The sequence below is a fragment of the Cyrtonyx montezumae genome, unplaced genomic scaffold (assembly GCF_038088225.1).
Source record: "Cyrtonyx montezumae isolate F1298 unplaced genomic scaffold, pur_monq_1.0 scaffold_24, whole genome shotgun sequence".
NCBI classification, from domain to species: Eukaryota; Metazoa; Chordata; class Aves; order Galliformes; family Odontophoridae; genus Cyrtonyx; species Cyrtonyx montezumae.
The window spans coordinates 8,068,756-8,201,229 of NW_027071981.1; the positions used below are offsets into that span (position 1 = coordinate 8,068,756).

The 132,474-nt window shown below is 41.3% G+C and overlaps 2 protein-coding genes across 4 annotated transcripts; one reads left to right on the forward strand and one right to left on the reverse strand.

Moving 5' to 3' along the window:
- The first annotated feature begins 10,231 nt into the window (after window positions 1-10,231).
- Window positions 10,232-71,967, forward strand: FBXO11 (F-box protein 11). 2 transcript variants are annotated; one of them, XM_065739589.1, is made up of 23 exons: window positions 10,232-10,653; window positions 41,392-41,519; window positions 41,626-41,707; window positions 46,726-46,867; window positions 48,209-48,338; window positions 49,276-49,359; window positions 49,442-49,574; window positions 54,864-54,970; window positions 55,057-55,168; window positions 59,957-60,063; window positions 60,149-60,286; window positions 64,696-64,913; window positions 65,190-65,275; window positions 65,391-65,485; window positions 65,912-66,034; window positions 66,129-66,214; window positions 66,552-66,628; window positions 66,743-66,886; window positions 68,159-68,269; window positions 69,394-69,501; window positions 69,952-70,060; window positions 70,450-70,548; window positions 70,618-71,967. In XM_065739589.1, exons 1-23 carry the CDS (start codon window positions 10,536-10,538, stop codon window positions 70,745-70,747), a joined length of 2,667 nt encoding a protein of 888 aa, XP_065595661.1. In that variant the 5' UTR covers window positions 10,232-10,535; the 3' UTR covers window positions 70,748-71,967. The 2 variants fall into 2 exon arrangements, with proteins under 2 accessions (XP_065595661.1, XP_065595660.1); XM_065739588.1 differs by having other exon boundaries at window positions 10,233-10,653; window positions 46,723-46,867.
- MSH6 (mutS homolog 6) lies at window positions 71,939-80,774 on the reverse strand. 2 transcript variants are annotated; one of them, XM_065739573.1, is made up of 10 exons: window positions 80,578-80,774; window positions 80,188-80,390; window positions 78,368-78,543; window positions 75,374-77,915; window positions 74,922-75,187; window positions 74,221-74,338; window positions 73,257-73,346; window positions 72,801-72,955; window positions 72,490-72,689; window positions 71,939-72,087 (listed from the first exon to the last, which is right to left on the reverse strand). In XM_065739573.1, the coding sequence occupies exons 1-10, from the start codon at window positions 80,772-80,774 to the stop codon at window positions 72,009-72,011; spliced, it is 4,026 nt and encodes a 1,341-aa protein (XP_065595645.1). In that variant the 3' UTR covers window positions 71,939-72,008. The 2 variants fall into 2 exon arrangements, with proteins under 2 accessions (XP_065595645.1, XP_065595644.1); XM_065739572.1 differs by having other exon boundaries at window positions 75,374-77,918.
- Window positions 80,775-132,474: the final 51,700 nt, after the last annotated feature.

Below are 132,474 nucleotides of genomic sequence, written 5' to 3' on the forward strand. Positions count from 1 at the left end.
AGGTTACATTTTCAGGCAAAGGACTTTTACAAGTTGACCCTACAGTTTGTTCAGGTCAGGCTGCATACAGAGCTCCCCCAGTCCTGGTGGCTCCCAAAAGCATCATCCCTCACTGCATTTTCATCTGCACTGCTTTCTCCTGTGTTTGCCATTAGGGCCAACACTGTGTGTGTTTTTCCCACTCTCCTGTATCATTAGTAGCACTCTGAAAGAGACTTTCTCTAGATAGGAAATGTTTGCTGAATTTTTAAATGCCATTATTGATTTCACATTAATTTTCTTTATGAACCAGGAAAAGCTTTTATGTGAAGCTGTAAAAGCCAAGAAACACATGACAAGTTGTTTAAAAACTACTGCCTGGAAGCAGTCTGATAGATCAACTAATTTATTTTCCTTATTTTTAAGTAAATTCTTCAAACGCACTATATCTTCACTGACTAGTATAATCCATCCTGAAAGTAGACAGCAAAAGAACAAATCTTTGCATTTCATTTGCAGCAGAGATGACAACGTCTTGGACTTCTGCTACAAGTATGGAGACTGCCCAAAGCAACTTCCTTCTTTTCTTCAGTGGCCCATGATTACATAGTACAGAACGACTTCCTCTGAATTGGCCCACACTGCTTCTGAAGCTTCTGTTTTAGCACATATACATGCTTTTGTATAAGCAACCTCTTTTACATCAATTTGTTTTGCCTCCTGTAAATCTCCTCCCGGATGCAGATTATTGACTGCTCTTTGGTGAATAACTTTTTAGTCATTTTCTGGCCTCAAAATATTTCAAAGGTAATTTCCTATGCAAGAGTATTCATTATGAACAATCAATGTACTGAAAATGTCAGCACCTCAAGAAAGCATTTTGTAAAAGACAAGTAAATTTACATCTACACTCATCTTTCCGTACTTCTCATTCTTCTACGATGTGTGTGTTACATTGGTGTATAATTATATGAATTTGATGACCCGAGCTGAATAATGTCAAAACTGCCTTACTTGTATTTTAGAAAGGGAAAGCAATCAATTAATAGCTTTGTTTTCTCTACCATTATTTTTAGATGTGACATCTGTCATATCACGCTTGATAGCAACCCAGTGTACTTACCCTGGACTCTTTCTTCGTATGCTTTTCAGTCAGAAGCCAAAAAGGAGTTTGTTCAGATGGAACTGCTGTCTATACATGGCAGCATTTATGCGAAGTGAGATCAGGTCTTTGTATCAAAAAGAGGGTGAAAGGGTTATCTGCACCCACTTATGCTGATATTAAATTTTAAAATATAGAATATTTGAATATATATTTTTAACATGAAAGGAGCACAGATTGTTTTGCTTCATTTAGTAAGGTTCAAGCCTTAAAAATGATTACAGTCCATACACTCTGGAAAGTATTTTAAAGATGCTGCCAGGTGATTAAATTCAGGAGCAGCAGATTCTAATCTACCTTGCAGGAGCACGTGAGGTAACAGTATCGGTCACTCTGGCTGCTTTACAATGCAGGGAGATTAGAGCACAGGTCATTTAGCATGACTAACTACAATCAAGGGTAGCAAATACTTCTCCAGGCATGTCACTGCACCACACCTATGGGAAGACAGCAGTATGGCTGAGCAGCTGGTTACTCCTTGGCTGGAAGAAAGCCCCTCCAAGACAGAAGAACCTTCTTCCTCGAGCTCCAAAGGTCATCCATTGACTTCTTCCTCTGGTTTAAAACATGCTCTCTTCCAAGCCACAACATGAACCCCATCTTTTTGCTTTTCAGAATGAGAAAGCCACAAGACCACTTATATTCATGAGGGAAAAGTTTACTGACTGGGCTTTATTAGTTTGGTGGTTTATTCCCCTTCCTTCTCCCCTTCACCCCCTCCCATGATAATTGCTAGCTTTAATACTGAATCAGTGTGAGTTTTACACAAATTTGGCAGTCCAATTAGAATTGCTCACTAACTATAATAGAAATATTTTTTCTCTGCACATGCTATAGTAAAGGATATTTTTCCCTTTTATCCCACGGAGTGAATGACAAACAGGGCAATTCTAATTAAAACCAACACCAAACATTCCACTCCCCAATCTTCATCCTTTTATGTTTCTTCACCAACTACTCTTGCACACCTCCAAAAAAACTTGGCTCATAAATTTGACTGCTAGCTTCTTTCTCCCACACCTCACAGGCTGAATTTTGAAACACTGAAGGCATGTATACGTAGCCCAATATACTGTCTTGCAACAGAACATAGCTGTCAAGACACTCACGCAGGCTGTGGAAGCTATATAATTGTGATGGCTAGACCTCCAGTATCCACCCAAACATCTTCAGAGCTATGAAAAACTGCTCTGTATACTCCACAGTCCAACACTGCCCCAAAATTCACTACTGCAATTCATGGACCATTGAAAAAGAGGTTATACAGAGAACGTCTGACTTGATGCTTTTTGTCATTCTCATTTGTTTTCTGCATCATACACCACTGGAAAAAAAATAAAACTCACACCTTCAACAGAAGTGATGCTAGCTACAGATGTAAATCTAAAAGCAAATTATATCAAAACATACCTGTTTCTGACAAGCAATATTACAAAACAAAGTCATCCACTTAATCACAAATAGAAATAAGATCATCAGTTTGATGAAAAAAGACGGGTCAGATATTAAGAAATGGAGATTACAAAACAAACATGAACTTCTAGAGCAACATCTATCTCAATCTTGCACTTACAGGGACTGACAATAACCAGTATGCACAAACAGCACACAGCCCCCTCTTATAAAATTCCTAATTGGAAAAATCTTTCAAATGTTTGACTAATCTTGTCTTATTCAAGTTTTCCTTTTCATCTTAGCCAAATGAGACATCAAAATACATGAGAATCTCAGTTCTCCACTTTCCTCTTCTGCTTTGCTGTGAAGAAAAACAGAAACAAATGCTAAGCTATGAGAAGACATAAGATTTTCAGTGCCTCAGCAAATCTGGGTTTGTAATACTGGACACAGACAAGTGCCTGAAAATCAAATTGATTAAACAAATTTAGATCTTTAGATGTAAGTGTTTTGGAAGCTGTCCTTACAGTGACTATGCTGTCACCTATATCATACAAATTTCTTCAAGGCCTAGATCACACTGACACTTATAATCAGTAGTCAGCAGAGAAGATTTTTACAGTGCTATTGATCTCATTTAAACAAATTCTTCTGAATGGATCATCTCTTCCCCATCCCTGCTTGTCAGCATAAAACTGATGAGAACCCAAGGCATTAGTCATAGACAACTGAAGGAGAGAACAGCTCCCTCCATACACAGTTTCAGTTATCCTTCACCAGTCAACTTGGGTTAATTTCTGATTTTAAGTCTTCTGTTCATATGAACCTATGAACCTATTTTAAGTCTTCTGCATAACAAAGGGTTATGGACCTTGGTGATCAAGGATTCAAGAGGAGACATCTGCAGCATGTTACCCAGAAAAATTATAATTTGTCAATGGTTCCCTTAGCAAAATACTTTCTGTCCATTATCTCATCCTGCTGAGGTATAGGAATACATACATGCAAAATAGAGTACCAATAGGAGCACGCATGTCCTCACCGTATTGGTAGCTGGCAAAACCACATGGCACTGGTGAGTGTCATCTGGAGGCACTGATCTAACTACAGGACATCCCGTCAATTTTATCTGCCACTTACCCTCAGCTTTAGGAGGGAACAATCAACATCACCACCACGTGGCAGTGAATGGAAACAAACTACTTTAAGTGATTGTAAGCTGGTTATCCTTAAGTACTGCAGTGCTTCACCAGAAGCCCAAAGAGGTCCTACAGCATAGCAGCCACATCTGAGAGCATCTCAGAAAAACAGACCTAACAAAACGGCTTTCACCCAGAGGTTCAGGGAGGGGCTGGTAGCATGCAGTTACAGGATACTAACAGTTGCACACACACAAAAACTAGCCACACTTCTAGCTGGGTTATTTCTCAGCTAAATCACCTCTTAACCATGCTGCTGTATAAATACTAGCTGACAGAAGAGAGGACAGCGTAGGGACAGCAAAATGATACCTGTGAAGAGCAGGACTGCTTTTTAATGGCAATGATAAATTAAACCCTAACTGTAAAATACTCTTCAGGACATTCAAAAACCCTTTCTGGGGAAACACCTTTCATAAATCACTCATAAGACCCTTTCCCTCACTCGTAAGATAAGCCATGACTGATAGATCCAACTGAGGCTAAGAAGGACAAGGATTCGACTCCAGCTGGCCAACCTAGAAAAGGAACAAACTGACAAGACATATGCATATGATGTGCTACACTTATTTATCACTGATCAGCTGTTGACAGGCTTACGGCAATCAAATTCAAAGCCCTTCCACATTTAACTAAAACCCCAAGGAGAAAGATAAAGCTTTGGAGCAAGATATCTATAGTACTGGACTACCCAACAGCAAAGAAAGATAGCAAGATCACTCATACTCATCACTGTTAGTATGAAGAACTTGTTCCCACCAGTAAACAAAAAAATCACTGATAAGGTAAAGCAGGCAGACAGTACTAACAGTAACCACACCCACCTGCTTTGCTTTCAATATCTGAAGCAAAAACATTTTGCCACCATATTCACATGCTGATGGTTAGACTATTTTGCTTCCAACACTTTCAGTTCTTGTGTTCAGGACTGAAGTAGGTATCACCCCTTCATAAATGTCAGTCAGCACCGAGGTGCTGAATTCCATTAGAGCAGCATCTATTGGATGCTCTGTAACGCTGCCAAAGCCTGAAAATACTGAGAAAATCCTGAAGCAGGTGGTGTTTATATGCACCCATACATACAGTTTTAAAATATGACCAGAAGAGTGACAATGATGCCTTGAAACTCATACACCATTCCACCAGGGCTCTTCAGCAGCTACTTTTTATTGGAAAAAAGAAAAAGCCTGAGACATCATTCCGACTTCCAAAAACTTTTTATTAGAGCAGAATCAAAATTAGGATATTAAATAACCAAGTTTCAATAGCTGTGTACTTACAGGAAATACACGTTTCTTCTTCCCAAGGTCTCTGCTCAGTTCACAGAGCCCAAGTTGGTACAGCAACAAGCAACGTGCCAGGCACAGACATTCACCCACGAGGTTAACCTGTTAAGGTCAGCCAAAAATCAAGCTAGACTTCAGGAGACACAGATTCCAGTCAAATGGTAGAGTTTTAACAACCATTTACAGTAAGATCAGGAAGATTTAGCTGAACCAGGGGTCAGAGTAACTGTAACAAAACAGCATTCATATGTTCAGCTCCAGAACAAGCAAGTCCAACCAGATAAATACACCCCAATTTCTGAAAGGTTCGCTTCTTCCAAGCTTATTAGAAACAACCCTCCAGGTCTGAATTTGAATAGTCACCAGTGGGTCAGCCCCAAGTCTCCAAAACAGCTCTTTTAGACCAGGCACCTATGAACAGCTTATGAAATACTTAGAAATTACAGGCAGAAGCTTATGCTTCCTAAAGCTGTAATGTGACACTGTGGAGAAAGCCTTAAAGACTCCTGTTTCTTCAGTTCTACTCCTGGCCCTGCTAATAGCCTAAAAACACTGTTGGGCAAGTTATTTCAGCTCTTTGTGCCTCACTTTCATCCATAAGACAGACACGTGGCCCCTTGCAGAGCCATTTGAACTGATTAAACACCAAGATAAATACCTGACTTCTTGTATTTCTTGTTCAAATCCAGTTGTAATGAGCTCTGTGTTGGGTTTTCTGCAACAACCTGCAACAGTGGCCTCAACATACTATTTTTCCTCAAGTATTAAGGAAGAACCATGGAGATTGCTGTGTGTTTTCCACCTAACAACAGGTCAGGGATTTACTATTTTTCAATGTGCTGATTCTGAACAATCTCAAAGAGATTTAGGCCTTCATAAACAATTTGAAGTCTGTTTCTACTTATCTTCTGTGAGCTCCTTAGAAGTAAACCACAGCCCACCATACAGTGAAATCTGTTATTCTATCACATTCTCAGGCAAAGAAGGGATCATAACAGGCATATCCAACCTGCAGCCCTCATGCAGCCCAGCAGAGCTTCCAAGGCAGCCACCCCCTGCAACCACAGCAGCAGCTCTGCCCCACCGAGCAGCCCAGCCTGGCCCCAGGCACACACCCATTGCTCAGCAGCAAAGATCAGCATGTTACTAAGCTGAAATCAGGGGATGGAGAGAGCAGAGCTAACTCAAGTTATGGCAAATCATTTTATTCATCTTGATACCCTGGCTAAACAGAGTCCTGCAAACAGTAAAAAAAAAAATGCAGCCTTGATTTCTGTTAATAGAAATTTGAGAGTTGGTTTCAAGACTGCAAAGTTTTGGTAAATTTGCAATTCCATTTTCATTTGACATAAGTACATTTTTCAAATGGAACGTACAGATTTGCAATCAGATACTAACTCAAAAATCTGAGCATGCCTCTTTACCAGACATTTGTAAAAGAGAAATACCCCTCACTTCATAGTCATGCTTTATTCATGGCACTGCTTTTGGCAGTACGTGCATTTGTGAACAACTGTTGTCAAGGACAAAGCAAAGAGTAAAGCTTCATAAAAAAACTCCAGTGAGAACCTTGAGAACTCTCTAAGAATTGCAATCCCTGCCACTAAACCAAACTTATTCACTAGTTTCACACTAGCTTTTATGTTGCTGCTCTTTTCCTGTTTTAATAGAAATATTACTTTTGTTACTTACATAACCATGTAAGTTAACTACATTGCACAAATGCTGTTCCAAAAGTAATGCCTCCCGCTTTGTCAAGTTGGCCCACAGGGACAGAGGTAGAAGTTGGTAGGACAGCAGGTCAAACCCTCCCACCAATATCCCATTGCTTGCTGTTGCTGTGGGACAGATGGCAGTAGAGGGGCAGTCTGACACAATGGCATCTGACATGGAAGCCCATAGGGAGCAAAGGCATCACTGAAATCCTCCATGCAAAAATAAAAAGCACCCACTGGCATTCATTGACATTTGCTGAACATTTAAGGAGACCTAACAGTGGATGAGAGCAAGTGAGACAGTGGCTGGTGCATTTCAGCAGTGGCAACAATAGGTCACCTCAGTGCAGGTTTCTGACAAGCACAGCGTGTATGTTCATTGCTAGCACAGCTAACAGTGGTAGTTTCAAAATGCTGTTTCTCAGTGTAGACAAGAATTTGCTCTATCAAACAGAGCTACTGTGCTTATTACATCTGTTGTAGCTTCCATTAACATAAATAGAAGGCATTGCTTTCAAAGCAATCTATAGCACAAGACAATTCTTTACTCAATGGGGCCCAAGCAAGCCAAAAGGCTGCACACTCACACACTGTAAGATGATTCTGTCTCACATTCAAAGCATTCTCAACACACTGAAATAAGGGCACTACAGAATGGGCATATTAAAGAAAATAGCAGTGATTCAAAATAGTGCAGATTCCTGAAGATCTCACCCTGGCATTACTGACTTAATAGCTTACACTGTCCCATACTAATTTGTCAGCCAAGCTTACTGTTACCATCTTATTTCTTCTCTAGTCTCTACTGAAATTTTAGAAAAGGATTACTTGCTGTATTAACCACTATCTTGAGCAGATCTTCAGGGTGTTTTGTCATCTTCCCTTCAGAAAACAGCAGAATCAGAGTTGCTTACTTGTCCCTCTCCTCGCCCTCACAAGTAAATAGGAAACTGTGGCAGTATTCCCATCACTACCACTTGTGCTACTTCTGTGAAGTTGTCTCATTAGTTAAACAGCTCCAACTGCTCATAATTAACAACTCACTGCCATCACTAAGCACACTGTGGCATCTCTTTCCACATGCAGAAAGGAAGTTGATCTCTTGGCAGGCAACTCTTCATGTACACGAAGAGAAGATCCACATTTGAAATTCAGTGCAGCTTGGATAGGCCACAGAACACGCCATGTACTTCTGTGTGGCACAAGGGGGTTTCCTCAAGGAGCTCCATCACAATAATGAATCCATGAGATTGCTATATATAAAGTTTTTAAGCAATGAGTTACAAAACTGAAATTACAATTGCCACCTCAGATAAACAGTATACATTTAATTCTGTTATGAAAGAAGAAGAATTCCCAGGCTTTCTAATGTCTGGCCTCTTCATGCATAGCCAAGATCATCAGAAAATAAACGTAACTATTTTGATACTCCATGCTTTATAAGATACAAACACTTCCATGCATCACTTTTATACCAGCAATTTATTTAGTAACTTGATACAGTTCATCTTACTCAGCATACTTACCATAGCAACTCAAAGCATTTTTCACTTCAGCCTTCTAGAGACTATCCTCAAGCTTGGCTAAATCAGTATAACTCCACACTAGATCTGTTCATGAATAATCACGTTTTCTCCCATTCACAATAAGTTTTACTGACTCACACCATTATGTTCTTAACACAAGTTACAGTTTAAGAAGCCAATTACAAAAGGTGTTTTTATAACAAGAAATGCTTTGCTTTCAAAGTAGATCAAGATTCTGACTTCTTAGAAGTCTTGCTCCACTTCAAGTTTCAATTTTTTTCTAGCACCCAAAGCTTTAGATGAAAATTAGCTCTCCATCCATTTTGTATCTCAAACGTTTTCAAGAACTTGTGCAGCTCTATGAAATTGAAATACACTACTGAATAATTTTAGTTAACTTTGAGTCACTAAGAAATCATTTTCTGGATCTTGGAAGGGAAAAAGAGAGATCAACAAGAACAGCTTAAAAGAAACAGTTAAATTTCAGAAATGCTAAATAAGTTCCCAGATGCGTGAAATTCTTTAACAGCATCACAGTAAGTTAGGCACACTTCTCTAAATGGATTATTCATTAAAGTAGTTTCTCAACACTGTTAACTCACAATGCTGTTAACAGCAAAAAAGAAAAGCTTTGATACCTGCACATTCTAACAAACATCTGTCTGCTAGCCTGGCAATCGTTATGACAGATATCAGCCCCAAACACAGTAACAGCTATTCCCTTTTCCTGTGAAGGTATCTTTACATGCACTAACCCTTATTATTCATCTTCCTTTGAGAGGGGGAAGAATTATTTTTTCTTAAGTGTAGAAAACAGCCCTCCACTGTTTTTTTTCCCATCAACAAAAGATAAAGTCTAGAAAATAATCCCTTATATATACACACTACATAGGCACTTGTTTTCTGGACTGATAGTCAACTTCCATTATCGCTGACTTTAGAAGTACAAATATCTTTAAATTATGACTTACGTTTTACGAGAGCAGTCACCTCCTGAGGTTCCACTGTATCTTCGTATCAACTTTGAACAACATTCTACCTAATGTACTTTTAATTACAAGCATTTGCTTACATTCTACACCAGCTAATGCAGCAGGTGCTAATTCCAGAGGCCTCAAGTGCTGAGTTTAAAGCAGTACTACCTGCTGACCAACCTTAGCAGCAATAGAAGCAGACTCTGCAAAGAGAATGCGTACTCCTCACTGCTTGGATTTCACCATTTTGTTAGCAGAACTCTGAAAAGCAAGAAAGCACAGTTTGATTCAATCATTCTTTCCTGGTTGCAAGTCACCAACGGAACAGCAACACAACAAACAGGACAAAACGGAGTCTAAACAGTCAGCCCAAAATAAACAGCATGCTGATGCACTGGAGAAAGAGTGCACACAACCCGAGCAACACATTCACTCCCCGAATGAATAAGTTGCTAACAACTAGTCAGGAAACAAGCACTCTGCGGAAACTCCCACCACAGCGCCGAGCACACGCGTGTTACCAAGGCAGGGCAACCACACAACAAGGCAGCCGGGCAGCCCGCTCCCTCCCCTTACATTCGGGCTTCGGACCCCTCCGAGCTCTTCATCCCGGTGCTCGCCCACCTGCGTGCCCCCGAAAGGAGCTCCGCGTTGCAGGGCGGCCCACGCGGCGGACTCAGCGGTGCGGTGCGGCCCCGCGAGGCTCCCCCCCACAGCCAGGCCGCGGCCGCTCCCGCCGCCATGGCCGCTCGCCCACAGCACAGCGCCCAGCCCGGCCTACCCCCGCCCTCCCTTATATCGCGCTCCGCCACCCCACCCCGCGCCGCGCCGCTCGCCCACCCCGCGCCTCATAGAAGCCGCACGCCGATTGGTCGCTCTGCCGTCGGCCCGCTGTGTGGGAAACGGCGATTGGCAGAGCACGGCCGCCAGCGGCCGCCTCCCTGAGAGTGTGTGTCTCCGGCAGTGTCAATGGCTCCTCCTGCCACGGAGCAGCGACGGGCTTGAGACGGGCAAGACCGCGGGGCTCCTTTAAGAGAGGGATTTTCGGGGGGGCCGGGAGGGGGGCGCGGAGCCGACGTCCCCCGCAGGCAGCGCTCGGGAGACCCAGCGGCTCCTCTGCCTCCGAGCGAGCCGGGGAGCGGCGGGACCCGCGCCCGGAGCCCCCTCCTTCCCTTCCCTTCCCTATTGCCCGCTGCGGCGAGGCGAGGCGGCCGCCCGCGGCTCCCTCCTTCCTCCCGACGAGGCGCCGGGTGCTGGAGGCTTCCCCCCTCCCCTCCCGCCACCCACACGAGTCGGCAAATGAACTCGGTCCGAGCCGCCAACAGGAGACCCAGGCGAGTGTCCAGGCCGCGCCCGGTGCAGCAGCAGCAGCAGCAGGAGAGGAACAACGCCGCCGCCGCCGCCGCCGGGGATCGGGGTAAGCGCGGCGCCGAGCGAGGCCTGCGCGGGGCCGGTGGCGGAGCCGGGCCGCGCCACGGCAGGAAGGGCCCAGGCGGCTTCACCCCTGGCTCCCGCTCAGGCCGCGCTTTGTTTGGCTCAGGCTCTGCCCGGCCCGGGGCCGTCGGGCCCCGCCGAGAGAGAGAGAGAGGGAGAGAGAGAGCGAGAGAGAGAGGGAGGGGAGGGAGGGAGGGAGGGAGAAGGAGAGAGGGAGGCGGGGGCTCGGCCCCGCGCTCCCACGCCCGCCTTTAAGGGGGTGGTGGGGGAGAATGGGGTGGGGGTGTAGGGAGAGAGGCGATCGCCGCTGGCCCCGCGGGAGGGAGTGGGGCGAGACCCCCCCCCCCCAACCACCCCACACACACACACCCCTCCCCCCGTCCCTCAGAGCCGCGCCGCCATCGCCCGGCGGGGAGCGGCGGGAGGAGGGGAGCCGGCGCCGGACACCCCCGGCGGAACGCGGCCCGGCAGCGATGTGCGCAGTTCGGCGGCCGCGCTTCGGTGGCGCGAGGCGCGGCGGAGGGGCGACCGACGGCCGCGTCTTTACCGCGGCCCGAGCGGGGCCGCCGTCCCCTCGCGCCTCGGCCCTGCCCGTGGGTCCGCCCGCCCCTCTGGGGCCGGGGCCTAGCGCCAAACGGCGGCGATCCGGAGCCGGGGAGGGCGAGCACCATTGTGTGAGGGAGGAGGTGGGAGCCCTCCCCTCGTGCGGGCCGGGGAGCGGTGGCGAGGGCGATCCCTCGGGCCCGGGGCCTCGGGCAGCGCCGGTGCTGCCGGTGTGCTCGGTGCCTTGCACATTTCCTCCGTATTTATTTATTTATTTGGAGGCGAGATGGGGGTGGGATCGGAGGGAGACATTTTGCATGGCTTATCTGCCGGATAGGGGTTTTAATGTTTCATGCGGCGGCTGTCACGGCTCCCGCACGACGGAGGGGACGGGGTCGGCAGTGCGGGTTTGGATGCGCAAATGGCTTTTTAAAATAAAGAGCCCCTCATTGTCAGGCGAACGCCTTTTGTTTGAGTGTCGGGGCTATCGCCTCGAGAACGCGGTGTTTAACCACGCAGATGCGTCACGATAAATGTCTCAGCGCCTCTTCAGCAATCAAAGCGTTTTAATCGAATGAAGTAAATACGATTTAATCTGAGGAAGTATTTTTAATTTCTGCTTGCCTCTCCCCTCCCCTTCCTCCCACCCCCCCCCCCCCCCCCCCGCACACATTGGTCAGAGCAAAGAATGTTCCCCAGACCAGAGCGGTGCATGTACCAGAGGATGTGATGTCTTATGCCCAATTATGGGGCTTGTGTAAATCTTCCCAAATCTTCCGTAATTATATAATTAAAATGACTTCTCTGCTAAGCTGACATTAAAAAAAAAAAAAAAAAGTACTTCCTCCTCTCAATGACACGCTGAGGGTTTTTGTCGTTGTTGTTCCATATGCATAATGCAGGGGTTTTTTTGCCCCCCCCCCCCCAGTTCACTTTTTATTTTCAGCAGATGAAAACACGATTTGCAAAGGCATTCAGAAAGCCGTGCTCACAGATGAAATGCTTTGGTGGTTCAGCTTCACGTTGCACTACCTGTCTCCGACTGCTCACATGGTACTAATTTGCCCACAGATAGAGGCAGAAACTTTCTTCTGATAAAACTGGAGGCGTTACTCTGACATTTTGTGGAATTCTGCAGTAACTTTTTTGTTCTCCCTTGCGTTGTTACTGCTGTTTACCACTCAGTGGTGGGGACCGTTTGCCAAAATTCCTGTTCCATATGGGTCACCACTGCTCGCCTTTTCCTTCCATTTTTTGAAGGTCAGTTGCACCGAGGTCTCACTCCTCAAAAATGCATTGGTGTCTTTTGTGTTGGATTTTATTTACAATTAGGGTCTCTCCTGTCCAGTTCCTGTCCCCATCTTGAAACTCTGGAGGCCTGATCCAGTCTCTCTGGAAGCTGGTGGCAGTTTTACCTGTGACTTTGGTGGCTTTGTGCAGGGCTGTAGCTGTAAGGGATGATGAATAATGCTGCTAAATTAGAAGCCAATATGCTGGGGTTAGACTGTACCACACAAGTGCTGACTTTTTTTCACCTTTATTCCCAAGCAATGTAGGTCACCTTAAAAAGACTGTAGAAAAGAAGCAGTGCAAGTTATTAGTAAAAGATCTAAATTAAACTCAGATGTAAATTTGGTTAAAAAAAAAAAAAGAAATTGGATAATGTGAGTGTGCTTGTGATTAAATGACAAATATTTTTTGCTATAATTAATTCCTCTCCTCCTTCATATCTGTAAGGAGGGGCTTATAAATACCTTGGAACAGAATTTGTAATGTAGTGCATGGCTAATCTTTGGAACTTCTTCTTGTTCCGTGTCATTAAAGCAGATTGCTTAGTAGAATGTTTGCTAGATCCAGAATTTTATTTATTATTTGGTGCTGCACAGGTGTACTGCAACTGTGCAACAGCTGCCAAATTTTCACCATTGGTTAAAAGCTGGGAGTTAGGGCTCCTGTTATTAATACATTGCTAGGAAATAAAATGCTTAAAAAATCCGCTGTCAAAGGTTCCCCGTCCGGGTTTAGAATAGTATAATGCAGCATTTTATAATTCAAGGTTATTTATGTATTTTATATATGTAGCATGAATAAATTAACCTGTATTCATGCTAACTGTATTATGCTTTGGTAAGTAATGATTTCATGCTTTTATTCTGATTGCAGTGGGGAAGGGAGATCATAAATGCGTAGTTTTTTCTACTCTAACCTTACTGTGTTGTATGGCCAAGATGTCAACAGGATATTCTTCCCAAGATGTTTTGCCTTATGTTCTGCTGTTCACACCTCCCTCCATCTAAATTAGCCACTCTGGCTATACGCTCTGCTTCTTCTGCTTTACCTTCTCCCTGTTGATCTTTGCCCAGGCACCAATGCTGCCAATGGTTTGTTCTGTGGGTCTGGAATTCTGCACAAAGAGTTCAGTATTGATGGATCCTTTGACTTTATTTAGGACAATAGTCTGTACAGAGGGAGCCCAGGACTGACTGATATCTGTGTTTAAATATTCCCACGTTTGCTTGCAGTGCTTCTTCATTTTTATTTTTATTTTTAATTTTTTTTAATAAGCTTGAGGGTATAGGTTTAGCTATGCTTTCGGGAAGAAAACAAGATCTGACACTTAAAAAAATACAAAAATAATAATACGGAAAACCCAGAATGCCATAGCATTCGATGGTTTCTTTTTTTCTTGTTCCTAACCTTCCCAAAATGATAAATCCATGAATGTATATGTGCTTCTCTATAACATCAGCACATTACTGGATATGGCACTAATGAGGCTCTGAGATTTATGTCCAGCATTAAGTGTTTTCAGGATTGTGTCTTGCGTGTTGTTAAGTACCACGTGTGCAGTGCCATGGCAGCTGGGGCTACTGAGCTCCTGCTTCTTTCTTTTATATTGTGTTGGTGTCCATGTGACAAGGCAGCGAGCAGGCTCAGAGCTAGCTGTGCCAAAAAGCAATTCCTTTTTTTCTTTCACAGGTGTATTTTTGGCAGGAGTTGCCTGTAGAAGGGAAGGGACAACGCTGAATGCCCGTGGGTGTGGTGGGACTGTGGCTGCTCCCATTTAGGTTGGGTTGAGCTAGGTCTACTTCTGGAGCTGAGGAGCATGGAGCACAGCCCATACACCTACCTTGCAAGTTTGCTTTTAAAAATTTTTTTTAATGCTTTTTTTCCCTCCTTGATCTATTTTCCAAAGAAAACAAGATTTATGCACCCATATAGTCTGTCTGTCACTCTGTCTGTCACTCTGCAGCTTCTGAACTTGTTAGCTCATTTCAACCAGATTTAACAAAAGACTGTGAAGTTCTTAACTTTTGTGGAAATAGGCGGATGGGCCGAGAGAGAAGACAATGAGGGAAAGACAGTTATAACTTACACTTTCTGCCCATGCCAAGAAGCAACAGCCAGGCGTCCTGTCAGCACACAAGGTAATTGAATTAGTCATCTGTCTGCACAGGGGAGACACGAGTGCTGGAAGTACTAGGAGGAAGAGTGGGTTAGGCTGTATAAGGCACTAACATGTAGAAACGAAGCTCCTGTAGATCTCTTGCTCACACAGCTTGAATTTTGTAATGTCAAGATAAGTATCTCAGGAAACTTAAGGAGTCTTTCTTTGGGCCTCTTTCAAGCGCGTATGTGTGCGCGTGGTTATTTAGTTTTTTAGTAGATGCACCAAAATGGATCTATTGGTGTGTGCTGGGCTGTAGCAGTAAAGGAATTAAATGGCTCCTATTCTGAAGCAGATGCCCAGACTCGTGTCAAAATAACTAAACTGGTTTCAGTTTTTGTAGGATCATCCCTAATGGCAAGAAGTCAGCATCAGTTGCTCCAGGTGGAAAGAAATCTAATACAGGTTTTTCCATATTATATAAAGGAGAATCTTAGGCTGTGAAAATATTTAGATATGGATATGTTTTTGCAGTAAAAACTTCCCAAAGTTTGCCTTTCAGATAAAAAATGAGAGTTTATGAACTCGGTACTGCGAGCACTACTGTTCTTTCTCAGATCCTCATTGTGCATTGTGCGTGCAAAGGAGTTGGACTCTTCTGCTGTTGTTCTTCTTGTAGGACAAGTGCCTAAACTTGTGCTAAAGCTTTTCTCACTTCTGGAAAGACCAAATATATTCCTTACTGGTTATGCTAGTTGTCTCTAGTTTTGGTATATCTTGGTCATTCATAAGAATACTAACAACTCTTATCGCTTCCCAGAAATAACAAGTCTTTTTTCATTTTGTTTCTGAGCTACTAAGTCTTGGCTTCAGTGATAAAGTAACCAGTGTCTCCTAAATGAATCTGTTTGATACCGTTCTGTTTGGAGGAAGGTCACCCCCTGTGTCCCTTTCCTGCTCTGCTGCTTCCTTTGAGCTTCACAGTGGTGGAGTGCAGCACAGCTGTCCTATACGTGCCAAGATTTATTGCAGGACATTAGGCATAATAAACGTGATGGGCACTAAATACACAGCATTTAATGCATATGCATGTAGTTGGAGTGCTGTGAGAATTCTATCAGCCCAGTGGCTGCTGTCAGGCTTCCACCTTACTTCCCCTAGCAGCTTCCTCAGCAGCATTGTGAAGCTGGGGTGTCCAGAAAGAGTGCTGATGTGCAGCGTGTGCTTATTGCACTTGCACAGTGGTCTCATTAGGGGAGGTGAGGTGAGGTGGGCTGTCGCTGCAGCGAGAACAGCTCCTTTGGTCACCACTGCTCTGCTATATTTCCACGATGGAGGTTGCTGCGTGCGAGCATGCTCCAGGTGTGTTGCAGTGTGGGTCATCTATGGCACAGCTTAAACTTCCTTTGGCAGCATGTGGCTTCATACTGCTTGATCTGCTGTACTGGAAAGGTGGTATGTTTCTCCAGGCTTCCCTGAAGTACATGGATTAAATGTCTTCAGGGTTGTATGTTATAAGGTCAATTAAGGAAAGCAAATCAAAACTGTCAGTAGCAAAAACAAGACAAGGAGACATAACTGAGCTAATGGAAACTAAAAACATTGAAGGTTTGTTTTCACTTGATTTTGTCATTACTAATCTTGAGTTTGCTTATTGTTTAATACTTACGTTTGTTTTTTGCTTATGTGTCATTCCTCTGTTGAATGGTTGAAAAGGAGGGAAGATGTCCTTGCTAATTTTTGTTATTGTTTGTACTGTTATTATCTGGATATATCCTGAAGTTTTAATTTGAGTTCTTTGTTTCTTGATGAGCTGAGCTGCTGGGGGAAGGAAAGAAGTAAACTAAAATGTGTAGTGAAACTACAGAACACCTCTTAAAATTCTATTTTTATGATTCTGTCTTTAGAGAACTCTTAAAATTGACGCAAAAGAGGAAATCCAGGCCTTGCTATAGGTTCTGGAGTGAAGGAGGCACTATATTGGTTATCTTGTATAATCTTAATTTTACTTCTGACTAGGAAGTTGAGTGAGCTTTGTTAAGGTGGTTAAAATGTCTGGCTTTGGGGTGCTTCTAGAAGGATTACTCGTGCAGTGGTTGTTGTGGCTCTCAATAAATGAGGCTTGCTGGTGTATTGCTCCCTGCTCTTAAAATGGTACCGTTGTTCATCCTTTCTTTGAAGCTGGTGGGACACAAGCAACAAATAACCACTTGCAAAGCATTTGGTTCTTTCAGTGGGCTTTTAAGGACTACTTCTGCTCTCTGAGGTATTTCATTTAGCTGCATTTGGACAAGATAGCTCAGTTATTTTAGAACCTGGTTGCTAGAGGGAGGGATTATCCCACCATTCCTGCTTCTGAACATGTGTTTTTATCCCCTGCCTTGTACTGGCACTTGCCGGTAGGAATGAGAGGAAAAAGCAGGGCTGCCATGAGATGTGTCTGGATTAATTCTGTTGCTTAAAGATTGTTTTAATGAACATTTAGAAAAAAATAAAAAATAAAAACGAACTATACCTCATATCAGACATGGCTCTTGGGCTGGAAGAGATGAGAATGGCTGAAAAGTAGGAGGGCAGGAGTTCTTCAAGATGTGGACTGCTGGAAGGATAGCCTTTACTTCCTGAAAGCTGCACAGGGAAACAAGCATTCCTGGGAATGAGGTTAGGAAGCATTTGTTTTTTTTCCTTCTACTGTGAGTTACCATTACAAGGCACAGTGAACAACCGTAATTGGAATTACTGCACTTGTTTTGAATAACCGCTGTCCAGACCAACAAAGAGCTGAACTTACAGTCTCATGATCATCATGCTGTGGGCATGCTCCTGCACCAAGGGGCTGGTTAGCATGAATAGGTCATGTTACAGTAAGTATTTCCTTTTGGTCGTCCCAGTTTGTATTGTTTGGAAACAGGCTGCCTGCCTTACGGACTCTGATCTGTGGGTTCTGTTCCGCTGTATGTTTTCAGTTTATACATTCAGAAGCAAAAGTTACAGAGTTCAGTCTCTGCTTTCTGAGTAGGGCTGATCTGTAACTCTGCAGCCGGTCTAAATTTCAAGCTATCTTTGTATTTGGACAGGTTATTGCAGGATGACAGGTTACCATATGTCAGCTGATCTGTAGTATCTGATGCATCGTAATTGTTCATGTGTATGCTCTTAGCCTGTGGCAAATGGAAGGTAATTTGAGTTAGCTTGACCGTCTTTCATTACGCTCTTTCAAGGCACTCCCTTCTCCACGTGGATTGTTAAACCTGCTGGAGTGCCTTGGCAAAAAAAACCATCCAGTTTCCGTCCCCAAGCTAGTTGTGTGTATCTTTGTAGCAGCGAGATGAGGGCTTTGCCATCATTTGCTGTACTGTTGCTGCTTTGAGACAATACCTGTTGAAGGAATGATTACTACACAGATATTACCCTGAAAATCAATCAGATGTTAATTACTGGGTGCATTTTTCTTTTGGCAACACTTACAAAAGCTTTATGAGCACATTGTAAAACACTACAATACGTAAGTTGTTTTGCAGTCTCTTGATGTATTTACAGAGGTTTTGCTTTGACTTCTTTTAGAAGATGGTTGGTGATTGCAAGAATTCCAATACTGCTTCAGTAGTGCATTTTGCATGTTCTGATTCAGAGCTCACTGAAATCCTGGCTATTTGGGAGGTTGTCACTTAACCACAAAATGGCACTTGACTTGAGCCTGAATTGGCATGAGGGATAAACCAACAATACAAACAATACATACCTATCCAATCTGCCTCATCAATAATTACTAAGAATATGAAATACTACTTAAGCATGCAGGGGCCAAAATGCTTCTCAGCAGTTAGGCATTTTCCCCTTCTCCCCTAGGCAAATCCCATCAGTTGACTACTGCACTGCTGACCCTATATGTAGTGTATATGACAGATGATGCTTCCTTCCCACTTCTCATCATTATCTAGTCAGTGAGAAGGGGTACTAGGTAAAAGGTACAGTCACTAAGGCCTTTTTTTTTTTTTCTTGTCCTTGGGGAAAATGAGCAGGAAAGTGTAACTGGTAGAGTTCAGTCTCCTGAAGGTGCAGTAGGCCTCGGTGCTGGCTGAGTGAAGTCCTCTGAGAAACAAATAGTTGCAAAGGTGATCTGTCAACAGTAAGTTCAGAGTAGGCTATGGTTGATTACAGCAACTTAATACTCCGGAAGTACAGCAAAACTTCTGTTAACAATCATTTAAGCATATTTAAAAAAATAATTATTTTAGTAAGAAATGAGGATAGAAAAGATGCTTTTTGGCTAAATAAGTATTTTGCGATTATCACAAGAGACTATTTGCTGTTTCCTTAAGTTGATGCCATTTTGAAGGTGACTGGGCAGCAGCTTTAGATGGCTGTAAGACTTTGTTGAGGTGTGACTCTTCATTTTTTCTCTGAAGGTGATAAGGTCTGTGGCCGTCTTCCTCTTGGAGAAATGTGCTGTGCGTATACCTCAAACCGTTATTCAAGATCAGTTATTCAAAATAAACCAGAGTTTACCCTGGAATTTCTCTTGCAGTGTTATCTAACCTGTAGTGACTGTGACTGTTCCTATTGAGATCGCTGATAGTGGCAGAAGATGGCTGAGCTCCAGGAAGCTGCCGAGCTGAAGGTCTCTAAGGTGGCTGCAGTAAGTGCAGATAAGTGCAAATGAGTAGTGGGTGTTCCGTTACTGAGCAGCCGTTTGGTTCTGATCCATTTGGTGTTTCCTCTCCTGCTCCATTCTTAACTCTGCAAAGGTGCATTGTAATGGGGCCTTTAAGGTATATGCTTCAGGGCACTGCTGAGAAAACCTCCCTCAATGCAAATTGGGAAGCTGTTGGGCTTGCTGAACACCAGTGAGAAGGCAGGAAATGAATGGCATGAGCTACTGTTGTAGTATGGATTAGAAGAGGAATTAGTACGGTTGTGATGAAGGTCAATAGCTGAATGGCTTCAGGTGGCCTTCAGTGATGAGTTCAGACCCCTTTATGTCTTGCCTAACTTCTGCAGCCCATGATCAACAATCCCTTAATATACTTGAAGGTATCAGCATGGATGTTTGCCGCAGTCAGATTTTTATTGTAAATTAAAAGATTTAAGTAAGTGAAAAGGACATACCCAACTAGGTTCTGTGAGTGCCCAGTGTATTCTGTTATAATGTCACTGTAATACACAGCAGTGTGCTGCAGCATTTTCCATTTTGTCTAAGTGACTGTTGAACGTCTGGGCTTGGATCATACTCATTTTTAACATGAACAAGAAATAATACTTTTTGACAACTCTCATCTAACCCTATTTTTCTTTTTTAAATGTGGCAGAAGAGGTAAAAAAAGTTATATACAAAAGAAACTCTATATCTTCAAAGAAAAATATAGTGGCCATATTCTTGTCGATAGAAGCACTTCATATTTTGGGGGCTTCTTTAGTATTGCTCTTAACTGCAGCTTCCACAATTGGAATAAAAATAAAAAGCAAGTACAAAGGAAATGTTAACTTATTTGTAAAAATCTGAAAAACTTGGCAAAAATAAAAGTGGGAAAAATTTCTGTATTGATACTGTGTATTAGTCCAGTTTAAGTTCTTTTTTTTTTTTGCTTTTGCTTCATTGTTGGTTTGTTTGGTTGGTTTTTTTTTTCTGTCTTGTTTCCTGGACTCTTTTTTTCAAATAACTAGAGATTGAAGCACTCTCTGCTGTGGGTTGCTTCAACACCGTTTAATGTAGTGGAAGCTAAAAATAGATTGTGTATGGCAAAATCATGATTTTTAACTGTTTGGAAGATACAGCACACAGTACCTGCCATCCGCTGATGCTTTAAGAATGGATTAATTATCATCTTCCTGGTCAGACTGTGACAGACTGCATAGCTTGCATCATTTATTTCAGTCTCCTTAATGCCCGAGATCATAAAGAGCACGATGAGCTGCCAATGTATCTTTTCATATGCAAAATCTGAGCCATTAAACAATCAGGTGAGTAGTGGCTGAAACACTGAGTGAGTTGGCACAATGATTCTGGGGCTGAACGTAGTTGGGGTGCTGCCCTCTTGATCGCCCTTTCCAGAGAGGCTGGGCCTCCAGCGTTGGCAAACAACAGACACAGTCCACCGGAGCCCTGCTCTAAGGGCTGGGGAGGGCAGACTTTTTCAACTTTTCATGTAACTTGAGTAGTGGAAGTAATTGCTGCTTTCATAATGGACAAGTTTTAAGTAGTAGGAGGAAACTAAAAATGTCATCTGTGTCAGTATCTTTGTGACCAGAGCAGTCAGTAAAATTCTGCGTACATCTTGGGTGTTAAATGTGGGCTGTGATTTTTCTTAATGCTTGTATATAGCGTCCTGTTGGGAGAAAGGATAATATTGGCAGTAATAAAAAATACTGTGTGTGCGTTATGGTGGCTGGGGAAAAGCTTGAGCCTGGTTACTTTATCTTTCCTAAGATTTATGGGATATAAAGAAAGTGTCTGTCTTGTTTTCTTACCTCTCGTGGACCCCAGTTGGGTACAGTTGCAGAAGTGGCCAAATATATTTCAGCAAACTAATTTTTTTAATCTTTGACTGCAGGATTTAAGTTTTTAATTCCATCTGAAATCAAAATATGATTTGAGAAGGAGAGAAGAAGGTGTAGATCAGAATATGAAAATCACAGAGGTTAGTAGTGTCCGAAAATCCTGCTTGCTCTTTTCTTGTAGATCAGTTAAAACAAACAAACAAATAAATGGGACCCTTTTTTTATAAGCACAAATAGGTGATAAATTTCCTAAATTTCTTCCCAAGGCATATTTTTCTCCTCCACCAAATGAGATATCTTTCATATGTGTGGAGGCAAAATTCTGAAGCATCGATCTGTCCAAACCTAGCTGGTAGTCTCACTCTGTGGATGACAATTTCTTGCAGTGAGAACCTTAATGTGATCATAGGGGCTCAAATTAAGTAACAAGGACTGCTCAGGGATTTGGTGTGGGGTGGCGTTTCGTATCTCACCCTTTTTTACAGTGGTTATAGTGATGACCCATTGTAATTTCAGGTACTGGTGAGGAATCGCCTTGTTTTACTGATATGTATGTTTGTCATGCACTTGCGTCTTGTATGTAGTCTTCCAGATGTTCTGTAGCTGCCATCCTTAGATGCCTCTGATGTAATGAAGTGCCATTGCTCTGACTTCAGCAGTGGAAAGCAGAAGTGGTAAGAAATGGCCCAACTTGCCTAAAATTAGCAGGGAAGTCTGCAGGCATGGCCTCGTTGGTTTAAGCAGTCTGATTCAGAGAGCCACCAAAAGGGATCTGGTGCTTTGTTTCTGCCTTCCTTCCTTCATGGATTGTAGTGCCAGTGCATCTGGACGGACACTTTACATTCTGGTGGGAAAAGGCCTGTTCCATCTTTCCTGGCAGCAGTGTGATCCTAAACCGGTTTACCTTGATTATGGATCACATCCTTGGCAAAGCTCAGCTCTGAGCTCGATGCAGTTGGTATTGTAGTTTGGAAACTACAAATTGGTGCTGCTTCTCTTGGGTCGGTACCTGTCTTTATTTTGGTGCTCAGCTTGTCCCAGGGTAAAAAAAAATCAGATGGTTGAGGTGGTGCTTTGATCTTTCAGGGCAGCATATTAAGGTAAGGGGGGATTGCAGTTGAGTTGTTTAATTATGCTAGGCTGAAACCTGGAGCTGCTCTTGAATTGCCAGGAGCTGTATGGCCATCTGTCATTGGGGTAACAACTTGTGTTTGAAGGGGCAGCTGGCAGGGTTGAGGCTCGCTTCAGCTGGCAGACTTTTAATTTGCCACTATGTGTCAGTCAGAGCCCTTGTTTGTGAGTAAGGAAGAGAGTAGGGGTTGCCTTAATTGTTTGTGCAATTAATTTAAAATCCCAAGAGGAAAAGTGGGCATTTCTGCGAGAATGAATTAGATTCATATAATGTGCATTCTGTCTTCTTACATAGACTGCTTTTTGCAGTTTAAAGATGTAACAATCATGACAGTTGTCAAGCCATAGGTGTATTTCTGGGCACACTGAGCCATACATATGGTGCAAGAAAATTGTATTCTTAACGAAAACGTTATTTGAGAAAGCACAAAGACTGAAGGAAATACATTCAGACTCGACCTAGAGAAAGCATCATGTGAAAAATTCAGACTGAGATTTTGCACTAGTTCTTGAGGTAACTGATTCTGAAAGGTTTTTTACAGGTTTCTGAGTCAGGGTGTGTGCCCTCTTAATGGTGCTAATCAGGGTTGGACATGTTGCTGTGCAATGAGAGGAAAAAGCACTGATGACCTCACTTTATCTGAGAAAAGCTGTGCTGCTTACAAAAGGTAATTGATGCACAACAGGTAGATGGAGCACACTTCTCCCCACTTTTTGAGCATGTCCAGCAGAGGACATGTCTATTAAAGGGGACACATCTAACATTTTTCACCAGCACAAAGTCAGTATACATTTATTGCCCTCAGAGTCGGTCTGAGGGATGGCTGTGCGTTTACAGTATCTAGAAATAATTGCTAGGGCCCACAGGCTGAGTGTGGAGCCTTCTAAACACACAGTAGGACATGTCTGGAGCACCTCCTGGTCGGTGCATGTAGCTCAGGGAACAAACAGTCTGGAATCAAACCTTTTGTACAGCTGTCCACCTAAATCATGTCATTTGGTAGGTGAAAGCAAATCTTTGACAACTTTTTTTTTTGCTTTCCGGTGTAGTAGAAGCATTTGTCTTGAATGATTGCCTCAAGAATGCCCAGGAAATGAAATTTAGTTCTGTATTCTGCAATCTGAAAAATATAGTTGATTTTTAAAAACAAAAAAAAAATATTGTAATGAACTGAAGAAAAGTGGCAGTTGCAATTACTGGAAAAGTTCGTGATAAACTATTCTCTTCCTATGCTGGCAAAATTAAGTTCAGTTCTGCTTTCAAAATGTTTTTCAGCCTAATTACTTCTGATAAATTACTCAACAGATGTATAGGCTAGATTTTCAGATGCTCACATCCATGAGTTAGTTGCATTGAATTCGATCTTTGTACTTCCATGCCATGATCCCAAAAGATGCATTACCAACAGTTTTGTTGGCAAGCGTGCTATCAGGTGTGAGGCTGTCCCACTGAGTGGGGCAGGGAAGAGGAAAGGCTGTGGAGTCCTGGTGTGTATGTATGTATTTTAAATGGCATTTAACTTCTGTTTTATGCGTTGGCCTCGTGTTTCTGTCATTTATGGTGATAAGTGAGGAGAATATGGTGATGGCACAACTCTTTTCTTTCCCCTCTTTTCATCCCTAGTCTCTTCTTTCCTGGGAATTCAGAGCTATTCAGTCTTTACAGTGAGCACAAGTTCACAGCAGGATTTCACTTTGTAGAAGATGAAAAATTCATTTTGAACTGTTCTTTACTCAAGCATCTGCAGTTCTGTATTTGTCTGCTAAGGGCATCAAAAAAGGTTTTCTGTTTTGTTTTTGTTCGGTGTTTGTATTAAGTCACTGGTGACTTTGTTTCTGCATTGATTCTAAAAGTCTTTAGCTTTGTATGATTCTGTTCCATCCTAGCCACTTTCATAGGATCACAGAATGGTTTGGGTTGGAAGGGACCCTAAAACCCCCCCAAACCTTTCCCCTGCCATAGGCAGGGCTGACCCACACCAGCTCAAGCTGCCCAGGGCCCATCCAACCTGGCCTTGGGCACCTCCAGGGATGGGGCACCTGCATCTCTGGGCAGCAGTGCCAGGGACTCACTGCCCTCTGAGTAAAGAATTTCTTCCTGACATCTAACCTAAATCTCCCCTTTTCTAGTTTAAAGCCATTCCATCTTGTCCTATTGACTATCAGACCATGCAAAAAATCAGTCTTCCTCCTATTTCTAAGCTTTCTTCAAGTACTGGAAGGCCACACTGAGGTCTGCCCAGATCCCACAGCCTTTCTTCATAGGAGAGGTGTTCCAACCCTCTGAGCATCTGCATGGCCTCCTCTGAACCTGCTCCAGCAGCTCCACATCCTTTCATGTGCTGGGGACCCAGGCCTGGACACAGTACTTCAGATGGGTTTCATGAGGGCAGAGCAGTGGAGGACATTCATCTCTTCCTGCTGCCATCCATCTTTGGATGTTGCCCTGGATGTAGTCGACCTGGGCTGCAAGTGCACGCTGCTGGCTCACTTTCATTGCTGAGGGTTTTCAGGTCTGTCCACAGTCCATGGCTTCCTTTTTGCTAAAGGAAAGCTACTCTCCTTTCTGTTTGCTTTACAAAGACCACAAAAGATTTAAAAGGCTTTCTGCAGCGTAAAAATCTGCCTTAAAAATCTTGGGGCAGTACCTCTTGTTTGTGAAATGTAATTAACATGTTCTTGAAATTCTGTTATCTCACAGCTCTCATAGGTATGCTGACATTTTCTGATACATGGCACCTACTATAGAGTGAATGATGCTAACAGAATATAGTTGCTAAAACGTAGCAGGTCTCTGGTCTTTTCCCTCACTGCTGCTCTTAGTCTTGTTAGCATAGTACTGTTTTGTGTATGCTAAATTATATGTATACAACACTTTACTGCCTGGCATTAAAGCTAGTCTGAGCTCTAAATACAACATTCCCTCTCCAAAGCTACGTGATTATAAATGTTTAATTGTTTTTTTTCACTCATAACTGCTTTTAACTAGTGCATTTAATCCAGAATATGTTGAATATGTTATTGTTAAATGCTTTTCTTTGTGCCAGATAGGAACCCCAATACATGTGAATTGCTGCTGTGTATGTTTAATTAAAAGTAATGCATATACATTGCTGAAAGGAACTGTCAGCCTCCTCCCTATATGCAAAGCCTGAAGTTACTGCTTCTGCTAAATCTAGTGGTTGTAACCAGGCTTAAGGACTTTTTTATGTTAACCTGAAGCATTTCTTATAGTCTCAGTCTGCATATATGCCTTTTCTGTTTAGTATGGATCAGCTGCCTACAAATCAGTTAAGCACTTTTACTTAGCACCAGCAGGGCTTAATAGGGTGAGGAGGCTGATGACAAGGAGAAGGTGTGAATAATAGTTTATTCATCTGAAACTATAGCAAAAGCTATCATAAAATGGGGGTTTGTACATTTATACTGAGTAGGTCCTCATCCTAACCCCTACTCAAGAGAACTGGGGAGAACTTCTTCCTTACAGAACTTTATTTTTAATTGGTCTTAATGTATTTTTAATTATTATAGCCTAAACTCTTGGCTACGGTTTTTTTTAATCCAGTTTCCAACCTTCCAGAGTATTCATGCAAGACATAATTAAGTTGCTCCTCCATAGGAGAGTGTCAAATCACTCGTATCACTGGTGGATTCCCTTCAGTGTTCTGGGCTGGTGTCCCTTCTGCATCATCTTCCATCTCCTCATGCAGTAACTTGATGCCTTTTTTTTTTTTCTTACCCTGTGAGTGAAATTTGTAGTCAGAAACACTGAAACTCAAACTTATTTTGCCTTAGATAATCTTATGTATTAATACATTTCTAGTGGTAAATGTTATTTTCCATATAATTCATATCTGATTTCTAAAACAAGTAGCTCTTCTCGCAGCTTTCTGTTTCAGTGTGTGAGGACGAGGTAAGCAGAAAATGAAGAAAGTGTATCAAAAAGAAAATGGAGGTGTGAAATTCTTTGTTCTTTGTACTGGGGGGTGAGAACAACAATAACAACAGAAAAGGCCTGGAAAGGGATTTACAGCTCTTGCTGAATTGATAGTAGCCATCTCTCCTTAACAGAAGTAGAAAGATTTTAGAGGCAGTATTTCCCACCAAGATACTATTTTTGAACTTGGGAATGAAAAGTCCAGTAACCAGCTAACAGTAAGATAGCTAACTCACTTGGTGTATTTATGCCATCTGAAGTGTAGGACAGATGTTGATATATGGGGAGGGAAAGATTCCTGTGGAAAACTTCTGGATTAATGCAGAATGGTGAGGCCTGTTGCATTGTGAAAGCTAATAGTTTGAAGATTTATCCTTAAAAATCAGTTCTAATAGCTGTTCTGCACAGGGAAGTTGTGTCTGAACTGGTGTTACTTGGCTAAGTACACTGTTATTTTTACTGTTTACTTGTTTATTCTACTGTTACAGAACAGAAACAGTTCCTTTTTTTAAGTGAACATAGTTTGTGAATAAACATTTGAGAATTCAAGCTGGCATAGAATACGTTTTTAGTCAATTTGCTGTGGCTACGTTAAACATTAATATATCAAAGATGTCTAGTATAAAAGCAGTAAGTTGAAGTCGGGATACTGTTTTGGCTGGAGTGTAATTAACAGTTGATGAGTTTTGTGAGCCTTTTGTGGTAAGGTTGAACTGTACAGGACTGGTAGAATTACAGATGACTTGGGTCAGAAGGGACCTTAATGATCCTCTAGTTGTAGAATGTCTGTCTAAAATATATAGTCAATCTGTAGATTCTTTATGGAGGTTTTCTTCATGGAAGAGGTTGGATACTCTAGTAAGGCTTCCTTCTAGGCAATTATCAATGAAAACCTCTTGTCTGTAGAAGTGATGGTTAACATTGGATTCTCTGAAGCACTGCAGTTCAAACTGTGCAGGAAAGTTGAAAGGGTGGGGCAAGATGAAGTAGGCCCTGACACTTCTCTGCATTTAAGATTTATGCATCTATGTGTAGAAATGCATATCCATTTTTTGATAGAGACCTCAAACTTCCATCAACAAAAGATGGAACCTCTGTAGATCCTTTCAGAGCCTGAGTTATAAGTAAGTTTGAGCTTTTCTTGTTTGTCTGTTTTTCGCAGAAAGATACGTTTAGAGCGTCTTTCTTCCAGAAATTTTGCTTAACTCTTTTAAGGAACACCTCCGATACCTTCTCAGGGAAATACATCTCTACAGCTGTTTGTTTCACTTGTTCACTTCTGCTTGTGGCTTCACACTTCCAGCCACAATATTGTTTTTCCAGAATATCACTGTAGATAGTTGAGTGCATCAGTCTGATGCTGGTGTTGCTGATAAACTGGAAATGAAGATTCATTCTGTCATAGTTCTGGCTTTGGCCTGTTTCCTAGCCTGTGCTAGTAGCAAAGAACCACTCAGCACTGGCAAGAAATAAGTCACAGTCTGTCAGGTATTACACATCAAAGATTGAATCCTGAGCGTCAAATCAGGCTGCTTAGTTTTAATCATCAACTGACAGGTGCACAATAATTTTTATGCTCCCTTCTTGTTAATCTACATCAACGGTGGGCTGTGCTCTTGACGTGTAGCAGATGAAGGGAGGGGAAAATGCTGTTAGCTAGCTACTGTACAGCATGAGGTTCTTCAAGATGTAATCTGTATTTCAAAGTAGCCTTCTATTCTTGCTGTCTGGAATCTTCTCCCTTGGCAGGTTTTGAGTAATACCTGCTTGTCCAGCCTTTGAGAGCATGGAGAAACCGTGGCACATGTGTGTTATTGACAAGCTTAAATGCTATCCAGATGCCCTTTGGGGGGACTGTAGGTTTCTGAAACCATCAGATACTTCTATTATCTTGCAGAGAAAAAGTGGCTGTTCTGTTAAAATGTCAATTATGGATTAATGACCACCATTGTTTCTGCATAGTTTGCAAGTCCAGCAAAGAAAAATGAGTTACATGTAGTTAATGAAATGAAGGACTTCTGGTGCTGAATTGATCTCCTAAGCTTTGGCAGAGGGTAAATTAATTCAGATCTAACATTGGAAGCTGGTGTTCACTAGATCCTTCTTTCTTGTCACCAGCAGTTTTCAGAAGTATTTAAATTCAAAGGAGTTCATGTAAAACGCCTATTCTACTCCCATTGTACAGCAGTGATGTTAGAAAGAAGCAGCAGTTGAAAGAATGTAAGTCTCAGTGTCTTTAAACCTTCCTGGCATACATCTGGGAAACATTAATCATTCATATGCTCATGAATCAAGTAAAGCATCTTGAGATGGCAGCAGCCAGTTCTGAATTGGCTCTGTCAGTTTCAAGCAAGTCCTTGAGAGCAGGGTTTTTAGCCAGTGTGGCCATCCTTCCAGATTGCTTATGGCTGTGTCTTTTCTCTGTTAGCAAGCCAGCAGGGAAAAAGAGGAGTGAATGTTGTTCAAACAGTTGCAAATCTACTTGGTCAAAATGGTGGTATATGCTTGTGGGGAGGGGGTGGAAAGCTCTATTAATTAGTGTGCTTATGTTGTGCTGTTTTGTTGTGCTTGTGGACCATTCTACAAAGCTCATCAGGGTAAGATTGGGTTTCCCTCCCTGCTCTGCTTGCAGTGACTAACATGGCTGTCTCTCTAGGTGTTCATACAAATGAGTAACAGTGGAACAATTGAGTAGTTTGCAGGTGTGTCAGATCGGTAAGTAAGAAACGAGTGAGACTATGACAGGATCACTCAATGAACGAAGCTGAAACCAGGGTGATGATTACCAAGACTGACAGCAAATAGGGGCAAAGAAAATAAATTTAATTCGCTGGTGTTATATAACCATCTTAGTGCAGCCTGTAGTTTCATTAGTCTGAGAACATACCTTGTAAGGGAGAGCTATTGCATGTGGTTTCACTTTTAGCAAATTGACTGTAATTTAGAATAGAGGTGTAGGAGATTGAATATGTTATTACACTGGTTTTCTTAGTTGTGGGGTTTTTCCAGTGTGCTCTAGCACGCTTGAATTTACAGTTGTGAAGGTCATGACTTTATGATTGTGATCTTCACTTTTTGGGTAACAGAGTGCTGGAACAAACTGCCCAGAAAGGCTGTAGAGTGTCCTTCTCTGTGAATACTCAAGACCTGTCTGGATGCCTACCTGTGTGATCTGCTGCAGGGAGCTGCTATAGCAGGGGGTTGAACTCAGTGATCTCCAGAGGTCCCTTCCAACCCCTACAGTTCCATGATCCTTCAAACATTATTGTCATAGTATCATTTCATTTCTTTTTTTTTGACATTGAGAAACTAAAACAGTAATACGTAAAGAATGAATTATCCTTTTTGTATCAGGAAAAGGTTTACAAATACATTCAAATATGGTGTACTGTAGTTGTAAATACTTCATTCCAGCTGAAAGAAACAGGAGAAAAATGGTATTATTTTGAAGAATGCTCTTTGCAGTACTTGAGTTTGGGATTGGATTGGAGCTTCTGTGTTTTAGTTAGACTAGGAAATATGAAGTATAGACATTGTATGCTGTTTAAATGTCACTTCTGTTCAGCACATTGAAGTCAAGCAGTGATTTCATTGTCCTGTGGTGGTGACTTCTCTCTTTGCTAACTACACGGCCATGCTCCTAGCAAGCTGTCAGCTGTGAGATTACTGGGGCAACAGTTTTTTTGTTAGTTACTTTGATTTCATCATTCATGCCAAGGTGCTAAGATGACTCAGAATTAGAGTGCCAAGATCAAGCTTTGGCTAAGAGGTGCTTAGTCAAACTAAGCTTTGACTAAGCACTTCTGTATTCCCTTCTGAGAGAGGAGAAGGGAATACAGAGGTGCTGAAGTTTGCTTCAGAATCTCAGACTGGTTTAGATTGGAAGGGGCCTCTGCAGGCCCATGGTCTAGCAGGGACACCCACAGCAGAGTGTCCAGACCCATGTCCTGAGAGCTGATAAAGGCCACCAAAGAGGAGACTGCACAGCCTGTCTGGGCAACCTGTGCCAGTGGTGTCACCTACACAATAAAGAGGCATCTCTTTATATTCAAATAGAATTTTATTTATTTATTTGTAAAATCCTTCCAGTGCCTTATTGCTGTTTCCCCTTATTTGTGTACACTTGCAAGCTAAGTTTCACAGTGCTTTGGACCAAAGAAGTCTTCGGGTTGATGCTTTTTTTAATTTCATTTTTTTAGATAATTATCTCTTTTGGAGCACAAACCATTCAAATATTATCTATAAGATTCTGTCACACAGTACTTACCAGGAGGCTTGTTAGCCATCCACCTGGTTTGCAGTATGGCGTTTCTTCCTAATTTAATACTCCTTATTCCTGCAGCCCTCCTCAGCTGAGGTGTTGTGTCTGACCAGAGCAGTCTGTTGATACACCAGGTAAAGTTATTTTGGTTAAGTGAGAAGTGCTTACTCTTTCTGGTAGATCAGTGTGCTTGGAACTGCTCCTAGGCCATCTATGCTTCTCTTTCTGTGATAAAGTTTTATATATATAATCAAAATTGTTTGTAGAAGAATGCTCAGCAGCTGTGCACCTGCAAAAAAACATCATTTCCAGGCTGTATGTATTTGTTTAGTACTTCTTAGTGTTTCTGGAAAAGCAAGACAGAGGAACAAGTGGCACAGGCTTGTGGAATGGTTGGGAATAATGGGAGGGAGTGGGAGAAGGGAGGTCAGCACTTGTCACAGGACAGAGGAGTCCCACTGGGGCAGCTGCCCTGGGGACATCATTTTTTATGTTATCATTAATTTTCCAGATAAATTTCCTTCTCAAAAATATTCAGAAAATGCATATAAAAAGAGAGAAGGGCTTTAATGATTCATTTCTTCCTGCATATGTTTAGTCCACCGAATTGCCAGAGTATCCTGTCTTGTAATCACCATGCTTTGTGTATGTGCCAGAGAGAAAATACGCAGTGCAGGTCGATAGTGATGGTACTGACAAGACATGGAAAGGAGTTGCTCAGTTGCAAAATGAATGAAGTTTGTTGGAATGGAAAATTGGGTGCATAAGAATGAGGATCTGTTTAAGAAGAAGCAAAGTTCAGGATTCTGCTGTGGTTATACACAGAGACTGAACGGAAAAGGCAGCAGAGGAATGAAAAATAGTGTGGTGAGAACTTCCAGCACATACTAAGACTTCTGGATATCTTAAGACAATATGGAAAAATTAGTAGTTGTGTTCTGTTCTGTGGCTTAAGCTTGCTATCAGGTAACCAAGCTTATGCTGCCTGTTGGAACTTCATTGTCTCTCTTCATGCTGTTAAGAGTAAACTTGAAGTACAAATTACAAGCGCCTCTGATGTGCAAAACAAAAAATCTGCAGTTGAAGCTGTTGGCAATTGTTACATTCTGCATGAGATTGTGTTTCTGTATTGCTTACTAAACAGAGCTTTGGCCAGATTGGAACCACAGGAAAAAGTTTCTCCAAGATATTGTCAGTAGTTTAATATACAGGGCATCACCTGCTAAGCTCTGAACTTGGGAGAGTTCATTGTGAACAGGTCTCGGTTTGAAAACTTAATTTAAGCTGCCTCTGTACTTTTACTTCACATTTTATTTTTAAAGAAATTAGTAATTAGCTGACAAAAAAACCCACAACCTTGTAAAGAAAATTAAGTGCAGTTTGGCTTTTACCTCTTGCACATCTTCCATGCACGTGACGTTGCAGCTGTGGCTGCTGATGTTTTGGTTCAGTCTCTGACATTTTGCAAACACTTCGAAGTTTTATCTGCTTCAGTAGCTGCTGTGGTAGCTGCTGGGTTGAGGTGCTCAGGGATCCTTGTTCAACGGGGCATGGAAATCTCTGTACTGCAGCTTCCTTGAGCATCAAATACACAACTTTGTTTCTAGTGTTCCTGATGTTTGTTTTCTAGCATGCACTGGGGGTGGAAGACAGACCATAATGTTCTCTTAATTTGTATTTAGATATAAAGCCCTAGTATTTTAAAACCAAGTAGAAAAACTTTTTAGACTTGTCTCCCCGAGTAGGCAGCTAGAATATGTCTGGTTGTCCTGCGTGGTTTGCTTTCTCAAGAACTGTTGGCCATCCCTCCTACCGTACTTACTACTGGTGGCAGTTTCTCATTTTTACTGTCATTAACAAATAGCTTCAAATCAGAAGTTTCCAACTACAGTGCTATTTTATAATTTGGTGTTAGTTTTCATGACCCATCTTAATAACATAAACACTAACAAATAATTAATGAGTAACAAAGAATTTTCTTAGCAAGCCCTGATGTTGCTTGGTTTTGCCGTAGTTCCCCATGCTGTTTCTACTCAGTCATTTCCCTGCAGCTAAACAGAGCCGTGCTTCCCTGCTCCTGTCAGGTACTTAGGAGTTTGTAATTCAAGTAATAGAATACTAGGGAAAGGCATTTTGAGAAGTTTTGAGTAAATAGTGATCAGATATGTCTGGCTCAGAGCATGTGCTTAGGAGCAAGCCTTCAGAAATATGCAGGATCGTTCCAAGCTGTGTTAAATACAACATGCTTTTGATTGAGCCAAGGCTAAGTGAGGCTTGCTTTGTTTTTATGCATGTTGCAGTCTTAATCATCATCAAATGGCCTTTTTGAAAGTCAGATTACAAGTAAATACCCCTGCAAAAGGGATTCTGTCCCTTTTGCTCAGTAAAACAACAGTAATTTGTGGTCATTCTTGGTTTGATTTCCCACCACCACCCACCTCTCTTCTCCTCTTCCTTGGTCTGTAGTGTTTTTGGTCTTTTAGCATACTGTTTCTAGTCAGATTGTTCAAACAGTGGTAATTCGTAATTCTCCATTTCCACAGTGACATTCAAAATGCCATGAGTGTTGATGGTAGGACTTGGGCTGAGGAAGAGGGAAGCAGTGTGTTTGGTATCACTGTAATGATGAGTTAGGAGGAGCAGCCAGAAGAGGTAGCAGAGTACATATTCCACCTTTTGCAGTTTGCAGTTACCTTTTTGTAGTGGCAGGGCTATTGGATATCCAAAACCGTGGGTATTATTAGCTCAAAGTGTTCTTTTTTTCCCCTCCCTCCTATGTCATGGTTACAGGATCTGAGTCCATGTGGTGTCCCTTTGCTTCTTCTGGATCAGTGGTTTTAGGTAAATGGCAGCTGCAGCCAGATATGACTTGGAAATGGTATGTGATCGTACCAGTAGGGATTAAAAGGAAAAAAAAAGGTTTTGTAGTCTTCAGAGATAATACAAGCCAACAGACACATGAAAATGTTATCTGGGTTCTATAAAAAACCATTAATCAAACTGTGTTGTCTTCATGGTGGTCCTCTATTTTCCTACAGTAACATGAAATTATACAGAGTGCTTATGTTGATGGATGATTTTACTTTTACTTCCTTTGCTGTAACATAATCTTAAGACGGACAAAAAGGAGTGACAGCCAAAAGCAGTAAGCTTTAAAGCACTAACAGTCTACTTTTTCTTCCTGCTTAGAGAAGCAAACACCGTACTGGCTGTACCCATCCCACCTCCAGCACACAGGAAGAACTGTCTGGTCTTTCATCTCTCTTGCAATTTGGCTTTGCTGACACAATCATATATAATTCTGGGCCGATCACTCCCAGTTTATTCTAGTATTAAATGGATGAGATTTACCTCTAGTTTCTTGAGAGGAGCCCAAACTTGTGTTGTCACAGTTGTTTTCTATTCTGTTTATTGTTTTAACCATGAAGAGATGTATTGTTGCTCAGCAGAAATCTTTTGGTAGTAGGAAGCCTTCTCAGTCACACTGGGCTGCTGGTCTGAAAAGGCTGAAGATAGCTACAAACCTTCCCTGATTTTTCTAGTCAAAAGGGACATTTCTGCTGCAGTCTTCTCTGGATAGATGTAGAATTTCTACTCTAATCATTAATGGGTCCCAGAGCACTCCTGCATTAGTGTGTAATCTGTTGTCTTAACTCCACCTATTTGTCTAACAAATTCTGAAATATTTCAGCTTATGTCTTGATTTATTTTTTTTTCTTGGCTCGGTTTGCTGCTGCAAGGCAGATTGATGACTGCCTTTAGTTGTCATGGTAAGCATCTCAGATTCTTTTTTATTTTATTTTAAAGAACCTTAGGAAATTCCCAGTTCAGTATACCACTGCTCCTTGACATAACTGGGCTCCTGCTGGGCCAATGTATTGATAGGTGTCAGTCAGTTCTGATGGAGTCCCTATAGGGCAGATGGCTCTGCATGGCAAGCATTTCTAAATCTGCTGCTGGGGGGTAGGAGCAGGGGATTTTGCCACCACTCCCTGCCAGTGTTACAGCAGTGCTGTGCAGATGTGGTTCGTGGCAAAGAGATCTGTGGGAGGTTTTCATTTCCTGAAAGTTCGGTGAAATGATTGTGCCCTGAGATTATGCTTTATGGGAGTTATGCTTGAATAGTTGCAATAGTGTTTGTCATAATGAGATTCCTAGCGATGTGGATTGTTTTATTACACATAAACTTTCCTGTCATTTCAAGGGGAGACAGATTTCTCTAACTTCCTGTGCATTGCAAGAGAATCTCTGCAAATGGATCCATTATAGGCTATCGAGATCTTGGGAAGTCAAAGGTAGATAACCTCAAGTAAAATCTCTGCATCCTCACTGAATTGCTCTCTCCTGTGCTGTGATTTTCCCCCACTTTTTGTTTTTAAGATACCAGAAGCACACACACACACACACACACACATACAAATCCCACCTGATGTTGCATTTTAGCATTGCTAAGGAGAGTTATTTATAAACCTAATTCATTCTTTGTAGTTTATGGATATCATTAATATCCAGATTTTGTGTAATTAAAGAATGTGACCTTTCTGCTTAGTAGTTCAGCTACTCTGTGCTTATTGGGAATAATCTGTTGTCTCATATACCTCCTGTTTGTTTTAGATCTCCTGTTTCAGATGTCTTTTCCTGGGAAGGTGGGATTTTCTTGGGAAGAAGATGAGTAGGAAAGGTTTGGCTTTGCTGGTGCTTAGGTGTGTTGAAGTACAGCCAGAAATTAAAATATGGTGGTTGATCAGAACAGTTGCTGTGGTCAGCTGTAATGCAGAATAAAATGAGAGCATGCAAACCTCTTAGTGTGTTTTTGGGGTGTCTTTATACTTGTCACTGGCTCTGTTGTTTGTAATGAGTTGAAAGTTGCAGTGTTTAAGCTGAAGAGGAGGATGACCTTCTTGACTGGTAGAAAATGTAACGAGGATGGGCTTCTAAGTGTCTTTCTTACATAGTGCTTAAACGCTGTGTTCTGGCACCCTTAAAATCTGCTTGGTCAGCTTTTTCCTGGTATCTTCAAGGAGCCATGCAGCAAGGCTGCAGCTTTGGAAGTATTGCTTTGTTAATGAGGAATGCATCCAAAAAGGGATCCTTGCCTCTTCTCAAAGAAGGCTTCTGAGAGCAGGAGTTAAGCTGCCTATGAGGCAGGAAAGGAACTCCACTTAATAAAATAATTGTAAAGCAGCCACCTGGAGTTCTGTTTATTACTTTGATGTTATACTGTTATCAGCTGGGGAAACGTACCAAAGGAAAAAATTATCTTAGTCTGGTCTGTTGGTACTATTGTTTGAAACCTAGCCGTGCTGATTATTAGAGCTGCTAGTTCTAAGAAAGCTTTCCTCCCTTTTCCAAAATGAGTTATCCAAGAAGCAGTTCAAGCACACAGGCACCTGCGCAGTTATTCTGTGTGTCTAATAAAAAATACACATGATGATCTATTTGTTTTTAACTTTTAACTGGGTGCTGGTACAATGCGAAGAACGGGGAGATGTTTTCTGGAAAGTGACCAGAATTTTCCGTCCAGTCCTTGTTAACACTTTCTGTTCCTGGCTTCTGAAAAGGAAAATATTCATCATAGTATTTAGTGGGTTTTTAAGTTAGTATCCACACGCGGTTTTGTGGTAGATGGTTTTAGAGTATGAATTCCCTTGTGGATGAGGCTGGGATGTGAATAGCTGCTCGTGACTGTCCATAAGTTTTAAAGAAACACGGCTGGGGATAAGCTTTGGGCTTGCAGCCAATTTCTTCCCTAGTTGTCAACTTTCACTTTGCCTGCTTTGTGCCAGTTCTAAGAACTTAAAGTGTTTGCCTTGTGTGTATAAGCTGTATTTTAATATTCAGCATTTTGATAGTGCTAGTTGACCTCACAGACCTTTGTCAGAGTGCTTTCCTTCTCATTTGATTTGTGTGACCTACATAAGGATTGATGTAATGAGCTTCTCTATGAGCTGAGTTGGAGAAAAGATTGGATTCTTAGATAAGTTAATTTCCATTGCATCTGAAGAATAACATAAAAAGTCAGACTAAAGTACTCTGTATAGTTATTTTCTTCCTTGTGGTTAAAAAAAGTAAATAAAAATAGATGTCTTGTAGAACACTAGCTTTTGAGCAAATAAAAATAGAGTTGAGCATCAATCCGATCTATTCTTGTACTTTTTAGGTCATCATGTTATCTTATACTGCATGACCTAATTCCAAAGAGTAATAAGCTGTCTCATTTGATTATTGATGTTTAAAAGCTTAAAATGTAAATTCCAAATATATCTATATATATATTGCTTTATATGAGCACCAAGAATTTCAGTTCTCATACAGAAATAATTATCTTCATGTACTAAAAATTCCACATATGAACACAGCAAGGCTTGTTTATCAAAGGAACGATTACAATAAGCTTGGATAATGTTAAAGAATAAGATATCTTTGGTTTATCAGCTTAGAAATTGCATGTATGCTTAAAATATCCTAGCAGTCACTAATGGTTATTTTGTCTAGTCGTGGCTTTCCAGAAGCCAGAGTCACTTTATTCCGTATGGCGTTCAGTCTGATCTTTCTAGAGTCTTTCTGAAACCATGCACTTTTCAACTTAGGTTTGATCCCATTCCAAACTGGTGCCTGCAACTCAGGTTGGAGATCATTCTTAATCTTTCTCTTGCTTCCAATTCCTAACAGCCTTGACTCCTGGCTGAGATTAATCCTTCTTGTTGAGCCATGCCATCAGAATCTTGCAGAAATGGCACCTCTTCAGTTTTATCTGCATGAATCGAGTTGCTTTGAATATTGTTTGAAAAATACTGCAGGATTTACGTAATGATAATGAAAACACGTCACCAATATTTATCAAAGTCTTCAGTTTTAGGGCTAGTAGTAGCTATGAACCAATTTACTTTTTAGTTCAACATTTTCTTTTACCATTAAAATTAAAAGGAGGGGGAGTGGATGGGTGTGTACACACACATAGTCGAGAGCTTGACCATGAGAGACCATGAAATTCTCTTCCCTTATGATGGTAGGTCTTGGTTCAGTGAATTATTTCTTGCAGTTGGACTCAATGACTCTTGTAGGTTCATTCCTAACGAACTATTCTATTCTGTCTTTGCACTTTGTTTTCCTCAGTTGTTGAGAGTTTTTCTGTTGTGATATTCCCAGCTAGTGGCTCTCTCTTTGAAGATGAGTTAAATACACAGCTCCTAAATGAAAATGGTCTTCTCTGCAGTCGCTACTCCAAACTACACACTGCACGGATCTGCAATCCATAACATGAACTAAATCTCAGCATCGCAGAACTGTAGGGTTTGGAAGGGACCTCTAGAGATTGTTGAGTCCAACCCCCTGCCCAAGCAGCTCCTAGCCCAGGTTGCACAGGTAGGCGTCCAGGTGGGTCTGATACGTCTCCAGAGAAGGAGACCCCACCACCTCTCTGTGCAGCTCCAGTGCTTCATCACTGCACTGTGAAGAAGATCTTAATCTTAAAGGCTGTCCTGAATTGTCAGGAAAGCTTCCATGAGTGTAAGAAGTTTGTTTCATTTTGTGTTTTGTTTTGTTTTGTTTTTCACTCACTTAAGGAGTAGCAAGTATGCAGCCATTTCTACCAGTATCTGCTTATAAAAGAAATCTGACATTTCTTTGGGACGGTTTGCAGGGACATAGGATGAGTTTCTGTTGCACTATTGAAACATACAGCCCTTAAACAGGGCTTTGCTCACTCCCAGGTTGTTTTTATTTAAAGAAAAATGGTGGTAGTTTCTCTTTGTTTTGTGCTTTTTTTTTCTTTTGTTGACAATTTGTTGCTGAGATTTTCGTGTTGTGGGTGCATATACACAACTACAGCCATGTGGTTCTGTTATCTGTAAGTTAGTTTGTCTTCATCCCTATCCATTTTTTGCATATGTATCTTCCTTTCCCTTAAGCTTTATTCTTCCTCTTTTAGGCACTGCAGTTCTAGGCAGTAAGAAGTAATGGGATCTGTCATCTCAACAGGTTGGCAGCATATCTTCCCATGGTATTTTATGGGCATGGGTTTTGACCCTTTAATTTAAAAAATAATAATAATTTCAAATAAAGTATTTATATCTTCTTACATAATACAGCTCATATAAAGCATTATAGGTAAATGTTTGAGAACAGACTCAGCTTTTTAAATCTGTTATACTGCAAATGTATTGACTTAAAATTGTGACAGCATCTGGGAATCATTTCAGCAGGTGCTGTATGAGAGCATTAATATTACACACATGCTCCCCTGAATTTGTTTAATGTCTTTTATCAGGCAAATGCTTCTACCATCAGCAGATGTTGATAATGCCTTTTATTTATGTTAGTAGAGGCAGTAGCCAGTACCGTTGCACTTAAATTGGTTTTCTCAAAATGTTTTGGAGGCATTGAGACTCTGTATCTTATTATTTTTTACTTTCCTTAAAACAGGAGGATGTTTATGTGAGTGTTTGTAGGGGAGAATTTTTAAAACGCTTGCTTAGCACAGAAGGTTTCCAGGCAAAATTATGAGTGTTGTCATGTTACTCCTTTATGGAGAGCTAACATATAATGCTCCTGCCCTGTTCTGGGCCTTGCTACTCACATCCAGGCTTCCCTCAGGTGCCCTCCTTGCCAGGCAGATGGAAGAAGGGAGATTTTAATTCTTCCAGTGCCTGCTGTGAAGTCTGAGTGAGTGTATGCATCTCTCTTAACATCATCTGTGCTAGGAAGGTGATCTTTGAGCAGGACTCTTGCCATCCTTCTAAATCTGCTGTGAAAAAATGAGTACACTTCCTTTCTGCTTAGCCAGTCTCTGTATTTCAGCCAAACTGACCTTTACCTCCGTGCTTCCCCCACAGACTTCTGTCTTCTTTGCAGTGGTAATATGTTACATCTTCAGCAACTTCTACTGGTCTTCTTTTAGGAACCCAATTGGGGTTTTCCCATTGCCCTTTTCATCACCTGCAGAGAGATCAAACCTCGGTGCTTTGATCTTTTTTTTTTTCTTTTGCTCATTATATTTTTCCCGTGTTCCATGGGGCAGTTTTGAACTATTGTATTTACCCTCAAGAACAAGAAAAAAATATTGCTGTTCTGACATGCCCCGTGTTCAGTGTGAAATGAGAGGAGGCTTAAGATGCTTAAAATCCCTGAGTAACAGGGATCAGCAGCAGAATTCGTAATTACTCTATTTGACTGTGAACAGAAAAATACTGGGAGTGAGTATAGTGGTGTACAATATTGAAGCATGCTCAGGTACCAGTTTGGCTGTGAGGAAGCCTTGCTTTGGGCTGCTGCAAGGCCTGCTTCAGAGCCCCAGCTTCCCACCATTGCTGCGTGTGAGGGAAGCTGGGAGCAATTCTCTCATAGGATCTCTCTTCCAGCTGCCGATCTCTTCTGGTTAGTTTGATGACAGTATTTTTTTATCAAAGGTGTCAAAAACACGTAAAATTCCGTGTCTGAATCATGGGGATGTGATCAGTCACCTAGTGAAGCATCAGCAATGTCCAGTGAGAGTGCAGTGCCAGGGCTGGACTGGACGTGTCACGGGAACATATGCTGCAGGTCATGTATTGATATTGCTCTGTGTAATGGACAAACATCCTTCAGAGATAGGCAGGTTCCTCCAGTGCTAGTGAGTCTGTCATGTAAGTCATGGGGGAATGGAGGGTAAGTGAGCTAGTATCTAGCTGAACCTGAGGAGTTTTATTATTAAAAAAAAAAAGGAAGTGTTTAAAATTTCACAGTTCACTCACTGTATTTAATCCCACATTGCTGCAAGCAGAAAGGTGAGGTTTGAAAACAACAAGAGAGCACTGAGATAACTTTTCTTCAGACTTCAGTTGGTTAGCTGTCACTGGCATAGCAGCTTGAGCTATGATGGGGTGCGTAAACCTCCATAAATACAATTGTCGTGTAATTTATTTTGTGGGAAAAATAAACCCATGACATTATGATCTGGAAATGTAAAGGAGTACTTTTAGACATTTATTTTTTCTTTGATTTGTGTTTTGAGCAAGGACTGCCTTAATATTCAAAAGGATGCACAGTATGTGTTTTTGCTGTGGTGGTTTTGTTTAATTTTGTCTTTTCATGGTAACATTCCAGAAAACTGCTTTCTGTACAGTATTGCTTTTCTGGCTATCATTTGTACATCATGTTATCCAGTTCAAAAATGAAAAAGCAGTTAAAACTAAAAATAAGTGATTTTTTTTTCCCTACAGTTAAGTTTCTGTGGAAAGTACAGCTTTTACTGTAGCAGGAAACAAAGCTTTGATTTATTTTCTTGAAGGCTTTTGTTAAACTATTGTAATTGCATTATGAGATCCTAGTGTAGGATGTGTTACCATAAATAATTCCTTGCTTTTATGGTTATGTTGCATAATTAAAAAAAATACATGATTTAAATATATGAATGAATGAATATCTTAAAATGATACCACACTTTATGCATTTCCTCTCCTCTTTAAAGCTGCTTCATGTCCTGTCTTCCTAATCCATTTTACCAAAGGATTTGTTTACTGAAGTATTTCTGAAATGCTTTGGAAAAAATTGCTATGAGTTTTGAGGTAAATGCCATAATTTCTAAGGGCTCTCATGATAATGAAGCTCCAGTGGTCCTTGTTATGATAGTTTTACGGGGGTAAAAAGTTTGAGCTAATGGGGTGATGAAATTAGTACAGCAAATAACATCTGCAAATAAAATGAAACCCTATTTTTAATCACTTAGAAAAAAAAACAGCTTCTGGTATAGCTGCTATTTATGTGTGTCGAACAAAGGTTAATTCATTTTTACTTTTTATGTGCTTCTTAATGTGGACACAGCATTCGTGGAACTACATTTCATCAAATGTTCCTTGTGCTTCACCACTTCCCCGTCCTTGCCCTGACTGGATGCATTTATCTAAAAATTGGCGGTGGTTTTTGTGGTATTAAAAATATGCTATCATTCTAACTAACAAAGTTTTTTTGTTGTTGTTATTGACAGATGATGATGTACCTGCAGATATGGTTGCAGAAGAATCAGGTCCTGGTGCACAAAATAGTCCATACCAACTTCGCAGAAAAACTCTTCTACCTAAAAGAACAGCTTGCCCTACAAAGAACAGTATGGAGGTAACTTGACACGGTTTCAATTGTGAAGTAGTTCTTGTCTCAGGACAGGGAGCACTTTCTATAACTTACCTAATGACCAAATTAATTCTGACTTATTTTGTTAAAGGGTGCCTCCACTTCAGCTACTGAAAACTTTGGTCACCGAGCCAAGCGTGCCAGAGTATCTGGAAAATCCCAGGATTTATCAGGTAATAACTCTACAAAGATTGGGGGGGCAGGATACGTTTTTGATAACCCCCCCCAACCACCAACTTCTTTCTTCTGTTGCTCCAACTGAGAAACTTCAGTGAAAGGACAACTAGAGGCTTGTCTGAGCTACAAATTTGGAACTTGACTTTAGAATCTGATCCCTAGTACAGATTTTTATTTCAGACCTTCCATTTTCTATCCACCCCTATATGCTGTCTTTCTCTCTTAGAATTTCTGTAACTAAGAATCATTTAACCATAGGTGTATATGAAACGACCAAAACCAAACATCAGCTTGTTTTACTTCCAGTTTCATTTCCTGACCTGATACTGAAAGCCTTGTGGAAACTTAGTATCATAAGCTCAATTTCTCTCAACAGTTCATGATTTTCCTTCAAGGTTGTTCACTTCTGATACATTTTTCATTACGCTCTTACTCACCTCCTTGCTTTATTGAATGTGGGTCATTTTACTCAAGTCTTCTGGTAGGGAAATTACACCACAGATGACAATTAAAAGGGAATTTTCCACATCTTTGCTGCTTGTTGCTTTTGTTGCATTACTGAGCTCATTTGGGCAAGGTACTGGAATTGTGGAGGCTTCTCCAGCATGGAATTGTAAACAGTGTTTTTTGTAATTGTACTCTTGAGATTGTATTGCAACCAGTCACAGCTGGACAAGGGAGTGTTCTTGTCAGACTGTTTTCTGTTACTGTCTCTCACAATATAGATGACAGTTACTCACTTTATTTTCCCTTTGAGTTTTCTGAGATGTGACTCTAAATTTATGCCAACACTAATTGCTACAAGATTTTATTTTGTTTTTTTTCTTTGTTGTTGTTATTGTTAGCATAGATAGCTATTTTGACTGAGTAAACATGGAATTTTCTGGAATACCACGAGTGGGAATGGTGTTTTATCATTTGGAACATATAGCTGTTCACTTAAGAACCAGAGAGGAAGTGAAAGTGTGGGTCCAGTAATGCAGGGATATGTCTGGACAGAGAACCATTCCTCCTCGTATGCACTCTGAGAAGTGCTTTTGAGTGTGTCCATCTGGATGAGAGCCAGTAACTCAAGAAGAGTATTCCTTATTTTCATCCTTATTTCAGAACAACTGCTGTTCTGAAATAGTTGCTATTTCAAAATTTTAATGTGCTCTTCCCAACAGTATTCCAATTTTTTTGGTTATTTCAATATTGACATGTTGTTGGTTTTTTTTTCTCTGCAACTGTCTTCAAATAGTCCTGGTGATAAAGGATAAAGGCTTCCAATCCTGAGACAGAAAGATTAATGAACATAGTCATCTTGATGAGAAAGTCACGTTATAGAAAATTTGTAAATCACTTCATTTAAACCCTTTTCAGTAGAATAATAAGAAATGAAGAAAATAAAAATTTAGATAGGAAAAAGGTACTATTGAGCTTTTTTCCTTACATTACACATGTAAGCAAGCTTTTAAATTCAGTATTGTTGTGACTGTCTCCTTCTATCAACTGAACTGTAAATGCCTGCTTCCGTTGTGATCTTTCAGCCTTCAGTACCACTTGTCTTCTGTGATTCTGTCATTTTGATCACTGATTTGATATTCTCTTCCTTTTTGTTTAGTATTATGTAGGGTTTTTTCCTCTCACGCTGCACCATATATTTGCATTTTCTTTTTATACTGAGTAGGTGCTGCCTGATAACCACCTTCAGAAGAGCTGAGTTCAGAGACAGTTCATTTCTTTCTTTTCACTGCACACTGGAGTTGCAGTGCATACAGAAACTCTATATTGGATCATTTATTGGTTATTCCATACATCAGATGAATCTGTAGCCCATGGCTTAAAGAATTTAATACCTTTTTGATTTTTTTTTGCCTTTTCCTAATGATTTATATCCAAAATTACTGTATGCCATGTTTTCTGACATCTGTTTCTTACAAAATGAAATAAATTTTCTAACAGCCTCTGTTCAGGCCAATAGCTGCTAGTTCAAAAATGTTGTTCATACAAGACATAAGGATTCACAGGATGGTATTCTTCACCTTCATACAAAGACAAACGCACTTTCAGGCAACTTTTCCTGCCCTCCATCTTGGTAATGCTGTATTAGGTTCTATCTACTATAAAAATAAAAATAATTTGAATTCAGGCATATCCTGTGGAACAAAGAAAGACATAGCCAGCTATGTTTCTATTTTTTATCTTTTTTTGCTATAATAGCACTTTATTAATAATCATCAGTATTTGAATTGTCACGTTAGAGTTGTGGTCAGGGTTGGTGATAAACTTTTGCATTTTGTCTTTTTTTTTTCATTTAGTTTTATTCATATTGACAAAATGAAGGTTAAGTATGAAAGTTCTTCAAGCATATGAAATAGAGTACTGCTACTCCTGGTAGCTGGAAAATTAACCATTCTGCTTTAGTCACCAGATAAGGCAGTTTTAAAGGTCTATTCTTGTAAACTTGGGACAAGGACGTTCTTGCACCTTGTGTCTAACTGAGCAGAAAGACAACTTATAGGTTCATAGGTTCATAAGGTTGGAAAGGACCTACAAGATCATCTAGTCCAACCATCCTCCTATCACTATCCCTACCCAACTACTAAATCAAATCCCTAGATCAAGTATCAAGTAAGAAACTTGAATTTCTTACTTCTAAAGGATTTTTATAAAGATGGAAGAGGACAGCAAATGCTTCTGAAAAAGAAAAAAAAATCTCAGTTTTGCAAGTAGTGCCTAATTAAATGCCTACAAATTAAAATTACCTGGAAAAATTGCAATATGTGATGTTTTTTTTGTTTTTTTTTTATTAAGAAGAATTTTTTTTTATGCTGTCAAAGTTGGTTACCATTTTTTCCAGTGACGGAAACACATCTGGATATAAATTTTTAACTTGTGTTGTGGCCTAGGGAGGAAAAAAGAAAGAAATTTTGAGCAATGGGAGACACTACTCAAGTGAACTTCCCCTTTCCATTCAAACTTAGTCAAGTCTTAACATATATGTAAATGTAAAGGAAGATGAAGTTGTGAGGGCTGTTTAGTCAAGAAACCAATTGTCTAGGGAAGAAGATAACATTGTATGATGCCTCAGATATTTGCATGTTAAAAGCAGAAGACAGGTCATATGAGGTCTCTGAGAATATTTACTGTCTTGTGTTCACAACGTTACGTTTTAACTTTTAAGACTGTATCTCCACATCTAACTGGAAAGCTACCAGAAAAAGATGAATTCAGAAGCAATGCCCAGCAATCCTGTGATGCATTTCAAGGGTAATTAGGACTGTAGAATGAGTTGCTGCTGCCTGTTTGATAGGGCAACAAACTTCAACCTCCAGTGGAAAAATACCTTCTTAAAAACCAGCACTTAATGTGCGGGTAGCATTTTTGGATGATTCCTGGCTGCACGCACCTCATGGGTTGGCACACGTTCCCCATAACTTTTGGTCCTTCAAGTCTATCTTGAACGTAAGACCTTTTCAGACTACTTGCTTGCACTTCATTAGTTTTGGTAATTTTCTGGTTTCAGCCTGACTCATGGGATTTTTGTTGTAAAATAATAATTGTTTGGCCTTAATACTGCTACTGATAGGAACTGTCTTGCCAAACTTCTGGACATTCATTCCCATCTCCTTCTTTGCACCCACGCTGGTGGTTCTGTAGCTTGTAAACAAGCTGCACTGAAGAGCCAATTCAGAAAAATGTTAATTTGGAGGGGGGCACATACGAGTGAGGAGGAAGTTCTGGTCATTCTTTTTTCTCTCTGTGTTTAATACTACCAACTTTCAAGTTTATTTTGGGAGATAATAGGGAGTCTTTTTCCTTTTATACAGCGTTGATTATTAGACTGGAGAGGTGTGTATGTAGTGTTTTTGCCCCTCGCTTGTTGCTATTAAGACCATCAGGGTTTGTGAATCACTTATTGCACCACTGTATAAATATTATTAAGGAACAGGTTTAGGGGATGTCACTGAAGAGTCAACAGTGTTTCAGAATTTCTGCCATCTTGTATATGTGAGAAAGGCCTCATTTGGAAACTGTTTTTCTGAATCTTACTCCCTCAAATTAAGTAGTCTTCTGTCAGAGGGTCACTTCAGCTTTCTCTCTATATTAGGCAAAATGAGAGTTGTATTGCTCCCTCAGTTTTTAGATGTTCTAGGAAAAAATTAATAATGCAAGGAGCATTACATGGGTATAATTGTGTTATGAATATAGCAGAAGCTCGTAATGCCTTGCATACAAATCCACTATAAGTTGAAAGCTGTTCTGTATGGTTCTACCTGAGAAAAGCTCTTAAAGGCAGAAACCAAACAAATGACCTCTAAAAACAAAACTGCCCTGTTGCAAGGATACCTGCCACAGAAGGTCCCTGTGAGAGTGCAGACTGCAGATGGCCTTTTTGCTGTAAGCTGTTGGTGTATACTGGTGCCTGATGCCTCTGCAAAGCACTAAGAATGCCACTTTCTCAAACCTGTCTCAAGTGATACATCATCAGGAAAGAATAGAGCTTCATTTGGCTTCATTTTTATTCCTTTTTTATTATTTTTAATTTTATGAGAAAACACATAAATGGGAGTCAGTAGAAGGATATCTTGGAATTACTGCTCGATGGCTTTCTATATCCCAGGCACATTTCTTCATGATGTGATTGTTGTGTGGAGGTGGATAAGTTTTTTATTAGTAGCTTCTTCAAACTGACTGTTTCATAATTTGTGAACTGTTGACTCTGGTACTGGATCGTTATTACATGGATAGTATGGGTTAGTTTAGCCACAGCAAAGCTAATAGGAAAGAGCCAGTGTATCTGAAATACAAGTACAGCTGATTTTTGTCAATCTGTAGCTTCTACCTGACACCAGAGTTAACCATTTACCTACATTTGTCTTTAAGTGTACATGAAGGACACTTAAAAATTGAGATTTTTGAACTCTTAAGTTGGAGTCTTGAAAATGGCAAGTTGGCAATGTATTTTGATCAGAATTTTGGGCTGCTTAAATGTGTCAGTAACCTTATATAAATCACTATTTAATAGCAGCACCTGCAGAACAATATCTCCAGGAAAAGTTGCCAGATGAAGTGGTTCTGAAGATCTTCTCCTACCTGCTGGAGCAGGATCTCTGCAGAGCAGCTTGTGTGTGTAAACGCTTCAGTGAGCTGGCTAATGATCCAATTTTGTGGTAAGTGAAAAGCTATTCCTCATTATCTTGAGAAATATAAGCCGTGCTGCATGAGATGCCAGGACAATGGAAAAAATGAACTGTTGGTTAGGAACTGCAATTAGTTGCGTTTAAACAAATTGTGTTTCAATCTCGCTGGTTTACACAAGCATTATTTGGTTACTTATGAATTTCTGATCAGGCGTGTTAAACAGTAACACTTCTGATTCTCTAGTTGTGTAAATACTAGTTAAATAATGACTGCTTTAAAATGCAGTGAGGTATTCCTTCAGCAGCTGCTCCTTCTGTTCTTCCCCTCTTTAACCTTGTTCACATTTCCATGGGGTTTGTATTTGACCTGAGAAGAAATGCATATCTAGATGTAAAATGCAGGTTGGTCTGTGTTAGGTATTTCTGAGTTTGCTTTGGCTTCTTTTTGGTTTTTTTGCTTGCTTGTTTTTGTTTTAATGTTCGGATACTCTGGTTGTTTTCTGACATACAGATTTACCCATCTTGGGGTTGTTGAGAATGGATTAACGGGCTCTGAATTAACATTATTTAATAAGGAAAAAGTAACGTGTTTCATATGCTGGGGTTTGTCTTGTTCTTTGTTCGTTTTCAGATAAAGATAGAGGCTAATAATGAAGTTTGAGTATGGCATCACGGAAGTGCTGTTTTGTTTTGTCCAGCAGAATTTTGGTGATGTTTTGTTAGCTGAGTCACATTTTTGAAGATTCAGTGGCATTCTGTGAGGCTGGACTTAATATCATTCAGCTCAGGCACTGCAGCTATTTGTATTCTGACACTAAACAAAAGAATCCAGTTGTTTTGTAGTTGGAGCATTATTTTCTTTTAAGCCTGTGTAATCTGCTCAACGATGGAAATTTGCTTGAGATATGGTAAATCATTTGTTCTCTTTGAATGCATTTTTTTAGCCTTTTTTTTTTTTTTTTTGTAAGGTGAAGAAGGATCGGCAGCATACTGAGTTTTGTTGTTCTTATGCTAGTAGCTTTCCTAAGTGCTAAAGCACTGCTGCAGTTAATACACAATTAGACACTGATTTCACAAGCAGTGTAGCTTAAAATAAGTTCTTCCTGTGTTTCAATTACATGTTGAGAATGGGACCGTTTGGATCCTGAAACATGTTAAGAGTTATCTTACAAAAGCACAGAAGTCAGTCCAGCAGAGAAATTGTTTGGAAAGTGTTTAAGTGTTTGGCACCAAGGTTTTCAGATTCGTTGTCATGAACTGTGTCAAACGCTGTCGGGGAAAGAAATACATTTATTTTTAGTGTGGTATATTAAAATGGAAGAGGAGTTTGTAGTACATTAATTTTCTTCTGTGATTGACACTTCTACCCAGGAAAAGACTGTATATGGAAGTATTTGAGTACACACGCCCAATGATGCATCCTGAAGCTGGTAAATTTTATCAGATTAATCCAGAAGAATATGAACATCCAAATCCCTGGAAGGAAAGCTTTCAGCAACTGGTAACAGTAGTATTAATTTATATTTCAATTTAAAGGTGATTTATAGAAGTAAAAATCTCAATGTCTGAAATACAGCTGATGATATAGTAATAATTTGGTTTTTGGAATTTAAAGTAAGTGAGATAATGAGACTAAGGAAATGAGAGATTCCTATGTTGTTATGCAATAGGGAAATATCTGAAGGTATTTCTTGATTTGAGAGATGCTGTAATCAGGTGTATTAAAGGTGTGCATGCTGATGGTGAGATTCATACGCTTCTTCCTCTATCGAGCTGAATATGGATATCACTTGGGCTTAAGTAGTGCTTTACAGCTGACATGATTGGAGCTAAGCAGATTACTTTTAAGGCATGTGATGGAACCTCTAATCTGAAGTATCAAAACACTGTAAGAATGTCTGGGTGTGATATCTGAAAAATGTAGGAGGGGGAAATCAGTAAAATATCCAAATGGATGTTACGCAATGCGATGCGTATTTGTTTTTAAATTTCAGAAGTTCATAAACTAAAACTTGGCATCTTGGTTCAGTACTAAATCACATGTGAAGGAGTAAGAGGTTAGTTTTTGTTCACCATATAAAAGCAGTTTTGTTTTGAGGTAAGCAGCTACAATCAAGACATGGGAATAATAGCAGTATTGGTGGAGTGCGTACACACACACAGCGTTTATTGTCAGATTTCAGTTCCTTCGTAGGCCTCTGGAAGGCCTTGGTTTAGCTGGTCACTCTTTTCAGATTCAGACTTTGTTTTTGGTGCTGCACACTTGAGTGCCTAATGTGGGAAGTCAGCTATGATACTTAGAAAACTGAAACTTAACTGATAATAGCAAGTAGCTTGTTAAGGGATAAGTAGATCCCTTATGTGTACATTCACATGTCTGGCTGTGCATTCAGCTCCACCTGTCTGCAACTTACCATAAACTATTTTCCCTGTTTCAGTACAAAGGAGCGCATGTAAAGCCGGGGTTTGCTGAACACTTCTACAGTAATCCCGCAAGATACAAAGGAAGAGAAAATATGTTGGTATGTTTCTAAGCAGTCTTTCTTAAGAGTATTTGTGTATCTTTGCATGGATATCTCTCTGAATTTGTCCCTTTTCTTCTAGTATTATGATACCATTGAGGATGCTCTTGGTGGAGTTCAGGAAGCTCATTTTGATGGACTTATCTTTGTTCACTCTGGTATATATACTGATGAATGGATATATATTGAATCTCCAATCACCATGATCGGTGCAGGTATTTAAACTAAGAACTTTTTTCACTTGAGGCATGACCTGTGTTAACTGCTGCCTTTGCTACAAAGATATTCTGGTGTATCTTGTATGTAGTATGAATACCAATCTTTCTTTGTGAGCCTAGCGAAATAAATATTTTCTGTACAAGAAAAAAAGCCAAAAAATGGCTGATGCTTCAGACCAAAGTATACCATCATCTGCTTGTTAGTTCTAGGAATAACTTCTTATTTTATTAGGAGAAAAATTGAATTTGTCAGGAGGTATATTCAGTTAGGACTGCAATTGAAATTCTCAGGTAGTTCATATGAAATTTGTTTATATATAACTTATCTCCTGAGTAGAACCCAGCAGTGGGAGCAAGACCAAATTAGTATCTGTCCCATTTTCTTCAGCATTATAATTTCATCTCAAGGAAGGAATGAGAACATCTAGCAGAAAGATTCTGAGACTAGAGGTTCTTTCTCTGTTCATCTCCCAACTGTTCCTCTAAAAAAGAACACCTTATGGAGAAGAAAATAATCTGTACTGAAGGACTTGGGGAGTTAATTTACAGTAGTACACCTGTCTGCAAACTGCGTTGCTAGAGTAGCTTTTTGCTCTTTTGCTCTTACTGTGAGCATACTAATTCTGAGTAACACAATAGAGTGGTAAGAATTTAGGTTTGTTTGGTAGAAGTTTTTGTTAAGTCTTAAATCTCTTGCCTCTCCAGTGACCATAAGTCGATTTGCATCTCTGTGCATCTTTTGAGATTTAAAAAAAATTAAAAAATGTCCTCAAGTGTTTATTTGTTCTGCCTACAAACTGTCTTGTTCTTGAGTGAACCTCTTTCTGGCACATCCTGCCTGGGTGTTGTAATCTTGGAGGGAGAACTGTTTTGACCATATGAGGCAGATAGTTCCACTGTTAGTCTTGAAACTGGTTCCTGCAGATCAGCAAGGTGCAGCTGAGTTACTATGTTAGTTTGTCAGTTCAGGGCTGCACTAACAATACTAAATGTGCTGAACTTCCCACTTAGAGTATGTAGGTTTGTTATGGAGAGGTTTTGGATCACAAACTGAATTCCTTTTGGGTGAGACTAATCTAAGACATGTTCCTGGAATACACTTGCTGCACTCTAGCAGTCAGTGTGCATTCAGTCGAAGGGACCAGGCTAGGACTGATCCAGAGTCACAGTTGCTTCTTCCCTGCCTCATTTGCAACAAACATGGTGTGGGTGTCTGCTCCTCAGCACAGAACTTTTAACTCTGTAGTTCCACTCCTGGTATGCTGCAGTGCTTGCCAAATGCAGGCACAGCCCTGAAGAATTAACAAAAACACTGACCTGGCTTCTGTTTCAGTTAGAGGGTGACAGTAATGGATACTAGGGCAAGAGTCATACTCCTTCAGTGTTAAAAATCCAGATCAAACTGGATCAGTACTGTTCTAAGATATTTTATATCTCAGTTTCTAAATGAAATTTGAAAGGACATCTCTGATACCTATTTATGCCCCTACATACTCTGACTTCTCTTAAGTTTGAAAGACCCTCTGCTACAGTAACTCTCTTTCTCTGGAATTATCTTCACTTATTCAAAAAATCAATTTTAAATGCAGGTCTTTGAAAGCAAAGAGACCTGCACTGTGTATTTAACTATCTTAGGGAGGAAGATCTCCAAGAGTAAACCAAAAATGCAAGATATATTTGTTTCGGTTTCTGGTAGTGCTGTCTCTTCACGTTGTCGGACTTCCTACACTAAATGGTCAGCGTCTTTGTAGAGGGAGTCAATCTTAAGATTGGTCAGAAAAGAAAAATTAATGTGAAGCAGTAAGCCTTGGAGAAGGAGTGCTCTTTCCAGTTCAGTCTGCGCTTTTCAGAGTGGTAGGGCCAAATCTCATTGTAATCAGCTTTCTTGAATGATTTCTTCTGTGGACTTGTGAGGAAGCGCAGCATTTCTAGAAGGGCATACTTCAAACTCTGAAAGTTTGTCTTCTTAAATGAGAAAAATTTTCTTGCAGTATAATGCCTAGTGTTTTAAGTTTGTTCTTCTGTTTAATTTTGGTGTTTTATTTTGTTGTAACTAGGTAAATGAGCATAGTACAGTTACTTTGTCAACATCTCTGCAAGATCTCTACTCTTTAGGGACTCAGCAGCTCTTCTTAGTTTAATATAATCCACGAACTGGCTTTGTATGTATTTGAGTCTTGCATCCGGACTTCTTTTAAAAACATTAAAGAAAATTGGCCCTAAAATGGAGACTCAGCTTACTATAACCTTTTGATCCCAACCCATATTATGTAATTGGCAAGCTGTATGCTGGATGTTTTCTCCAGAAGGATACTGTAAGAGGTAATACCAAAAACTGTGCTGAAATCCCCCTCCCCCAACCCCCCCAAAAAAATCACATCTACTAGCTTCCCTTGGTCAACTAAGTGGGTAACCATGTCGAAAAACAAAATTAAAAGAATAATAACGTGGGTTGTCTAAACCATCAAGTAGGAAGCAAGAGTAGAAGTTCTTTTTTGATGCATCTGGTTCAGTGGACAGAACTGCCTATTAATTTTTTAATAAGTAAATAATATTTTTTAGGATTTGGAGGGGTGGAAATGGGAGAGAAGTAGGTGAAGGGGAGTCAGCTATATGCAGGAGTACAGGCCTTCTGTGGAGATCTCATGTCACTCAAGATGGCAAAACTCCTCCTCTTAACTCTTTCAGCAGTTATCCACATGTGTATCTTGATCTGAAAGTCTTAATTGATTTTTTTTTTTGCCCTGTATTGTGGGAGATAGGGCTTTGATTTTTATTTTCCCCTTGATTTGAATAATGTGCAGATAAGTGAAAATGGGATTATGAAAGGATTTTTCCAAAGAAGAAATAACAGTAGCAACAATAAGAGCAATAATTGTAAAATATAAAATGGTGAAGGCTATCACAATTAAATACTTATTGTGTTCAAGAAAGACCTTTCATAGCCTGAACTCCTCTTCAGATACCTGTTCTGCATCTTTGAACTGGAAATACTTCAGACACATTTAGTGTTGTGTTCTTCATTATGGATTTTGTGGAGCTCAGGATCTGAGAGGATCTCAGCATTTTGCCTGTTACGATTGCGTAGAGTCTTAATTATTTTCTGCAGAATCTGGTGTTACTTGCTCTTAATGCACTGAAACTCAAATCGTTTTATACATTTTTGGGAATTAAAGCTACATCCAGTATCTGGATTTTTATTTTAATTAAGTTAATTATTTTTAAAAAAGAGGCAGGCTCCTAGTCATAGGCTTTCTATTAAACAGTTTCTAAAATAGTTTCATTTTTTAGCCCTTATAGTGTTGTCAAGCTGATCCTGTGCAATGCTGACTCTCTTAAACTTGACAAATGGGCTTCTTTGCTTGGTTATGAAATTAATACCCCTTTTCTTTGTCTTCTTATATTGGTTTATCTTTTCTGAGGTGATCTGAGCCAAAAATGGAAATAGGAGTATTTCTCTGAATAATTATTTTGCAAAGATTCGGGAAGTTGTTGCATAAAATGTCTTTGATTCATTTAAAATGAAACCAGTGCTTGAGTAAGTCCCCTTCCCTTTTAAGCCTTTTCCTGGTGGATCTTTTGAACGTACTCGTCTTACTAATTGGCGTGTTCTGTAATGGGTGTTCTGGGACCACCCAAACTCTAACCTGTAGGTTAACTCTTGTGCTGAGAGGAAGGACATAGCTGTAGAGATCAGCTGTGAGTGCACAGCAAATGCTTCCAAGCACATTTCCACAGATTTGCTTTGTTTAGGTAGCGGTTCAGAGTACAATTTCTCCTTCCTTGCTGTCTGAGAAGGAACACAGTTCTGATATTAGTTTAGCTCTTCTGTTTTCTACTAGAGATCTTGTTTATTTTCAGTTTTTATTCAGCTGCAGTACTGTGGGGCCATTCCTCCTCAGGTGCTGCGGTGGACAGGTGTATATATAACAATACATTTACACTATGGTGAAAAAACACCCGATAGATATATCACTGGGCCACACAAAACTGTTTTGTCTGGTTAAGTTATTGCCTGGTAGTAAGTGAATAGCAGTATGAAGAGTTAGACTACCTTAAAACATTTGCTGTAGTGAAAGCAGAGATCTGGCTTTTAGATAGTGTGAACAAGATAGATAATGATGTAAATATTGCTTCATTCTGACTGGCACCTTTCTGCCTGAGTGATAAAGAACAGGACATACCACTTGTCTCTTGTAGTGTCAACAGACAACAGAAAAATCTGCTGGTGAGAAATTCTGTGCATAGACTCGTCAATAAAACAGAAAATTGAGGGCAAATCTCTCTGTATTTGCCTCTCATTTTGGAATTGATTTTGGAATTGATTGCAACTCGAAGCCATTCCCATTACTTATTTGCTGTAATTTGTGAAACTTGAATATTTGCATTTCATATGTTGAGGAAGGATTGCTCTAGCGTGCATATTTAATGTACAGTTTTGAGTTAGACAGTCTCTTGCTTGTGAATGAGTATCACTGAATTTACACCACTCTTACGACTGTTGTTAACTTGTGCTCCCTCTGCTGGCTTTGCAGTACCAGTGTAAACATGTTCTGCCTTTGGATTAGGGATGAAAATATAGCAGAGCCTTGCTGTTAACGTGGGAAATGAAACTGCAGATTATGGGAATGTGGCAGTGAACTATTTTGAAACCTTACATGCGCTCTCAAAAGCAGAGCTCAGTCTAGTTGTACAAGATTTTCTTGTAAATAATAATGAAGAAACCACTTCAACTCTGAATCTTAAATTTGAGAGGTGTTGAGAGTCGTAGCTGATTATTGAGGTCATAAGCAGATTACTAATTTGTTGTATAAATTGGTTTAAATAAGGGATGAAATGATGTATTTAGGTTTAAGAAAAGAGACAAACAAAACTGTATTTGCTAAGAGAATTACAGTGTCTCTAGACTGGAATCTGTGTTCATTAAACTGTCCAGTTTGTATTCAGTAAGTGTGCTGGTATTTTGTAGCTAGTGTTTCTTTGCCTTGTACAAAGTTTTAGTTTGTAGCTTATTTTAATGAGGAGCCATTTTCCTAGAAATTCCAGTAAACTAGAAGTTAGAAAAACTAGTTCTGTGTAAGAGAAGATTTTCTTATGCTGCTAGATTCTGAATCGGCACAGGATTGTTAGACTACTTCTTTAATCATCTTTGAAATGTCTTTGTGATACCAAGATTTCTGTGTTCCAGAAATAATGATTGTTTTCTTCTGTCGTTGCCTTGAACAGAATTATTTGAGGACCTTTTTTCAGCAGCATTTGCTAAAGCTTAAATTTCGTGTTTTGCAGCTCCTGGAAAAGTAGCAGATAAAGTTATAATAGAAAACACTAGAGATTCCACCTTCGTTTTTATGGAGGGTTCTGAAGATGCCTATGTTGGATATATGACAATCAGGGTAAGAATCTCAGACTTAAGTGGAGCTATTAATAATCTCATTTTAATGCCCGAACCGATAGATAAATACTCGTTTTCTTTTTTCAGTTCAATCCTGATGACAAATCTGCTCAGCACCACAATGCACACCACTGCTTAGAGATTACCGTGAACTGCAGTCCAATTATAGATCACTGTATTATTCGAAGTACTTGTACAGGTTAGTGGGCTTCTTACTGTTTGAGATTGACACTGCTTCGTGTTGACTAATCTAACCTGAGTGTGTGAAAGCAGCGCACGAATTGTGACTAATGTTGGCACATTTCTTTACTTCTTTGTGCAGGTATTCATTACAGATCTTTGAACTTTTTTGACTTTAAGTGACATTATTCCCAAGACTTGGGTCCAGAACCTTTGCTGTCACGTGTACTTGGCCTTCCATTTGAGTCACTGTGGACTCGCTGAGCTTAAAACCTGAACAGTCAGAGGAGCATTCTTATATAAAACTTACTTATTTCTGGTTTGCATAGTTGTAGCTGGCAGAAGACAGTATTTGAAGGGGGCATATGTGGGACTTTCACCTTAGATTCATTACAGTGTGCATTGTTGGAATTTGATGACACTGTTTCCTGTCAGGAATGGAAGGGATTTGATGTGTTCTAAATATGAGTTGCTAGCTGTACTGATAGAAGAAATACATGATGTGGATGGTTTAACGCTTGTTTCACCATCAGAGATTATGAGAAATTTAAACCTCAGTAGAATAGAGTCTGGAGGATCAAGAGGCAGTGAAGGTCTGCAGTTCACAAAAAGATATAGCAAGTTTTAACGAGTTCAAAAGCAAGCTGATGAAATGGAGCATCAAAAAAAAGAGGTGAAGAAGAGCAAAGATACTGGGTCTTTGCATGGAAATCACAATGTAAACTTTAGATATCTAAGTTCAGGTGGTGAAGTGGAATGAATTTACCCAGCAGGCTGTGCATGATAGCTGCTCAGCTCAACATTAAGGCAGGGAAATGAGGAGATCTTCAGCTAGACACACACTATATTTTTCTGGTACAAACAGAAAATCCTCCAGGGAACTGTAATGAGGGTAGTGGAAGGATTCCTTTGGCTGTGCCTCGTAGAGGAAGACATACTCTTTCTTGGAGGTTTCAGGTTGTAAAATGCTACCATGGTTATGAATAAGGCAGCTCTGCTTCACATTGCCATCTGTTTTATTGGGGATGGATCAGCTATTATGGGAAAGTGATAAGAGATGAGGAACAAAGGATGGCTAGCTACTCTCAGTATCCTGACTTCTTTAATTTTACCTTTTTGTTATCTTAAATACTGGGAAATTCAAGTATGTGAAATAAGTTTGTTCTTTCAGTTCCTCTATGCAGTACTGGGGACCCTAGAAGTAAGGGTAATGAAAATAATTTATTGGACTACTTTAGACTTCCTTAGAGAAGTAAATTGAAGAGCTGTATGGCATCGTGTTGGAACACATTCATCTGTGTTCTCAATCTCTCAATATTTTTGTGAAAAATGTTTGTTAAGGTTGTTTCGATTTTTCCTGGCCACTCTTTATCATGACAAGCCATTTCTGATCATTTTGGACTTCTGTCCTCTTCAGCCCACTGGATTGCTGAATTTTTGCTGCATTAAATTTGTTTCTCTGCTCTGAAGTCAACATTCTTGGTCAATTTTGGAGGCAGTGCGTAGGCTGTACTGTCAACAGTTATTGATTATTAATTTTTATTGACTTTTTAATTCCACCGAGCCTTGCTCTAACCTACTCAGGAAGTATTGAGTGTGGGTAAAAAAGGTAGGAAGAATGGCAGTCTGCCAAAAAAGGCATTTACTGTTTCCAAGTCAGTGGCATCTCTGAAATATTGATCCATAAGGATTCAGAATCTCTCTCCTCGCACATGCTTAATACCCTTTCTTTAGGTCTCCTAATTGCGTTAAAGCATCTTTCTACGTTGTTAAATGTAAAGTTCTTAATGTATGTAATACATCCAGATGGGAGCTATGTAAGTGTGAGTAATTTCAGCTGAAAGGTCTCTTACTGCCAGGCGTAAGCATCTTCATAACTTCAATATTCTGAATCCAGATACTCTTCTGCATCTGTTGCAGAGGATATCTGTGTTGGTTCTCACGTTGATAGGTAAAAACAGAAATTGATGGAAGAGAGCCTCGTTTGTTTATTCGAGTGTCGCTCAAGTGTATGCAGTTATATTCTGGGTTAAAAATAAATCAATCAAAATCAGTAGTTTTATGTGTTTGGTACTCGTAAAGTACCAATGTCACACAATGAATAAAGTCCACTGAAGTGAATCAGAATAAAGGTTACTTTTTTTAATAATCAAAATGTGGTAAGAGCTGTACTTCCAGAGCATCGTACTGAGGTCCCAAAAATGCAGAAGTTGATAGCAGATAATACAAGTCGGCACCAACTAGGAATTGCCAGAAACTGTAGTAAGTCCTGACCCTCAACAGAACATGAGTCTTCCATCGAAATGTAAGTTCTTTCCTTCTGAGGAGGGGAAGGCCCTGAAAAGCAAGAGGACAGGTGAGTTAGAAGAGCCTAACTTGGAAGGAGGGTTTCAGCAGTGATGCTGATCTGTCATAGATAAAGAATTTGAATGACAAAGTGTTGTGTAATTTTTGTTCCATATTTAATGAGAATAGGTAGGAATGATAAATGTGCTCATACCCTAGAGGGATAGTGAAATATGTTCCACTCTTGACAGTAACCACGGATGAAGTTAAAGCAGCTGTAAAAACAGGCCTTCTAAAATCGTACAAGGGTTTAAAGAGCACTGGCCAACGTGTCTTCTGGACTCCTATTATCTGTCAGCAGGAACTTGAAACCTGGGTTAGGTGATGTATGACCTCGTTGGAGCAGATGGGAGGGGCCAGGCCTATCAGGGACTCAACAGGATGAAATATGGCCAGTAGTACTACTTATTGATCCTATATGGAATGAGATCGTGAATGCAAGGTTTGGTTAATCAATAATTAAAATTTATTTATCGCAGGAAATTTATGTCTACTTACAGAAAACATTAATGGTTGCATTACACGTAGTGTTTCTATGACTTCTTTTGAAGGAGGTAGCAGTCCCAGTATGAGTAAATGGATCCCTGAAAGAGATTTGACTTCATCCTGTGCTACTTTTAAGCACTCAAATTCCACAGAATTAACAGAGCACACATCAGATAGATTTGAGATGACTTGTAGGGTCGCTATCCTTGGTTACTTTGTGGCTGTTCCAAAGATGGCAACTTGACTTGAAGCCACTAACACTGTCAGTGACTGGCAGAGAAATAAAACTTGTACTGATGTAGTTTGTAAATGCTGATGATTTAGGGTGTTAGAAATAATAAGGAGGATGAGCTACTACACCCTTTTTGGCAGGCAGCTCTCATAATGTTTGTGTCAATGTGGGGAAGTGCAAATAACTGGGAACAAAAGGCTGTCGTTGAGTGTGATAGACCTCTGTCCTGGGGAAAGCTGTAAGAGTCTTTGTAGGTAAGGAGATGAATATGAGCTGTCATGTGGCCAGAAGAGCCAATGTGATCCTTCCTTGCATGTGTGGGGATACTGAGGAGGAATGGAGAGATTGTAGTGCACTTCTTATTCCTGGTTCAGATCAGCTCCTGTTGTCCATAGCAACATCGTGAAATTTTAGGAACAGTTCACTGAGAAGTCCTAAAAGATAAAGGAGAAGAATTCATTCTTAATGAAAAACATACTGACCACACCTTGTTACTTAGTGAAGGAGAAGGCTGAAGGAATACTGCACTTGCACCAAATACGTACATTCATTGGTTCTTTTCATACCACTGTATCCATAACCAGTAACTGGATCCTGAAGCTGGAGAAATCCAATAGAAAAATTAAAGTGTAAATTAACAGGGTAATGGGTCTGTAACTAGCTAACAAGCTTTATGGTCTTTTCTCAGCTGTTGGAAATCTTGAAATCAATATTAAATGTATTTCTAAAAAATATGTGCTGAAGCTCCAGCTATGACAGTTGAAGCAGGAGTTTATCCAGAGAATCCTTAGTGTCTGTGTTCGTGAGGTCAGGTTAGACAAAATAATTTCTTTGGGATTTAAAAAAGAAAACATAGTCTTGTCTTTGTGGTACTGTACTTGAAGGTAATATGTAGGCTTACTAATAGAGCATGTGCTGGCTTGCTGATTTAATGGTGTTTACTTGAAGGGAAGGTGTGTGTTACGTAGGCCAGATAACACGTAGGTGAAATCTTACCATTCAATAATCACTGTAAATCTGCCATTGATTTCAGGGGGAGCGGAGTGTCATGTTTTCATCCTTCATGGAGTTAAGACAGTGGAGCTGAGCTGAGCTGAGCTGATGAATTCTCAAGCTGTTTTGAGTCCTAGCAGCCTGAAGAGTTTGTTGTCCGGGTAGTAGTGTAGTAGGTGAAGTCATCCAAGGAGCTGCAGCAAGGAGCTTTCAGATTCAGCTGGGTGTCTTGTGTATGGTTCTGTTCACCACGTTGTGCTGCCTGTCTCCTGCTCGTCTTGAGTGAGACAGTATGACTTTGCAGGCTACAAAACCATGATTGGGTTGGGCACGTTATGAAAGTTGAAACGAAATGAAAATAAGGCAGTGATTATCATTAGAATTGTATTGTATTCCTGTGGTCCTTTGTTGTAAACGTCAGCGTACAGTGGGCCTCGTGTGGGGAGATGACTGAGCAGGAGCTTTCCTAAGCATGAATTAGTATTTAAATTATTGTCAGTTCTGCCAGTCGTACGCAGCTATAGAGCCTGGAGAAGGGATTTTAGAAGGAGACTCTTCCCTCAGTTTTGTGCATCTGCAGAATGATGACATGGGTGTTTTTCTGCCAGTGGCTCCCAGGCTTTGGCACTGCGCATGCCTCATCTTTTAAAAATACCAGTTCACTCTTAACTTCTCTTGCAGCGGCGCTGCCAGACTATTTATAAACACACTGTGCTTTGACGCTATGGTAACTGTTCTGTTTTCTTCCAGTTGGCTCTGCAGTATGCGTGAGTGGCCAAGGAGCTTGTCCTACTATTAAACACTGTAACATCAGCGACTGTGAAAATGTTGGACTTTATATTACAGACCATGCACAGGTATCTTCTGTACAAATGTCCTTACTTTGATACAGCGGCTTACTATTCCTGATCCCCACTGTAATATACCTTCTCTGTTTCCTAGGGAATATACGAGGACAATGAGATCTCCAACAATGCATTAGCAGGGATTTGGGTTAAAAACCACGGAAATCCCATTATCAGGCGGAATCACATTCACCATGGACGTGATGTTGGCGTTTTCACTTTTGACCACGGCATGGTAACACTTCGTTTTCTTCTTTTGAGGAAAGAAATTCAGATGTTGCATAGCTGAAGTCTTCAGGTTTTGCCTGTTATCAAATAAATGTTGTTTAAAAAAAAAAAAAGAACAAAAACGTTTTTCTACATAAAGGGATGTTATAAAAATCTACCTATGGCTGCTGCTTTTGTCCTCGTGTGGGCAAATTCACCTTAAGGACAGTTTTAGCTGAAAGGCATTCAGACACACTTTTTGCAGATGATTGGCAACCTCTTAGATTGAATTATGTTGACATGGTAAAATGCCTCTTGAAATACAATGTGCATGGTAGGTTTACATTGACACTATCACATTGGTTTTCTTGTGAAACAGACAAAAACTAAGCTTTTTGTAGGATTCTGTACCTTCATTAAGGTGCCAGAAGATGCAAAAACATAATATGATGCTGCGTGGACACTTAGTCCTGCTGTAAGGCTGCAGCTCTGAAGCAGAGCGTGCCCAACCTCTTGGGAAGAAGGCTCTTTTTGGCATGTAGTTGTTGTGGAATTTCAACACAAATTTGCCTCAGCATTCAGGCATTCTTTAATGAAAGTGTTTGTGTGGAATGAAGGTGATACCTTCCGTGTGCATGTAAGCTAACAAGTAATTAGTGTGCATAGCCCTTGAAATAGAGAACAGAAAGGATTTTTGCCATTGGAATAAGAAATTATTTGCTTATTTGTTTTTGGCAAAATACTCCATGTCTTCCCCACAGTGCCACATCATTCTTTTTTCCTCCTTGAATGCCAAACTCATAATTCCCCCCACCCAGCTGACAAAAAGGACAGTTTTTTTTTCTGGTCACTTTTTTCTTCAGTTAGGAATGCAAATGTGAACTGTTCATTGAAAGTACAGAATGGGATTAAAGTACAGTGAACAGAACATCAGACCAAGCAAGGGATACTGAGGTTAGTACTGCCTCTTTCAGATCAAGTGTAGAAACAAAATCAGTGTGATTTCAGATTTCCTCCATCACAGGATGTGACTATCCTGCTGCAGGAATTGGATAATGCTTGATAGGGATTGTCGATAGCTCTTGGTATAGAAAATAATAAACCATCTAGCTGCTTGCTTTTGGCTTTCCGTTTTAATGGTGCTGGAGATAAATAGGTGCTGTTGTAATGGAGGCCTTCCTGTAACAGTCTTGATTTCAGAATGCTGCTGAAGAATGAGGTCAGCCAAACCCGGAGCATGTGTCACATGCTATGGGGTACTGCTGCATCCTCCTGTGCATACATTTTGTTCCTAGCCTTAATACCTGACACGGTGCCTCACCAGCTATGGCTAAATGTGTTAGGCCTGTTCTTTGCCAGGAAGGCTGTAATTAGACTTGGTATGTTTTATCAAGGCACTCACTCTTTGTAAGTAAATATCTATTGTCATCTAAATTGTAAATTTTGCTGGCAAATGTTACTCAATTGCCAAGAAAGGAAAAAGAATGCTTGTAAAAATGCAAGCACTGGACACCAGTGGCTTTGACTAGCTGAGAAAGACACGTCCCGAGTCACTATTACAAATACAGCTTGGGTGGAAACTGTACCTCTGTTTTCTCATCTCATTGTCTCACTTTACCTTCTGACCTTTGGATCCACTGTTCCTTCCATATCCCCCATGTATTTCATCTTTCTGCCACACACTCTGCCCAGATTTAGTAAGTTCAGTTATCTAACTAGAACAGATAATCATTTGAAGTGATACTCACTCGATGCATGCTCCAAATACACAGTAGTCCAACATTTTAAAGAAACTAAATGCATCAGTTCAGCCTCTTAAATTGCTTTAACATTCCTGTTGAACATGAGGCTTTTTTACATTGTGTGTGTTGGAGGAGTGTTGACCAGGCATCAGATGCCTATTGAGTAAAATAGAACTTTTACTTTGGGAAGTGAATTTCTGTGTTCTCAATAAATAATGAGTGTAATTATGGCAAGCAAATAACATAATAAGCCTTCAAAAAAAAAATCCATGTATTTTATATTGGAAGAGGATAGTTCTAGAAGGTGCAGGTTTTGATTCCTGAGTATTGTTAGGCTTGCTTAATTATGGGTCTCTCTTCCTTTTGTTAGGATGCCTTCCTGCCCTTGTAGATGGCTTGTTCTGTCTGCTGATTGTAACCCAGATCTGACTGGGTTTTTGAGTACTGGTTCCACTGGTGCCCAGTGGCAGACAGGAGGCAGTGAGCACAAAGTGGAACACAGGAGGCTCCCTCTGACCACCCGGAAGCACTTCTGTGCTGTGTGGATGCTGGAACACTGGCACAGGCTGCCCAGAGAGGCTTCTCCTGCACATGGACTGGGCAGGCTGCTCTGGGTATCCCTGCTGGAGCAGGCATGTGGACCCAGAAGTCCCTGCCAGCCTTAGCCATCCTGTGAGACTGACCTCCTTCTAGAAAATAGAGGGTCAGGCATAGTGGAATTGTGCAGCTGTGTGCTTCTGCATTCTGTGTTGCATCCTAGGGAGCATACTTGCTCTGTGTTGGACAAGGTTGAACCCACACAGAGCTCCTGTCTAGCAGTGTGAGTGTGAGTGTGTTTTTACATTATTATATCCTCTAGAGATGTAGTTGTGTGGCCATTTTGCAAAGAGCAGTGACAAGCTGAAGGTATTACATCTGTGTTTCATGTTATCTGAGTGCTTGGAGCCTCATCTAAGCTGTATTAATGCATTATATTAAGCACTCCTAATCCTCTCCAGTGTATACATATGTCCATACACCTCTCTGAGACTTGAATACGCACTGAAATGTGTAATAAAGTGATTTCAGCTGTAGGAAGCCTGGTGAAGGAGAGTGCTAAAGGAGAGCCTTTAAACACTGGAAGCTTGCAGTGAGCTCTCTCCAGAGCCTTCTCTGCACAAGCCTAGTTCCCTCAGCCTGTCTCCAAAGGAGAGGTGCTTCAGTTGCCTGAGCATCTTGGTGGCCTCTTCTGGAGCCTTCCTAAAAACTCCACATCTTTCCTGAGCTGGAGCTCCAGGTCTGGATGCAGTACTACAGATAGGGCTTCACAAGGCCTCTGTAATGTTTCCCTTTTTCTAGTGACTGAGGACCCCGCTCCTTTGTCCCTAAGGACAGTTTCCCAGATCTCATCCAATAATTCCTTAAATAGCTTTAAGTTTGCTCTCCTGAAGTTTGGGGTTTGAACTTCTGTTTTTTCACTAGACTTATCCTCCTGTAGATCACAAACTGTACCAGGGCATGGTCACCACAGCCCAGAGTGCCTTCAGTCTCATGAGCTGCTGGTGAGCACCAAGTCACTGCTTGTGACTGTGAAGTGGGTTAAGTACATTCCAGTGCCAGATTCCTACCCTACACACTATTTTCCTGTGGGTTTCTGTACTGCAGTGCCGACTCTGAGAGGTTAAAGAGTGCTTTGTTTTTCACTCCCAAGTTCTCAGCCTGTTCTTTGTCTTCAGATGCCTGTCAAAACTTAACCTCTTCTTCCTAAGGCAGCGACGTTCTGCTGTTGGCCAGGTGCTGAGCCTGCCTTGCACAGATGTCTCTTGCCTTCATAGGGCTGGAGGAATGAGCGACAGTAACTTTTTGAAGTCATTCTCTTGAATATTGCCGATCTTGTCGTATTAAAGGAGTGTTTATTCAGTCCAAAACATAGACGAAGCTGATGCCCAACCTCTCTGTAGAATGTGTAAAAATTCAGTTGGCCTTTTGCAGCAATAGCAAATGTCTCCTCTGCCCTTAAAATAAAGGGTTTGTTTTGCGTGGTGAATGTGGATTTCTTTATGCTGCTGTGGGGTTTTTATGAACTCCGCCTACTCTCAGATGGACACCACTCCATGCTTTGGTAGGCAAATTTTTCTGAGCTTTTTTGCTTTTTAATGTTGTCAGTCACGTGTATTCCCTCCTTAATTAAGCTGATGCAGAACGGGATTTTCTTTGCCAGTTCTTTCTGTCTTGGTCTCCTTCTTTTTCTTTGCCCTGTGAAGAGTATGAGTGTCAGTAAACACTCAAGAAATCTTAAACTTCCGTGATTAGTTTGTTGTTTTTTTCCAAGACCTATATTTTAAAACAGCCAGTGTGAAATATCTGTGTTTCTATAGTGGTGTGATCTTTGAAAGAGAGAAAGAAGAAAGCCCTCCTGAAAGGGCAGAAGAAAAACACTTTGGAGAAAAAGAGCAATGAACAAAATCACATCGGTTAAAAAACGTAACCCTCATTTCTTTCAGAGCAGTGTCTGGTAGAATAGATGGAACGTAGAGTACAAAAACAAGAGACAGAAGCTGTTCTAATTAGCCAAGTAAGAACTGATACTCTGCCAGTCCAGGTACTGTTTCCTCTCAAATAACAGCGGTTCTGGGGACAGAGGGAATGTCAGAACATTCAGCCTTCACTTTACCAAGGATATTTACCGGGAACTTTGTATGTTCTGTGCCTCAAGGGTTATTTTGAAAGCTGCAACATCCACAGGAACAGGATAGCAGGTTTTGAAGTGAAAGCGTACGCCAATCCGACCGTGGTTCGGTGCGAAATCCATCATGGCCAGACTGGGGGAATCTATGTCCACGAAAAAGGAAGAGGACAATTCATAGAGAACAAAATCTATGCAAACAACTTTGCAGGTGTTTGGATTACCTCAAACAGTGACCCAACAATAAGGTATTGTTTTCCTCGTTGATATTGGTCTACTTAGAAGTGGAGCTTGGGTGGGAATAGGGAATGTGTGACTTTATCTCGTTTGTTTTTACTGAACTATGGATGTTCCTGGATGTGTAGAAATGAAATGGCCGTCTGTGTGTGGCTGTGTGTGTACCTGAAGTGGGTATTGCTTGAAAAGCCACAGAACAAAGATTCTGTTTCATTTCAATTCTGAGTACTGTACAGCCCCAGACACAGCATATTGTGTAATTTCATGACCGTTATTTTGCTTCTTAGGGGCAATGCAATTTTTAATGGGAATCAAGGTGGCGTTTATATCTTTGGTGATGGAAGAGGCCTTATTGAAGGAAATGACATTTATGGTAAGCTGTTTTTCTTACCGCCTCTCGAATTCAGAGAAAAACAAGCATTTGTTTGTGGTTAACACAACTTAACACAACTTTTGGAAGTTGTGTTAAATATCATTTCTGTTAACAGGTAACGCGTTGGCAGGAATACAGATTCGAACAAACAGCTGTCCCATAGTCCGACACAACAAGATTCATGATGGTCAGCATGGTGGTATCTACGTGGTAAGCACTACCCGCAGGCAGGCAGGGAAATTTGCTTTCAGTTCATGGAAGCTCACTATCCTCAAGAAGGATAGTGCTGTATGTAAAGCGCGTGCCTGCGCTTACACTGACTGCATTTCTTAGGTAGTAAATGAGTTAGTTGTATCAGGGTGAAGCTGCATTGTAAAATGCTGAATAAAGTGTGGTTTTGCTCTGGGGGGCAGGTGCCAGCTCTGGCCTGCTGCTGGGGAGGTGCCTCTTGTAGCAAACACGGCTGCAGAGCCTTGAGGCACCGAGGCTCTGAGGTGTTTTGAAAAACAGTGCAAATATATACCTGGAGAGAACTGCTTCCCAGAGGGGAGAAGCTGTGCGGGGTGCTGAGTTCGAGCAGCAGGAGGGTATTTGCAGCTAGCAGACGTTCTCGACTCTCACACTTCTTGTGTTCAGCACGAAAAAGGACAAGGCGTGATTGAGGAGAACGAAGTTTACAGCAATACTTTGGCTGGGGTCTGGGTGACAACGGGGAGCACTCCGGTCTTGAGGAGAAACAGAATACATAGTGGCAAACAGGTGAGTGCTACCCAGCGTGTGGAAGGGGCACGGAAAGAGGAACGGGTTGTACTTCATTACCTTCCAACTAATAACAACATTTCTCACATGCTAGGTTGGAGTTTATTTCTACGACAATGGACACGGTGTGTTAGAGGACAACGACATCTACAATCACATGTACTCAGGGGTTCAGATAAGGTATTCTCCTTCTTCTATCTAAACAGACACTGCCTTGTGTTATTTCATCTTTTTTAGACTGTTCTTGTCACTTTGCTTCTAAAAATAACTCGTGGAATTCAGAATGTTGGAGCATCGTTACACTGCAGCTTACAAGAAGGAATTGCTTCTAATTTCAGCTGGGGATTGGCCTTTGGGGCATGGAAAAACTAAACTCTGTTTGCTTACCTGGAAAAAGAATACTCTGTCAGAGTTTCAGCCAGTCACTCTCTTGGGCATTTCTGCACGGGCTCTCCAGAAGTTTGGCCGTGAGAAACAGTGAACTGTAATAGATTTCTTTGTATCTCTGTCTCTCTAGAACTGGAAGCAACCCCAAAATCAGACGCAACAAGATCTGGGGAGGTCAGAACGGTGGCATTCTTGTTTATAATTCCGGTAGGTCTGTTTCTGTCACTTATCCCAAACTGGTTTTCTTCTGTGATATTATCTTTTCCCATTTAATATCTTTTTTTTGTTTGTTTATGATCATTATTATTCTTCACTGTTTAGGGCTTGGATTTATAGAAGACAATGAAATTTTTGATAATGCAATGGCTGGTGTATGGATTAAAACAGACAGCAATCCTACACTAAGAAGAAACAAAATCCATGATGGAAGAGATGGAGGCATCTGTATATTTAATGGAGGAAGAGGTAATTTTTCCCTTCCTGGCATATACCAAGTGTTGTGGATAAGAGTTTAATTTCAGCTTAAGCTGTGTCTGTTTTAAAGTACTCTTTAGAAATCTAGTTCTTGTCTTCTAAGTGACAAGGTACCTGTAACGAGCATACCGTGGTGCTTTTTAGCCTTAATTACATCACTAATACTAAACTCTGTGGGAGGCAGAGGGGTAATTAATCTCATTTAAGACGGCTGTGTTGATTGCTGCTTGCGTCAGTGCTTCTATCTCATCTGTAAGCTTTGCCATTTCACTGAAAGACAGTGCTCCATTCAAGTCACCTAGCCAGCATCTTGCATCTGAACTGACTGGGTTTTGCCAATCTCAAAGATTAAGGGGAAAAAAAAAAAGAGATGTTTTTAAAGGAATCGTTTGTATACCTGTACGTTTAGGAATGGTCCTCCTCTGAAATCTTCTGATTCTTGAGTGTTCTGATATCAACTGCTGTTATTTTGCAGCTAATTAAATGAGCTTTCATTCTAACTTTTTTTAATTTTAAGCAATTTGAGGTAATCCTGTCCTACAGTAGCAAAAATGCAAGTTAAGCTGTGTAGGCTGCTAGCTTTAGGAGTCAATTTAAGCTCTGTAGGCTGCTGACTTTAAGAGAAAAGTGCAGAATGATGCTAGAAAAAGAAAATCTGAAAGTCAGAAGATCTATTGCTTCCAGAAAAATAATATTCCACTTAGAGAGATTTGCTGTAATTGTGCATGCATTCCCACATTTTCAAATTCTATTACGTACATTGAGAAGAGTGTCCTAATATGTGTAGGCACTGAGGTATTCCAATACTTAAGGTAGCTGACAGGAGGGAGAGAGGCTTTTTACTACATGGTCTGATAGTGATAAGACCAAGGGAGGATGGCTTTAAACTAAAAGAGGGGAGATTTAGGTTAGATGTTAGGAAGAGATCCTTTACTTAGAGGGCGGTGAGGCCCTGGCACTGCTGCCCAGAGCTCTGGCTGCCCCATCCCTGGAGGTGCCCAAGGCCACGTTGGATGGGCCCTGGGCAGCCTGAGCTGCTGGGGGGCAGCCCTGCACATGGCAGGGGTTGGGGCTGAGGGGGGCTTTAGGGTCCCTTCCAACCCAAACCATCCTGTGATTCTGTGATGACATTAAACTTCTCTGGGTAAATTCATTTCTATTGATAGTTATTCCTCTTATGAGAGCAATGAACGTTCCACAGAATGGTTCCAGGTGAGGAAATGTTAACAGTCTGAAATCTGTTGTTTGTTGGTTCTGTAATAGGTCTTCTGGAAGAGAATGATATCTTCAGGAATGCCCAGGCTGGTGTTCTTATCAGCACCAACAGCCACCCTGTGCTAAGGAAAAATCGAATATTTGATGGATTTGCTGCAGGTTTGTGTTGCTGAAATCAAATGTTGAAGTGTGAGAGCTTAGAGTGAGCTGTCACTGAGCTAACTCTGGGTCTTCACCCCACGTTAGTGAAGGTTTTTCCAAGCGATGGGGATATCCTGCAGTCTGTTCTTGAAATGATATCTCAGCTACAATTCCAAATTCTCCAAATTCTGATTTGTTTTATTGCTCGTGTGTTGAGAAGCAGCACACAGTCTTCCTTCTCATTTTTCTCTGGAATACTATTTATTTCACTATTTTATTTTGGAAGTATTGGATAAAGTTGCCTAGGAGGTATTTATAGTCGATCTGATGGAGGCCAGTTGGATGTTCTGTTGCTGCTTTAGAATAAGGAACCGTATAACAAATAGATTTTAGGGAGATATCAGTTGCAGCTCAGGTACAACTCTCATTCCACACACTTGGAAAGTTGTTGAAACGAGCATTTCTGACTTCAAAAGAAACGAGGACTGTTTAATATTGAACAATCACACATCCGTATGTCTTCCATCCCATTCTATTTCAATCCAAGTTGCATTGCTGAGTTTTTTTCCCATCTTTTTTTCAGAAGAAGGAACTTTTCTGAGAAGAAGCTCTAAAGGTGTTGTTTCTGTGTGTAGTGGGGGGAGGGACAGGTCGCTGTCAAGAGCAGTCCAGGAGAAGTGACGTGGAAGATGTGGGTTCATGACGAAAGTGAAGATTGGAATGATTTTTAGGTCCCCTTCTTGGACATGTATTAAAAAAAACGCCCACTTTAGAAAGGGTAAGGTATGTGTACGTGTAGAACTAATGCATAGTTGTGAAGATGGCAGGCCAAGCACCCAAAAATCCCGTCCTGGAAAATACCTGATAGCGGTACCGGGTTATTATCAGTCACTGCTAGAAACCACGTGTGCCAGCTGTAGCTCTCAGAGGATTCAGTGAGGATCTGAGCCTCAGTTCTACAGTGCTTCAGAGTCCCCATTTCTAACAACTCCAGATTACTTTCTCTCCTTGAGCTCATGGTTAATGACACAACACAAGAACGCAGAAACCCTCGCGGCTCCAGAGGGAGGTACGGCCGCGCAGTGGCCAGGGACTGACTTCTGCCACTTTCTTTTCTCTTCTCTATTCCCAACCCACAAAAGGAATTGAAATAACCAATCATGCGACTGCAACATTAGAAGGCAATCAGATTTTCAACAACCGCTTCGGGGGTTTGTTTCTGGCGTCCGGTGTCAACGTCACGATGAAAGGTGAGCCCGAGCCTTGGTCGGTTGTGTTGGGTCACTTCGTGCTTCCTCATTTGGTGCCACTTTGCCTTTTTATTGTGCCACTTGTTTACAGGCACTGCTTGCAGTGTTTCTGGGCTGAGTCTGTAGTAGTAAGCCGGTAAGCCAAGCCGAGCCCTGTGCCATTTTTTAGACAGATAGCCAGAACATTCCAAAGGTAACGTGGGGTTTTCAGGTCATGTTGAAATGGTTCCCAGCTGTGCTGGAGCTGTCTCTGAGCCGGATGTTCACCGTCCCAGAGCACTCGTCTTTGAGCGTCCATCTGGCATTGAGCAGTTCGTATGCTTAAGTGCCAGACTAAAACACAGGCATAGAACTGTTCCTAACCGTTTTAGCTAAAAAGGCTGGGAAAAAAAGATGTCTGGGATGTCTTTGAAAAGTCACTGACTGTGTTTTTTTTCTTCCCCCCAACAGATAACAAAATAATGAACAATCAAGATGCCATAGAAAAAGCTGTCAGTAGAGGCCAGTGTTTATATAAGATATCGAGTTACACCAGCTATCCCATGCATGACTTCTACAGGTAACAGTTTCCTTCTGGCCACCTACGCTGGGGTTCCCCAGGCGAGCCCCCGCTTCCTTCAGCAAGGCCCCTAAAGGCTGCCATGTCAGGTGGCACGGAGCACAGTTCTCCCTCAGCTGGGAGAGAAGGGATGCAGTCAGGCTCCACTGCACTAGCCTCACTGGGGGCTTGAGGAAAACACTGTTGCCACGAACGTGAGCCCAAAGGGAGCACATGGCAGCGCTCCTTTCCAAAGCACAGCGCACAGCGTGCTGTGACACCCAAGTTCCAGTGAGGTTCTCAGCTCGTAGCTCCTGCGCACATCCCGAAGCGCCGCTCTGCCCCGGGCCCTGCCCGGCCCCCTGTCCCCACCCGTCCGTGTTTGGTTCACGCCGTGTGTTTTCCCCCAGGTGTCACACCTGCAACACCACGGACCGCAACGCCATCTGTGTGAACTGCATTAAGAAGTGCCATCAAGGACACGACGTAGAGTTCATTAGACACGATAGGTACGTTTGAAACAAGCGCGTCAGCTGGCAGTGCAGGTGGGAGAACTAAAGAGCTCTCTTTCTTTGTAGGTTTTTCTGTGACTGTGGTGCTGGAACACTGTCTAACCCCTGTACACTTGCCGGAGAGCCTACACACGATACAGATACACTATATGACTCTGCTCCACCTATAGAATCTAATACATTGCAGCACAACTGAATTCCTTTCAGAAAGAAAGTCCTGCCATTCTAATATCGTAACTGTTAAACCTTTTTTTTTGGAGGAAGTTATACTTGCCCATTTCTGCAGAAAGAGACTGTGTTAAAGCGGATGTGTGAGGTGTTGACACTATGGAGCTCAACCTACCAAAAAAGAAAGTGGCAATATGTTGACTCAGGATAACAGAACTGGGCGTTTTAGCATTACTGTGTAAACAAAGACTTTGAAGGGACAGAAGTGAAGAAAAAAAAAAACAAATAAGCTGCAATTTTGTACAGATACCAACTTCCGAAAGCTGGTGTTTTTACAAGTAGCATTGAGGCGCAGTCCAATTTGCAGTAGTACTATTCTGTAGACAAGCAGCATTCTTTGTTGCTGCCTTTATGGACATGGGTACCAATTGCTTTTGTAACATGGTTAAAAAAAAATGTGAGCTAGCACTTCTGCATTTCTTTTGATTTTTTTTTAACATTTATTCAGATTGAGAAATATGATTTTAATGCTTTAATCTCATGTAGTTTGTTTCTAATTTCAAGCAAAAAAAAAAATCTTATTGTACTTGAATGTGTCCTGTTTTGTTAGCACACCTAGACTTGCTGTAACTGTACTCATGTCCCAGTATGTACGTTCTTTCTATGAAAGAGAAAACACTAATCTTAAATTATATCCAGCAATTTTTCTGGTGTCCTCTGAAGTTAGAATAATCTTCCCTGCCCCAGCAATAGTCTGTACTCAACCCACCCTAACAAGAAAGCGAGTGTTTTAATGAGACTTCCTCGCCTATAATGCACTATAAAACAGAGTACCCATGTAACTGAGTTTTGTGAGTGAAGTTTTACTATGTTTTAAAGTACACGGTAGAAAGTCTCCTCAAAACAGTCTTGTATTTTACTCTGTTCATAGTTTTTTTTGAACAGTCTGGACATTACTTTACATAACCTGCTGGAAATCGCAGCAATTTCCTGCTCTAATGAAGCTGAGACAAGTATATATACAGCCCTATACAGTTTCATAGCTTTTTTCCATTTATGTGTATTGGTGACAGTGGGTAATCAACAGCCTGAAAGTGTATGCATGTACCATAACATCTAGACTTAATATATTGTGGAGTACTCAATAACCATTATGTAGAGGGTAGGTAAGAATTAAAGGGTTTAATTTCCTAGGAAAGACAATGGAAAAATGGTCATTTTTAAAAAATAAAGTTTATTAGATCATAACCTTGTGTGCTACCACCTTTTTGAGCAACAAAAACCGCAGCTTAAAGGTGACTGAGCATAGCGGCGAGCCTCCCGACCGCGTCCGCATCGCCGGCGCCATCCACCACCCGGCACAGAAACCTGAGGGAAAAGACCACCACCACCACCCCTGAACGTGGCGACCAGGGGAAGAGCACATGGCACACGTGCTGTCCTTGGTGCCATCCAGGCTGCCGACAGCCCTCAGTGCATGAGCAGTTGATGCCCCCCAGCAGCCACCAGCACGGGCTCGCTCGCAGCCCTGGGCTTTGGCTCAGCTGCAGCCAAGCTATCTGCCCCGGGCACGAGCATGGCGACCCAGACTCAGACTGCAGCATCCAATGTGCTATCTTGCAGCCAGGATGAACATCCCTCCCCCAGCCACATTCACAAAAATGGGTTTGACTTCCCCCCCTGCTCTGCTTTTGTAAAGCAAAGCAGCTACCGGAGTTGCAGAATGGCTGCCAAGTCAGCAACGTGCAACTTCAGAACACAGAACCTTACCTAAATATTCGCAGTGACATAGTCTTGTTTTCAAACTCTTTTGCTTTCCTGTGCCCCTTCTGGATAACCTCCTCCGGGATGTCTGCAAGCCTTGCCGCATTGAAGCCGTAGCTTTTTGGGCACGCTCCCTCAATGAATTTATACAGGAACGTGATCGTTTCCTGGCTTGGATCTTCACTCTCATTTTCAACAATACAAGCCTGGGAAGGTCACATTACCACCAGTTCACGTCACATCAGGCAAACAGAAGCACAAAACATCACTGCCTGTTCCCAGGACACCTCCGGGACTGATCAGAAGCTGATACATACCATGTGTCCGAGCCGCACGGCTGCAGTGTCCGAGTAGTCCTCTACCAAGGAGTGGTAATGCGTGGAGAACAGGGTTCGACACCTGATGTTCTCAGCAAGTTCTTTAACAACTGCACTCGCTATCGCTGTGCCATCAAACGTAGCTGTGCCTCGACCTGGCGGTGAGATGGAAAAGCTCTGGCGTTCTCAAGCACCAGAAAGGTCAAGTAAATTCTGTCTGATGTATGACTGCTACTGAAGAGACCCCCACAAGTGTTAAAACTCAGCTGGAAATAACAAGGCTAATAGGGATCGGAGGCGGAATCCGTGTTTTAGAGGGAACGACGTGGGTAGTGTCTAGTTAGTTAGGAACTGGTGGCACTACACAAACTCCCTCTGCATGCCCAGTTCTCTCCTGCACAGCCCTACAGCCCATGTGGGGCAGTGTGCATCCATTAAACAAAGCATGGTGATTACCGAGTTCATCCACGAGAACGAGGGAGTGCTCTGTTGCATGCTGCAGGATGCTGGAAGTCTCGCTTAATTCAACAAAGAACGTACTTTCACCTTTAAAGAGAGAACATAGCTGTGAAGGCACTGAAGAGCTGAAAAGCACAGCTGAAAGCTTGTTTGATCTGCACTGTGTCTTAAGTTAAGCTAAAATGAAGCTTGAAGCAAACTCAACGTAATGCTGCTGCTTTTCCTAGCATGAAAAGGGCGGGGCTTAACGCGACTGATGGGATGCATATTGGTTAGGACCCAAACCCTGCCTCACCTGTCCACTCACAGCACTGGTCAGGTTATCAGCCCAATGAAAAGAGGGGCAGCAAGGAGACGACAGAGATCTTCTGCCCCTTCTTGCTCTTGAATGCACAAGAGGCAGCCCTAGCATGTATGTGAGACTTTTCAATGTAGGAAAAAAAACAAACAAAACAAGAAACCTTGGAAAGACTTAAGAAACAGCCTTACTGTTTTGGTGGTTGATGACAGAGTAATGGGTTACTCAAACAATTAGTGCTGCACTCATCCAGAGCAACCTTTCTGAAGTCAGTAAAAACCTCACTGCTGAAAACCACACACCAGGTCACGAGCCACGGCCTGAAATTCCGTTATTTGTTTGCTTCTAAACAGATTACAAGCACAAGTACATAATTCTAAAAGTACGTAGAGCCTTAACCACTATATACCCATGGGTATAAGTCCACATTTACCAGTTCCTTGCAGGGTTAATTCCTGCTGCGCTCACCACATGCCACAGTACCTACTGCAGCTGCAGAGAAGTGTTTACTTCTTGTATCCTTGTGCTCCTAAGGCAAGTTTCTTACAGGCATCGTTACACAGCATCCAGTAATATTTTCTGCATTTCCAGCACTTGGTATGGTTTTCTTTTTGTAGTGAACTTAAACAAAATGGGAAATAGCACTAGATTTCAGAAACTCACCTGACATAATCCTGTCGGAGGCGCCGAGTCGGGTGAACACTCTGTCGATGGGTGTGAGCCTGCACACCTCGGCAGGCACGTAGCATCCCAGCTGAGCCATTATGACCAGGAGACCAGCCTGCAGAACAAACGTTGCCACGCTTGAACTTGCGCTGTGTGCTTGGGATTCCAGTTCCACACACAGAACAAGGGAACAAAGCTAAGGCTAGGATACATAAACCTTCCCAGTGTTTTAACAGCTCTAGGTTGCAGCATCATAATCCCCAATTATAGGCTAAACTGCTCTGCCAGCCTTGAAAACACAGCAAGCAGTGCTTACAAGGCGAACTCTCTCTATTGCTTCTCCAGTTGCCTCCAACCTGTTTTTTATCTTATTCAACCCAAAGCATCTTTTGTCAGATGATGCCAGCTCCTGGGTAACACTGCTTGAAAAAGACGAAAGATGCTCTACCACACTTCCCAACCATCTCTCACAAGGATAATAGAACTTATTCCCCTAGAAAGTAAAGAAATAGCTCATCTACTGCCTGAACACAAGCATTTTCAACTGGAATTATACTTTGGCTGCAGTGTTATTGCTGTACTATGCAGCACACCCCTCAGATCACCACGGGGACCTTTATGAGCAGCTGTGAGCAGCAATTCCTTTCAACACACAGGCACTCTGGAATACTGAGTTTCACATAGCTAGGAAGACTCACCTGTCTCATGAGTGTCGATTTGCCACCCATATTAGGGCCAGTGACTAACACACAGGAAGCTTCACTACCGCCATCTTCATCTTTACTGCCTATCACGATGTCGTTAGGAATAAAATCATCCCCAAAGAAAGTTTTTGTAATGCATGGATGGCGTGCATTTTTCAGTTCCAGGAAGGGAGGAGCACTATCCTCAGGCAGTAGAATTACAGGTCGGCACAGTGGTCCATCACCATCTCGACTGTAGTTAGCAAGGGACATCAAGACATCTACAAGATTAAAAGAAATTCCACAACAGAAATGATGAAAGAGCTCGGGGACAGCGAGACCCAGCAACCCACCTGTTCTGCCACTCACAGGTGACAAATGTTAAGCATTAATGCTGTTATTACAAATAGAGATTTTCAAACAAGAGTGTTCCTACTTGGTGTAAAAATCACAAGAAAGCCTCTTACCCAACACAGCGATGCACTGCACGGCCGCCTGCCAGTCCTGGCTGTTTTTATCAAAGTTGTAAAACAAACGCCTCATGCAGTCTTTCAGCGCCGCATCTCTTCGCTCCTCAGCGTTAACCAGCTCAGCCAGCATCTTCTCAATCTCCTTGGTCCAGTAACGTTTGAATCCCTTCCTGGTGGACTTCAGCTCATACTCTTCAGGTAAATTACGCGATATCGCGGTCTCCGGTATTTCCATTTGGTATCGATTCTTGCCTGTCCCCCAGTACAGCACAGATTTGTGTCCAAGCAGTTTGCGTTGCTTATCTAGGTACGTACGAAAGTCTTCCTCCACAGTCTGAATGTCACGTAGTGCTTGATCGTAGTCGGAGTCGAAGCCTGCCTTCGGAGTGATCACTCCCGTCTTCCGAGCCTGGTTATGATCAAAAGCAGTATCCCACCTTTTCAGCTCTGCGCTCAGGTCTGGGAAGCGCCCATCTGGATTGCTGGCTTTGCGTGTGACTAACCGCTTGAGGACCTGAGATTTGAAGTCACCGGCAACTCCTTCCATGGCATCGACAATTTCATTCATTACTTTAAACCCCTCCAGCGCAGACAGAAAGTCAGCAATTTTTTTTTTGCTGTATTTGATTTCTTCATAAAAGATGGCCCTGCTGTCCGGATGGTTCTGACTTTTCAGCGGTGATCCAATGCTGTGAATTTTGCTGAGCAGCCTTTCAAGGTCTGGAAGTTTCTTCAGGTGCTCACTAACTTCAGTCAGTTTATCTGGCACAGCCAGCAGGTCCTCCACAGCATCTAAACGGTCATTAATGGATGCGGGATTGCAAAGCGGAGCGCAGAGCCACTGTTTGAGGAGCCGCCTCCCAAACGGCGTACAACAGGAATCGATCCTCTCCAACAAAGTACCTTCCGTGCTCCCGTTGGTTCCATTCTGCAGGACTTCCAGGTTCATTAGAGTGACTCCGTCCAGCACCATGCGCTGGTCAGTTCTGGCAAAGAAATTACTTGAGCTCACAGTTCTTGCACTATCAACATCCACAGGGACATACTCCTCGAAGTTTGCCAGCGACAGCAGCTCCTGATCAATCAGGCACTTTTTGAGATAGAAGACAACTCCCCCAAGCGCTGACAAAGCTAATTCGCTGTTCTCGCCAGGAGTCAGCCCCAGCGAGTCGCTCTCTGAAGTCAGAGATTTGATTACGGAGGGCAGAACGCACCCATTTTCAGCGTTTTGGTTCTCCTTGAAATACTCTTCTTCAAGAAGAACTTTTAGTGTTTTAGATGCACTCCAGAACTGGGAGCCAGAGATCAGCCCCTCCTGAATGCAAGAAACGAGTGAGCCTTTCAGGACCTTCTGAGTGTCCGCAGTCAGGTTCCCCTTCTCAAACAGGACCTGCACAGGGGTGTAATGTGCCACTAAAGTCCTAAATCTTGAGCAGTGCCGGTCATCTGAGAACTGGCCCACATAAAACTTCCCGACTGACGTATCAACAAAACAGACCCCATAAACACGTTGTCCAGAGGAGTCTTCTTTTTCCTTAACACACAGAAGGTATTTGTTGTGGTTCTCTGATGGATCACAGTCTATAATGCTGTAAGTCTGAGTCCCTTTGGTGAGGATCCTGCAGATTTCCCGCCGTACAACTTTGTCAAACTTGGTAGGGTGGGCCGTTGCCTTGCAGCGCGCTTCCATCATCTCAGGAGTTTCCGTTTGCTCAACACGGGCTATCTTGTAGCCTTTCTGAACCAGAATAGCGGAGAACCTGCCAAATGCAGTTTCCGGAAAACCAGAATGAGCCCACGAACCCTTCATGAATATCAGGCCCAGCTCATTCACACCGATGACTGCGTCCATGTGATACAACTCGTAGAACTTCCCAACTTTGTAGCAAATCACCGCATCAAAGTTTTGACTTTTCAGCTGCCACCACCTCCGCATTCCGGGCGTACATTTGTTGAGGTAGTCCTCAGGTACGTACAGAGTACATGGGTCATAATCGGGGTCGTTCTGTCGTCTCCTGTGTGCGTCTTTCTTTCTCCCTTCCTGCAGCCACTCGAGCTTTTCGTGCTCCCATGCTGCAAAGCCACCAGTACATCCACTGCAAGCATTTGCTTGAGACTCAAAATTTTCAGGTGCCGCAAACAACGTCAGCTTAGACTTGGCTTCTAAAGAAACCGGTGCCACTCTTTTGGGTGCTTCAGAATGCTCATTTTCTAAGCTACTCCTTTTAGAAGGTTTGCTAACGTTTCCTCTCTTCCGTTTAGAAGGAACTTTTACGGGACTTTCTTCAAGGCTCTCCGTGTCCGTCTCTATGTCAGTAGCTTCATTTTCATCCACCCCGCTACTAGCTTCCTCGCTGCTTGCCACTTCCTTCACATCAGGCTTGAACTCTACATCAGAACCATCGCGGTCACTGTCCGAATCCAACACCCTTCTTCTTTTGGCTTTTATGGTGCTTCCCCTGTTCGGTACTCGCTTACTGCCCTTCACATCTTCCTCACTGTTGCTGTCATCACTGTCGCCTGATGCACTTCCACTCATCTGCTGGAAGAGAAATTATTTAACCAATTAAAGTTCTGGCTACTAAGTAAGATATCACAGCTGCAAAAAGCAGCATAAAAACGCAGTAGCTATGATACTTGAAGCAACAGACAGCGAGTCACAGCCTCACTGCAGTCAGAAAGCAGTTAAGTGGGGGTACCCAGGAAATGTCCAGTGAGAAGAGATGACAGAGAATTTCAGAAACTTATCTGAGGTCAGAGAACACTGAAGACACATTAGACTTTCCTTTCTTACTAGAAAAGGTGGAAGATCAGCATATTATCTGACAGCACAGAGGCAATACATAATGGCATAGGCATGCATTGTATGGACTATTAAGGAGCAGACAAGCAGTGATTACCACAGAGTTGCAGTATACTCCGTGCTTAGCTCCAAGAGACAGCTGCTAAGTTCTAGATTATTTCTGAAAATGACAGCAAGAAATATTTTACCTCCATTTCCTCCTCCTCTGCCTCCTCGGCATCCGAAGGTTCACTGCACACTGCCAGCTCAAGTCGCTTAGTTTTATCTTTACTCATCGCATCATCCGCCAGCTTCATTGCTTTTTTAACTTCAGGCTTTGTACTATAGAACATACCTCCCTTCATCACCTCTCTATCTGATGAGCCTGCAAAAAACAGCTGTGTCTCACAAACTGATCTGGTCTAGCATTTAGCCAGTTAGAGTTCATCTTTCACTTTAAATGTATTCAAACAATTACATAAGATTAGATTAGATGTAATATATAAAGCATACATATTTTTTCTCCTCTCACATCCCTTTAGCATTGTAGCTCCTCTTTTCAGGCAACCACCTGAAAACAAAGACAAAAAGCAAAGGCAACCAACCTACATCCTGGTTTCTAGAAAGGATCCCTGGAGAAGCTGGGATTCATCTTAATGCAATGCTGAAGGAATAAATGGCGTATACATAACATACTATATACTCAGTTTGGGGACAAAAGAGTATTCCACAGATGGAGAAGGACAATTCCTCCTGCTCTTTTAGCTGTCTGATGAAGCAACAGTTTCTGCTTGAACACGTCTTAACACCCATTGCAGCAAATCACTTCAGAGGCTGCTATTAGCTGAAGCTTCAGCTCCGGGTTCACTGTAGACCAAAGGCAGCTTACTTGTGGGAATCTCTGATCTAAGCCAGACAGAACACTTTCTCACATTAATTTCATTGGGTTCTCAGTACCAAAGTATGAAGTTCCAAAGATCTACTGCACAAATTCAACATATTATCAAACTAGATCTTCATTTTAGTTTTGCAAATGCAGCGAGACAACCTAAAATGACTTTGCATTTCACTATGACAACAGTTACAAGAGCAAATCTCATCATATAATTTAATTGCATACTCATGTGTAACATCTTCATTCTCACGTTAATTGATTTATACATCAATCACTCAATTTCTTGCACACCCAACTGTTACAAAGCATAGCCTTGTGGTGTTCACATTTATTCAGTTGTAAGCAATACGTTTCTCTCTTAATCAATGATTTCAACACTTCATTCTCAAAAAGTGCTTTTCATCTTTATTTAAAAGCAAAGGAAGCATTTAAAATATCCATACTCTGTTCTGAATTAGCCACCTTCCATGCAAACAGACTAGTACTCCTGTGCTTAAACATTGTGCACTTTTCTTATTTTGATAAGCAGTTCAATTCTTCTAACCCACACCTGCTTCTAAAAATACCCTATGTAGTTTTAAAAACAGACCTGATTCTTTTAGCATCAGGAAAAATGTTTCTTCCTTCAGGAAAGATGTATATGAAACACAGACTCATCCACCTACACTGAATTGTACTAACACTGGGACAGCAGTTTTTAAAACTAATTATGGCTTAAGTGCAATGCCTTTAAGACGGATCTCTTGTGCCTTATTTTCCTACTTAGGACAAATGGCAACTCTCAAATACCTGCTTAAAAGCAAGGCTTGACAGTCTTAACGTCAGGATTTTACGGATTTGTCCCTCATTTTCTTTATATGCATGTGAAAAATAATAGAAGAAAAACTTTAAAACATAAGCAAGCTTTCGGCTTTTCTTGCAACCTAACAAACAAGAGGGCCTAGGGTTTTATAACCACAAACACCCAAAACCCACAAGAACTTGCTTTCTTTAACATTAGGAAGCACAAAACACGCTTTCACACTCAACACTGCTCCTGCTTTCGCTACTCATTTCCTATGGAGAACACCAAACCCAATTCCAGCCAAAAGGAGCAGCATCTGTGCTTGAAAGCCATTTACAGACATCTCCTACCTTTGTAGGGCCTCAGGTACTTGATGCTGACCCAGCCCCTCGTGGGAGTGTCATCAAAGAACTGCACGTGGATCCGAGCAGAGCCCCCTTTCCCTCTGACGATGGTTCCCTCCGTGGGGTGGTTGTAGATGAGGCACGGCCACCAGGGATAGCCTTCCATCTTGGCCCAGACCAAATCCCCGGGAGAATAATCAGCGGAGCCACTACAGAGCCAGGAGAGGAGCGAGAGTTAAGGAAGGGCCTGGAAAGCTGCTGGGAGGAGCAGGCAGCCAGCCGGCAGGACCCACCGCCCCAACACAGCAGCCCGGACCCGCTCTGTCCCCACCCCAGGACTCCAGCACGGGCACCGCTCCGCTGCCCGGCCCGTGCCCCGCAGCCCCCGCCGCTTACCCGCGGCCCGCGTTGGCCGCAGCGTCCCCTTTGCCATTCTCCTCTCCACGCGGCGCGGGCCTGGCGGCGGCCTCGCGGCCATTCTGCTCCCTGGAAGAGCGGCAGCGGCTGTCGTTGTCAGCCGGCGGAGCGGCGGCCGCGGCCCGCGGAGCCGGAGCCTTGGGGAAGAAGCGGAGCAGGGTGCTCTGCCGGGACATGGCCGCGGCGGGAAGCGCGGCCCGCCGCCGGAGCGCGCCAACGCAACGAGCTGTTCCCGCCCACTCCGCGTCAGGCGGGAGCCGCCATCTTGGCACAGCACCGCCCCTTCAAGCGGAGCTTTGCGCTGCCGCGCTTTGTTGCTGCTGCTCGTGGCCCGGGCCGTGCTGTGAGAGAAGCGGCAGTGCAGGGACGTGGAATTGTGCCCGGAGCTGAAGCCTGCACGATGCACGACGGCACTAAACATCTTTCAGATCCCGTTTTTCCTTCTCTTAAAAGCGCGGTTTGGGATTGCAACTGCGAAGCGCAGCTGCAGCAAGAACCGTCAGAACTGCAATGAAGGGATCTGTCCGCCAGAGGTCTCACAAAGCCCAACAAAATATTTCAAGAAGCACTCTCCTTCCCAAGGAATTCTCTCTGGTTTCCTGAGCCCCACGGAGGACTCTTTTGGTGTTGGGATTTGTTTTGGTAGCTCCTGGGTATCTCTAGGCGTGAGTCAGCCCTCGCCTCTCTGCTGTAGATTACTGTGACTGCAGAGGTCTCGAGACCTCCACAGTTCACTGGAGTTACAGAATCTAAGAGGGGTTGAGGTTGGAAGGGACCTCTGCTCAGGCAGGGCTAAGAAGAGGAGGCTGCCCAGGACCATGCCCACAGCCTTTCTGGGCAACCTTTGCCAGTGATATTCTGTGTATAGGAATATCTTCTGTTAAGCTCTTATTATGAATAGCACCCACTGCATTCACTAATTCCCTCACTCAGTTCACAAACATTCACTTTCACAGTCACCCAGTTGGGAGACCAACTCCAGATGTTGACTTAAAATCGGAAGCACCTGTGGCTTTGAGGGAGATGTTCAGGAAGTCCCTCAAGGCCTTGTGTTTCATAGAAACATAGAATCCTTACAGTTGGAAGGGACCTCTGAAGGCCATCTAGTCCAACTCCCCTGCAACAAACAGGGACACCACAGCTGGATCTGACTGCCCAGTGCTTGCCTTAGAGTCTGCAGAGACAGTGCATCAATCACATCACTAGGCAACCTATTCCAGTGCCTCGCTGCCCTCATTATAAAAGCTTTTTTGCCTTATATCTAACCTAAACCCTCTTTGAGCTTGAAGCTATTGTTCTGTCATTACAGGATCATCATACGTGTGTGTGTATTTGATATAATCTTGCAGTCGTGCAGATGGCGTGCTTCTTGGATGTAGCCTGGATTGTAGAGCCTGTGGCTGATGTTACTGGACTGGGACAGATTCAGCACTACTTGGTGCTCTCAGTTTTTGTGGATTCAGAACTGCTTGTCTCTGAAGCTTAGCAGTACATGGGAGACCTTCACCTGCTACCACTTGGAACATATTTCCCTTCTCTTCAGCCTACTGTTTTCTGGTACCTTTTTCTCCTACGTACACACCTGTAGAGCCATTCACACAAACGCACCCAGAGGAAGCTTTTATGGTATGGTTTTCAGTTCTAATTCTATAATATCTAATTTTTAGTTGTTTATTTGTTGCATCCGTCCCAACAGAGTAGGGTCTAGAATAATTAGTACATGAATCTTCAAAGTTTTTTGATAGGAAGTTTTGAAAGGGAGGTGGCATTGCTGAAAACTTACTATAAACACATCGCTGTGTTCCCTCCTCCTTTTTTTTATCATTTCTCTCTTCCAGAGAAAAACATGGGAAATTGTTAAGGTAGCACAGAATTTACACCAAGCTCAGCTGAATACCAGAAGTGCTCTATTTATTTTAATCCTTTTCCTCCCTCTCCCCCTGCCAATACATGTGCAAATACTCCCACACTGACTTCAACTGTGCTTTTTCTCTCCCTAAGTGCTTCTGAACAACTTCCACAAAAAAAAAAAAGAGAGAGAGAGCAGGAATTTGTCTCTTTTTAAGACAGTAACTCAAAATTTTTGAAACTGAAGCAACTTGGAGTACACGTTGCTTTAAGAGATTATACAGCACCTCCTCTGCATCTGATGCAGGAAAGGATGACAGGCTGCTGTTCGTGTTCATGGTGGAGCAGGACCTGTGAGCTAGCTTGTGTTGCTAGACTTCCCCCTAGAGTTTTGGACTAATCATTTCTCCTTTGTTAGCTGCTGCAATAAGCAAGATGCTAACCAGGTGATTTTAAGATCTTTCTGGGAAAGAACATAAATCACAAAGGAAACCTACAGTAAGGGTCACAGCAGAAGAGCATAATAGAATTGAGATCAATGGTTCATTGGTTATTTAGTGTTTGCAGTCTAATATTCTTGCAAAAGAACATGATGGAAAGGGAGAGTCACTCCGTAGTTTAGGGATCACATAGTTCTTGGAGTCACCAGGCACAGCCAAGAGCAAATCAAGCTTAGAGAATAGATCAAGGGTGCAAAACAGCACTGACCCTGTTCTGACCAAAAAGGATACAGACTTAGAGCATCTGAATGGAGTGGGCAGAGGGGAGGGGGGTGATAACCCCAGCAGTAACTAAAAAAAACAACAACCAGGTTCTGAGGAAAATAGCAAATGAAATAACTCTGGCGTGCAAATAGCTTAATGGAAGGTAGGAAAAGAGCCCAGTGCTTCATTTGATTAATGTGCCCTTTCTCTGGGGTTGACTTGAACTCCCTTTATACTGATAGAGATGATCAGAAGTGACTTTAACACACAGTGCTAAATGCTTTATGGGCCTTACCTTGCTGATAAAGGGTACCAGACCAATCTCGTGATAATGAGCTGTTAGGTTGTAAGGTGGAACGTTTGCAGAAGTAGCTTAATCATGATAACGTAGACCTGACTGAAGACAGTGCTGAACTTACTAAAAGCTGACTCCCAAAGGAGAATTCAAGCATGAGATCTCTATACATTACATGAGCTGTAAATCAGGTAACCCAGAAAGGTCAGGGCTTAAGAAAAACACAACTGTGACAAAATATTCATGAGTACTGATGTCTCTCTCACCTGAATACAATTGATTTTTTTTTTCTCTCTTCATGCTTTTTGCATATGAAGACATAGATCTTACTTGTACGAGTTTTAGAACTTAGCAACAATGTATGCATGTTTATTTAGGGTCTCTTTGATTATGCAGGGTGTAGCTTAAACCTTTGTACTACCTTTGTACTATTCAAACAACAAAGCAGCAATAGGAAGAGATGAAACAATTTCTGACAAAATGACATTTTAGGATGTAATGTTCACATTATACCTTCCTTTCGATGTAGAATTAAAGTAAGGCCAGAGCTGCTGGGATGACATACAGCAGAAATACCAGGAAGTTCAAGAACCACAAGTTTAAATGTAACCCATGAAACCAACCAGAAATGTGGACAAGCTGCAGTCTCCATCTCCAATTGAGATCTTTTTCTTTTGTGATTCAGTCCAGATCCCTGCATAGCAATAGAATGTGCCCCCCAGTTCCCCCCAAAAAGGCCGTGTCTGAAGATGACTGAGTTCTTTCTTCCCTGTAGTTCTAACCGTCATCTGCTTATTTCCTCAAATTCAAGATGCTTCTGCTTTTTACAAGTGGAGTGGCCACCCACACTTATCCTGCTTCCTGCCTTCTGTTTTATTTGCTTCTATTAATAGTATGAACGCATGAGGCTTTTTGATTATGCAGTTTAATAATTTCAAGTTACAAAGAAAAAATAAGCCATAAACCTAAACCAAAACAAAACTAAGCCCCTCCAATCAAACAGCCTAACCTGCATAGAGCAGGGCATTGGATTTCCCTGAGTCAATCCGCATTTAAATCAATCTCAGATGGAAAGCAGTTTTGATTTAAAGATTTGCAAAGACGGATCACGACAGTGATCTGCCAATTAAGCAACATGAGATATCTACAGCTGTCAAGGCAAGGAATATAAATTTAAGCTAGATGGACAGGTTTAAGCAGGTTTCACTTTTTTCCCCAGCACTGGACTAGCAAATGGGTGTTACTATAAGAAAGGCTTATGTATTTTGCTTGACATGGTCCTACTTCAGAGAGTCATTTGTTGGCATTTATGATGGGTAAGAGAGGCCACGGGAAAGCAGCTTGGTGTGCGGTCACTGCCTGGAGAATTAAATGCCTCAATTCTGCATCCCTGCCAGCTGCCACTTGGTGAGCCAAAGGAAAATTGGTTCTTCTAATTAAAATGAGGGAGGGGAGGGGGGAAATGGAGTAAGGAGAGAAAGAGATCTCTTGATTTCCTTCTTAAATCTATAACTTTGTGCCTTATGGGGAGCTAATCTCCTGCCAAGTAACATTGGCAGTATATCTGGGGAATGCCTTCCAAAAGTTGTTTCTTTGTTGAATGTCAGGAGGTGCAGATCAGGACAAGGAGGAGGTGACACGGGCTGAGGTGGTCTGCTCTGCAGTGGCACGTGCTTTGTGTTTCACACTCGATGAGCGCAGTGCCCTCTAAGCTCTGTCCATTCTGGACCTGTCCCCCTGACTCAGACCTCATCTGATAATTGTTTCTCATAGTGGGATGTAGTTTACCTATGAACCTTTCTGAATGAATATCTTTCTTTTTTTCCTCCAGCTTATATGAGCTTGGTGCAAGGTAGAGCAGGGGTCACTCCTTGGTATGTGTGGTTGACTATGAATCTGTGGAAACACAGGAATTGAGCTGTCTCTTGATGGACTTTCCAGGACTCCCACCTAGCTCATCCCCAGGCTGACCGTGCCCTGCTGCTCCCTTTCCTGTATCTCGTCACATCCTCTGTTCCTCTCTGTACAATCTTTGCCATCCTTCCCAAGCTGAAGGCCTCTCTTCTTTTTTTGGGGCCATATGTACCATATCCCTCTTCACATGCTGCAGACACAAGGTTTCCCCATTCTTTCTTTTTCATGTAAACTTTTTTCCCTGCAGATGCTTCCAGTCCTCACTAAAAGCTCCATTTTGTGCCATTTTCCTTCTCTTTAAAGCCATGCAAAGTGCTATATGATATGCTCTACCCAGATGCTGTTCAAAATTGATGTAAGGGCAATGTTATGCTGTAAGGTGTTGCTCAATAGGTGGTTATCAAGCTGTCCTTCTGCCCACTTTTCACAATACATTGATGAACAGAACTGAAAGAAAACAGCAGCAAAGTCTGAGGACAAATACGATCACATTTCCTGTCCAGTTCATTATTTCTTAACACTGCTTTAAAGTTAGCATGAAACATCATCAAAGCATCAAATAACATGACGGATACTGGTGTTCTAGTGGGTTCCAAGTAGTGACCATTGAAACCAGTTATTAATACAATTGATTTGGTATATGGTTTGTTTGCTGATGTTATATTATACCCTGCAATCAGTTTAGTAATCTTCCATTGTAGACGTTAAAATAAAAATACAATAGATATTATCTGGATGGCTTGGTATTTACAATACAGTGAGGCAATTAAGAAAGCTGAGGAACCAGTTGGGCAAGGAGAGATAGAGACCCCGTAGGCAATTTGCCTGCAGGACAGAAGGATGAAGTGCATCCGTGCAGCTGGCACCTGCACCTCGGAGAGGCAAGGGGTTCAGAATGAAATACACTCCATGCAAGGACGATGGCTCATCTTCACAAATTAAGGATGGTGCCAAATACACTGATTTCTCCTATAGATCAGGCTCTATAAATTATCTCCTCTCTCAAGCGAGTTTCTATTTCAGTCTAAAAAAACCCTTATGATATACTGATATCTAAAAAAAAGCTACTATCTAAAGATGTCCTTCTCCACCCTTTCCTTCACCACCAGCTAAAGCCAACAATTCAGTCACAAACCTATGCCGATTGTCTTCCCATGGAACTGCATAGTACCGCACTGATGACTGCTGTGGGACTCAACACAACCCAGGTGGTCTGTGCTCAGCACACCCTTCAGTGGAAGCTTTGTTTTTAGGATCGTTGCAGTATTTTCTTCTCTGTTTCTCTGCGGAGAATTTGAAAGAATGCACCTAAGGTTCCTTTGGCACAGCCAACAAGATGTTGTGCTACATAAAGTCACTGTTTGACTTGGCTATTACCATGCATTTTGGATATCCTATGTTCATTGTAGTAATACAGCACAGATTTAGTGCTAATAGAAGGACACCTAAATAATTTTCACTTGTCTTGAAGCATCTGCTTTCTCCTCCCACATTCTTCCTTAAATCTTAGCAGAGGATCTCAGAGAATGTCCTGCTTTGTAGTTAAACTAGCTCATCCAGTTAGTGCACTTCTTAAGCACATTTATTTCTCTGTGAATGGAAAACATGCTTCGTTACTTTGAAACATGCTTCTATTGGAAAAATGATTAAATATCTTAATCATACTTTGTTAATGCCTTGGGAAAACTACATTTGCTGTCTTTTCCCTCTTCCCTCATACGGGTGGCCTTAATTACCTCTCAGCCAATTACAGCTGGGCAGCAATTACCACAAGAATTCATAATTTTAGAAGAAACTCATGGAAACAGATGGCCCCATGATTTTTGGTGGGTACTGCTGAACTCCTTTAGTATCTAATTTAAGTAAAATCTGTGAGCTGACAGCAGGATAAGACTTGTGCTATATTGCCCGCCTCAGGCATCAAAAAATAACATAGATTTAAATCATAATGCAAGGAACTTTTAAGCTTGTCTGGTGATTTTTGAAGCTCCTAGTGGTCCAATTTTCAAATGTTTCCCTAGAAATATGAGAGCTAAGAACCTGCCTTCCTATGAAGTAAAAGCTTAAACTCTCATGTAATGCTGGGCATTTGGAAACTGGGATTTCATGGAAGGTATTGTGCACTATGAATTTCACAAAGAAACAAACCATGGAGCAAGTGGTCAGAATGGTTAGTAATAAGCGGGCAGAAAAACAAGATAAAAAGGAAATATTCACCCAATATGATTAGATGAGAAAAAAAAACAAAAGGAGAAGACAAGGATTAGAGCATGGGGGACAAAAACAGTTGATAAAGGGAGGCAAGAAATCAATGGGATTCCATAATGGACTTAACCTTCCACCTCAGTCTTGGAAAGCAAACACTCACTTATGCTTGGATAGAAAACCATCTCTAGCAAGAAAAATGTATGCTGAATGTTCAGGCCTCCCCCACTGCTACAAAGGGCTTTGTTATTTCACTGATTACAAAAATCAGAGCTGTCCAAACAAGAGACTTAATGAAAGAGAAAGTCGGTGCACAGAATCTCTTTGCTGTGTTAGATGGTTGTGGGTCACTTTGGCTCATCCACCAGATTAGATATATTTTCAACTGCTTTCCTGCAACGTTAAGGTTACCTAAATATGCATTCTGCCTCAACCAAAGCACCAAAGAAAAAGCTATAATTGTAACAGAACATGAGATGCTTTAAATTGATTTCATGTTAGTGACTATTTGTGAATCTCCAATTAACATCATGTTGTTTGCTAGGATGCTGGATAGCTCTGTGTACTTCATGCAGTAAGGTAAACTGAAATAAATAACCTAAATAGAGAAACAGTTTCTAACTGCAGCTGCTAAAGGATAAGCATCACCATGAGGAATTACTGTCTTCAAATGTACCTGAGATATGTTAATGCAACATTAATCATGGCTCTGTTACAGCAGACAAAGCAAATAAAGTGCTATTTTGTCCACTGCTGATAGAATTAGGATCATTTTCTGCGGGGAAAAAAAAACAACAAACCAGGAGTCAGATTTCTAAAGACATTTAAAGGTCAAAGGATTTCACAAGGTGGACCAAATTGTGTTTTCTCATAACTGTGTATTCTCAGAGGGCCTCAGTGAAATCTTCCCACTCATTCCTGGACATAAGTAAAGCTTACATACATTGCTCATGTGCTTTTAAGTCATATCTGAAGCAGTTTTTCTAGAGTCTGTCTCACTGCCTGAAAACTGGCATTTTTTAAGAAAACAGGCTTCAGAACATTCTTACTTCAGGACTTCATGATTTATTTTAAATATTATTTTAATAATATTTACTGTTCACTTTTTACATCTGCTTCGTGCAATGCATGGGCTAACTTGTATCACTATCCAAGGCCTTCAGGAAATTTTCCTAACTTTAAAAGGAAAAACAAAAATCATTCCACAGATTACTTCAGCTTTCTCGTCATTTTTGAAAGCTAGATCAGCCATGCCCAAGTAAGGAAGTGTATATTATATATATATATATTGCATTGCCATGAAAGTAACTAAGTCTAATTGTATACGAGGTGGTATATCATGTCTGTAAGTGAAGAGCTTCAAGTAGTCACTAGGAGTCACCCTGCATCTCCAGCACATAATGCATTTGTTTACACTCTTATGATACTCTTATTATTTCAAAGTCATCACTAGCTTTATGTCAAGCCCCTTTTACAACAAGTTACTGTTAGAAAGCCATTATAATGTTACGATCCTCTATAAAATGTTATAAATTATTCTTTTTACCCTCCTACATAATGTATTTAGGCTACAAGATCTGGCTAGAGTGATTGCATTTCACTTTACTTTTCCCAGAGCAGTTGTTATGTTAAAACAAAAGTAATATTTTGTAATACTACAGATTTATTGTTTTTTTGGTTTTTTTTTAATGTTATTACTGTTCAGCATATCTCTAAGATTCTATGTGGTAAATCAGAGCTCCCCTACCAACAACAAAAGTAGTTCTATTAAGTAAAAGCTAGATAGATAAGTGATTATTCATTTTGAAATGCAGCAGAAAGTAACAAAATAAATTAAACTGGGAGAAATTCTCTTTGACTGATAAATAATATTCCTTTGGATTACAAGGCAGCACATACATAGTGCATTAATAAATTCAGAAGAGTACATCACTGGCATGTATATGTCCATCAGGCACGTGGTCAGATCACCAGGTATTCACATTTGTCTTCTGAAAGAGGAATTCATAAATAGTTGATCATTCCCTACCAGATTTACTCTCGCAAAACAATTCTGCTTTTAAGAAGACTGATATCTAAAAGAGGATTACTGCAAATTAACTGTAGATTTTCGTTTGCATCAGCTTGAGAGCATGGAAACAGCATGAGTGTCAGTAAGAGTGTGAGAAAAAGCAGTTTGAAAGTCTGATTTTATATAGTTTCAAGAGGAAGTGTGAATTACTCTCAAACAAGATTTACATGTGCATTTGATTTACTCTCTGCATTCATTTACAGTATTCTATTTTCACATGCAGTTAAGTATACATGATACTGCAGTCTAATATTATTTAAAGATGAACACAGATTTAAATATAAATTTAGCTGAAACATTTCATACAAATAATTAGTTTGTAGGTAATACAGTTTGGGATCAAGTGGTCCACCTTGCAAATTCATGTAGGAATTTGGCCAGTAAATTTCAGCCATGAATATAGCAAAATCCCCTAAGACATGAAGATTGTTTTAATGTAACATTTCATAATGAGAAGTACCACTTTTTCATTTTAAAATAATGCTTTATTTAAAAATCAAGTTGACTTATCAAGTGATCAAGTTTAATTAAGTTTAAAAATAAGTTAAGGTGACATGACAGAATATGGAAATCTAATTATATAATTTCAAAACCATTTAGTTAGAAAATAACAGTGATTTTAAGTCAATTTTGATCAAGATGAAACCACAATTCTCTTTTGAGCAGACCTAAAACAGCTTTTACAAATTAAGTATTTGTTTAGCTTCAGTATTTGAATGAAGAACTTCTTTATTCATACATCTTAGAAAGTGCTCAGGATTACTGATGTACAAAATGCACTTTGAGTTAGGCTCTGTCTCTTACCTTCTGTTGGCAGATACATTATGTGGAATGGCAACCTGGACTACCTTTTGCACAAAGCAGTTGAGGAATAAAAGCATATGACTTAAAGATGCTTCTGAGTGAGCTCAGATTCCATGGGTAAGTTAATATCTTGATGGTTTAGAAGGACTTCATGAACACAGGAAAGATTGCTAGCAGATGTCATAGAGTTGGCTTTCAAGAATTCTTCAAAAATATTCTTCACCAAGAACTATTAAAGAAATTAAACTGGATTGGAGGAAAGGTCATTTTATAGCCTGATTATAGGATAAGGAGCAAAACTAAAGGTGTAACTGTCGCTTTTCAAGGTGGTGGAGGATCAACAGTAATGTGCTGATGTCAGACTTGTTTCATCCAACATTTACATCAGTGATCTCCAGAAGACAGGAGTCAATAAAACCTCAACATCTGGAGATCAGTTGTCAAAAGTTGCACTGATGTGAGGAAATGATAAGGAGTTAGGAAGGTGCCAGATGCACTTCAGTGCAGATAAAGGTACAGCTGCATGTGTTAAAAGTCTTCTAGTCACACTTACATGACATTGAATGCAGAACAGGCTGAGGACTCAGAAGAGGGTTCTTTTAATCATCACTGGGAGGGCACTGAAGTCACTGGCTCACAGTACAGCAGCAGCTAGAATAGAATAGCAAAAAAAACCAAACCACTATCAGATCAATTCTCAAGAACAGTATGGATCACACATCCAGGCCACCATGAGGGACTGCAGCAAAACCACAGCTTGCAACTTGTGGGCAGGCAGATCTTGTCCCACAGACTTGCTGAAAACTATGGAAAAATACTAGGGTTTATGATGAGAAATACATGCCAAAGGCCTGGACATCTAACACCTTGTTTTTCCACTGTAAGGCATTTTGTGAGATTTCTGGAACTGGAAGAGAAGACTGCTGCCAGCTCTGCAGCCACAGGGCACTCCCAAGATAGGCTGACAGTCTCTTTGTTCCATTCACAGCATTGGATTTATGGGATTACTGTGGGAAGGACTGACTTGATGCCCTCTGTGTTCCACTGTTCCCCCACAGAAACAAGCACCACTGAGAACATCACAGCTCTAAAGGCTTCTTCTTTCCCTCAGTGACTCAGCACAGCACCTCCACTCACGCTGTGCTGAGTGAAGCAAGGGATTTCTCTGTTCTCAGGGCTGTGACATCTGCACTCAGGCAGACACAAGCCAGGATTACTTGGCTGAATGGAGCTACAGCTTAGGACGGAAGCACTGATCAGCAAAAGCAGCGAGGAGTTCCTCTTAGAGCATGAAACATTAAAAACAACCCTGTCCCTAGATTACACTCAGACTCACCAGCAGCCTGTGCAGCACAGATCATTATCAAAAGCTCCTCACTTATAAGCAAACATCTGCATATTGCTTTCACTTCATTTCCAGGTGCCCTCAAAACCTGAACTGCTGTAGATCACCATTGCTCCACTGATAAACAGTACAGACTTCTATTCCTCCAAACTGATGCACCATCTCTTTTTTTTTTTTTTTCTTTAAACACTTTTTAAGATTCACATTCTCCCCTTAGTCACAGCTGTAAAAACTTAGTGTCACTGGACTTACAGTGATCTGCTGCTCCAGAACAATCCGCTGGCAGCGCTGAGCCGGGCTGCCAGGATTGCTGTCGACAGCCAGCCCTGGGATAGATGCAGTATTCCTGGCTTCAGAGCCGTTGGCAGCATGCTGAATGACTCAGTAAAGTCAAGAGCCTCAGCTACCACAACAAATCTGCGTGGTCAGCAGAGCCTTCAGATGCTGAGGTCATAACGCTGGGGGGCAGGAGAGGAGCAGCTCCAATAGCTCACACCGGAGCCGCAGCAGGGAATCTGGTCGAGTCCTGTGCTGCTGATTCCCTTCTTTATACTTGGTGTAAGCAAGCGGGAAGACATTTACTGTTTGTCAGTATATTCATTACTTAAAATTCTGAGCACCTGTCTCTTCTTTAAACTCCCTCTCTTTGGAAATAGTAACTACAAAAACGGAGCTAATGAGAAGGAAGCAAAAATAAGTAGAAATGCATAAACACACACATTGAATTGGCTTCACATTTGTAAGTCAGAATGCTTTTTTTTTTCGTTTGATTTTATTTTCTTTTAAAACCCTACTGAGGTTTTCTTTAATCTGCAAACCAAGAGTATGCTGAAGGTGATGTTAAGTTCAGCATGGAACAGAGTCCTCAGTCAGTTGTAACTGTACGGTACGGTGGTGGTACGGTGACTTCTAGTAAACCAGTAATGGGCAACAATTTAGTTCCTTAAGAACAAAAATCCAATTACAAATACTCAAACCAACTACTGTTAGCTCATTAGCAGCCAGTCAATTAAAACAGCTTTGCCCAAAGAGGAAAGATAAAAGCCTTCACTAATGGCAAAAATACTTACACGATAACAGTTGAAAATAGTAACCAATATCAAAAGGCCAAATGATGCCACCAGTTAGAGCACATAAAGAAGACAGAAAGAGGACAGTTCTATAAACTGAGAGTAAAGCAGACTGATAACGTTTTGGCCCAAAGGGAACAATAGGCTTTATTAATTCTAGTTTTCTACAGAGTCCCAGCTATTTTCTGCTTCTAGCTCTAACTACTTAACTGCTAAACACAGCTTCCAGACAGATGCAGCTCCTTCCATCATCCACATGTGTACTTCAGGGCTCTTTACACTGAAAAACAGTACTCTGGCAAGGTATGAAACACTGATGAATGTTCAACATTACTTTGCATTAGATCGATTTGTACATCCCATTACTACACAACATTCACAGTACAGGATGGCTGGAGTAAGAGAATTCAGAGCCAGTATGTATTGCCAACAAACTCCCATTGTTCTCTACTCAGAGTCTTTTGCTGTAGTCCTACTTATCCAGCAAAGGAACTGGAGAAAAGGGAACCTTTTTGCTTTATAAGAGAGGAAGCAAGAGCAGCAGCATAACTTGCAACAGCAATTCTAATCGGTAGGCACACTGACTCAGTGAGTTGTAGCGCTTGCCACAGCTCCTGACTTGTCATTGTTTCCACAAGGCTGGTTGTCATAGCATCACTGGGACCCTGGATTCAGGGATGAATGCCAGGTGAAAATGCATTTTGAAGTTTGTGCTCTTTAGGGCACATTTCAGTCTCCCAGACATACCACATTCCATCAGTTTCATATTTAAAGAGCTTCTTCCTTTCAAGCTAATTGTAAAGGCAAGAGGCGTACCATTTCTTATGGAAATTTGGATTATGATGTAATCATATGGTACTGGGAGCTGAAGCCCCAAAGAAATGTATCATATAATTGTGGCCATAAAATTACTGAAGGATTTACAGTATTCCCTAAACGTTGCCACAGAGGAGCAGCAGTACTAGCCTAAGCACTAACATTATTGTAAGTCATTTAAAGAGTACAGATTACAAACCTGGGTAAAATCTCCCATGTGCATTGCACTGTGTCAGCTTTGCATGTGTAGAAGAAGCTTAAAGAGACAATATTCATCTATAGTAAATCTCTGATACTGCTATTTTGCTGTCTGCTAAGAAGGAATGACTATCTAGGTCTGTTAAGAGCCTAACTCTTAATATGGGTCCAGATATGCTGCTCTACTTTTGCAAAGATGATTTGTAGTCAGTTATTATCCAATCTACACATCCAAGCGAGGAAATAAATGTATTTAACAAAAATTACTCAACCACTGAGTCCAACCACATAGCTCAAAGGCTGCATTTTATACTACTGGACATTTGGAACGAGTGTTTTCTAGTGGTTGAACTGCATCCTTATGAGGCTTTCGCCAGTCAGAAGGAAGCCCTCACTGGCTGGATTTGCTTGGCTCACATTCTCTGAGGAGAATTTGCATGGCAGGATTTCCTATTTGGATACAGTTGGACAAATGATAGAAACAAATAATGGGAAAAAAAAAAGTGAGCACCACCAAATAAATCATAAGATGTTCAAGTATTTTACTGTGCTATGGAGGCAACTGTAGATAGCTGTGTAAGAGACATCACATGCAAACACAGAGCAACAGAAGTTCTGCAGGCCTTATGCAAAGCTTCACATCTCCACAAAGATACTTCACATCTCCACAAAGAAACTGAAGGACTGTCAGGTCCTTTCAGGAAGTCCTGAAAAATGACTTTGATAATTAAAATGTGATTGCAAGGTAATACTTGGTTGCCTCATGTCTTTCTAAGGACATGCTTCACAGATGCTATTTGATACATTAAACTTATCCTTCCAATGAAGAAGAAAACACTTAAAAACTGGAGTAAGAAGAGAAAATAATGTTTTCTCTCACCAGCCTTTAGCCTGACAGGTTTTCTCATGCAGAAGCTGAGGTCAGTGAGATGCACCTCCTGATTGTCTCGCTGAGACTGCATGGGTTTGCTTAAACACAGCAATTTGCTAGATGGGAAGAACCGTTCTATTTTCTCTTTCCATGATTTTTTCCAGGACTGAACAGGATTTAGTGCAGAACCCACAGATGTGGATTTACTGGAGGGCTCTCAACAGACGCCAGCTGTGAGCCTTCTGCTATTATAAGGCTGTACAGCCAAGGAGTGCTGAGTCAGGTAGGTTTGAGTATTTTCTGCTGCTAACTGCCAAAAGTATTTTTAACAGCATCCCTCTCTGGCCCTGCCAACTTCATTCTTAGTAAAACCCTAATAAGTGCTGGCTATTGCTCTGGATTGGAGGTTTCTGCCTCCAGGCTCACTCTGCAGGTCTGCTAGAGCCTGACTATAGGGAAATACATTGTATCTGCATGGCAGGTTGACAGCTTTTCAAGCACTTCTTGAGCTGGATTCAGACAGAGCTCACCCATGGGACTGCCTACGCTGCTCTTGCCAGCCAGGAGGATCCAGCATGTTTGCTGTACCCCAGCCCAGCTCTCTCTTGGGTCCTCACCACCTGCACGTTGAATTCCTGCTGCTTTCCCCTGGGTAGGCAGGTGGTAGGGCCACAGCCAAAGCAGTGTGAGGAAAGTATGCACCATGCACCCAGGAGCTGGGTATCAGGAGGCAGATCTGTCAGAACACCTGTAACTCCTGCTGCTGCCTACCCAGCAGGCTGAGCAAGCAGCAAAAGCAGCAGGAAAGCGAGAGCAGCTGGGGGCCAGAAAGAGGCAGGGGAGAAGTGAAGAAATAAGGTCATGTGGAAGCATCACATCATCTTGTCCATAGTCAGGTCCTGTGCCCAAATATAATCCATTCTCTCATCTCCTCACTGCAGGAGAAAGCAGGGTGGCTGCGACATGACCAGCCTGCTCTACTGACACATAGCATTGCTTTTTCCCTTCCTCCCATGTGCACTCAAGCTCGTTCCCAGGATGGGTTGAGGGACACAGCTGAATGCAGCCTAAGGCAATGGAGCCTTCTGCTGACTTCTTGCTGCAGCTGTTTCACGATGTCTTGGTGTTGTACATGGTTCAAGAAACACAGGAGCTTGTAGGTGATAATTATAGGACCACTGTTACTAGCTCAGCATGTAGAAGCAATCACTGTGGACAGACACATCAACTCTGTGCTAGGAGGGTCAGCTGACAGCTGTGGGATCAGAAACTATCCAGGGAATAAGTCAGAGACCTGGGGATCCCCTGGGCAGAATGCTCAGAAAAACAACTCACATACGGAGCAGCCAACAAGCATTTTATCTTACTTCAATTGAGACAGGGCGTTACAGTCACAACCAAATTCAATTTAGAGTTTGAGCTGTTTCATAACCTCAATTAAAATAATGAGAAGACTGGCACTCTAACTATACTCCTCTGACCCTGAAACCATGTTGATGCAGAACTTTCTGCCCACAAATTTCCAAACCCTAGTCAAAATACAGTCATGGGAATTGGGCATGGCAGAGCTGTACCAAAATAGGTTATTTCCCTATTATCATTTCTTTGATTTGGTCCTGATCTTATGCATCTACCTTCTTCTAACACATTTTATTTCTGGATTCAGTTATAAATGGCATATACCTGTGCAGCACATGACTGCCAATATCACATCTGTATTGGATTGCTCTTTGTTACCCCATTCTGCTGCATGAGTAGACAGTACTGTTTTTGTTACTGTATTACTACAGATTATGTAGCATATACTAGTGTATTATATACTATGTTACTGTATTACCATATATTACTATAATCATTTTGTTATTGCTACTATAAGAAAAATCTTCAGAGATAGGTAATGGTTTTCTTCAGAATTTGCTTATGGAACTTCTTTTCAAAGCAACAGTGACCTTTGACAGCACCTAGTGCTGCTGCATGACAGCACTGGCTGCCAAAACAAGCTCTTTGTCTGCCTCCTAAATCCCTCTGGATAAAGTTAAGAGTTAGGTATGTCACATCAGAGAGGATGCCACTGACATATGAAACACTGAGCTCTGAAAAGAGGCATAGGACACTTCGAGCTTTTCTGTTTCTTTGTTCTTTTGCATGGCTGCATCCTCAGTAAATAGGACAAGCTATATCCAGCCTGTTAGAAGTGCCTCTTCTAACTGTATTTTTCCATACTGTAGCAGTTACATCACTGACTATAACTTCTATGCAGCTAAAAGATAGAGACACACAAGGCAGGCAAATGAAACTTGTAAGCAAATGAGCTACTGCTATCCAGTGCACACATAGGAGCAATTGTGTTTTCTCACAACTGCATTATACTAATTAGTAAACAATACAATAGAGAAGCTTGTATTTAATTTTAGGGTAAAAAAATCAAATCACAGAATGGCTTGGGTTGGAAGGGAACTCAAAGCTCACCCAGCCCCAGCCCCTGCCATAGGCAGGGCCACCTCCCACCAGCTCAGGCTGCCCAGGGTCCATTCAACCTGACCTTGGGCAGGGATGGGGTGCCCGCAGCTCTCCAGGCAGCCTTTAGGCAAATGGATGTATATAGGCCCTCAGATCCCACCAAGGCAAGTAACAGAGTTACTTGCATTTACAACTGTATTCACAATATCAACTGTGATTCCATTAGGCAAGAAAAGTACTAGGAAGATTTTGCTGATTTCTCCAAATTATGCTCATGAATGAACTGCCCCTGAACGTCCAGACAGTTTTGATGTCCAGCCTTAGCGATAACTAGGCAAGTTCATTCATTAATGGTTAAAAACAGAAGCAGCACTTAAAGCAAGACACTGACAAGATATTTAGTTGCAGTTAATACTGTAGTCACGTAGGCAAGAGTTGATAATCATTCTTCACTGTGATGGCACAAATCTGGTATCAAGTTCTTTTGATTACATGAGACTTATGGCAGTACAAGTGGAAGCAGGCTCTAATGCTCCAATGGCTTTACGTATTATGAAGCAATCCTGTAAAAAGTAAAGATACTGAATAAAACTATTTGAAGTGAAGAAACAGAATTAGGGCTTTATGTTCCACAGTTTGCACATGCATGCCCTGTTGTAAGTTATCTAGCACTCTTCTGTGGCTTTAAATAACAGATCTGAACACCTAACTTTTTTTAAAACCTCAAACTAAAGAGGTCTCCAAATCAGTATGCTCATTTAACATGCAGAGACCTCGACTTGAAAGGTCACCAGGTAGCACTGAATCATAATCTGTTTCGAGAACTAAGACATAAAAGAGAAAGACAAGCCTATTTTTAGCATTGAAATTCACAGCCATTGTATCATCAGGCCAGATGAAGGTGATCAAGTGCCTGAAATGTAAGAGTATCTATCCTTCATGCATCTTTAGAAGCAGTACAAGCCAAGACCTCAGAAAACACTGATCCTTCAACTGAAAGATTTACTAAAGCCACTAAAGCCTGTGGCAAAGAGCTTAGATCAATTTCTCTTGAAGAAACACAATTCTATCACTTACAATTATAATTAATTTACAGTTAGTACAGGGCAATTTAGGTCAGGAGCAATGCAGTCTTTGTACAAATCCAGGTGAATCTGTACACCCATTAAAACTTTGTGTGGCCAAACTGATGTAAAAACCAGGCTGCTGTTAGCAGCTAACGATAGACAAGCCACTGAGATTCTGCCATTTCAGGTTCCCAGCCTGTATCTAACTGCTTATGCACCTTTTATGAAGGCTTGTATCTGTGCATAAGTCTGTATATAGAACGCTCTTCTCAAGAAAAGTGAATTAAAAAAGGCTTAAGCATAATGAGAACTGGAGTCACTTTGATATATTGTGAAATAAATGAAAATTCATTTCCCAGGGCAGTTTGGTCCCTGCACTTTTGCTCCCTACCCTGTGTAGGTAGATTCAATACATCAGTCAAAGAGAGTTTTCTCATTGAGCTTTAGCCAGAAAAGTACATTCCCTTCAGTTGGAAGACTAGATTAAATGTACATGCAAGTGCTGATCTCTGCTGTACTTGGAGGGAATCTACAGAAGGGAGATGCCTCTGGATTATTGTCTGAACTGACTTGGAGCTCCCTGTTCTTAAACAGCAGCTGCAACAGTATTAATTAGACACAACTTTTTAGAAAGTTTAGAGAAGGTATTTCACTGGGGCAGTGTGAACCTCAGATGTGCTGAAAAAAAAAAAAACCAAGAAAAATTGCCCATCAGGAGTCTCCATATTGGCCTGCATCATGGAAACACTGCCAACAGATTTCACCAGTAGCACCAGAAGAACATCTGTAGTGCAGGAATTACTGATCAGAAGGGGACAAAATGCAGTGCCAGTAGTATTAAGCTGTGGGAGAACAGGTTTCTTGGCTGTCTACACTGGATCAAAATCATGCATCCATAGTGTATTACAATCATTAGTTTTTCAACAATTAGCACTCCAGCAATCCTCCATATTGCTGATGCTGTTTCTCTAACAGCACAGCGATTTATCTCGTGTGACTTTTTTCATCAGTTCTCATTTCTATTGGAAGAACTTCTTACTAGATTACCCAGCAAACCAATCCTCCTAAACAAGTTTTTCATACCTCTATTTCTTCCTACCATATACAAGACATAAATCATTTTGATTACCCAACAGACACTTCAATTTACTTCCTTTCTTTCCCTAGTTAGTAGGTTTAGCACCACAGCAGTCACTGGCATTTTGCCAGACTATTTAGGATTTTGTGTTTTAAAAACACTTGGGCTTATAATGCACGGAAAGGCACTGGCTGCCCACCAGCTGTTATTTGTGTAGCAGGCAGGCAGTGTGTGCATGGCAGCAGCAAGGCATTCCGATGCTAGATAATCTTTGGTCCCCAGTACAAGTGCTGAGAAATATCATCAGCAGATGCTAGGTAGATGTCCTTAGACATAGCACAGTTACGATGTGGTTTTGTCTTAAGCAGGGATTCCATGCTTCCTTGAGGTTACAGTGTATTCAAAGCACAAGACAGACACAGCAAGGATGCTAACATCCAAGTTAACCTAGTGGATCTCAGTCCCTGACTCTTAGAGTATTCACAGGGACTCACATAAGCACAGTGTGGATAGACTCTAGTGAAAACAGGCACAAATGTTCCCTTCACTTTATCTTCCATGGTCTGTGATGCTACAGTTCATTTCTGAGTGCTCTAAGAACGGAGATTACAGTTAAGTTTAAAAAAAAAAGTAGCACACCGAGTTACAAATTGCTCTCATTATGGACAAATAACTGCCCAGAAAGAAGATGAAAAGCCCTCAGTCCATTTTAGGTCTATCTAGTTCACACTTTTGCTATAGAAAAAGAAATTTCTGCTAGACTAACATCTCTTTTTCTAGAGTTGTGCCTATGCGTCTGTGTGACATTACACAAACAAGAAAGATAGCCAGCTGGGAAGATGCTATAGCATATGGACTTTAGCTGTGTTATCATATGTGGTTTTGTTTCTAGATGACAATACACGTGTAATATAGCATATATACATGTTTCTACACAACTATAACAAACCTATATGACAGCATTTTAAATCTGTTTCAGGTGGAAGTGAAAAATAACTCCAGGTTGCCTGGGCATCCAGAAGCCCTGAGAATGTCAGGAGTACCAAAGGCTGAGGATGTTTGTAGACTAAACAACTGCAGCACTCACATCAAGTGAGAAAAGTGGTTTTACACCTTCAGAGTAACAGGTAAACAATAATGCAGTTTAAGCAATACCACAGTAACAGCGTTAGGAGACAAAAACTGTTTAAAACTTCAATGTTTATGTCATATAGCCGTGTGAACTTGTTAATAAAACGTCTCTGCACATATCCTCCCCCATCCCAGTAAAACACCACATGACTTTTGTCATCAAAAACAAACCCAGCAGTTCTACATCTGCTCTCAGGGACAAGAGGGACACCAACGTATTCTGAGAACTGAATTAACTTAGAACAGAACTTCAGTTTTCAAAGTGGAAGAGATCTAACCCTTATTTAGAAAAGAGGATTGTTTTCCTGTCACATCTCTGAAAAATGAAACTCACCCCTACTATTTACCCTTTCAGCATTTCCTTTTGGGTACTGAAATCTTACCCAATTCAGAGCAGCAACATGCTTTTCAGAGAGTCTCTGTTCAGGGCTGGTTTCCTTCCCAGACACAACAGCACAGCAGTTATGCTGCATCATTGCTAATATCATCAGCTTAAGTCACTTCAGCTCCTGATTCACCTTTTTTTTCTTTAATGGTAAACTCAACATCTCTTCACAGCAGGCAGCTTCTTCCCAGGACTTCTCTTGCTGGGTGGGAGAAGACCCTGCCCCATCACAGTCCCATCTGTGCCTCACATGGGCACCTGTCCTCCACTCCCCTCAGGAGTATTTGCTTCTCTTGCATTCCCCTCCTTCTGTATATTTCTTCATTGCGAGCTACTGCAGTCCTGGCCACAAGCCTTTTTGTGGGACTGAACTCCAAGACTTCGATTTGAAATTCTGATTTGATCCTCTCCCCTGGGAAAATGGTGGTTGCTTATGTCAGGAATTTTGTTTCTACTGCTCTGTAGAGCTTAGAGCTAAGCCTCAGCAGGGAGTGTGAAGATATGCCACCTCCACGCACACAGAGCACCAAATGTGTGTTCCTCAAACACACCAACGGGCTCAGGAAACAGCTGCAGAGAGCTGATTGCAGAACCCAGCCTGGCTAAATGAACAGCCACTACCTGACACAAGCTCTTCCCCAGTTGACAAAGGCAATCTAAGCCTACTACATTCAGTTCTGAAGGCAGTTCAGACACAAGAAAATTAATTCAGGCATTCTATAAATGGCACTAACATGCTCATTCTTTATCTTGGTCTTCAATCTGTTCTTCCAGTAAGACCTTGGAAATATTTATTTCACTGCTATATTAAGCCAAGAAGATATGTGCAGGCTCATGAGTATACGCATAATGTTTTACCACACCAAGCTCTAAGGTGAGATTTTCTGCAGTACCCTGGACTCCAGAAAACAATGTGTGTGCTTAGGCCACATACAGTCTTTGAGGAAAGTAGAGTTCCCTATATCAGTGACATCTTTGATATTTTCCTGAGGCTTTAGGATTAAATATAGCCAGTCTTGCTCTGAAATTGTCCCACTTTGAGCTTTTTTTTTATATTTAAATGCTCCAGAGATGTTCAAGATGTAGTAAGCCTATTTCATGGCCCCCACAAGGTGAAGTGTATCTTACAGCATGTATAAATGTTCAGAAAAGTTTTACAAACAGACTTCTCATCTTGCTAGGATCAAACCCAGTTGTAGGTGCACACTACACAGAATAAAATCATACAGCCTAGAAAAGATCACGTCCAACCATCAACCCACTGACCACATCCCTGACTGTCTCCATGGTTCTTGGACACCTCCAGGGACAGTGACTCCACCACCTCCCTGGGCAACCTGTGCCACTGCCTCACCACTCTGAGAGGTTTCCTAAAACCAAACCTGAACCTTCCTGGTGCAGCTTGAGGCCATCAACTCTCCTTCCATCACTGTTCCCTGGGAGAAGAGGCCAACCCCTACCCGAAGACAACTAACCCCATCCTAAGAAAGATTCCACTTCAACCTCATTTGCAACAGGCAGGTTTTTTTGCTCTTGGCTCAGGAGGAAGAGACGAAAGCACATCCTGCTTTCCTATTGTGTCCTGCTAAAGGGCATCACAGCAACACACTCTGTGCACCTCACTGCCAGCCTGATAGACTCAGAGCACAGGCATTAGGAAATGCTTGCAGCACTGAAGGAAGGAAGAGGGATGCCTGCTGCTTGGCTCACCCATCCTTTCTCACAGTTTCAACTCCTGTTTCCAAGACAGCTGGTGGGAGTACCTCCCTGAAGCAATTAGCTGCACTGCTGGATTCCAGTCTTTCATGTCAAGACTTTTCCTATCAGCAGTATTTAGTAAAAGTACTGGCCAAGCTCTTATAGTCATGATTTCTACAGGGAGAACTGTATTATCATCCAGATACAACAAAACTGAAGTCCAAAAGCTCCCTGAAAATGAAATTATTTCTAGAACAGTTTCATTGTTATTTTCAATCCTGTGGCGCCAGTAGAAAGGAAAGAAAACAGTTTTCTATAAACCACTATCCTAAGTCCTGCTGTACAACATGAGGAAAAAACAATGTTTTACAAAGGGATCATTGCCTCCCCCACACTGTTACTGACCACTGGTTTGCCACAAAGCTTCTAACTATCTCTCTGCTAAGGAAACTTAAATGAGGTAGCTGAAGAAACTTCAACTGTATATCTATTATTTGTTTTACTTAAATTAAGCACATACTGACATATCTTCTCAAGTAGAATTAGGGTTCAAGGCAGCTGGGAGGGGCCAGCACTAGCACAGCTGACCCAGATCAGCCATGGGCTATCCCATACCATGTGTGATGTCATACTGCCCAGGTCAGATGGGGGCCCTGGGCAATCTGATTTAGTGTGTGAACTAGCAGTTGGCAACCCTGAGCACAACAAGGGGTTGAAACTAGAGTATCACTGAGGTCCCCTCCAACCCAAACCACTCTGTGATTTGATGCTGAGCAACAGCATGAGGGAGCTGGCCAGCGTGTGTGTGTGTGCATTTGTTTTGTATACTCTTTATCATCATCTTACCTTTTCTCCCCCCACACCCCTGGGATGTGAGCCATCAGCTGCATGGTGCTGAGCTGCTGCCACAGCCCACCATGCATCTCAGCCACATGGGAAAAGGCAGTGGGAAATCCAAGTCAGTGGGCTCCAACTGAACTAAGTTAAGGTAGCTTGGAAACTTCCAAAGCACAAGTGGGCTCCAGTCAAGACAAGACATGCATTTGCTTTGCTTCTACACTCATTTCTTTCTCTGCTTGACCAAATTGCTTATTCTCTTGACTAAGTGAAATATCATTTCCTTCTGCCACTTCGAAGCCAACATTGGCCAGATCAAAGAACAGCTGGTGGGACAGCACTACCCAAAGCTGAAGTCTGTACCACTTCCCTCAGCCTGGATTTATTTCAGCCTAAGGGAATGAGTCCCAGGAATCAGACAGCTTTATGAAGGCCATCTCATTCCACAACACTTAGTTAACAGCACCCTTATACATACATGCCTGTATAAGGATGTGTAGAGGTACCTGCTTGTATAGATGTCAGAGGAAAACAGCAATTAACTGCAGGAAGTGCTTCATAGAAGTAAATAAATCAATTTGGACATAAGCATATGAACTGCCTCATTTTCAATTACCTGAAGTCTCAGACCCAGAAAATCATATAATCAGAAACAAGGGCAAGGAGCCAGAACTGGAAGAGGCTACAAACAATTACTTGCAGGCAAGCCTGCTCTGATGCAGAACTGACTACAAATACAAGTCATTGATTTTTAAATACGAGAGAAATTGTGACAAGATATTAAGTCTCTCAGTGCAGCAGAACCCAAGGAACTTTTTTGTTTCAATTCAAGCAGCAAACATTTGCTGAGAAGAAATTATTTTACTGCTTTGCTGAACACAAATACATTTTTTTTTTTACAAATACAAATACTCTTTCACAAATACATTATAAACTAAGAATTCATCTTGTGAGGCTACAGAAAAAGCCATAGACAAGAACTGCTGCCACATTCAAGTGTTTCTTGAACCAAATTGAAAACCATTAAAAGAAAAAGGTATTTGTGTGCATGCTATAGGGTATGTATAGATACACATAAACGTATGTTTAGTAAAATGAGTTGTAAATCAATTGTAAGATTCCAAGTTTTCATAACCCACAATTCCTTAGTTAGTCAAACCATAATGGAGATACACTCAGGAGAAGATGGGAATGAACTGTATTTATTTGCAGTCAACAGGAATATGAGAGAAGGGAGGTAGATGAGGAACACTACAACAATCCTAAACAAAAGGTATTGCAAAGGGGAGAAGAAAAAGTCCCTTCTCAATGAACATAAGTAGATAGCATGAACTATTGGAGAGAATACCCATGTTGGATGCATATAACTTGAGAAAGAAAAGTTACTGTGCTCTGTGTTTATTATCTTAAAAAGCATTCTCCATGCTTTCTTGTATTTTGTTTTAAAATTGCTCTATGATCATTCCTGACAGGAAATCAATTTGCTGACACACTTTCCTCTTTAGACTAGAAAAAGAGGGTTCTGTCTTCAGTCTTTTTATTATTATTAACATTATAATGCATTGCTTTGAAATTACTGATGAGTATTAGGTGTGAGGAGCAATTCTCATGCAGAAAGAAGGGCTGTTTTTATTATCTATCCACCAAAATGATCAGTTATAAAGAGAAATAGATAGCTTTGCCCTCAACATCAAACTGTAGTAATTTTGTCTATGTACACACACCTACATGTTTCAAGAAGGGGATTTCCAGGTATTCAAATCACTTCAATTTTGCAATTTAGTTACTTAATAAGAGCACATTAACGACAGGTTGCAAGGCCAAGGATAGCTAATAATATTTAGTATCTAATTACTGTAAAGACAGAAGTATAAAGCAGGTGGTTTCCAATTGGGAATCATGTAGTAGTTGTTAATGTGCTTAGAATACCATACACTGACCATGCCCATAACGTGTTCATGCCCTCTATTACCTCATTCCTAAGTTTTTGTGGTATGACAGACACAAAGATCTCATCCCCAAAATAGTGCATGGGATGATAAGAGCTCTCAGCCACAAACCAAGGAACGCTGTAATCCATTTGGACTGCACAGCAACAGAGCAACCAGGAAAACTGTGAAACTGTGTTCATGGGAGGCAAAAAGAATATAGGCATCCCTTAAGTTGTCATTAAAATCAAAAGGCATTAATGTGAAATGAATAATAAGTCCTAAGATATGAGCATAAGTTGGAATTTATAACAGAAAAGACAGGTGCAGTCAGAGGCATATCAAACAAGCTGCCTAACCAGCAGACCTCTAACCTCTCCAAGCTTCAGTGAAAAGCTGGGGTTGTAAGACCTGGATTTAATGGGAAAACTGAAATACTGTAAGATCCTGAGCAGAAACATAGCAAATGGGCAATACTGTGGTAATGTCTGTGGTTCAGCAGAGCTTAGAATGAAGTTTGCCACTCACACCAATGGCACAGAGCAGCAGCATGGCAAAGACAAGAGGAAAGGGAGTTAAATGGCAGCAAGGTGACCTCAGGTTGTGCTATCCCACCACAGCAGCTTTAGTGGCAGACAGCTGAACTCTACTCTTTCACTTCCCCACCTCAAAAGGGCAAGGGAAAGAAAACATGCCAGAAATAAAAGGCTGTCTAAGCTGAGCTATCAAAAACAAGTCTTAACATCATCTCACTTTAAATGGATGAACTGTTAAAACTAACATAGCAGGGGTGGCTAAATTGACTAGTATTTAAGACAGCAGCTTCCACACAAACAGACTGCCTGTCTTGTTAGGGAACCTCAACAGCTGGAATAGAACTTTAGGGTCCATCAGTTCCTCTCCTTACTGATAACTTAGTTTCTTAAATAAGAAATAGAAACCTCACAGCACATCAAAAGTGGGAAACTTGTCCGGGCTGTTTCCAGCACATCTGTATATACCCATGTTCCTTTCCTACTACTTACCTTAATAGCAAAAATGAGTTTCTGCAGAACAAGTCTTGCCTGGCTTTTGGAAGTTAGACTAAGTACTGTTAATGGCATTGCTCAGAAGGTCAGTGGGAGTTAAACTATTGGTGAGGTTTGAACCTCAAATGGTTGAAAAGAGAAAAGGTCAAGGAAGTAAAGAGGTCAAAAATGAAACGGGTTGAAAGATGAAAGGACAGGAGGACAAAATGTTGGAGTACAGAGGTCAAAGGGTCAAGAAGTCATGGGGACAAAAAGGTCAAAGGGGCCAGCATATTGCATAAGATGGAGGTATTCAGTTGCTTCTGATCAGTTTTAGGATCACCCAAGAAAGGCATCAGTCACAAGCCAGTAATAAATAAGAGAACAACCAATCCCATTCCAAAGATAAGAACTCCCTAGAAAACTCTCATAAGGAAACAGTCTCCAAGTAGAGACATTTTCTGTGGGCTGCCAGCCCTTAAATGAGGTTGGGAGTGCAGGGGAGGGGGGGGTGGGGGGGGGTGGGGGGGGGTGGGGGGGGGTGGACCCAGGGTCTTCTTGCACCTGTGCTCCCAGGGCTGGCTACACCTCTCCACCAGATAAAGCACTGGTTCAGGCTGTGACCTAACAGTTCCCATGGAGTCAAAAAATCAAAGAGCAAGTGTCAAGAAGACAAAGGGAGAAAAAAATCGAGGAATCAAAAGATCAAAAAGTCAGGGTTCAAAGGAGTCAGAGGCCAAAGGGATGGAAGGGTCAAAAGGACAGGACATCAGAAGGTCAAAAAGTTAAGAGGTCAAAAGGTCAAGGGGAGTCAAAAGTCAAGTGCGTCTAATGGTCAAGGGGTCAAAATTTTAAGAGGTCAAAGTGTTAAGTAGTTTGTAATATAGCAGTCTTTAACAAAGTAAGTTCATACCTTCCTTATCTAAAATTCTGTAAGTATTTGTGAAGTTGCTTGCAAAGCCACTTTTCCTACTGAAATACTCTGGCAGCTATACACTTCTCTTACCTAATTGTCTCACAAATATTTGGGAGAGTTCTTAAATTTCTGTTTTTCTTGGTGTTTTGGGTTTTTTTGTTTTTGGTTTTTTTATTATTATCCTACAGAAGACAAACTTAATTCTGAGGCTCAGCACAAAGCACAGTTCTGTTGCCAGCTCACTGATGTGCTTATACAACCAGTTCTGCTGAGGCTGACACGAACAGAGAGTAATGTCCCCAGCTAACAGAGACATATTGCTTATTAGCTCATTTCTGCATGTATAATGCAGACTAATGTATAACTTTCACTGGTGAGAGTAGCAGAATTCAAAAACTATTTAAAACAAAAAATACTTTTTTAAGATGGGGTAAAGATCTACGAGAGCTGCTCCAAAAGTAATGCCTCCTGTTTCATTATGTTGGTTGGCCCATGGTGTCAGAGGTGGATGTGGGTGGGATGGCTATAGGAGCTGAATCTTTCCATCAGTATTCCATTACATGTTGTTGCCATGTGGCAGATGGCAGCAGAGGTTCAGTCTGATACTATGGTGTCTGATATGGGAGCGTATGTAGAAAAAAAGTTGTGCACTGCATTCCGTCATGCAGAAAAACGGACCTCCTTGCCATTTGTCTATGCTTGCCAAATGTTTATGGAGACCCAAAAGTGGACACGAGCACAGTGAGGTGGTGGGTGTGCATTTCAGCAGTGGTGAGAGCAGTCACTTCCGCTGGTGCAGATTCATTCAAGCATGGCACTGGAGAAAATGCACTGATAATAGTGATGACTGTTGAAAAATAGTGTTTTGTAGCTGAGCATTGGCTCTACCAAATAGTGTTATTGTGCTCTTTGTACCTGTTGTAGTTCACAGGGAAATAAATAGGAGGCATTAGTTTCAGAGCGACCCACGTATCATATAAGCAGCAAGTACCATGCATTTTAGGATGACAGCCGTGACCTCTAAGGCAAGAGGACTACTGTGAGTAAGCAAACGGTTTGGGCAGGCACTTTTCAGGAAACCAGGGCAACTGCAAGCCCTTCTGCACATGAACAGGAGAGTTGGGCAGCCCAAGGAGAAGAATGTTTTCACATTCTGCTGAAAGCCTCATCTCCAAGGAGTGATTTTTCTCCAAATGCCTGGGTTTCATCATATCTTTTTTTTTTTTTTGTCTGTGAAAAATATTTTCTCAAGAAAATGTTCTGCGTTTTCCGTTTCATGCCATGCAACCGAATCATTAAGGATCTTCACACTCAGGGATTATTTTAGTCCCCCACCATATGAAATGTTTCTAGTTTGAAGCAAAGTGGGCTGATAAAAAGAAGGGAGGAGAACATTAATCCAGGCATGAAATAATTAATTGACATCTCAGCTAACAATGGATAATTAAGATTATCACACAAATAGGTTTTATGTAATTAAGAAGAAATGTGAACAAAAATCATACAAGTGCCTTTGCAAACCCAATGTTCTTGCTTCTCTCCTAGCACTTAAAACTTTCCGCACCAACACAAAAATCTTCCAACAGTGACACAGCCTGGACATTCATCCAAGTCTGCTTTACAAAAAAGAGCAATTAAAAACTGTAGTCCTGATTCCAGTTTCTCTTGTTATGTCTATAAGGAAGCAGTTTTCCATTTCTGACTCTGCCTGTTTCTTTGCTTACTAGAGCAATTGGGGTTCTGAGAGCTGTTTCCTTTTCCATTTTTTATTTTGAACACAAGAGATGTGCAGTAGACAAACTCTCCTCACGGACAGGGAATTAATACTGGGAGGCAATTTTATAGAGAGAGCAATCATACCTTCATAAAAATAAGTTCCTTATCTTAATCTCCCATGAAAAGAGGAATGATTTCCCAAGGAATGATGTACTAGTCCATCAGTGTGAGTAGTGCCATGAAAAAGTAAGGATTATTCGTTTATGTATTAAATAAAAGATATGCAATTCATGGAATAAGTAAGAAACATTGGAATAACTCTCTTTTCTTCAGCTGCACAAAAGAGGAGTCCAGAGAAGCAAAATTGGATCAGATGTGAAAAGTTTAGGTGTAACCCATTGTGTTGCCCATATCTGACAACCTCTAGACCCTATCCCTACCTTCAGGCTGTACAGAGACCCAGGTATGTATAATTCTGCTCAACAGTAGGTTTTGGATTCATTATCATTTTGCCCAGCTGTAAATACTTGCTTGGTTGTTTGCTTAATGGAAGCAGAGAAGGTTTCTCGCTCTGATTAAATCTTTGGTAGTTGCTGCCTGGAGAAAAAATGAATTGATCTTTTACTACTCAGAGGTGCACAGGTCAGGTGTGCACATATGGGTCAATGTTCTACCTGACAGTTGATTTTATACACACGAGCTGAACCAAGGAGATGAACAACCAGCAAACAGAATTGAATGTCTGTCCCTAGAGGGTCACTGCAGTCAAGAAGATATTTTAAATGACTGATGATAAAATACTTCACTGTTTTTAGAACAGGTTTCTTTTAGACCCTTTGGCTGTGTTTTTGTCATCACTATAGAGACCCAGAATAATTGTCATGTGATATTTAGCATAATATTAGCACATTTTTGTCCAGAATTTTATATTTCAGTTGTTCCATTACACCTTTATTTTACTGCTGGTACAGTCACCTCATACCAATGCTTTATTTTTACCAACAAATTTGCTGTGATGACAAAAGTGTTCCTGCTGTTTCACTCTCCGTGTTTCTTCACAGCCCATCAAGTATCTTCTCATTCTTTCTCTTAGGGTTTTGAAGAAATGCTAGGGATTATTCTCATCCAGGGGTGTACACTTGTTTTCTTTTAAAACGATACTGCTCTTCCATACAAAGGGAGGGGACATTTCCTTCCTATGTGTTCTGCAAGTACTGGAAGAGGCTGCCTATGCTGGGGAAGGGAACAATTGGACTGCAGGCAGGGACAAAAGCAAGTTGTCCACTATGTTCCTTTTTCAGGTGTGCAAGCAAGTGCAAGACTTGGAGAAAGGAGGAAGAGAAAGGTAGGAAAAATGTAAGTTTTCAAAGTCTAAGTGCACATTGGCACTACCACCACATTCTTTGTGACAGTGATGCCACACTGGGATAACTGCTGCTCATCAGTGACTTGTTATAAATGTTCCACTGTTAAAAAGAAAGTTAGTGTTTTCTGCTTTGACCTTGTTCTAATGAGCAAGGCTGTTGGAAAATTATACACTCATATCTAGTGATTCTGTTTACAACAGCTACCTTAAAGGATATCCTTGCTGAGGTACACCTAGTATCAGTGGCTAGTGGTGTTACCTCTAACAAAGGCACTCAGTAAGAGCCTCTGGTAGAATAAAAATTCAGGCTTTATTGATTCACTTTGAAGAGCACCAATTGTACTGGCATTTTCCAGCTCACTGTCAAAGAAGGTCTACTCATTTTTTGATGAAGGTTCTTGAAATTCTTACTCATGCACTGGAACTCCCTCCATTAACCAGATGACTTTTACATATGGTATCTATTGCAAGGCATGATTTTTTTTGTGAGGGACATTGGCTTTGAATGGGAAAAATACCTTTGTTTAGCTGTTCAATACAGACATTCTGAGCATGTTGCCCTGCTGAAATCAAGTTGTAGCATTTCTTTACAGAACTGTCCTTCTAAAACAGTGTATGTTTTGATGTTATTGACTCATTAGTGCATACTTAGTCCATGTCTAACGCAAATATCTGAGAGTAAGTTCTGCTGAGTGACAGTGAGCTGAAAGTTAAACCCAGGTACAAATTTTGGGCATTGCTCTTTTAAAAGCTCAGCACCACATTCAGCAGCGGCAAGAGGGCTCTACTGAAGTAATTTTGAGCTGAAATGTTTTTCACATTTATCTGAAACCTTACTGGCTGTAGATTCCTGTTCTTAAAATGGGCACAGACATTGCCAAGTTATGATAAATAGTCCTACCAGCTAGCGAGAGAAGCGTGTTGGTTTGGAACAGTCTGTATTTTTATGTCTAAAAACTCACATCCAGAAAAGATCCCAGGGAATTACAAGCTTAGAAATACTGGTGAATAGAAAGTTCAAAACAAGCCAGCAATGTGCCCTTGCAGCTGACATTAGTTCATAACATGCCCCTCCAAGGACTAATAATGACAACATTTGGCATTAGTTAATTTCAAGTGCTGGTCACTTCCAGTTACTTCAAAATGTCTCACAGGAGCATAAAGCCAAGAAATTGATTCTTTTCCACAGAACATTTATTCTACATTATTCCATTAATGATGTAAGGTTTTACTACTGTTTGTGAGAGGCTTTACTGAGGAAATTTCCACCAAGCCAACCTGCCTTTCTGAAAGGAGGATGCTGGATTACAAAATACCAGGAAGTCAATAAGGCTTTGGAAACTCTCCTGCAACATAACTCTGCTGCATTTGCTTTCCACAGATACGCTTCTAATGAGTCTTTAAAAAGTTGTTGTTCATTACAAAAGAAAGTGCTCCATGTCATATCTAAAATACTGAGGTCACTTGGGAAGTCTTTTGTCTTTCTGCTTTTTGCCACCTTCTGAATCATAAGCCAGAGGTGAGGGAAGTCCTTAGGACTCCCTTTTGCAGATATGCAGACAGGAACAGGTACATGGGCTTCTTTAGTTCCATTTCCATGTTCTTGGAGCACACACTCTTGCTCTGTGCATGTCATGTTGACTGACTGCTTGTGTAGGGACATGTAGTGCTTCATGTCAGCTCCAGCTGAGCACTTTCCACACAGTAATTGCTGCAGTTGGATCAGGCTAAGGGCTTCTCTGACAGTAGTTGGTAGCAAGTGCTATAGGGAAGGGTGTAAGAGTCACAACAAGAGGTAATGGCCTTAAGTTATGCCAGGGGATGTTCAGGTTGGATATTAAAAAAACATTTCTTCTCAGAAGGAGTGGAGAGGCGGTGGCACAGGCTGCCCAGGGAGGTGGTGAGGACACTGTCCCTGGAGGTGTTCAAGAACCATGGAGGTGTGGCACTGAGGCTCATGGTCAGTGAGGATGGTGGGGATGGGCTGGCAGTTGCACGTGATGATTTAGTGGTCTTTTCCAACCTTAATGATTCTGTGATTTTACGTACAGCAATATTTCCACCAGGACACCAGCTCTGTGACTCCTGAGCATTTCTGTGTTTTAACACCTCAGTATGTTAATGAGTCCTGGCAGACCTCCCTTCCCTAAATGAGTTTATTTCTTCTGGAAGCCATTTAAATGATTGGCCTCCAGTGGCTGGTGGCAATGTGTTCTGCAACCGAGTTACAAACAATATAAAGTAATCCATTAATTTCATTTTAAACCTGCTACCCAGTAATTTTACAGCATGCCTCATCACACTGCTGTAGGAGGACTAACAAAAACATATTCCCCTATTCACTGCCATCTATCTCATTTTATGCTGGCCTTCTCCTGAGGAGCAGTGCCCTTGTTTGTCTCTCCTTGGAAGCTGTTCCTTACCATGAAGCATTCAGCTGCTCTTACCTGTACATGTTTTATTTTTATTATACTATTGCTAGCATGACAAGTGACAGCAGAACTTGGAAAATCACGTTAGGAAGCAGCCTTTCACTTTAACAAAACATTTAAAAGTGATCTTTTTTGCACAGAGATTACCAATATCATACGTAAACTCACAAATAATTAGTATCATACACGGAAATATTTTCTCACAGTCTGATGTCTGTTGAACAATATGCTTTGTATCTAATGTATGTAGAGATACAGATAATAAGAGTTATGTTCCTAAGGCATGGTGTACAAACACACATTAATGAGGGCTGGAGAGAAAGAGAGGGAGAAAGAGAGAGATCTTCAGCAACCAGAATGAAAAAGATCAAGGGGATGCCAAAATTTCTGGAAGAAAGCTGAGGATTGAAGATGAGAAGAAATTAGGGTAATGTGTGGATATAAGAGACCAGGAGCAAAGTCTGTCTCATGTTGTGAGTGTCCAAGAACACTATAAAGAGATAATATATGTCTTAAAATCAGTTCTTAGACATTGGGTTTGGGGTGGTGCCATGTGGAGCCAGGAATTGGACTCGGTGATCCCTGTGGGCTCCTTCCAGCTCAGGATGACCTGTGTTTCTATGATTCTGTGTTGACAGGGAGCACGTGGGGCAGCTTGCAGCCCTTCCTCACTGTCTCATAGTTGGTTTGAAGGAATGTAAATGGTTAGTTAGTGCCAAATTATTTTTCTCTCTAACACTAGGGGCTTTTTATTTCTATCCTGACAAGCTGTTTGTAAAACGTACTGCTGCATGGTTGTATTTATAGCAGATTGCCTGAGCTATGAATGGCAAAACGTTTCATAAAAGACAGGCCAGTAACATGCAAATGGCAGAGTTCTTTCCTCATTGCTAAAAAGAAAGGCTGGTTTTGCTTATCAGCACAAAGGAAATTGATGCTGTCAATTATAGATATATCCATCTTATTTCAAAACTCTGAGAACGGCAAAGAGAGAAATGCCAGAGATTAAAAGACAGAGCTCAGTGATCAAAATGAAAAATAAAGAAGTCCCTGATGCATAATAATGCTGGGGCTGCTCTGTGTGCTACTGTGTATTTTGAATCCTGTGAGCTTCACATTTTCTCTGTCACAAAAGAAAGACTGTCCACCATTTTCCATATTGAAAATCTGCTGTTTCTGAGCTATGTGGTGAGTGTGAGAGATGGAGACGGGAACTAAAACTGATGCTTACTCTGCTTTCAGCTGAACACACTGCGTTCCACTGCAGGCAAAAGCAATGGCTAATTGTTTTTTAATAAGTTATTCTATTTAGTGTTTTTTGTTTGCATCTACTGTCCACAGCTGGAATTGTGTATATCCCTTCTGTAGACAATGACACAGTCACCACTGCAGAGACTTCATGAAGGAGTGAAGACTACAGAGGCTGTCACACTCCTCCTAGACGTCGTGTTCTGAATTGCAGTAATGCCTGGGCTTTAGATGGGTCCTCTGGATAAGCAGTGAGGGACAGCCCTCCTGAGATTTCTTCAGAAAAAAAAAAGAGATAAGCAGGGTACAGTGACACTGTGCTCACTTTACGGCCTCTGCAGCCTCACAGTCAGGATGGTGCAGACCAGCCCTATCCTGGCAGCTCACTTGGAATCAGACGCTGAAGCCTACTTGATGCCCAATTAAACTGGAACAAAAGCATCTCCATTAAGCAGAAGTACTCACTGCTGATTGATTAAGCACCCTATTCTGTTAGGGGGTAAATTAAGACTACCATTCTCCTCACTAAAGCAAGCTTTACTGTACATCTAAACACAGAGCATTCATGATTATAATTCTTCGGCAAGCTATCACAGAAGCTACAGAGCTTAAAAACTGCACTAGATGAAATCCACAGGGCATGAAATGCACTGCATTTTGGTTAACCGTTAGTATTTATAAAGCATTTTCAGAAGGAGAAAAGTGCCACATATGACCATTACTATCAACAATCTTTTCTTTCTTCATATTCTTGTTAATAATGCTTACAGATTTGTTTTGGAGCCAAAGTGAAGCACTTGTTTGGTTTTCATTTCAGAGAATCATAGAATCATAGTAGCATAGAATGGCTTGGGTTGGAAGAGACCTCAAAGATCATCTAGCTGCAAACCCCCTGCTGTGGGCAGGGTTACCAACCACTAGATCAGGCTGCCCAGATACCCATCAAATTTGGCTTTGAACGTCTCCAGGGATGGGACACCCACAGCTCTCTGGGCAGCAGTACCAGTGCCTCACCACACTCCAAGTGAAGAATTTCTTTCTAAAATCTACCCTAAATCTCCCCTCTTCCACTTAAATCCATTCCCCTTTGTCTTATAGATATGTGTAAAGTTTGGTTAGTTAAACATTAAGTACAGATAAACAATCTTGCTCCTACTTTCAGGACTGGTTTGTCTTCATCTGGGCTTTGTTTTCTTTTGAACATGATGCTGAAGAACTCCTCTTTATGCCTTCAGTAAAGGGCTTCATGATGAGCTATTATTCGAGGTACACAAGACAATGCAATGAGTGAGATCAGTTATTTGAGACAAACTACTTGAAAAGTAAACATTAACAGAATTTTGGGGCTTTAAAAAGGTTCTGCAGAAATTCCTTACAGCCAAGCTTGGAAATGTTCATTTGTATTTATGCAATAGTACAGCTCCTCACAAAAAACAAACAAGCAATGACAAAAAAGATCACTGTTAATGAACAGTTTGCTCTGGTATCTGACAGAGAATCAGAATATGCTGATAGATATAAAATCAAATAACCTGGAGAAACATGGTCTAAAAAATTCACTTTGTTGTGTAGTGCAGCCATAGCAGAAGTGAGTACACTTAGGAACTGCCAGCAACATTTTCTGCTTTACTTAAAGTTATCTTATAGAATTCATGAATAGGAGAATGACAGTGTGAAAGGAACAATGAGCACACACATACTACTTTTTTTTCAAAGAAATTAAAATATATTTCTAGCCTTTAAATTGCTTAGAATGTAATAAAATATTATTCCCCAAGACTCATAAGGCAGAATAACTTTATGTGTGTATATATATATATATCTTTTTGGTGCTTTATTCGTGAGTTGCAACCTTTACACATCAGTTGGGTATTTAACATCATATAATAGAATCATAGAATGGTTTGGGTTGGAAGGGACCTTTAAGATGATGTATTTCCAGCCCCATGCTGTAGGCAGGGACACCTCCCTCTAGACCAGGGTGCTTGCAGCCACATCCAGCCTGGCCTTGAATGCTTCCAGGGAGGGGGCATCCACAGCCTCTCTAGGCAACCTGTGCCACTGTCTCACCACCTTTCTCTTCATTAAATTGTTAAATGTCCTTCTCTTTGTTAAATTCAATTTGGAAATTGAGATAAATGTACTGTTAACAGCCACTGAAGGGAGAAAGTTAAGAAAAACAAGAAAGGGGAAGGAGAAAATAAGAAAGTAGCTCGCAAATCTGGCTTGCTGTCTCACTCAGTGTATGTGAATCTCATAATTCAACAGGCTGGCTCAGAACAGTGCATGGCACAGCACTGTAATATTGCCTGTCAAGGAGATCTGAATCTAGAATGCTTTTGGCTGCCCTGAGCTTTGAGGGTAAAATTGCTCTTCTGAGTTTTAAATTTTGCTTACAGGAAGGATTTGAGTCTATTTATTATGTTCCTCACCAGCTACCTCATTCTGAATGTTGTAAAAATAGCAGTGCTTGGTGTTCTGGTAACTAAAATGCGCAGGGATTTATTTTTAAAGCTACTTCCACAGGCACTCAAGGAGCTGTCAGATTCATAAATATGAAACAGAATCGAAGTGCATGGCACTCTTATGGCAGACCTTACCATTTGCCTATTGACACAAGAACTTCACCCTCTTTTTCCCTTGCCTCAGCAGTCATTGCTATCAGCAATGCTGGACCAGCATGTGCCACAAGAGGTTGCAGCAGCTCTTCTCCCAGCACACAGCTGAGAGATGCACCAAAAGGAGTGGGATGGTGTAAATGTGTGACTCAGAGGAGTTGGGGTGCACAGTGTATGTGCACTTCCGGAGTAAAACTCTTTCTGGAGCAGTGTTTCATGACCCTAGGCTGAAGGAACCAGACCCAGGTTAGATAGAAGGAGTAGAAAGAAAAGTACAGCTCTCCTTGAAGGCTAAACAACAGGAGTACATTTTATCTGCACTTATTTTGAGAACTCTTATGGGAATAAAGCCTGAGTTTTCCCTAAACCTCAGAGAGTTATCAAGCTGCCCTATGCCCAGTCAGCAGTGATGCAGAAGCAAATACAAAGGATTTAAGTCCCCTTTATATCTGGCATGGAAGGCAGCAAAATAAAAACAAAACCGTTACTCCTTCCCTGCTCAGTGAAAGATTTATGGTGCAAGGAGCATTTCTAATGCCTTATATCCCCTCTATGATGAATCTAATGAATAATGATTGCATCTACAACTCACTTGGAAGCAAATACCATCTCTTAACAGTCACCTAACAATTTTAAGCAGTATGTTATACCCCTTGTTCTCATCCTAGTTTTGAAGTTAACACCTTTCCTCCATTTCCATATCTTTCCTGCCCCAAATACCTCCTTGCTTCTACAACTTCTCATCAGCCAGTGGTCTGCCTCTGCAAAGCACTGTTCCTGGCAGCCTTTCTCCCTGCTTCAGCTTTTGCTGCTATGTCAGGATATCCCATCTCCAGAAATGCTGGCTATGGACAAAGAAAAACAGCCTAGATGTGCTGAAGAAAAAAAAAAGTCAAACAAATTCTCTATATTCCGCTGCGTCTGTTTTAGTTTTCCTCTCGGAATAAGGTTATTTTTGGTACATCTTATAGAAAACACTTATCTTGCTTGAACTGTTCTTTTAAATGAGATGAGTGCAAATTTTACATAGTTACATTTTTTTCAGTAATGCCTATTTCACTGTAAGGAGAGTTAGATGTTGAAGAAAGACATCGTCGTGTCTGTGTGGTAGTTCAGTACAGCACAAATCCTATGTTTTATTTTTTTGGAAAAGGCGCTGTAGTAAAACAAGAAACTGCTTCTGGTTTTGAATCCATGGAATAATTCTTGCCTTCTAAGTGCTTGTGGAACTGCTGCTAATTTTATGTAGAGCACAGCAGTAGTGCTGGGAGAAGGGTAAAAATGGATATTCAAGTCTTCTCAGAGAATTGAGTTTTATCTTTCAAAGGAAGCTACAAAAATTGGACTATGCTCGTATTTCATGGCCAGATGAAGAGACTTTCATGAAGACCACTTTTTAGTCAGTCACTTGACAAAGTGTCCCAAGGGCAAGAAGGAACTTCTACTGCCTGAAGCTGACACATAGGTGGTCTTAATTATGAACAGCACATTAACTGGGAATAAATGGTTTATATGACCCATTTCCCGTCAGCCTGAAGAGCATCATGCCAAAAGGCATCAGCCTAGTGAACTAAAGAATGGAAACAAAATCCCTCCCCCAGAAAATTAATAAAGAGAAATAGATGTATGGAGGTCCTAAAATCATTGAAACAGAATCAGAAATAGTAAGAAGTTCTACCAAAAGCAACTACAATTTGCAAATGCAGAGCAGTTTCAGGCAGTGACATCTCATTACAGTCATAGATGAAGTCAGGTATCTGCTGGGAGCTGGATGCAGATGGTCACCAGTGTCAGACTGAATAGAATGTTGCAGATGACCCTCACTGTCAGTGCAGGCATGGCTTTATTTCAATTAAATATTACAGTTTTAATACCTTTGACTACTATTATTTTAATTTTTACTTTTTCTTCAATTTGAAGAGAAGTCTCTCACTGAAAACAACTGAAATTACAACTTTCACACTGACCCTTTTCTCAAGGGCATGCTCAAAAAGACATTCATCTGGAGCAGAAGACAAAGAATACAAAAGAAAGAAGGAAAAAAAAGTATTAGAAATTCACTGTAAGACAAACAAGCAGTGGAAAACAAATCAGGCACATCTTTCATTCTATAGATGGAGGGAAAAGTTTTGGAGAACTTTTCCGTTCGTCATTTCAGCAACAAGATTAATACCCAGCTCCTCTGGCAGCACTTTCTCCATTGAGGTACATGGCTATCGCTTCGCTGTGGGAAAGGAAGAAGGGAAGGAATAGAGAAAGGTGAAGGGGCTGAAATAAATCCAACTTCCAAGTTATTTCTTGACAAAAACATTACAGGACAGAAAAGGCACCACCAACAAATTTCTCTTCTATTCCACTGCTCCAGGCATTTCCCTGAGGAACAAAAAGCCAGACAGTGCTCCATGAACGTGGCATATCCAAAGGAGAGGAAGGAAGAGTTCCTACCAGAGCATGTGTTGCAGAGCCTTCAGGCCATCTTCTTGCTGTTCTCCAGCCCCAAGCCAACCTTCTGCAGCCATCCTGTGCAAGGCAGCACTGCAAGGTGCTACAGGCCCAGAGTACGTAGCCACCCTGGCTCAAAATGATGTGTCCAGGGAGCAACAAACTGAGCTTGAGCTCCCAGTGCCAATCTGGAGACAGACTCCCCAGGGCTTCTCTGCACTGCTGCACTAAGCACACCACCACCTCATTTTTGCACTGCACTGAGAAAACTGGGCCCAAGCTTAGATTTACAAAACCTGACAGGCTGAGTTCCTAAGAAAACCAGCAAGAGCTGTCTTATACCCCATCGTTTTACACTGCTTCTGGTATTTAGCAGAGTAAGAGATTGGAAAAAGCTCTCAATCCCTATTTTTAAATTTCAGAGTTTTCCTGTGAACAGCTCTCCTTTCTTCTGTTGCAGTGCTCTGCAAGACAAACACAAAACTGGGGACTAATGCAATCCCCAAGTATTCATAGCAAAGATCCCTTCTCCAGGGTTCATGCAAACCCCTTGACACCGCAGCCAGGCACTCAGTTTAACAGCAACATGGAGTCCTTGTTCTTGCTAAACCTTGTGTTAAACATCCTGTCTTATGGTGAAAATATTCAGCTGTCTTCCCAAGAGCTTGTCTGTTCATTTGTCTGCCATCCCTCCTATTCCCCAGTTACCTTTCAGTCTGTGAGCTGGCACACAGCACTCTTCACTGAGATACAGATGGTCCAAGTATAGGAAATTCCTACACTCTTCTGCTATCTACCAGACAATAAACAGCAGTATCTCATTATAAAATATCCTATCACCTCCTTCTAAACAAGTACTGAAGAACAGCAAAATGGATCTCATTGAAAACATTAAAATATAATTTGGATGGACATTTGTCTGCTCAATTATGTTGTTTCTTTAACAATTTCCTTTTCAGTTCTGAATTTCTACAGCTCATCATGTATCCTCAGATCGGTGTGCCAATATGTTTCCTCAGGTTGTCTGTCGGCTTTCTCTCTCATTTTTAGCATCTTTTCTATCTCCAGTTGCAGTTTGAGTATCCAACAAATCCTAAGTTTGCTGTCTAGCATTAAAAAGACAGTATTTTAGGTCTTGGAGCAACACTCAGTCTTGTGTTAAGTTTTAGATTGAGTAAATATTGTCCAAATCGTATGTGCTAAGTAAAGATGAAAGAAAGCTCCGATCCTGCTTACTGTCACATAATTTCACTGATTTTAGTGGAATTGCTTTTAATTAATCAAGTAATAAGAAGCCTTTTCAGGCTCCTGACATAAAATCTCACTTGATTCCTCATAAATGATGTCTCCAGAGTTCATTCATTCTAATCAAAATATATAGTGCACTGATTAAAACTGATGTAATTTATATGCCTGAAAAATAACTCAGTTAAGCACGTATTTCGAGTATCTTGTGGGACCAAATGTGAGGATCACAGTTGGCAAGTATCTATTCCTGCTCCAGTAGCAGACAGTCCCAAAAGCTGCAGGGGAAGACCCAAGAGCACTTCCAGGATGAGGGAACCATCTGGCACAATGGAGCATGGGCCTGTGGTCAAGGCTTGCTCCTCTTGAAAGAGGCAGCACTTTTCTAATAACATTTCAGGCATATTTGTGTCTTGGCCTCCACAGCCTTGGCAGGCAGCCCATAGGGATCACTCTTAGAGCAGCTGCCCTGTGTGATCAGGTCCCATTTTTTTAAAAATTTAATGTGGAAGAACAGTGGTAAGCTCATAACGAACAAAGAATTGAGAGCACTGTGTGAGCTTGACCTTTGGCCAAGAAAGATACGGTTGGCTACCTGAAATATCCTCAGCTGATCTCCTAACTCCTCAGAGTATCTTATGTGATAGCCCAGACAGGTATGATTCCCAACTATGACTATGTACGTCATTACCAACTAAAATTCAGGAGCTGAGCTTGCCACATATTAGCAAAGAACAATAAAACTAAATGAAAAGATTTATCTATTCTCTTTTGGGAGCAATGTTTTCCCTGATCAAACAGCAGTAATATTTTCCACAGATTTGGAAAGAAGTTGTCAAAGCAGTGTTCAGGAGAGCAAATAGCCTCCGTGTCCACGATGATTCAGAGCTCACCACAGTTATTTTTAAAATAAAGGCTCACTTTTCTATTTCATGTCAGAAGGTGGAAGGGGAAGGATATTACAGGCTCCAGACAGCCATACCCAAGCATGCTACTATGCTCTATCAGCCTCCTCCTGAACTACCACTGACAGCAAGCACCAGGATGCTCAGTACCATATGCTATGTTATAGTGCATCTTAGAAAAACAAGCCTCTTGCTAATGGGGTGCATCTGAGTGAGTACTTCTCAATTTTTCACCTTCTCTGACTGTTCACAAGTATCTCATAGCACTCAGAAGCAAACAAGTAAGAAAGCATTAAAAATGTTCGAGCCAAAGGCAGCATTACTGATGACAGGGATGAATTAGCCAGTATCTGGACAGCAGATAGCAGGACAGCAATGTCTGCTAGAATTGTTGGGGCTAATTCTCCTCTATAATTTCTAGTTTGTAGTGGAACCTGGCACATGTTGACCTGTAGCAACAGGAAAGAACAAAGGAGTATTTCAGTGCAAGAGCTCAGACAAGTAAAGCACTGCTGTGTTACTGATGGCAGCTGAGAGCAATGAGATGCTTGTTTCCATACACAAGCAAAAGGCTTGGAGCCATAAAGGTGCTAACTGTAGAAAGTTAGCTCTGATGATTTCAGTAAACACCATTTTTTATTAATTTTAATCATTCACTATTATCTTCTCGTTTATTTAAACCAAGGCAAAGCTTGAACTGAAGAAAGTGCTCCATCAGAGTGCACTTCATACTGCAATCACAGTAAATGCACTTAAATTTATCTGAAAGCTCATGTCTGTAAGACTGCTAAAAGCAGCAGTAAATTCTCACTAAATATTTATTTATTTATCCTTTTAATATTACTGTAGAGTATTGATGGTGAGCCACATTCTGAGCTGCTGAACTTCAGGGCTTTTAGCTGTACAATTAAACTGGAGGACATCCTGAGCACACCATCATGTTCAGTGACCTGAGATAATCTATTTCTTTTTCCATTGCACCACCAGTCGCTGCTTCATTTGATGCATGCAAGGCAGTTTAAACTTTACCTGCCTTCAACTCACCTGACTCAGAGTCTTCTTTGTTAGGGTCAAATGAGTGTGTTCTGCACTGTCCCTCAATATTCAACAAGCTATTGGCTTCTTGCTTTATAAGGACACCAAAATGAACCTTTTTCCACTCTGGTAACAGTTACCATCATTACAAGGTGTATGGGAACTGCTGAATCACAGCCTAAACCACTGATTGGTCACCTGAGGTGAGCACCAAGTCAGCCATGGGGCCACAGGTGAAGGTGATATACCTGTGTGATTGGAAGGGGTGGAGCCTGGCTCCACCTCTCCCAAACCCCATTTAAGGGCTGACCACCACCAGGGAAGGGTTTCTTCTTGGAGATCCCTCCCATGTGGAGTTCCCTGTGAGCCTTGTCATCCTGAAGGTGAGCCATCTTCTCTTTTGTATTATTTGTATCCTATCTGTATAGAACTGCTCAAAATATACCATCTTCTATACGATTTCTTTGTGAAGTACTGTCCTTAGGAGTTATTTACCCCACACAAGGACATGGTCTCTATTTATCTTCTGTGTATCTGCCCTCATGAGCTCTTTCTTTCTGCAGAAGAATTGATGCCTTGAGGCTCTGAAGGTCAGCTATGAGTTTTCTTCCCAAACAGGTATAGAAATGAATGAAAGCATTTCATGGCCAAAGCAGAAATGAGGAGTTACTTAAATTGTGTAGTAACTGAGAAGTGATATGTTTCTATTCAAAAGGCCTACAGCACAGGAGTTTGCTCCACCAGCATCAAAAACTTTTGAGTACAAAAATATTTCTCCCACTTGTTATGAAGGATCAATGGCACCATGTACACCCTTTTTCTTCTACCAATGTCTTTTCTAATTTATTGGCTTCCTTTGAGAGTAAAGGGAAAACAGTGACTGTCAATCATTACTTGGTGAGTTTTATGTCTGAGATGGTTTTTATGGATCTGGGATAAAACCATCCTTTTGGGTTACTAAGAGAAAAGCCCTTTAACAATTAATGTAAAAGTTGAGGATTGACTGGGTTTCCATTATAACAGTGTTCTTCTTAATAATGTCAGCAATGCTAATCTGCTAGTACCAGGGAATTTGATGTCAGAGAGATAGGTTATAGCTATCACGCTTCTGGCATTGCAGAGGGTTCAAGACTTAAAGAAGTGGTGGAATTTAAAGAAGTGATGGAAGAAGGACTGTGGGACCACAGAACTGTTCATCTCAGCTTTCTTTTGCTTCTCCATTGAGGAAAGTATGTTTGTTCATGAGTACTAACACGAACCCAGGAGATCTGGATGCAATTTCATGTTACCAGATACAAAGCAGAACAACAAACATTAAATCCATTTTCTATGACTTCATTTTCTAGCAGTAGGTATTCAAAAGTTTCAGCAAATTCAAAAAGTATCGAACTTCTTCCAAGTAGAAATTAATCATTTAATTGCTAGTCATCTCATCAAGATGATATTGACTGAAGAGGATGGAAAAAGAGCACAAAAAAGAGCACTTGGCAGTGAAACTGAAGGTCGATATGACTAAGTACAAAAGTGCCTGTTAAAAATGGCAATACAATTGTTCAGCAAACTGATAGTGCATTTGACCATTCTTTCTGCATTTCTGGACTTCTCAATGGGTGTTTCACTGAGCTAGGTCCAGCCCCATGGACTGAATTTAACAACTTCCCTCCTTGAGCACATCTCCACTTAGTTTTCAAACTTCTAAGTTTAAAGGTGTCAGATCTAGGCTGTTTCAGGAAGGCAGATCATTAGTGAAGGTGAAAATATTCAGGTGAAGTTTTGAGGTTACTTCAGATGCATAGCATATTGATGTATATAGGAGTAGAATCAAGACTGCAAAAATTCAGGATAGTTGATGTTCAGAATTTTGACTGGAGGGTCCCTCAGCACAGGAGAATGGCACTTAAGAAAAAGCTCTCTGATATCCATTAATCCCCTTTGTGTTATTTCTTGTGCTTCTTAATCAAGCAGGAAAAAAACCCAGTGGGTCTGAAAGACAGATCATTTCCTTAGATGTACAAAGCACCGTCTGTCTTGAAATGAACATTCAAGATGATTGCTGTGTTTTAAAGGATCCCTGGGTTGCAGGTTTAATACAAAGCATTTCTCAGTAGAATTTATTATATTGGCTTTCCAAATAACAGCCTAACCATGAGTATAGATCTTTTGAATGTGCTCAGTGTAAAGATCAATTAAAGAACAGACAGCTTGATGCTTGCAATCTGTCTTTTAGTAAACATTTCTTTGCTTTCTCCTCAGCTGGAAAATTCCTGCTGGGTTCTGAATATCAGAGACCTCAAAGAACCTTTGCGTTTGTAAAATGTAACAGATGCATTTCTTTTTTTGCTTTGGCTTTCCACTCTTCTAGCAAAATTGTGCTGAGCCTCTCTCCCTAAATCGATTCTCCAGCCAACCTACAACAGCTGACTTTCAAAAGTGAACATTTATTGCAGTGAATACAGAGTAACCTGTGGAGGCTTGACCCGTCTTTCCATAGAATTTCAGTGATTTCAGTCAATTACACTGTCAGAAATCTGATCTACAGCACAGGCTTCACCACCAAATTTTTGTGATCCTGTTAAGATTAAACTATATGAGGAAGTGCAAGAGGTGGCTTTCCTTTAAATCAGGGCATAGTAGCTAGGATTAGAAAATGTATTCCCCAGTGTCTGCCATTTTTGGAAGAACGCTTTTGTACATGAGACCACGGTTCCAAGTGCTTATCCATTTAAGCTTGTCTTCTACCTGATTGGCAGGAAACATGCTTTTTTAATCATTTTCCTATTTCTGGGATTTGCTTTCTAAAATTCTTTCAGCCACAGTTTAGAGGACACAACATTCTGTCATTTAATGATGATATAAGAATCAGTAGTCAATCTTGGTCACCAAGCTATATTTGGTATATAGTATATTTCTATAGAGTACAGCCATGCAGCCATGAAAGTGCATTGTGACATTCTGCTAAGCACAGAATTGTAAAATAGAATAGAAGCTAGTGAATGTGCGGTACATTCAGCCTGGGTAAGAGAAACTTACACTTTTGATTGCAGTACTGATAATGGGACACCTGTTTCAGTGTTTAGGATGACTGAAGTCTGTGTTTCAGCTGCCTTGAAACATGTGGTAGTGCTTAGGAGCATCTTACTCATTAAAATCAGTTTTCTGCTATCACTTTATATAATGCATTTCAGACCCTACCTTACAGGTAGTCCATTTTTTTGCTTTCATTCTTCCTACTGGAAGAACCTTCAAAAAGTTGATTGCTTTAATAGCTAGGAGTTTTTTCAAATATCCATTCTTAGTGTATCTGTGGGTAATATACCACTCATTTGCTCTTGGGTCAACATTAGCTTTTCAGAAAAAATTTTCATTCTTTGAGCTCTGTTCCTCTGACTCACGTTCTGAAAGCAGACATCAAGATTTCAGCCTCATCTACTTACATATGATGTAGCTTAGAAGTAGCACCAGGATCAGTAATTCCCATAGCCGTCAAATAACAAATTCATGAGATGCCTCTGGCCTACATGAATCTGAGCATCCTTTCCAACCCAACTATCTAGAGAGCTATAAACAGTCAGTGTGTGTGAGACCTAGGCATCCACACTGGCAGCTCCTCACTATTCAATACTCAACTGATAAAATTTAGACACTTGTCTCCTTGGTCATTTCCATTTTTCTACCCCTCTATTTATAGATTTGGTTTGCTCAGCTGAAGCCCATAACAAGAGTTTCCACACACTCACTAAAGTGACATTAAGTTAACATATTTTGCTGGGAAAATGACTTTTTTTTTCTATTTGCATTCTCAAATGTGGTTGGATCATTTTTATTTGTATGTGAAGAAGGAACAAAGCCAAGCAAATTTCAGCTAGAGAAGTGAATGGTCCTCCTTTTCTAATAACTGCAGATGTGTGTTCCTAACTTAATGCATATAAAGTCTGTAAAGCAAAAAAAAAAAAACAGAAAAACAACACAGTGTGCTGAAATCATGTAAATTAATAATCTGTGATTTCCTATTTGAAACTGCTCTGTTACTTTTCCCAAGCTAATCCAGAACAAAGCAGTTTTCTGCATTATACATTGCCTGCCATTTGTCAGCAGGAAAAAGATCAGACTACCAAAAAAGCTTACTGCTTTAAGAGCAATAATTAAATGTGTGCTTGCCTTGAGATCAGCTTTCCTGAAGATGCTAGGGAGAAGAAATTCCGTGTTGTTGTGTATAAAATAGTCTTTAAAGAAGTGCATGGGGAGTTGGCTGTATTGACATTAATGGTTTTCATGCAAATAATTCCCTGCTCGCTACTTAAAAAATTTGCAAGACATAAAACTTAGAATCTCGGTCATAAAACACAAATTAAATCAACACAGCCTCTTCAAGAGAGAAGGAATACATTTCATTTCATTGGAAAATAAGTCACATTGGCAGTAATGAATCCTGCTTGCTACAGCACACATTCTTTTCATAACAGTTTTCTACCCTTGTATCACTAACAGCATGCCAGAGTCTCCCCAGTACAGTGGTTTTCAGGCCAGTAGGACACTCCTTATGTCCCTCCTGGATGGTGGGAAGCTTTCCATAATCCCAGGCATGATTGTCACTACAATTCCCAATGAAGCTATCATAATGCATTAAAATAAAAGAAACTCTATTCTGGAATACTTCTTGATCTAAGGGGAGAAACACGAGAAAGGCTGGGAGGGAAAATAAGGAAAGTGGAAGAAAAATAACTGGAGACAGATGATGGGATGTATCAGCACAGAGTTGGAGGGGGGGAAAAAAGGATGTGGCCACTAGTCAGCAGCTGATGGTACTGTGCTGGTAGAGGCTGCATGGGCTGAATCCTAATGGCATGGAGGCACCGCAAAATTGGAACCTGCAGATGGGAGTTCAGGAGGAGCTAGCGGTCCCTGCCTGCCAGACAGGTGCAATGCTCCCCTGCTCAGGAGCAGCTTTCTTCCATGAGGGGTGGCTCTCATATTTCCATAATGCTATGTATTAGTGCATTGAAGCTCTGATTTAGGAAAGAAAAACCTAGTGTGTCAAGCAAGCTTCCCAACCTCTGCATTAGATTGTGTTAGTTTAACAAGCAGTTAACTAACCAGAAGGACTAGCATAGAGACTGTGCAGCTAGAAGAAAAGCTAGAACAAAAAGAAAAAAATGACTGAAAGGCTGATAGAATCTTCAGACACTTTTTTAACAAAGCATTTTATCCTGTCTGTTTTCTCTCCCTATCTCCTGCCATTCTCTTGATTCTAGATTTACAGAGGTGATCATGGGCATGCTGGGCCTGCAGAGTTATCATTTTTGAGTCTGAACTGATGTTACACATCTTTTCCCTCATTATACTTCTATCTTCATTCCTTTCCTAAAGTCTTTATTACCTGAAGCAAATAATGCAGCCATGTTTCAATACTGTGTTCCCCCCATTTTGTTGTTCTTTTTTTTGGAGGTGAGCAGTAGGGATTGTTTCCACTAATGCATTTTCACCAGATAAGTACTTGTTACAGGCTAAATCATACTCCAGTACCCTAAGACAGTGGCTCGTCTTATATAAGAAGCTTAATGATTTACCCTCTCCATTGCTATGACTGCTCATTTGCAAAATAACTGCAAAATGCTGCCAAACAGCTTCACTGAATTCTCCACTAATGCCCAGGTGAACATGCTTAGTAGCCAGCTCTAAGCATTGGAAATCTGGAGAGGCTGAAGTCTACTTCCAGGTTAAGGAAGACCCCCTCAGATAAGACTGAATCTAATTCTGGATGTAGGTTTGTCTGTTTTCCCTGAGGTATTTTTGCTTGCTCAGTGGCTCGGTAGTTCTCTTTTGTTACACATACAAAGCAGTTCCACATAGAATTAAAACACTCTACATGGCAAACTGGAGTTTTTTCAACACATTCCCCAGTTTGCTCACTAATTTCTGAAGCAGGGATGGACACGTGTAAAAGGGCAGCCTCCTGTCTGTCACATTCTTTACCTTCTGCTTCTTGAAAGCTAGCGTTTCTTCAAGAAACAATACATTGCTCTCCTCATACATTCCTCCTCCCTGATGAACCTACCACAATATCTCTTCAGACAAAAATATTCCAGAAAAAGAAACCACGATCGAGCAGCAAAACAATATGCCCCTTTTTCCCATCATTTTTGCCCTCTCACAGTGTATCATGGTTTCCCCAGACAGTGTCTGTGTAAGGCTTGGCAAGGTCAGTGCAAGAGTCAGCAATCTCTCTGCTGCACACAAGGTGAGCAGATGAGTGGCTGACCCCTATCTGCTGGATGTCAGAGCTTTCTCACACAGCCTGAGGCTGGGCTACTCATCTGCTGTGTGCCCAAAGGTAAACAGGAGCTGGGAAACCTCTCAGAAAATTACCCAAACGTCCACTTCCTATCAATGTTTAAGAAAAGCAGGAGTGACAGGGATGAAAACAACACCTTCTTCAAAGTCAGTCACCCCACGGAGTGAGATCAACCTGCAATGCCACGTTGATGAGTCGTACACAGTGGTACTCCCCGTGACCTTTCATCTGAGGAAACTCGCACACATTTTCAACATGGCCACATCAGAGAATAAACTGGTGGTCAGCCAAGTGTAGACTGTTCTTCCTTTCATTTCAAGCAAGATTACCCCCTTGTATTCTGTATACAGGGGCATACAGGCAAATCTCAGTTGGGCTGGGCCCAGTCTGCAAAACTCAACAACTCATCGCTTCTGACACAACTGTGATAAATGCTAATGCTTCCTAAAGCCATCAGTGTCATGCAGTCCTGATACCTGCCCTGTTTAACTACAGCATAGCCATGTTTTAAATGTGCCATATGCTTCAACTCCATGCATCCCAAATAACAAATTAAATTGTATGAAGTTGCTTAGTCACAAGTGGCACTTGCTTATTAAAGCTCAGCAGGATAAATTACCTCAAAAGGCTCTCACCCAGCATGAGACAAGAGAGTGTGGAGGTGACATTTTAACCTGTCTGCTGTTAGCCAACAGGAGTCATCAGCACAGGTGACCATCGGATCATCAGTTCTCTACTTGCAACCTCTCTGTCTACAATATCAGAGCTCTACCTGCATCTTCTCATCCTAAAAAGCAAATCAAGCAACCCAGAGGGGTTGCCAATGTTTTCTTGCCTTGTTAGTCCTGTCCTGGACTTCTGTAAAGGCTCAGCCTGATGCAGTGAGCTCAGCAGACTGCATGTCAGTGCTACAGGCTGAGAATGACTGGGGAGGGAGTCAAACACAGGAGCTGTAAAATACATACAGTGAATCCTCAGACGGCATGCAAAAGGTGTTTGCTTGCCATTTCATGACTTGATAAATACCTCAGTCTGTCACTGGCTTTTATGACAACAGAAAGAAGTAGGCTTTCGTGCCTCAAAATATTGTCTGTCTAGAAGCTCCATTTCCAGATGCACAGCACTGTTCACTCCTCTGGAGACAGTGAATCTCCCATGCAGGGTGAACAGAGTTACCTTCATCACATCTATCTAGCAACCCAGCCTTAAAGCACTCACCTTCTGTCCCACTTGCAGGATGGGACTGAAGTGGGAGGAGGAAGCATTTCCATGGATTGTTTTCCCAGTGGTGGTGTGGGGCTGCCAGCTCCAGGCAGACCCTCTTTCTCCCCCTCCACCATGCTTTGCTGCAGTGAAACAAGTGCTCCTGTGAAAGTACTGTGGACTGAATCCCAGTGGAAAGTAGCCCCTCAAAAATAGCAATTTTTTTAACAGAACCGTTTTCCAAATCACACTCTAAAATTACTTCCTGGCAAGCTCCCGGTGGTTCACAGGCAAGTGTGGATTTGGAGGCTGCAACTTTCACAAGAGCTGCATTGATCCCATTCTGCAGGCTCTTGCAAAATGCTGGTAACAAATCTGCATCCATCTGTCCACACATATCTCCATCCACCCCTTCCCTCTGTGGTAGTAGGAACCTCAAGCTGCTTCGACTCAAGACTGGGAGGTCTGGGAAGCTCATTGTAATCTTTTAGGCATAGGGTTTGGGCTTGGGTGGAGCTGTGCAATGCCCAGGGTTGGGGACAGTGATCCCTGTGGGTGCTTTCCAACTTGGGATATTCTGTGATGCTGTGACTGACTGTGGGGATCTTGTGTTCAAAAGAAGTCTGCACACAGTGACTCTTAATTCTTCCACCCTAATAGGGAGGTTTTTTTCCAAAGAGCTGCTCCCTTTTCCTCCAAGTTATTGTCAAGAGAAATGGTAGGCTGCATCACACTTTCACTGCCTAATTGGCTGTTCAGACCTTTCAGAAATCCAGCCCTTAGATTGGGAAGCTAAAGGATGTCAATCTGTTCTGAAAAGCTTGGCCCTGGTTGCACTGAACAAGATGAGCTCCAAAAAAAAAAAATAATAATAATGCCAAGGAAGTGACTGGTTACCTACTGTTCTACATGAATTCTGCAGCAGGTTGTGTATTCAGAAATTATTCTTCGTAAGCTTCCAGAGACATAATAGTTGTTTCTCATGGAGTTTTAGAATACTGTATTTCTGTTGTTAAATGCATTAAAAATCATTTGCATGCCTAGACACTAACAGTCTTCCCTACACAAAGTAATAATGGAAAACTAATTAGCAAAACAAATAGAAAGATTACCCACCAGAGTGGAAGGCTTGGCCACAAAATGTGAGGTTTCATGCTGCCAAAGACTGAGATGGAAATAACTCATTTGAATGCAAAACAAACTGCACAAGATGCAGGGTGCCTTCAGCTTCCATTGGCTTTGTTGGCAAGTAAGAGTACATCAGCATTCTCAGGATGCTCATAGCAGCAGATAGGATCAGGCCTTTTGAAATTGGCTAGCAAGCCAAACTCACATGTAGTTGGCTCCCACCTCTTGCCCCGACTTTATTTTGAGTTTGGGAATAAAGGAAAGGGTTCTTAAAGGATTCCTGAGTTTATCTTATCAACTTCTTCAGCTCAGCACTGACAACAGTGCTTCAGATGGGATAACAAGGTTTTACACAGCACAGTCACCTGATATACGTATCAGCCTCAAGTCTCGAGGCAGACTGCCTACAATAGCTAGCCCATAAAATGAATTGGCTTCAACCCCACTGTCTGCAGTAGCTAACGTATCTTCAAGACAATTTTCTCCCTCCTCTCCCCCAAGTTTAGCCCAACGCTGGTAAGATACAAGAGAGTATACATGGCCATTCATGTTACTGCTCTGGTGTTTTGTTTCAGAAGCCAACAAAACTCTTCTGGAGGGAGGATAGGCATTAGGAATGTCTAAGGTTCCATGCAAACAGTTCTTCTGCCTTTACAGTCTGCATGTCTTTCACTGTCCCGATCTGTTCTTGCTGTGAGTATCGGCAAACAAAAAGTGAAGAAGAGTGCCATCGTACTTCATGTAGTTTGGTAAGCATCCAGATTAACCAAGAGCTGAAAAGTGATTTCATTGGCATGTGTTATAAATCAAAAACTAAAGAATACTGGTCTGCATAAAGAGTAAGGGAAAAGTATCTGTGCAGTACTCCCAGCTACAGTAACATTTACAGATGCATAATTTGTCTTTGATCACCATCAGTTTAGAAAATCTGTCTGAGTACTTGGAATCAGCCATACACTTCAGGTCAGAAACTGCACTGCACATTTATTTTCATGATGCCGGAGGCATCTCCAAGTAATTACTTGAGACTTCCATATCAATATAGTGGTTAAAAGCTTCTAAATTACCCACTTGCTTTTTTTCTTCTCTGCACATATTTGTCACAACATCAGAGGGGTCATAGAGGAGTGAAGCTTGTACTGAAACCAAGCACCCATCCAACTCTGCAGTACTACTGAGGTCAAAAGAAGCAGATTTGCTAGCATGGGTGTAAGTCATACAGTCAAAGCATGGGTGAGAATCTAATGATTTTGCCCACACAAGAGGAGAACTGTCCCCTTGAGAGGATTACAGTAGCTGGGTTGTTCTAGAATACCATAATAAAAGGTATTCTTTACTAATGGGACACGATATTCAGTGTTAACAACCTGTTTCCAGACAATGGTTTAATTAAACATTTAATGAATGCTTTCCATTCGTTTGCACAAGCTCCACTCGAAACAACCACACTAATAATGTAAACGTCACGGTTTGATGATTAAAATAATAGTTTTCATGAACACTACACCCCTGCCAAACAGAATGGCTGAGACTGTGCAGAGGAAGCTGGGTCCCAGTGAACCCACAGCACAGTGACCCAGTTATAACATGAAACCAGG

Coding starts and splice junctions, on each gene's coding strand:
- FBXO11 (XM_065739588.1), top strand. CDS start 10,536: ATGAACTCGGTCCGAGCCGCCAACAGGAGACCCAGGCGAGTGTCCAGG. Junction 41,708..46,722: donor AAAATCCCAGGATTTATCAG/GTAATAACTCTA, acceptor ACTATTTAATAG/CAGCACCTGCAGAACAATAT. Junction 66,629..66,742: donor CATTCTTGTTTATAATTCCG/GTAGGTCTGTTT, acceptor TTCACTGTTTAG/GGCTTGGATTTATAGAAGAC.
- MSH6 (XM_065739572.1), bottom strand. CDS start 80,774: ATGTCCCGGCAGAGCACCCTGCTCCGCTTCTTCCCCAAGGCTCCGGCT. Junction 73,347..74,220: donor CTCCGACAGGATTATGTCAG/GTGAGTTTCTGA, acceptor CTCTCTTTAAAG/GTGAAAGTACGTTCTTTGTT. Junction 72,956..73,256: donor CGTTCTCGTGGATGAACTCG/GTAATCACCATG, acceptor TCTCACCGCCAG/GTCGAGGCACAGCTACGTTT.